General features: G+C 39.4%; 1 protein-coding gene and 1 non-coding gene across 5 annotated transcripts; one reads left to right on the forward strand and one right to left on the reverse strand.

The window, feature by feature from the left end:
• Positions 1 to 33,269: 33,269 nt before the first annotated feature.
• On the reverse strand, positions 33,270 to 33,344 carry Trnas-uga (transfer RNA serine (anticodon UGA)). The gene has a single exon. It is a non-coding gene; the product is annotated as a tRNA-Ser (tRNA).
• Positions 33,345 to 59,640: 26,296 nt separating this feature from the next.
• Positions 59,641 to 110,327, forward strand: LOC126106445 (upstream stimulatory factor 2). 4 transcript variants are annotated; one of them, XM_049912728.1, is made up of 6 exons: positions 59,641 to 60,224; positions 60,356 to 60,561; positions 70,837 to 70,992; positions 85,520 to 85,629; positions 90,553 to 90,693; positions 107,568 to 110,327. In XM_049912728.1, exons 1-6 carry the CDS (start codon positions 60,202 to 60,204, stop codon positions 107,763 to 107,765), a joined length of 834 nt encoding a protein of 277 aa, XP_049768685.1. In that variant the 5' UTR covers positions 59,641 to 60,201; the 3' UTR covers positions 107,766 to 110,327. The 4 variants fall into 4 exon arrangements, with proteins under 4 accessions (XP_049768685.1, XP_049768684.1, XP_049768682.1 ...); XM_049912727.1 differs by having other exon boundaries at positions 59,641 to 59,974; XM_049912725.1 differs by having other exon boundaries at positions 59,641 to 60,561.
• Positions 110,328 to 144,179: the final 33,852 nt, after the last annotated feature.

The following is a 144,179-nucleotide window of genomic DNA, read 5'->3' on the forward strand; positions in this document are numbered from 1 at the left end:
CTGCGCACACGAGACGAGCTGAGGAAACTTCCCTGGACAGTTCCTCATCAACCCTACAGCCCGGATGTCACACTTTCCGACTTTCATCTGTCTGACACAATGAAGGATGCGGGAAGCAGTACGTGGTTGACGGTGAGGCTATTGTTGGAGCAAGACGTTACCTCCGGCGTTGACCAATAGAGTGGCATCAGGCCCTCGCAGTAAGATGGCGTAAGGCCTTCGTATTGACCGGAGATTATGTTGAAAAATAGGGTTTTGTAGCTAAAAGAATGGGGAATAATTTGGAGTACTGGAATCCTTAATAAAACCAAACTGCTTTCAGAAAAAATGTGTGTTGAATCACTTACTGAACACTCCTCGTACATCCATGATACTCTCTCCACTATTCGGATAAAACAGAAAACGAATTTCTTTGAACTATTTCCTCCGCTAGCCTCAAATTTTTTTTAACATGACGATTGTAAGCATATTAGCCTGGTGAAAGCACTCACTCCGTCGTCAGGCCACGAGTGGCCTACCGGGACCATCCGACCGCCGTGTCATCCTCGGTGAAGGATGCGAATAGGAGGGGCGTGGGTCAGCACACCGCTCTCCCGGTCGTCATGATGGTATTCTTGATCGAAGCCGCTACTATTCGGTCGAGTAGCTCCTCAATTGGCATCATGAGGCTGAGTGCACCCCGAAAAATGGCAAGAGCGCATGGGGGCCTGGATGGTCACCCATCCAAGTGCGCTTAACTTCGGTGTTCTCACGGGAACCGGTGTATCCACTGCGGCAAGGCCGTTGCCCAGCCTGGTGAAAGACATATGGAAATTCGTAAAGCTATATCTCTGACAATATTCTCGTTACCTAAAGTTTTTCTCTAAAAAAATGCAAGGCAATGCTGTGGAACTTTGTATTGTAATGTATGGAACTGGGGACCTAGAAACGAAGGAGAGGCTTCGTCCGTAGCACACAACCCCACCACAAGCTACAGCAGTCCACTCACCCTACCGCCGCCCCACATCGAACCCAGGGTTATTGTGCGGTTCGGCCGTCAGTGGACCCGCCCGGGAACGTCTCACACCAGACGAGTGTAACCCCCATCTTTATGTGATAGAGTAATTATGGTGTACGCGTACGTGGAGAAAGTGTTTGCGCAGCAGTCACTGACATAGTGTGAGGTGGAATAAGGGGAACCAGCCCGCATTCGCCGAGGCACATGGAAAACCGCCTAAAAAACCATCCACAGACTGGCCCGCACACCGGACCTCGACACTAATTCGCCGGGCGGATTCGTGCCGAGGACCGGCTCGCCTTCTCGCCCGGAAAGCAGTGCGTGAGACCGCACGGCTAACCGGGCGGGCTGGTGAACCTTTACTATTGTTATTATAAAATGTGATACGTAGCCGCGCAACTTGTATTATGAAAAGCCTTATAGCGATATATCAGTATCCAAACATTTTCTGGAATCCCCTACTATCGGACATGTCAGTATTCTGGCAGAGAACAAAAACAGAAATTAATTGCTCTTCCTATAAATCATGAAAACTCAGTTCTCTAGTATCTGACTGCGAGTTTCAAAATATTCTCTAACGTCACTAACAATTATACTGCAATCCTCCACCAGGCAACAGAAAATTTACCTCGTCTTGCCACTGCAAGTGCATAACCATATTGTATCCTAGAAATGGCTAGAACAATTCAAAACAAGTACTTCGATCCATGCAGAGTGCAACACATGGTCACAACTACTGATGCAAGTGTTCCTTTGTTTTATTTTTATAGAAATGAAATGATCAGAAGGAGTTAAGTCAACAAGCCTCAAGCAGTTAAAAAATTAAAGGAATCTATAAAAACTTTTAATTTACTGTATTCTGAAAACTGAAGATTCATACAAAGACAAGTTCTACTCAGACCTTTCTTTTCCTTGGGCAATTTGATTATTAAAAGCTTTAATGCCATTCTAAAATGAAGCCTATACTCACATTTTGGCAAATGTTAAACTGGGCCCCTCCATGCCCACACCTGCATGGTGACCATTCGAAAAGATTTTTCACTTCTTCTTTGGTTAGTATCTAAAAACAATTGAGCCGAAAATGCAGCGATTTATTTTCGCCTGGTGTGCTAACCATTTGTAACTTTCAGAGAAGAATCACGAGTGGGGAATTTTGAGTAAAACCTACTCATTTCTCTTGCTGCCATGTTAAAAATTGCTTCTTTTGCCAAAACGCAGCCGAGTTTACACAGTGTCACCTCAATAACATGTTGTGCACACGCAAATGCGAAAGAATTCTGAAACAGTGATCCATTAAGTGACGAACTAAGGAAAACTAAAGTCAGTAGCTTATTAAAAAACACATCCTCGGTATAAAAAAAACGTGTAATGACTTCACTCATGTTGTTCCAAGACCCACAACTCGTTTCACCAGCTATCAATGGCCCTTAAAAATTACATTACGTCATCGGAAAAGTATGTAGTTAGTGGAATAACACATTAGATAATGAAGTTTTGCATAATAACCATACAGCAAAATACTCTCCTCTTTGCGTGCTATCATTTGCCAAAATCTCATTTCGATATCTCGAACTGTTTTTGAAATATGAGCAATATTGTGGAAATTTCACTCTGGTTTTATCGCTGGCGCGGTGTGATCGCAAATGAGTGCGCTACGTCAGGTCAATTTTTTCGAGACTGGTGGCAAATATAGGTCTCCAACCAAGTCTAAAGAAAAATTCGGTATAAATTTCATACGTAGCAACACATGATGTAATATGCACCAGACGCAAAATCATAGTGACCTCAATTTCCGTTTGCAAATTTTTTTTTAATTTCGCGAAGTATCTTCCTTCCACGTAAATATCCCATTAACTATGACCGTTAACGAAATCTGCATCTACATCTACATGGATACTCTGCAAATCACATGTTTGGTTAGCCTTCCTCACAACATTTTCTGTGTGTTCCTTCCAATTTAAGTTGTTCGTAATTGTAATATCTATATATTTAGTCAAATTTATAGCTTTTAGATTAGACTGATTTATCGTGTAACCGAAGTTTAACGAATTCCTTTTAGCACTCATGTGAATGACCTCACACTTTTCGTTATCTAGGATCAACTGCCACTTTTCGCACCATTCAGATATCTTTTCTAAATCGCTTTGTAGTTTGTTTTGATCTTCTGATGACAGCAAAGAACCGAAGACGGGTGCTCATATTGTCTCCGAAAGCGTTTATATAGATAATGAACAGCAAAGGACCTATAACACTACCTTGGGGAACGCCAGAAATCACTTCTATTTTACTTGATGACTTTCCGTCAATTTTACGAACTGTGACCTCTCTGACAGGAAATCACATATCCAGTCACATAACTGAGACGATATTCGATAAGCACGCAATTTCACTACGAGCCGCTTGTGTGGTACAGTGTCAAAAGCCTTCCGGAAATCCAGAAATATGGAATCGATCTGAAATCACTTGTCAGTAGCACTCAACACTTCATGTGAATAAAGAGCTAGTTGTGTTTCACAGGAACGATGTTTTCTAAACCCATGTTGACTGTGTGTCAATAGACGTTTCCTTCGAGGTAATTCATAATGTTTGAACACAAAATCCTGCTGCATATCGACGTTAACGATATGTGCCTGTAATTTAGTGGATTACTCCTACTACCTTTCTTGAATATTGGTGTGACCTGTCCAACTTTCCACTCTTTGGGTACTGATCTTTCGTCGATCGAACGGTTGTATATGATTGTTAAGTATGGAGCTAATGCATCAGCATACTCCGAATCGAACCTAATTTGTATACAGTCTGGATTTAAGTTTCTTCACTACTCCGAGGATATTTACTTCTACGTTACTTATGGTAGCAGCAGTTCTCGATTCGAATTCTGGAATATTTACTTCTTCTTCTTTTGTGAAGGCATTTCGGAAGGCTGTGTTTAGTAACTCTGCATTGGCAGCACTGTCTTCGGTAGTATCTCTGTTTCTATCGCGCAGAGAGGGCATTGATTGTTTCTTGCCGCTAACATACTTCACATACGACCAGAATCTATTTGGATTTTCTGCCAGGTTTCGAGACAAAGTTTCGTTGTGCAAAACTGTTATAAGCATCTCGCATTGAAGTCCGCGCTAAATTTGGAGCTTCTGTAAAAGATCGCCAATCTTGGGGACTTTGCGTCTGTTTAAATTTGGCCTGTTTGTTTCGTTTTTTCTGCAAGTGTTCTGACGCGTTTTGTGTACCAAGGAGGATCAGCTTCTAATGATTTTAAAGAAACTGCCTCGACTGCAAACAGAAACCGGAGGCGGATTCTTTATAATCATTAAATTATTCACGATTGCTGACGCGCTGCAATGTTAAAAGTTCTCAGATCAGCTTCCTTCGTTTGTTAATTTATTTGGTATAAATCTCTCAACTGCTGCCGATACTATTTCTTTGAATCGAAGCCACATCTGGTCTACTCTTATATTATTAATTTGGAATGAGTGGAGATTGTCTCTCAGGAAGGCATCAAGTGAATTATTATCTTCTTTTTTACATAGGTATATTTTTCGCTTATTTTTGGAGGATTTGAGTATTACAATATTCAATCTCGCCACGATAACCCTGTGTTCACTAATCCCTGAATCGCTTTTGACGCTCGTTATTAACTCAGGATTATTTGTTGCTAAGAGCTCTAAGAGGTCAAGAGGTCAAGTGATCGTCAGGTCATAATGAACCTGACATATAAAGCTACAAGTAACGCAAAAATTATTTTTTCTACCGAATCGCTTCTGTAAAATCGTGCGCGTCGATTCTGTCATCGCCGACCGGCCGATAGGCGGCAAACGGTTGTCGGCCTCCCCTTCTGAACAAACGAATGAACTCGCCCAGCTCTTTGGACGAAGACTTGCCTCTCCACATCGGCCACCTTATCGTGCGCGGCCTGTTACCAACAGCTGTTCGCTCGCTACCACTCGTGATAATAATATCTCGGACTCTGAGTTTGTGTCTGCAAGCGACAACAGAATCAGTGGTCAACTTCCCAAAAAAAGAATATGAACGTCCGACTTTCAATTCTTGTGTGGGAAGGATCCCACACAGCGCAGCATACTCCAGAAAAGAACGGAAAAGCGTAGTTCAAAAATGGTTCAAATGGCTCTGAGCACTATGGGACTCAACTGCTGTACTCCGCTGGGTTTGTGCAGAAAACGAGGTGGGAGGGCCGCTTGTGTGTGCTCTGAAACCACCGCCTGAGAGTGATTTCCCTAAATCAACTCCAGGCCAATGCCGGGATGGTTCCTCTGAAAGGGCACGGCCGACTTCCTTCCCCATCCTTCCCTAATCCGATGAGACCGATGACCACGCTGTCTGGTCTCCTTCCCCAAACCAACCAACCAACCACCGCCGGAGAGTTGGGTCGACTCTTCGATCTAGTACGGCAACACGCGCCAGTGACCGCTCCCTGCGGTTTGCCGGAGGGCAGTCGATGCGGGACATTTCGATAAAAGCCTGTCGATGTGAGGGCTCTGCGATACCATCAGCGAGAAACGGTATTACGGCTGCTCAGACAATCACTTCTTCACATGCGTCGAGTCTTGGAACTCTGAACACTGGTCTGAAGCAGAACGTATCCACCAACTCGTTCCGCCATTTTCTTTATTAACGGAAGAGGAGATAAAAAAATAAGTTTCTCAACTTAAAATAGTGCGTTCGGGAGAAAACTGCCTTATTTTTCAACGTAGTCACCCTTAAGGTCAATTCACCATGTCCACAGTGTTTTCAGTGAGTAAATGACATACACGAAGGTTTCGAGCAAGGCAACCAGGCAGATGCATTGTTTCTTGATTCCGAAAAGCATTTGGCTCAGTACCACACCTATGCTTATTGTCAAAAGTACGATCATATGGGGTATCAACTGAAATTTGTGACTGGATTGAGGACCTTTTGGTTGGGAGGACACAGCTTGTTATTTTGGATGGTGAGTCATCGTCAGATGTAGGTACGTAACTTCGGGCACACCCCAGGGAAGTGTGTTGGAACTCTTGCTGTTCATGTTGAATACCAATGATCTTGCAGACAGAGAACATCTCACACTAGACGAGTGTAGCCCCTATGTTTGCGTGGTAGAGTAATGGTGGTGTACGCATATGTGGAGAACTTGTTTGCGCAGCAATCGCCGACGTAGTGTAAGGGATAAGGGGAACCAGCAGCATTCGCCGAGGCAGATGGAAAACCGCGTAAGAACCATCCACAGACTGGCCGGCTCACCGGACTTCGACACAAGCCCGCCGGGCGGATTCGTGGCGGGGACCAGGCGCTCCCTTCCATCCAGAAAGCCGTGCGTTAGACCGCACGGCAGACTGGGCAGGCGATCTACTGGGATACTAACATGATTTTGGTAGAGTATGTGAAATAAGTTTAACTTTTCCCCTTAGATGAAGTGCACTATTGGTCGCTAGATGAGCGAATCATATGCCATTTCCGTCTTCAGGCAGGGTCACACAGTAGACACAAAAGTATAGCCCCACGACATCGTTGATTTAAGTCTATTCTAGAGTTCAAGAAAACTTATGCTCGCACATCATGACATCTCTAGAGATCGAAAATCTCTTCTGTGGGAATCAACACGAGTTCCGATAGCAATGGTCGAGTGATACCTACACTCCTGGAAATGGAAAAAAGAACACATTGACACCGGTGTGTCAGACCCACCATACTTGTTCCGGACACTGCGAGAGGGATGTACAAGCAATGATCACACGCACGGCACAGCGGACACACCAGGAACCGCGGTGTTGGCCGTCGAATGGCGCTAGCTGCGCAGCATTTGTGCACCGCCGCCGTCAGTGTCAGCCAGTTTGCCGTGGCATACGGAGCTCCATCGCAGTAGCATGCCGCGACAGCGTGGACGCGAACCGTATGTGCAGTTGACGGACTTTGAGCGAGGGCGTATAGTGGGCATGCGGGAGGCCGGGTGGACGTACCGCCGAATTGCTCAACACGTGGGGCGTGAGGTCTCCACAGTACATCGATGTTGTCGCCAGTGGTCGGCGGAAGGTGCACGTGCCCGTCGACCTGGGACCGGACCGCAGCGACGCACGGATGCACGCCAAGACCGTAGGATCCTACGCAGTGCCGTAGGGGACCGCACCGCCACTTCCCAGCAAATTAGGGACACTGTTGCTCCTGGGGTATCGGCGAGGACCATTCGCAACCGTCTCCATGAAGCTGGGCTACGGTCCCGCACACCGTTAGGCCGTCTTCCGCCCACGCCCCAACATCGTGCAGCCCGCCTCCAGTGGTGTCGCGACAGGCGTGAATGGAGGGACGAATGGAGACGTGTCATCTTCAGCGATGAGAGTCGCTTCTGCCTTGGTGCCAATGACGGTCGTATGCGTGTTTGGCGCCGTGCAGGTGAGCGCCACAATCAGGACTGCATACGATCGAGGCACACAGGGCCAACACCCGGCATCATGGTGTGGGGAGCGATCTCCTACACTGGCCGTACACCACTGGTGATCGTCGAGGGGACACTGAATAGTGCAGGGTACATCCAAACCGTCATCGAACCCATCGTTCTACCATTCCTAGACCGGCAAGGGAACTTGCTGTTCCAACAGGACAATGCACGTCCGCATGTATCCCGTGCCACCCAACGTGCTCTAGAAGGTGTAAGTCAACTACCCTGGCCAGCAAGATCTCCGGATCTGTCCCCCATTGAGCATGTTTGGGACTGGATGAAGCGTCGTCTCACGCGGTCTGCACGTCTAAGACGAACGCTGGTCCAACTGAGGCGCCAGGTGGAAATGGCATGGCAAGCCGTTCCACAGGACTACATCCAGCATCTCTACGATCGTCTCCATGGGAGAATAGCAGCCTGCATTGCTGCGAAAGGTGGATATACACTGTACTAGTGCCGACATTGTGCATGCTCTGTTGCCTGTGTCTATGTGCCTGTGGTTCTGTCAGTGTGATCATGTGATGTATCTGACCCCAGGAATGTGTCAATAAAGTTTCCCCTTCCTGGGACAATGAATTCACGGTGTTCTTATTTCAATTTCCAGGAGTGTATATTAATCCCATCCTCGTGAACGATTCGATCCTCCTTTTTGGTCGACAAACACACTCTGACGAGAGGTACACGAAATAACTATATAAAAAAAAATTTCACTATCACAGTTCCTAGTTGAATAATTTGCAAGTTCCTGGTCTTCATTCAGTACGTCCTTTCTGCTCTGCCTACCAGAAATCCCAGCTTGATGAGCTGTAGCTCACATTACAGGAAACCAATAAGTCACGTTCAACAGAATTTGCACTTAATTTTTCTTTTCCATCTTCGTAAAGAGATTCTTCATGATCGTCAACTTCGTATAGTTCCGAATTTCCAGAAACATCTACCTCATTATCACCATCACTGGATGAGTCACATTCACGAGATGGGTTTTAAGAATCAGAAGTCCAACAATTCCCTTATCTCCTCATCTGATAGCCCTCTTCTCCGTAACATTTTCAGGTTATAGAACAGACAACTGTTATGAAATAATGCACCAAAGTAAACATGAAAGGAAAACAGCGCGTGTCAACAATGGCAAATACGCGTCTCAACAATGGTAAATACGCAAAAGACGCTCTACAACAGACATCTGGTTGTTGAAACATTGCTTCTAACAGCAAAGGCATGCGAGGTCCATATGGGAGGAAACGTGCAGCAACACTTTAACACAAAACCACAGAAAAATTTTATAATTTTTATCCAAAATTAGGATTAACTTGAGAAATTTGAAAATATCATAAAATTTCATTAAAATAAAATGTGTAGTTACTAATAGAGAAGATATTAAACATCACGGACGGGTCTCTGAGGCCAGGTGGTACGTAAACGGTTAATGTGTTCACTTAAAACTTGTTTCTGTTAATACCTTCAGTTAATCTCAACTTTAATGTTATGCAGTTCTCCACTTACGAATCCATAGCTAAGGCCATAAATTCTTCGTGTTCGTTAATCCGTTTGTGCACAATATTTCAGCTTGGATCTTAAATGTGTGCCCGAGTCTTAATTAGTTTTCTGGGTCAGGGTAACCATTCGAAACAAATGTGGAGTTTTACAATATAATTGGACTGAAAATGATTATCGAATGGGTGGATGAAATCGAGGAAACAGAAGCGACTGTTATCATGCTAGCGACAATACACAATAAATATGAGTTGAGTTGCTTCAACAGTATCATTAAGAGTTCAGGGAAAAACAGTCTAGAAGCAGAGCTAAACTTCCATCAACTGATAGAGCAGACGAATATAAGACGAGGAAGACAGTTCTTGGAAAGAAGAAGAGACTGAAACCAAAGCCTCAAATTCCACGAGATTCATAGTCGGCCAAAATCAATACGGAAGAAAACGTAAATTGTGGATTACTGTAATTTACTGAGAGAACATCACACACGTCTCACATGCAAAACTTGGAAATCACACGTTAGAAACACTCAAGAATCCCTCAGACGCAGCTCGTACATAAGAATATGGTCGCAGAACATCTCTGAGATTCATTTGCTGTTTCTGTTTACATAAATTCAAATCGTAAATGTAGTCTTGCTCGGGATGACACCATACGATTAACTGTATCAAACTTTATTACTTTTTTACTTAACAAGAGACATAGTACAAGAAGTGTACAGGAAATCGAAAGAGATAAAAACTTTAGTTATGTTGCGATTTTTAGTTCACAGAAGGTTTTGGTTATTAACTGTGATGAAAAAGGTGATTTTTCGTCGTTTTGTGTATCGTGCATTTTCTCTGAATCAGTCGTTTCGTCCTCACAGTCGTTTTTCCATATTAAATTATCGCGTTGGAGACAGCAACAAGAACCACGTGACTTGCAAGTGCAGCTCTTCATCCAATAGTTAATTTCCTTCTGATACTGTCTGCATCTCTTCATCAAGTCTTGAACACTTTGGTTGGTTGCACAAGTGCCAATTTCCCTCCTTTCCTGGTCAGTTCATAGAATTTCCCCAAGCTGGCCGGGGTGGCCGAGCGGTTCTAGGCGCTACAGTCTGGAACCGCTCGACCGCTACAGTCGCAGGCTCAAATCCTGCCTCGGTCATGGATGTGTGTGATGTCCTTAGGTTAGTTAGGTTTAAGTAGTTCTAAGTTCTCATTCTGCCAACGGCCTTGTCAAAGAGGGCGGAGGAGCGGAGAGAGGTTCAGAGCACTCTCTTGCCCTAGGGGTGGGAAATTGCCCCTAAAGGCGGAAGAATCAGCAATGATCAACGACATGAGGATGCAGAAGACAATGGAAACCACTGCATCAAAGACACGTAACGTGTATCCACAGGACATGTGGCCTGTATTTGAAGAAGTGTCATGATGATCTCTCCATTGGCAAAAGATTCCGGAATAGTCCCCCATTCGGATCTCCGGGAGGCGACTGCCAAGGGGGAGGTTACCATGAGAAAAAGATTGAATAATCTACGAAAGGATAACGTTCTACGAGTCGGGGCGTGGAATGTCAGAAGCTTGAACGTCGTAGGGAAACTAGAAAATCTGAAAAGGGAAATGCAAAGGCTCAATCTAGATATAGTAGGGGTCAGTGAAGTGAAATGGAAGGAAGACAAGGATTTCTGCTCAGATGAGTATCGGGTAATATCAACAGCAGCAGAAAATGGTATAACAGGTGTAGGATTCGTTATGAATAGGAAGGTAGGGCAGAGGGTGTGTTACTGTGAACAGTTCAGTGACCGGGTTGTTCTAATCAGAATCGACAGCAGACCAACACCGACAACGATAGTTCAGGTATACATGCCGACGTCGCAAGCTGAAGATGAACAGATAGAGACAGTGAATGAGGATATTGAAAGGGTAATGCAGTATGTAAAGGGGGACGAAAATCTAATAGTCATGGGCGACTGGAATGCAGTTGTAGGTGAAGGAGTAGAAGAAAAGGTTACAGGAGAATATGGGCTTGGGACAAGGAATGAAAGAGGAGAAAGACTAATTGAGTTCTGTAACAAGTTTCAGCTAGTAATAGCGAATACCCTGTTCAAGAATCACAAGAGGAGGAGGTATACTTGGAAAAGGCCGGGAGATACTGGAAGATTTCAATTAGATTACATCATGGTCAGACAGAGATTCCGAAATCAGATACTGGATTGTAAGGCGTACCCAGGAGCAGATATAGACTCAGATCACAATATAGTAGTGATGAAGAGTAGGCTGAAGTTCAAGACATTAGTCAGGAAGAATCAATACGCAAAGAAGTGGGATACGGAAGTACTAAGGAATGACGAGATACGTTTGAAGTTCTCTAACGCTATAGATACAGCAGTAAGGAATAGCGCAGTAGGCAGTACAGTTGAAGAGGAATGGACATCTCTAAAAATGGCCATCACAGAAGTTGGGAAGGAAAACATAGGGACAAATAAGGTAGCTGCGAAGAAGCCATGGGTAACAGAAGAAATACTTCAGTTGATTGATGAAAGGAGGAAGTACAAACATGTTCCGGGAAAATCAGGAATACAGAAATACAAGTCGCTGAGGAATGAAATAAACAGGAAGTGCAGGGAAGCTAAGACGAAATGGCTGCAGGAAAAATGTGAAGACATCGAAAAAGATATGATCGTCGGAAGGACAGACTCAGCATACAGGAAAGTCAAAACAACCTTTGGTGACATTAAAAGCAACGGTGGTAACATTAAGAGTGCAACGGGAATTCCACTGTTAAATGCAGAGGAGAGAGCAGATAGGTGGAAAGAATACATTGAAAGCCTCTATGACGGTGAAGATTTGTCTGATGTGATAGAAGAAGAAACAGGAGTCGATTTAGAAGAGATAGGGGATCCAGCATTAGAATCGGAATTTAAAAGAGCTTTGGAGGACTTATACGGTCAAATAAGGCAGAAGGTATAGATAACATTCCATCAGAATTTCTAATATCATTGGGGGAAGTAGCAACAAAACGACTATTCACGTTGGTGTGTAGAATATATGAGTCTGGCGATATACCATCTGACTTTCGGAAAAGCGTCATCCACACAATTCCGAAGACGGCAAGAGCTGACAAGTGCGAGAATTATCGCACAACAGCTCATGCATCGAAGCTGCTTACAAGAATAATATACAGAAGAAAGGAAAAGAAAATTGAGAATGCGCTAGGTGACGATCAGTTTGCCTTTAGGAAAAGTAAAGGGACGAGAGAGACAATTCTGATGTTACGGCTAATAATGGAAGCAAGGTTAAAGAAAAATCAAGACACTTTCATAGGATTTGTCAACCTGGAAAAAGCGTTCGACAATATAAAATGGTGCAAGCTGTTCGAGATTCTGAAAAAAGTAGGGGTAAGCTATAGGGAGAGACGGGTCATATGCAATATGTACAACAACCAAGAGGGAATAATAAGAGTGGACGATCAAGAACGAAGTGCTCGTATTAAGAAGGGTGTAAGACAAGGCTGTAGCCTTTCGCCCCTACTCTTCAATCTGTACATCGAGGAAGCAATGATGGAAATAAAAGAAAGGTTCAGGAGTGGAATTAAAATACAACGTGAAAGGATATCAATGATACGATTCGCTGATGACATTGCTATCCTGAGTGAAAGTGAAGAAGAATTAAATGATCTGCTGAACGGAATGAACAGTTTAATGAATACACAGTATGGTTTGAGAGTAAATCGGAGAAAGACGAAGGTAATGAGAAGTAGTAGAAATGAAAACAGCGAGAAACTTAACATCAGGATTGATGATCACGATGTCAATGAAGTTAAGGAATTCTGCTACCTAGGCAGTAAAATAACCAATGACGGACGGAGCAAGGAGGACATCAAAAGCAGACTCGCTATAGCAAATAAGGCATTTCTGGCCAAGAGAAGTCTACTAATATCAAATACCGGCCTTAATTTGAGCAAGAAATTTCTGAGGATGTACGTCTGGAGTACAGCATTGTATGGTAGTGAAACATGGACTGTGGGAAAACCGGAACAGAAGAGAATCGAAGCATTTGAGATGTTGTGCTATAGACGAATGTTGAAAATTAGGTGGACTGATAAGGTAAGGAATGAGGAGGTTCTACGCAGAATCGGAGAGGAAAGGAATATGTGGAAAACACTGATAAGGAGAAGGGACAGGATGATAGGACATCTGCTAAGACATGAGGGAATGACTTCCATGGTACTAGAGGGAGCTGTAGAGGGCAAAAACTGTAGAGGAAGACAGAGATTGGAATACGTCAAGCAAATAATTGAGGACGTAGGTTGCAAGTGCTACTCTGAGATGAAGAGGTTAGCACAGGAAAGGAATTCGTGGCGGGCCGCATCAAACCAGTCAGTAGACTGATGAAAAAAAAAAAAAATAGTTCTACGGGACTGATGACCTCAGAAGTTAAATCGCATAGTGCTCAGAGCCATTTGAGCCACTTGAACCAATTTCCACCGTGTTAGAGGACAGAGATAAAGGAAAACCTGGATTTACAATTTGAGAGGTGTCATACCTTCTTTTGCATGTCGCCTCTCATTTTCATCACTTTTATTAATGTTTTATGTCATTGCACGGTGGTAACAGGCCGAATAAGGTTATTGTAATGAGAGCTCAAAATACTTTTCACAATTTAAGTTTGTGTATTGTGCTATTAGATTATTTAAGTATTTAATTTGTTGGTTATGCGAAACGCAAACATAGAACCCCCCCCCCCCCCCCACCTGTCCAAATTTTTTAGCATATAGCGATGATTAAAAATTCGAGGCCTTTCTAGATCAAAACTATATATGTATGTGGATGTAGTAGCAAAAAGATTCCTGTGTTTTCCTCAGAACATTATTCTGAAAATTATGTTTATTTGTGAATTAAGTTAGGGAACAGCAGAAAAATAGACCAAATTAACTTCTTCTGCTTCTTAGTCTTAACTATGTCTTTACCTAGGAAGGCTGGCGCCAGTAAATATACTAAACAAACCACTTAATGAACATGCTAGAGAAAAGTACTAGATTCAGTATTATTCCAATTTTACTGTGTTGCTTCCTAACACCTAGAAAACTCTTAGGAAAAGAACTAATATCCTCATTTCCATATCCATTAATCGCACATCACTGTCAAATCCTGTAAAAGGGGTAAAATTATACAACAGGTGTATAATTGGCACTAAACAAAGAAAAGTGTGAGGTCATCCACATGGGAACTAAAAGAAATCCGATAAATTTTGGGTGTACGATAAATCGTACAAATCTAAAGGCTGTCAATTCGACTAAATACCTAGGAATTACAATTACGAGCAACTTAAATTAGAAAGGCCACATAGATAATATTGTAGGGAAGGCGAAACAAAGACTGCGCTTTGTTGATAGAGCACTTAGAAGATGCGACAAACCCACTAAAGAGAGCCTACATTACACTTGTCCGTCCTCTGCTGGAATATTGCTGCGCGGTATGGAATCCTTATCAGGTGGAGCCCGCATCTCATGGTCGTGCGGTAGCGTTCTCGCTTCCCACACCCGGGTTCCCGGGTTCGATTCCCGGCGGGGTCAGGGATTTTCTCTGCCTCGTGATGGCTGGGTGTTGTGTGCTGTCCTTAGGTTAGTTAGGTTTAAGTAGTTCTACGTTCTAGGGGACTGATGACCATCGATGTTAAGTCCGATAGTGCTCAGAGCCATTTGAACCATTTGAACCTTATCAGGTGGGATTGATGAGGGACATCGAGGGGGTGCAGAGAAGGGCAGCTCGTTTCGTGTTATCGCGTAATAGGAATGAGAGTGTCAGTGATATGATACACGAGTTGGGGTGGCAGTCACTGAAATAAAGGCGGTTTTCTTTGCGGCGAGATCTATTTACGAAATTTCAGTCACCAACTTTCTCTTGCGAATGCGAAAATATTTTGTTTACACCCACATACGTAGGGAGAAATAATCATCATAACAAAATAAGAGAAATCAGAGCTCGAACGGAAGGATTTAGGTGTTCCTTTTTCCCACGCGCCGTTCGAGAGTGGAATGGTAGAGAAGTAGAATGAAAATGGTTCGATGAACCCACTGCCAGACACTTAAGTGTGAATTTTGGAGTAACCATGTAGATGTAGATGTAATAAATGCACAAGTCCTCATATAATAGTATTATACGTTGCTTTTCCCGTAGGAGGATATTTGTTCTGTTGAGTTATAATGTTATAAAATTTACATGTGCTCGAGAGCCAATCCGTATCTTACAGTTCGACGAAAATCTCGACGTCTCCTTACATCGACTCGCTTCCGAAATAGGCCATACGACTTGGCCCTTTACCTGCGACGTTCAGCGTTGAATGATATATAACCAATGGCCATCTTTTTGTACGTAGGGGCATCAAAAACTAAGTCTGACATGTCGTCCCGCTCCAAGACCATTGTGCAACAGGAGCAGCGCACAAGCAGAAGAGAGATCACGTTATGGCTTTTCTCCACACACTGTTTTGCTGCGGCACGGCTAACAGGTGCATCACAGTGTACGAGTAAAGTGGCGCTGAAACTGAAAACATATTCCATACCTGAAGTACGCGTGGACAGTGCGATCCTTGTGGGAAAAAAAGTCAAAACTGCACGCAGATACACCGTGAAATTCTGGCGGTATATGGACCACACGGAATGTCGCTGCCATCCGTCCTGAAATGGTGCCAACAGTTTCACCAATGCTGCACAGACGTGGGTAACACTGATCGAGCAGCAAGGCCATCGATATCGGCCGCAGACGGCACTGCAGAAGAACTGCAGATTTTCGGACGATCAAGATATTGGCTCCCCGATCTCATGAGCGGATTTCTATCGCGGGCGAACTGAATGATTGGTAGAATGTTCCTACTGTTGTTTACACAGACTTTTGGTGACTATGTTGAGAAATAGTGTCATGTTCACTGACGGGAAAAACAATCGCAACACCAAGAAAGATATAAACGAAAGTTGGTAAGCACAATGGGATACCAGTTCGATTTCACACAGAGTACGCGAAGGAACTTGCCCCCCTTCTTGCAGCGGTGTACCATAGGTATCTAGAAGAGCGTAGCGTTCCAAAAGATTGGAGAAGGGCACAGCTCATCCCCGTTTTCAAGAAGGGACTTTGAAAAGATGTGCAAAACTGTAGACCTATATCTCTAATGTCGAATTTTGGAACACGTATTGTGTTAGAGTATAATGACTTTTCTGGAGACTAGAAATCTGTAGGAATCAGCATGGGTTTCGAAAAAGACGATCATCTGAAACCCAGCTCGCGCAATTCGTCCACGAGACTCAGAGGGCCATAGACACGGGTTCCCAGGTAGATGCCGTGTTCCTTGACTTCCGCAAGGCATTTGATACAGTCCCCCACAGTCCTTTAATGGACAAAGTAAGAGCATATGAACTATCAAACCAATTGTAGGATTCTGTCCGACCGTGGCTTACCTTCTTGTGACAACGACGAGCTGAGGAAGTAGCCCTTACACGGCTTCGAATAGGACATAGTCCATTGACACATGGTTTTCTGTTACGTCGTGAGGAGCCACCAACGTGTCAGACATGTGGGACACAGCTGTCGATACGACATATTTTAACTGAGTGTGTTTTATATGCCGGTTTGACGGTAGATTTAAGTTTCCCACCAGACCTGCTCTCTATTTTAACTAATAATGAGGCGAGTGTGGCTAGAGTTTTACGTTTTTTTGTGATGTCTGGACTTCTTCCGAAAATATTGGGATTGAGATCTTAATGTGCTGTAAAGTGGTTTGGCCACCCATTATTTGTAAGTGGTCACCCAGCCACAGTTAATTATTTTTACCTGTTTTGTACGGGTATTTTGTTTTTAGTTTTATCTACCTTTGTTTAACAGATCTTGGCTGCACTCGGCAACATTTATTTTGGGAACGGGCGCTGATAACCTCGTTGTTGTGCGCCCTAAAACACTAATCATCGTCATCATCATCTTGATTGGATTGAAGAGTTCCTAGATAACAGAACGCAGCGTGTCATTCTCAATGGAGAGAAGTCTTCCGAAGTAAACGTGATTTCATGTGTGCCGCGGGGGAGTGTCGTAGGACCATTGCTATTCACAACATTTATAAATGACCTTGTGGATAACATCGTAAGTTCACTGAGGCTTTTTGCGGATGATGCTGTAGTATATCGAGAGATTGTAACAATAGAAAATTGTACTAAATGCAGGAGGATCTGCAACGAATTGACGCATGTTGCAGGGAATGGCAATACAATCTCAATATAGACAAGTGTAATGTGCTATGAATACATGGAAAGAAAGATCCTTCACCGTTTAGCTACAATATAGCAAGTCAGCAACTGGAAGCAGTTAATTCCATAAATTATCTGGGAGTAGGCATTAGGAGTGATTTAAAATAGAATAACCATATAAAATTTGTTGTGACTTGGCAAGACAGCCAAGCCACTATGACCGGTAGCCGAAAGGCACGCGTCTAAGCTCACGCAGGATGGCGTGAGGTCTGGACAGTTAAGGGGATTAATATAGCCAATAAGGTACGTTGCTGCTGGAATACTTAACTTTAATTCATAATTGATGAACATCGGTCTGACGGTACATGCATCACAAGATAAATAGCAATGATAAAGGCGCCTTGCTAGGTCGTAGCAAATGACGTAGCTGAAGGCTATGCTAACTATCGTCTCGGCAAATGAGAGCGTAATTTGTCAGTGAACCATCGCTAGCAAAGTCGGCTGTACAACTGGGGCGAGTGCTAGGAAGTGTGTCTAGACCTGCCGTGTGGCGGCGCTCGGTCTGCAATCACTGACAGCGGCGACACGCGGGTCCGACATATACTAACGGACCGCGGCCGATTTAAAGGCTACCACCTAGCAAGTGTGGTGTCCGGCGGTAACACCACAAACTTAATCGTCGGTAAAGTAGAAGCCAGACTGAGATTCATTGGAAGAATCCTAATGAAATGCAGTCCGAAAACAAAGGAAGTAGGTTACAGTACACTTGTTCGCCCACTGCTTGAATACTGCTCACCGGTGTGGGATCCGTACCAGATAGGGTTGATAAAAGAGATAGAGAAAATCCAACGGAGAGCAGCGCACTTCGTTACAGGATCATTTAGTAATTGCGAAAGCGTTACGGAGATGATAGATAAACTCCAGTGGAAGACTCTGCAGGAGAGACGCTCAGTAGCTCGGTACGGGCTTTTGTTGAAGTTTCGAGAACACACCTTCACCGAGGAGTCAAGCAGTATATTGCTCCCTGCTACGTATATCTCGCGAAGAGACCATGAGGATGAAATCAGAGAGATTAGAGCCCACACAGAGGCGTACCGACAATCTTTCTTTCCACGAACAATACGAGACTGGAATAGAAGGGAGAACCGATAGAGGTACTCAAGGTACCCTCCGCCACACACCGTCAGGTGGCTTGCGGAGTATCGATGTACATGTAGCTGTACATCTGAAACATGCCATTCAAACTTCGCACCAGTCGCGTAAGAGCGGCGCTAGTATCGCCACTATGGGGATGCAAATCAAATTTGCCTTAAATACGCTCCGTAACGGTTGTGAGCATTAGTTACCTTTGAGATCGGACACGGTGAGTTGAAGCTAGTCAAGAATGCCTTTAAGGCGACAAAGACGCCTTTGTCAACACTTACTTTGAACGAGGTCGTGTAATAGGGATACGACACTGCGACACTGCAGAGAAACTTGGCAGGAATGAAGCCACTGAACATGATTGCGGTAGCGAGAACGTACGGTCGCAAGAAGACCGGGCTCCGGACGGTCACGTGGTACTACCGAGAGGGAAGACCATCGTGTTCAGCGTATGGCTCTGTTGCATCGTAGTGCATCTACGAGGTGCATTCAAGTTCTAAGGCCTCCGATTTTTTTTCTCCGGACTGGAAAGAGATAGAAACATGCGCATTGTTTTAAAATGAGGCCGCGTTCATTGTCAATACGTCCCAGAGATGGCAGCACCGTACGGCAGATGGAATTTTACCGCCAGCGGCGAGAATGAGAACTGTTTTAAATACTTAAAATGGCGACGTTTTCCTTACTTGAACAGCATGCAATCATTCGTTTTCTGAATTTGCATGTTGTGAAACCAACTGAAATTCATCGACAGTTGAAGGAGACATGTTGTGATGGAGTTATGGATGTGTCGAAAGTGCGTTCGTGGGTGCGACAGTGTAATGAAGGCAGAACATCGTGTGACAACAAACCGAAACAACCTTGTGCTCGCACAAGCCGGTCTGACGACACGATCGAGAAAGTGGAGAGAATTGTTTTGGGGGATCGCCGAATGACTGTTGAACAGATCGCCTCCAGAGTTGGCATTTCTGTGGGGTCTGTGCACACAATCCTGCATGACGACCTGAAAATACGAAAAGTGTCATCCAGGTGGGTGCCACGAATGCTGACAGACGACCACACGGCTGCCCTTGTGGCATGTTGCCAAGCAATGTTGACGCGCAACCACAGCACGAATGGGACTTTCTTTTCGTCGGTTCTGACAATGGATGAGACGTGGATGCCATTTTTCAATCCAGAAACAAAGCGCCAGTCAGCTCAATGGAAGCACACAGATTCACTGCCACCAAAAAAATTTCGGGTAACCGCCAGTGCTGAAAAAATGATGGTGTCCATGTTCTGGGACTAATTGCGTTCCAAAGGGCACTACGGTAACAGGTGCATCCTACGAAAATGTTTTGAAGAACAAATTCCTTCCTGCACTGCAACAAAAACGTCCGGGAAGGGCTGCGCGTAAGCTGTTTCACCAAGACAACGTACCCGCACATCGAGCTAACTTTACGCAACAGTTTCTTTGTGATAACAACTTTGAAGTGATTCCTCATGCTCCCTACTCACCTGACCTGGCTCCTAGTGACTTTTGGCTTTTTCCAACATTGAAAGACACTCTCCGTGGCCGCACATTCACCAGCCGTGCTGCTATTGCCTCAGCGATTTTCCAGTGGTCAAGACAGACTCCTAAAGAAGCCTTCGCCGCTGCCATGGAATCATGGAGTCAGCGTTGTGAAAAATGTGTACGGCTGCAGGGCGATTACGTCGAGAAGTAACGCCAGTTTCATTGATTTCGGGTGAGTGGTTAATTAGAAAAAAAATCGGAGGCCTTAGAACTTGAATGCACCTCGTACAGCAGCAGTCTGAGCAGCAGTTGTCACCGCAGTGACACAACGAACTGTTACAAATCAGTTACTTCAAGGACAGCTTAACGTCATGAGACCTGAAGCGTGTATTCTACTGGCACCAAACCACTGCCAGCTGAGGGCCTGCAACCAATCTGTCTGCGTGCTGGGCACACTGGACCTACACCTGGAGCTATGGCCTGAGGTGTCATTTCCCGTGAAAGCAGGAGCACTCGCGTTGTTATCCCACACACCCTCTTGCAAATTTGGGCGTCAATCTGGTGATTCGACCTGTTGTGCTTTCATTCATGAACAGCATTCAAGGGGATGTTTTCCAACAGGATAACGCTCGTCCACATACCGCTGTTGCAACCCAACATGCCCTGCAGAGTGTCGACATGTTACCTTGGCCTGCTCGATCACCAGATCCGTCTCCAATCGAGCACACGTGGGATATCGTCGGACGACAACTCCAGCATCATCCACAAACAGTATTAGCCGTCCCTGTACTAACCGACAACGTGCAACGGGTATGGAACGACAATCTACAACCTGACATCCGGCACCTGTACAACACAATGCATGCACCTCTGCATGCTTGCATTCAACATTCTGGCAGTTACACTGGTTATTAATGTACCAGCACTTCACATTTGCAATGGCTTATCTCGCGCTTACATTAATGTGGTGTCACCGCCAGACACCACACTTACTAGGTGGTAGCCTTTAAATCGGCCGCGGTCCGCTAGTATACGTCGGACCCGCGTGTCGCCACTGTCAGTGATTGCAGACCGAGCGCCGCCACACGGCAGGTCTAGAGACACTTCCTAGCACTCGCCCCAGTTGTAAAGCCGACGTTGCTACCTATGGTTCACTGACAAATTACGCTCTCATTTGCCGAGACGATAGTTAGCATAGCCTTCAGCTACGTCAATTGCTACGACCTAGCAAGGCGCCATTTATCTTTTGCTGGTTATCTTATAAAGCCTGTACCGTCAGACCGATGTTCACCAATTATGGAATAAAGTTAAGTATTGCATCAACTACGTACTTTATTTGCTATATTAATTACATTGTAATGTTCCAGACCTCACGCCAGCCTGCGTGAGCTTAACGCGTGCTTTTCGGCTACCAAACATAGTAACTTGGCTGTCTTGCCAAGTCACTACAATTAACCTGTCGTCTTGCAATGTTAATGACTTAAATATGTTACCTAGACAAATGTATTCCCAGAATTTCATTACTCTACATTAATTATTCTTTGATATTGCGATTTTCATTTCCCAGTGTATAAACGGGCCAGTAGTAGAGCATCCAGTAAAACTTACTTGTTTGACATGACACTGTATAACTTATTTTTTGAAGGGTCCTCCTCTACACTTCGCTGGAGCACACCTTCTGAGGAATGTAGTGTGTGGACATTAAGTTGGGACTGTGGGTCTCACGGGGAGCGTGCAAGGGATAAGTCGGTGCAGTCGCTCTGTCCTCTGTGCCCTCGGTGGCTGAGATGGATTTGGCGGCACGGTAGCTCAGCGTGTTCGGCCAGAGGGTTAGCTGCCCTCTGTAATAAAAAACTGAGTCAACGGCTCAACACTGAACTTGAACGGGTATCCTGGGACATCCGCGCCGGCCGGAGTGGCCGAACGGTTCTAGGCGCTATAGTCTGGAACCGCGCGACCGCTACGGTCGCAGGTTCGAATCCTGCCTCGGGCATGGGTGTGTGTGATGTCCTTAGGTTAGTTAGGTTTAAGTAGTTCTAAGTTCTACAGGACTGATGAGCTCAGCAGTTAAGTCCCATAGTGCTCAGAGACATTTGAGCCATTTTTTTTTTTTTTGGGACATCTGCACCGAACACATGCAACGAACAACATCGAAGAAAAAAGATGGATAGAGCGTCTGCCATGTAAGCAGGAGATCCCGGGTTCGAGTCCCGGTCGGGGCACATATTTTCAATTGTCCCCGTTGATGTATATCAACGCCGCTCGACAGCGTAGGGTCTTGATTTAATTATCATTTCATTCTGTTACTTTCGTTTCTGTGAAACATTCTCCGTCCGAGTACTAGGTTCATATTTATTGCATATGGCTGGCCCTGAGCACTATGCGACTTTACTTCTGAGGTCATCAGTCGCCTAGAACTTAGAACTACTTAAACCTAACTAACCTAAGGACATCACACACATCCATGCCCGACACAGGATTCGAACCTGCGACCGTAGCGGTCGCCCGGCTCCAGACTGTAGCGCCCAGAACCGCACAGCCACTCCGGCCGGCTACCACTAGGTTCCATTACTCAAATTTTCCTCGAACCCGACACATTACATGTGGTATAACACTATTTCCCACGAAGAAACAACTTTCAAATGTGATTTATGATTGAGAAATCCACTTCGGAATCTTCCCTTATATACAGAGTGTACAGGGGTATTACAAATGATTGAAGCGATTTCATACATTCACTGTAGCTTCATTCATTGACATATGGTCACGACACACTACAGATACGTAGAAAAACTCATAAAGTTTTGTTCGGCTGAAGCCGCACTTCAGGTTTCTGCCGCCAGAGCGCTCGAGAGCGCAGTGAGACAAAATGGCGACAGGAGCCGAGAAAGCGTATGTCGTGCTTGAAATGCACTCACATCAGTCAATCATAACAGTGCAACGACACTTCAGGACGAAGTTCAACAAAGATCCACCAACTGCTAACTCCATTCGGCGATGGTACGCGCAGTTTAAAGCTTCTGGAAGCCTCTGTAAGGGGAAATCAACGGTTCGGCCTTCAGTGAGCGAAGAAACGGTTGAACGCGTGCGGGCAAGTTTCACGCGTAGCCCGCGGAAAATTGGATCATGCCACAACTGGAGACCGACAGCGCCGACTTCATCTTTCAACAGGATGATGCTCCACCGCACTTCCATCGTGATGTTCGGCATTTCTTAAACAGGAGATTGGAAAACCGATGGATCGGTCGTGGAGATCATGATCAGCAATTCATGTCATGGCCTCCACGCTCTCCCTACTTAACCCCATGCGATTTCTTTCTGTGGGGTTATGTGAAAGATTCAGTGTTTAAACCTCCTCTACCAGGAAACGTGCCAGAACTGCGAGCTCGCATCAACGATGCTTTCGAACTCATTGATGGGGACATGCTGCGCCGAGTGTGGGAGGAACTTGATTATCGGCTTGATGTCTGCCGAATCACTAAAGGGGCACATATCAAACATTTGTGAATGCCTAAAAAACTTTTTGAGTTTTTGTATGTGTGTGCAAAGCATTTTGAAAATATCTAAAATAATAAAGTTATTGTAGAGCTGTGAAATCGCTTCAATCATTTGTAATAACCCTGTACTTAAACCTAACTAACCTAAGGACATCACACACATCCATGCCCGAGGCAGGATTCGAACCTGCGACCGTAGCGGTCGCCCGGCTCCAGACTATAGCGCCCAGAACCGCACCGCCACTCCGGCCGGCTACCACTAGGTTCCATAACTCAAATTTTTCTCGAACCCGACACATTACATGAGGTATAACACTATTTCCCACGAAGAAACAACTTTCAAATGTGATTTATGATTGAGAAACCCACTTCCCTTATATACAGAGTGTATATAACCTGTCTACTTCTTGCGATGATGCCGAAATGTTAATCTATGCTTATGTAAGAAAGTGGTACAGTTTACGTCAAGTGCATTTGTACTTGCCATTGCGGTGATGCTGCAATTTTAATGACCAGAAATGAAGTTGAAGGGATGATATATGCCATTCATGACAGGGTTGTCAGAAAATGTAACACACGTAAGAAACGGGTTATTAAGAAAATAATCATTTCTTGAGTAAAGCCCGTCAGCAATGATCCATAGAAGAGATACGGGAGATCCAGCGGTCATTTCGTTACTGTTTAGTAAGCACGAGGACGACATGTGGATGCTCGTCAAAAGTCCGCGGCAGGCACTAAGGCATTTGATACTAACTGGTTGTTGCCGGTAGTATTACACCACCAGAAGTGCCTGTAACTGGTTGTGACATGTGAAGTGTCTCTCTCTCCATGATCTTTGCGTTCGGAAATAAATGGCCACTAACTGTGACAAGGAAAAATATGGATTTTATTGCCGCTCGTTTCGCTTGCTACACTTTAAGGTTCCTTATTAACCACACACTCGGAAATCGTCACATATTCGGAAATTAACAGCCAAAAATTCATTTCGTCATTCGTTTTCTAATTAAATAGAGTAAAGAAACTCACGCCCTAGGGGACCCGTATTTACGTGGAAATAACATCAAATATTGCAGAATATAATCGTATAGCATTCACAAGAAAGTCCCAGAATGTACTAAAAGCGCAAAAATTAAGAATAAATTAATATACAGTAGGACACGAACCGACCTTGGGCTCCGTCATCCATATACTTATCCACGGAGTTACATCAAAGACATGCGATTTTCGTCTTGCGTGTCAGTCAGTATAGTATCTATTCATGGCTTATATCGTTCACACGTCATTAATTGACATTTAATTATAAGGATGATGTGTTTGTGATAAATCTTCAATGCGCCGTTGCCTCGAAACAGCATACTGCAAGCTATAATACGAAACGGCAAAGTACACAAAAATCAATACGGCGCCTGCGGCATCGAGTGATACGTCACTTTGACGTCACTTCCGTACTGTGTAATAGTCTCTCGCCCTCAACGGAAGTGATATAATTCTACCGTTAACGTATACCTTTATACTATGCAAACGTATACTTTTATACTACGCAGAGTCTTGCCGTTGCAATATCGATAGCGTACGAGTCAAGGAAGGTTTACAAAATACTTTACTTTTTGCTTATGGAGCTCCTATACTGGGTTCTAACAGCATCCAGTGTGCTGCGAACAGAGCAGAAATGCATAAAAATCGTTGCGAAGGATGAGCGATGCTTGCTAGGGAAACTCCCCATCGTACCCCCTTAGGATTTAGTGGTAACAGGGCTCAGTGGACAAACCGTGAAGAACTGAATACAGATCAAGCACGAAAACAGGAAGAAGGCGTACTGAGCAGTGAAAAAAAAAGCAAAATAGAAACAGTGAACGCTCCAACAATGTTGTTGATGTTGTGGTCTTCAGAGACTGGTCTGATGCAGCTCTCGATGCTACTATGTCCTGTGCAAGCTTCTTCATTTCCCAGTACCTACTGCAACCTACATCCTTCTGAATCTGCTTGGTGTATTCATCTCTTGGTCTCCCTCTACGATTTTTACCCTCCACGCTGCCCTCCAATACTAAATTGGTGATCCCTTGATGCCTCAGAACATGTCCTACCAACAGATCCCTTCTTCTAGTCACGTTGTGCCACAAATTTCTTTTCCCCCAATTATGTTTAATATTTTCTCGTTAGTTATGTGATCTACCCATCTAATCTTCTAGATTCTTCTCTAGAACAACATTTCGAAAGCTTCTATTCTCTTCTTGTCCAAACTATTTATCGTCCATGTTTCACTTCCATACATGGCTACACCCCATACAAATACTTTCAGAAACGACCTCCTGACACTTAAATCTATACTCGATGTTAACAAACTACTCTTCTTCAGAAAGCTTTCCTTGCCATTGTCAGTCACCATTTTATATCCTCTCTACTTCGACCATCATCAGTTATTTTGCTCCCCAAATAGAAAAACTCATTTACTACTTTAAGTGTCTCATTTCCTAATCTAATTCCCTCATCATTACCCGACTTCATTCGACTACATTCCATTATCCTAGTTTTGCTTTTGTTGATGTTCATAGGAAGTGTAATATAGAGCATGGGTGAATGGTGACGGCGTCGTGGTCCCACGCAGGTGATCCATCCTCAAGCCTCCATATTGCCTTTTTGTTTTGATTTTTTTTTCTTCGTTGTTCGCTGTACTTAAATTTGTGTCTGTGTCGTAATGTAACTTCCGTTTGCAACAGCGAAGTGTAAGAAAGGGACCTATAACGACAGTTGATTCTGTACTACTCTAGCCAAAAGGAAGTGGCTTTCGAATGGGAATCGCAAACGTTTCATGAACAGGCGACAAGTCAACCGAATCCTCCACCGGAAAACACGTATGGTGTGTGATATACAGCATTAGTGACGGTACGTGTGTCATATGACAGGAATCTCTTATCGACGCACCTAATTTGTACGCCTGGTAAGCGAGTGAGATATGCCCTCTTCCTCGCGTTAGGTGTTCTTATGAATGTGAATGTGATCACTCTCAAGGAAATGATGAAAACATAGCAGTTTATCACATAAGCTGCAACAAATGAACGCAACTGTTTCACGATCATATATTTCTCTGTGCTTTGTCAAAACATATGTTTTTAACGTTTTTGAAGTTGTGTTTTTTACAATATCATGTTTGATTTCTCTGGAGTTTTCGATGTCAGTATAATACCAGCGTTCTGAAATATCTGATGTTTGTAGAAATAACTGCCCTCTCAGCCAGCAGATCAGTTCTACATCTACACGACAAAAGTCCATAGAGTAAATATCTCTGGAGTGAGCATTCACATGCGCAGAACAATTTCGTGTTGTCAACATACATTGCCGGTCTGGTCACATGTTCTCGGGACGTCGCGTGTTTGTCCGTATAGTGCCCTGTGTATTTAGGATGTCACTACATCCCTAGTACGGACGGATTCTTTTCGTACGTGTCGTGGATTATTTACATATGTTACGCAGACATTTTAACAGAATCCATTTGATACCGGGAATAAACCAGCTACGTAACTGTTAAGGGCAAGTGATATTGCATTCTGCTTCTTTGCGGTAGGTGTCACAGTTGAGATGCACTCGATTTTTGGTAGTTTTCGGTATGATACAGCACTTTATAGTATTACAGAGCCTAAACATTTTTGCAGTGATAGTCTTGCAAAACGACTTGACAGTACGCCAGTACTTTTGCAAGTGTCCGAAAAACACCGAATTTGCCACACATTTGCGATTATATCCATGCTAATTCGTCCTTTTTTCTGCTATTTACCGAGCGAGGTGGCGCAGTGGTTAGCACACTGGACTCGCATTCGGGAGGACGACGGTTCAATCCCGTCTCCGGCCCTCCTTATTTAGGTTTTCCGTGATTTCCCTAAATCGCTTCAGGCAAATGCCGGGATGGATCCATTGAAAGGGCACGGCCGATTTCCTTCCCTATCCTTCCCTAACCCGAGCTTGCGCTCCGTCTCTAATGACCTCGTTGTCGACGGGACGTTAAACACTAAATCTCCTCCTCCTTTTCTGCTATTTCTGCGTACTTATTTTCTCGTTTTTGCGACCTAAAACACAATTTTTCTTACTGGTGACACTTTGAAGTGTTTATTTAACGCATTTACGTACTTGCTCCTAGATTATTAAATAAACAGTAGACTGAGTAAGAAGGGGGAGAAAAGGCGATCGGAGAATAAATGTACTGTAAAGCAAATACAGTTGGTCATGTAACAGTCAACCCATATAACACCAATAAGGGAAGTGGAAAGTGACACAAATGAAAGAGTTTGGGAACATGTTTACTAATATTTTACGCTTCTTAATCAAATGGTGAAGAAAATAAATTGAAGGCAAAATACACCAAAGAAGATGAATGTGTACTTTGATTAGCTACACTATTGTGTTTTTTATTTGATTTGTGCAGAAAATGTATTTAAGCTGAATGCAGAAATTGGTAGTAGGTGCTGTGGAAAATTAAAAATAGTTGGTATAGCATTTATCTTCTGCCACACACGTCCAAATTTTTCTCTGTCTAAACATTCCTCTTCAAAGTGTTTTGAGCATACTTTGGGATATTTTGTGGGGACAATATTACGCCTCCTTATTTTCTGGAGCCACACCTTTACTCGTTGTTCATTCTTCGGGAAACTAAAATATAAGTCACACACAATCATTATCCATGTCCTAGACACACTTAACATGGCCGCCTACTGTAACTTATTAGTAAACAAAAAGGTTTGGACACACATATTATACGAAGACAATAACAGACTCCCACTCTATTGAATTTATCTTTCTCCCGTCTTTCAAATCTGTATACATAATCGACAAGTCACTCATAAATGCATGGAGGATAGTATTTGCTGAAACAACTAACCATTCCCTTTCCTGTTCCACTAACAAATTTACGAGAGGAAGCGGTTGTTTGTAAGCTTTTCTACGAGCCGTAATATCTATTATATAGTCATAAAATCGTAGAAAGAAAGGTCTACAGAATCAAACCTTAATTATAATGCCTCTCGAAATTTTTAAACATATTAGGGCCTACCCATGAAAAGTTACTATCCCTCCTTTCACATATTTTTCTTTGCATCCGTAGCAACAACAGTAATTCACCATCGCTATTACACTATCAACAAACGGTGAAAACACAACAAAACCTCTTGATATTATACTCTTCATACTCTGCGGAAAGCACACACGCACAGCGAAGTCCCGAAAACACGTGACAATCCTGGTTTAATGTTGACAACATGCGCAGAACCCAATGCTCACTCCAGAGATATTTACTCAATACAAAAGTCTTGGTATAGCGAAACTCACATACGAGACGTGTTTTTTAAGTAAGGTCCGTTTGAACATAAGTACACAACGAAAGGTTATTTCAAAAAAGTACATTTATTTTCAGTAAGTACATACTTCACTCTATTTTTCGACATAGTTGCCGAGTTTGTTCAAACACATATCACACCTCTCAACCAATTTTAAAATACCCTGTTCATAAAAACTTGCCACCTGCTCCGATAACCAAGAGTTCACTGCCGTTTTCACGTCGCCGTCATCACTGTAACGATTGCTACTGAGATGTTGTTTGAGGTGGAGGAACAGATGGTAATCTCTCGGCACAAGATCAGGAGTGTAGGGTGGGTGGTCTGAAACTTCCGAGCCAAAACTGTCTAGTAAATCGCGGGTCTGACCTGCAGTGTGAGGTCTTGCATTGTCATGGAGAAGGGCAATTCCCTTTGTCAGCATGCCGCGTCCCTTGTGTTGAATCGCTCTGCTTAGCTTTCTCGGGGTTTGGCAGAATGCTTCTGCATTGATAGTGGTTCCTCGTTGCATGAAGTCGACCAACAATACACCATGCCTATCTCAAAACACCGACGCCATGATTTTACGCGGGGACAGAGTCTATTTGGCCTGCTCCTTTACAGAGTGTGTGTGTCTCCATTCCATCCTATGTTGCCTCGATTCGGTTCAAAATGGCTCTGAGCACTATGGAACTTAACTGCTGTGGTCATCAGTCCCCCAGAACTTAGAACTACTTAAACCTAACTAACCTAAGGACATCACACACATCCATGCCCGAGGCAGGATTCGAAGCTGCGACCGTAGCGGTCGCGCGGTTCCAGACTGTAGCGCCTAGAACCGCTCGACCACTCTGGCCGGCCTTCGATTCGGGCGTGATAAGCGAAACTCCTGTTTCGTTTCCAGCTCAAGAACTTCATCGCACACTCAAATCTTTGGTTTTTGTGGTCCTCTGTTAGGAGTTTCAGGACCCAACGGGAGCACAGTTTGTGGTGTCACCGCCAGACACCACACTTGCTAGGTGGTGGCCTTTAAGTCGGCCGCGGTCCGTTAGTATACGTTGGACCCTATCACTATCAGTGATTGCAGACCGAGCGCCGCCACACGGCAGGTCTAGATAGTCTTCCTAGCACTCGCCCCAGTTGTACAGCCGACTTTGCTAGCGATGGTTCACTGACAAATTACGCTCTCATTTGCCGAGACGATAGTTAGCATAGCCTTCAGCTACGTCATTTGCTACGACCTAGCAAGGCGCCATTACCAGTTACTATTGATGCTGTAAAACATGTACCGTCAAGAGCGATATTCACCAATTATGGATTAAAGTTAAGTATTCCAACAGATACGTACTATTTTTGCTAGTCTCAATTCCTTGTCCTGTTCCAGACCTCACGCCAGCCTGCGTGAGCTTAAACGCATGCCTTTCGGCTTCCTGACAGTGGATTGGCTGTCTTGTCAATCCACAACACAGTTTAAGTGTTAAGAAACAATGTTGTAAAGAACTGATCTCGACACGTCAGGAAATTCGTTTGAGAGACCTGTTATTGTGAACAGCCTGTTCTCACGAATCCTCGCTTCAACTGAAGCCACCAAATCGTCTGTAATCAAAGAAGGGCGACCGGAGCGGTCCTCATCATGGACGTTGTCACGGCCATCATTAAATTCTCGTAACCACTTACGCACTTTGCTTTCACTCATAACAGTATTTCCGTACACTTCGCTAATCTGTCGACGATTTTCTGCAGCAGACAGGTTCCTTGCTGACAAAAACCGTATCATTGAGCGAACCTCACACGCGGCGGGCGAGTTGATAGCCTTGAACATTTTGAAAGCACAGAACAGAATCGTACAGGTTAGCTACAGAGCTGGAACTGAGCACAGTTGTTAGCGAGGCTTGCCGCACAAGCTCGCCGCATGCGCGCAAACTACTAGTGTCTACAACAAAACGGACCTTATTTAAAAAACACGCCTCGTATCCAAATAAAGATGTTGGTAGTATCGCGTACAAAAGGTATAAAATGGTAGTGCTTTGGCGAAGCTGTCATTTGTACCCAATGAGAAGGAGTCCGAGGTGATTATGGTCGCACGACGGGAATTAACGGACTTTGAAAACGAAATGTCAGTTGGAGCTAGACGCATGGGACACACATCCTCAGTGTCAAGAGCGTGCCAACTTCCAGGCATCACTTCTCACCATGTACAATGCAGTGGGCGACGGCTTTCACTTACCGACCGAGAGCATTGCCTTTTGTGTAGGGTTGTCTGTGCTGACAGAGAAGCAACACTGCGTGAAATGACTGCAGAAACCAATGTGGAACGTACGACGAACGTATCCATTAGGACAGTGCGGCGAAATTTGGCGTTATCGGCCTATGGCTGCAGATGACGACGCGAGAGCCTTCGCTAGCAGCACGACATCGCCTGCAGCGCCTCTCCAGGGCTCGTGACCATATCGGTTGGACCATAGGCTGCTGGAAAACGGTGACCTGGTCAGATGATTTCAGTTGTTAAAAGCTGATGTACGGTTCGAGTGAAACACAGACCCCATGAAGCCATGGACCAAAGTTTTCAACAAGGCAGAGTGCAAACTGGTGGTGGTCCCATAATGGTGTAGGCTGTGTTTACATGAAATCGACTGCGTCTTCTGGTCAAACTGAACCGACTATTGGCTTGATATGGTTATGTTCGGCTACTTGGAGACAACTTTCAGCCATTATGGATTTAATGTTCCCATGACAACACGCATTGTCGTTGGGCCACAATTTCTTGAAGAACGTTCTGGACAATTCGAGTGAATGATTTGGCCGCCCAGATCGCTAGACATTAATTCCATTGAACATCTATGGGATATATCGAGAGATTAATTTGTACACAAAATCCTGCACCAGCTGCAATTTCGCAATTATGGACGACTATAGAGATAGAATGGCTCAGTATTTCTGAAGGGGCCTGCCAATGGCTTATTGGGTCTATGCCTCGTTGAGATGCTGCGCTTAGTCCGACACGATATTAGGAGGTTTGTATACTGTCTATTAAACGGGGACCTAGAAATGATGGAGAGGCTTCGTCCCATGGTAGCCCTCAGAGGTACACAGCCCCACAACAGGGCACACCAGTCCACCCACCCCACCGCCACCCCACACCGAACCCAGGGTTACTGTGCGATTCGGCCCCCAGCGGGCCTCCCCCCTCCCCGGGAACGTCTCATACCAGACGAGTGTAACACCAAATTTTTGCGTGGTGGAGTACAGGGTGTCCCAAGAAGAATGACCCGATTTTAATTTGTAATAATATTGAGACAAATGTCACTAGGCAACTGAAACAGCACTATTTGTAATCGGCATGGTCTATTCAGAAAAAATCTGCTTGATGTCACTACGAGCGCTGACCTGGAATGTGCAGCCTGTCTCGCGCAATATGGCGTCTGCACAACAGAAGGCGTATTGTGTTATTGAATTTAGTCATACTCAACCAGAGATCACAGTTCACTGGGCGTTTCATATTCGGTTTCGAGCTAAACCACCATCACCAAAGAACATTCGACGGTGGTATAAGCAGTTTGAAGAAAGAGGGTGCCTCTGTAAAGGAAAAGTCCTGGCCGGCCACGTGTTCCTGAACAAACAGCGGAACAAATCCGTTGAGCATTTGAGTGGAGCCCCCGCAAGTCTACGCATCGTGCTAGCTGAGAACTTGTGCTACCGTGCTTGACAGTGTGGCGTGTGTTATGGCGCCGTTTAGCCCTCAAACCATGCCGATTACAACTGGTACAAGATCTTCTAGATACTGACAAAGTGAAGCGAGTGGACTTTAGCAATGCTATTCTACAGGACAGGGAAGGTGACACTTTTATGTCACGGTAGATATTCAGCAATGAGGCAACTTTCCATATTAGCGGTAAGGTTCACTGTCATAATGTACATAGATGGGGGCTTGAAAATCCTCATGAAACAATTGAAAACGAACCTGATTCACCAAATGTGAATGTTTTTTGTGTTGTTTCGCAAAGCAAGGTTTATGGACAGTATTTTGAGGAAGAAACCGTAACAGGACAATCATATCTTGCAATGCTACAGAACTGGTTATTCCCACAACTTGTCTCTGACAATTTCATCAAGATGGAGCACCACCGCACTGGCACAAAAACATACATAGTTTCCTCAATGCCAACGTGCCTCAATGTTGGATAGGGCGTGCAGTACCACGAGACCAGGCTTTACACTCTTGGCCTCCTAGGTTCCCTGTGACTTCTTCCTGTAGGGATATGTTAAACAATGTGTTTACATTCCTCCCTTACCTCGTGACATTGATGAACTAAAAACCAGAATATCAGCTGCTGTAGCTTCAGTGACAGAAGATACCTTACGCTCAGTTTGGGATGAATTCGGCTATTGGGTAGATGTCGTCCGTGCAGCCAATGGAGGACATATTGAACATTTATGATGGATTTTTATAAACTTCTGTCTTTTCTGAGTAATTTAGTATGCAATTTGTTGGTGTTAAGCCCTTCTTCCTAATAAATAATTCAATTTAAAATCGGGTTATTCTTTTTGGGACACCTTGTAATTATGGGCTACACGTACATGGAGACAGTGTTTATGCAGCAATCGCCGACAAAGTGCAACTAAGGCGGAATAAGGGGAATCAGAATGAGATTTTCACTCTGCAGCGGAGTGTGCGCTGATACGAAACTTCCTGGCAGATTAAAACTGTGTGCCCGACCGAGACTCGAACTCGGGACCTTTGCCTTTCACGGGCAAGTGCTCTACCAACTGAGCTACCGAAGCACGACTCACGCACGGTCTCACAGCTTTACTTCTGCCAGTATCTCGTCTCCTACCTTCCAAACTTTACAGAAGCTTTCCTGCGAACCTTGCAGAACTAGCGCTCCTGAAAGAAAGGATACAGCGGAGACATGGCTTAGCCACAGCCTGGGGGATGTTTCCAGAATGAGATTTTCACTCTGCAGCGGAGTGTGCGCTGATATGAAACTTCCTGGCAGATTAAAACTGTGCGCCCGACCGAGACTCGAACTCGAGACCTTTGCCTTTCATGGGCAAGTGCTCTACCAACTGAGCTACCGAAGCACGACTCACGCTCGGTCTCACAGGGGAACCAGCCTGCATTCGCCGAGTTAGATAGAAAACTGCCTTAAAAACCATACACAGGCTGGCCAGAACACCGGACCTCGACAGTAACCCACCAGATAGATTCATGCCAAGGAGTGGAACACCTTCTCACTCGGGAAGCAGCGCATTAGACCGCGTGGCTAGCTGGGTGGGCATATTAGGAGGTACCCCATGACCTTCATCACCTCTGTGTATTCTGGCTGGTGTTTGTAATAAATGTGCATGTTGTATTTCCTTGACGACCCTGCTTTCGGACCTGGAGTGTGGTTATGATGTGACATTGGAGGAGACGCTGAGTACTTTGAAACATCTTCACCACTGTGGCTTCAATTAGGCAAAGTAAGAAAATGTTGCAAGAATGGACGGAACCAGAATACAAGTAGTTCATCATTCCCACTGCCTGCATATTCAGGAGACTAATGGATTCCACGCCAAAAGTAATTCAGCTTCACATCAGACATCCATCACTGTTATCCGGGGATGGTGTTCATGACCCAGCGAAATGGCTGAAAGAATTCGCAAATACAACAATCAGGTGACATGATGTGCTTGGCATACGTATACTTTTAGATGGCACAGCCGAGCAATGGTTCGAGAACAACGAAGAGAATCTGAACAGTTGGGATGAATTCCAGTCAGTGATGACACACAATAGGAAGTCCGGTTAGCAGAAGAACAATGCTGAAGAAGTGGCCCAACGTCATGGTGAAATGATACAGTCATACATATACCAGAGTAAAAAAGGGTCCTATCGGAGCACAAAAAAGGTGAATATGCTCCTCTTTAAAAAACGCTCTGACTGAAGGGTGCGGTAACAGCTGCCTCATTCTACCTTCCTCAGCACCTTTAAAATGTATCCAAAAATTTTGACATGCAAAAATATTCGTGCTTTTTTATTCTGAGTGAGAAAGAGGCAGTGGCAATAGGAAAGAGATGGAAAAGTGATAAATAATGGAAGGTAGTGAAGAATGACTGTGGTGTAGCGCTAGGTAAAGAGTGGACAGTGTCAGTGGAAGAGGTATAAAGAGACGGGGGTAGTGGGAGTGGGTGAGCGTCAGGGATAATGAGAGACAGACTTATTTGCTGTGCATGGCCGTCTTGGAATTCGTGTCTGGGGTTTCTTACCAAATAGTCATATTCTTAACAATTTTGACGAAATGTACGCGCAAAATTTATGCAAATGCATAGTTTATTCATTGTGAGTGTACCCTTCAGTTTAAATCAGGGAATATCACACATATATCCGTCATCATCAATCATCAATCAATTTATTTAATATTTTTTCTATGTTATTTTACTTATACTAATTGAGCCTCTGTATCCTGGAAAAGAATCAATATATCAAGAAAATGTTCATGGTAGTTCCCCTTGGAATTCGCGGCTCGCCGCCCGTCGTGGCCGAGCGGTTCTAGGCGCTTCAGTCTGGAACCGCGCAACCGCTACGGTCGCAGGTTCGAATCCTGCCTCAGGCATGGATGTGTGTGATGTCCATAGGTTAGTTAGGTTTAAGTAGCTCTAAGTTCTAGGGCACTGATGACCACAGATGTTAAGTCCCATAGTGCTCAGAGCCATTTGAACCATTTTGAATCCGCAGCTCGGATCTGGCCCACTACTGACGGCGAAAAAATGATGAACGACGCTTTTGGGGGGTTTCCTCAGTAACCGCCAACGAATTTACACAATTGCATAATTCATTCATTCACTCACTGATGTACCTGTCAGTTTAATTAAAACACGGGCTTATCATCAGTATACCCGCCATCAATCAATCTTTCTAATTTTTACTTGAATATTTTATCTTTACGAGTAGGGTAACTTTGAATCTCTGTATCTGGGAAAAAAAGGATACAGATATCAAGAAAATTTTCATAGTTGTTCGAGAATGAGATCTTAGGAATATATCATAAAAATTCCAGCCGTTGTCTGTACATTATCGTTTTGGAATCCTTGGCTGGCTTTTGGTCCGCTGGTGACGGGAAAATATACTAAAAAACCCTTTTTGGGGGTTTTCCGAGGAACCAAACCACCCATGAACAATGGTGCCTCCACAAGTCCTATTAAGCCTACCGTTGTCCACATCAAATGCAAAGGGGACCATCCGATTTACTCTATTTGTCTAAGCGAGAGGTAGTGTGTAATATTCATACTTTGACCCAGTACTGTAGTGCAGTGACACTAAGACGATTCTTCTGTAAAGGATACAAATTGTCCTAGTCCAAAGGCTATAAAAAAAACACTTGACCATATCTATTTTATAGCCAATAGATGACCGAAAAATCCCTTTTTAAGAGCGGCGTTTTGGAACGCATTAGTAAGCATGCTGTTACACTCATACCGACAACGTTTTGTCCCTTTTCACCGTCGAGAATCTAAATATCATAGAAGCCGACAGAGCCTCACATTTGATGAAAGGAGTCACAGAATATATTTACCAAGCTTTTCTGGGAAAGGATGACACAAAAACAGGAGAACTCACCAAATAGTGCCACCTTATCGAGGAACTTTTAAAGGAAAGAGCCGGACGACAGACTCCTGTGTGTGGATCCCACGTCATATGTGGAAGACCACGATGACCTCGACACTCTCGGAGGGCACTTTTTAAGAGAAGAGATATCACACTTTATGGCAGCCAAAATTGCGGGACCGAATACACAAGATATAGAGGCTGTGAGCCTCGACCTCCATATGTCAGGAGGTAATAGCCAATGTTGAAGAATTGTATCGATCGTTGGCTCCAATTTCCACCACTCGTCAGACGCGCCACGAAGAATGATATCGGCCAATTCGGACTTACGCCCCAGTCATCAAACAACCCAGCATCCGATCAACGCAGGTAGAGGTCGTTCGCCGGCCGCGGTGGTCTAGCGGTTCTAGGCGCTCAGTCCGGAACCGCGCGACCGCTACGGTCGCAGGTTCGAATCCTGCCTCGGGCATTGATGTGTGTGATGTCCTTAGGTTAGTTAGGTTTAAGTAGTTCTAAGTTCTAGGGGACTGATGACCACAGATGTGTCCCATAGTGCTCAGAGCCATTTGAACCAGAGGTCGTTCAAAATATTGTGACGTACACACACACGAAGTTTTCAGATTGATTATATTATGGTAAGACAGAGATTCTGTAAACAGATTTTAAATTCTAAGACATTTCCAGAACCAGATGTGGACTCTGATCACAGTTTATTGTTATGAACTATAGATCAAAACTAAAGAACTTGCAAAAAAAAGTAAGAAATTAAGGTGATGGGACCTGTATAAGACAAAAAACCAGGGCTCGTTGAGAGTTTCAGAGGGAGCAGTAACTAACGATTAAGTAGAACATGGGAAAGGACTACAGTAGAAGACGAATTGGTAGCGTTGAGAGATGAAGTAGTGAAAGCAGGGTAGGATCAAACAGGTAAAAGACAAGGCCTAGTATAAATCCTAGGGTAACACAGCAGATATTGAATTTAATTGACAAAAGGAAAAAATATAAAAATACAGCAAATGAAGAAATGAAGCAGGTGAAAGGAATTACAAATGTCTAAAAATGAGACTGAGAGAAAGTGCCAAATGGCTAAGCAGGAATGCCTAGAGGACAAATACAAGAATTAAGAAGCATATTTCACCAGAGAAAAGTTATATAGCGCCTACAGGAAAATTAAAGAAGCGTTTGGGGAAAAGACAAGCAGCTGTATGAATATCAAGAGATCAGATGGTAAACCAGTCCTAAGCAAAGAAGAGAAAGCTGAAAGGTTGAGTGATTATACAGAGGATCTTTACATGAGAGATGAACTTGAAAGCAATGTTATAGAAAGGGAAGTGGACATAGATCAAGATGAGATGAGAGATGTGATACTGCGAGAAGATAGAGCACTGAAACACCTCAGTCTATATAAGACTTCGGGAACAGACAACATTCTGTCAGAACTACTGATAGCCTTGGGAGAGCTAGCTATGACAGAACTCTTCCAATTCGAGTGCAAGATGTACGAGAAAGGCGAAATGCCCTCAGACTTAAAGAAAAACGTAAAAATTTAAATTCCAGAGACAACAGATGTGAATATTACCGAACTAACAGTTCAATAAGTCATTGTTGGAAAATACTAACACGAATTATCTACAGAGAATGGAGAAACTGGTAGAAGACGACCTCTGGTGAGATCAGTCTGGGTTCCAGAAAATCTAGAAACCTATAACTTATCTTAGAAGATGGGTTAAGTAAAGGCAGACCTTTATATATAGCATGTGTAGACTTAGTTTTGGACAATGTTGATTAGAATACTCTCTTTGAAATTCTGAAGGAAACAGGAGTAAGATACAGGGAGCAAAGGACTATTTACAACTTGTACACAAACCGGATGCCAGTTATAAGAGTCGAGGGACATGAAAGGGAAGCATTGGTTGAGAAGGGAGTGAGACAGATCTGTAACCTAACCCCAAAGTTATTCCATCTGTAAAATGAGCAAGCAGTAAAGGAAACCAAAGAAAAATCTGGTGTAGGAGTAGGGAGAAAAAATACAAACTTTAAGATTTGCCGATGACATTGCAATTCTGTCACAGACACCAAAGGACTTGGAAGAGCAGTTGAATGAAATGGAGAACGTCTTGATATGAGGATACTGGACATCACCAAAAGCAGAACAAAAATATTGGAATGTGGTCGAATTAAATCAGATGATGGTGAGGGAATTAGACACGAGACACTTAAAGTGGTAACGGCCGACGGCCTTGCTGAAGTGGTAACACTGGTTTCCATCAGATCATCAAAGTTAAATGCTGTCGAGCTTAGATGGGTGACTGTCTAGGTCTGCCGAGCGCTGTTGGCAAGCGGGGTGCACTCAGCCCCTGTGAGGCCAATTGGGGAGCTACTTAAGTGAGAAGTAGCGGCTCTGGTCACGAAAACCGCTGGGAGAGCAGTGTGTGAACCACATACCCATCCATGTCCACATCCAGTGACGTCTGTTGACTGAAGATGACACGGCGATCGGTCGATACCGCTGGGCCTTCTGAGGCCTGTTCGCAGGGAGTTTAGTTTAGTTGAATTATTAGATTATGGCTGAAATAGAGAGGATATAAAATGTAGATTGACAATTGCAAGAAAAGCTTTCTGTAGAAGAGAAATTTATTAACATCGAATATACTTTTAAGTGATAGGAAGTCTTTCCTTAAAGTATTTGTGTGAAGTGTAACCATGTGTGGAAGTGAAACATGGATGATAAAGAGTTTAGACATGAAGATAATAGATGCATTTGAAAGGTGGTGTTACAGAAGAATGCTGAGGATTGGGTGGGTAGATCACATAACTAATGTGGGAGTGATGAACGGAACTGGGCAGAAAAGAAATCCGTGGCAGTAAGATAGGAACAAAAGAGAAGAAACTTATGTACCTGTAGCCAAGCCAAACTTATGTAATAGGGACCATAATGGCGAAATGTCACCTTTAAATCACGTTATTTTCTTTAACAGAACTAGTGAATTTAATGTTAGACATTGTTTATTTGTGTCATGGGAACATTATGCATTAGTTTCCTGAGAACATGTTCATCAAAATTACCTAAATGTATAATTTCTTTTCCTTTCCTGGAGCAGAGAACTCTTGGGAAGTACCTGTAGCAACATTTCCCTCTTCATTCTTCATTCTCTTTATTCTGTGATGGGAAATGCCAGTGGCTGTTGATATCTTCAGTAGTACATGGTCCATCACATGGAGGACTGTGATTATGTATTCTTGACACGAGTGTGGTGTGCAGTTACGGAATATGAATAAGCCGAGCCCTTGGGAATTGTATGTCGGCACTGTTTTGGTCATTCATTTCATTCAGGTGCTACGTACTGTGATGCTTGTGTCGCCATTGCACGATTTTCCATTCTTATGGTGTACCGTTATTTGCTCATGTAGCAGTTTGTATCTATTTCATGTGCTACATGCGCTGTAGAGATTTACTACTTCTGTGTACACAATTTATTACAGAGGCATTTGCCTGATTTAAACTACTCATTGGTATCCAGATTCTGTATGTGGTACTATAGATATGTCATTAGAACATGTACATTGTATGCTTGCTTATGTCTTAGTTTGTAATACGCTTGTGCAGAGCGCGTGTATGAGTGAAACTCTGTAGCGCTTGTTTCTAAAATCAGCATGTTTCAACTATGCTATGAGATATTGTATTCTATCTGGCATCTACAACTACATCTACATCTACATCCATACTCCGCAAGCCACCTGACGGTGTGTGGCTGAGGGTACCTTGAGTACCTCTATCGGTTCTCCCTTCTACTCCAGTCTCGTACTGTTTGTGGAAAGAAGGATTGTCTGTATGCTTCTGTGTGGGCTCTAATCTCTCTGATTGTATCCTCATGGTCTCTTCGCGAGATATACGTAGGAAGGAGCAATATACTGCTTGACTCTTCGGTGAAGGTATGTTCTCGAAACTTTAACCAAAGCCTGTACTGGGCTACTGTGCGTCTCTCCTGCAGAGTCTTCCACTGGAGTTTATCAATCACCTCTGTAATGCTTTCGTGCTTACTAAATGATCCTGTAACGAAGCAGCTATTTAGTACCAAATATCAATCAAGCTCTCCATGCTACTCCATCTTGTGCAAGGTTCTTCATCTACCAGTACCTTCTTCAGCCTACATCCTTCTGAATCTGCTTAGTGTATTCATCTCTTTGTCTCCCTCTACGATTTTTACCCTCCACGCTGCCCCCCAATACTAAATTGGTGATCCCTCGATGTCTCAGTACATGTCCTACCAACCGATCCCTTTTTCTAGTCAAGCTGTGCCACAAGCTCCTCTTCTCCCCAATTCTATTCAATACCTCCTCATTAGATATGTGGTCTACCCATCTAATCTTCAGCATTCTTCTGTAGCACCACATTTCGAAAGCTTCTATTCTCTTCTTGTCTAAACTATTTATCGTCCACGTTTCACTTCCATACATGGCTACACTCCATACAAATATTTTCAGAAACGACTTCCTGACATTTAAATCTATACTCGATGTTAACAAATTTCTCTTCTTCAGAAACGCTTTCCTTGCCATTGCCAGTCTACATTTTATATCCTCTCTACTTCGTCCATCATCAGTTATTTTGCTCCCCAAATAGCAAAACTCCTTTACTACTTTAAGTGTCTCATTTCCTAATCTAATTCCCTCAGCATCACCCGACTTAATTCGACTACATTCCATAACCCTCGTTTTGCTTTTGTTGGTGTTCATCTTATACTCCCCTTTCAAGACACTGTCCAATCCATTCAATTGCTCTTCCAAGTCCTTTGCTGTCTCTGACATAATTACAATGTCATTGGCGAACCTCAAAGTTTTTATATCTTCTCCATGGATTTTAATACCTACTCCGAACTTTTCTTTTGTTTCCTTTATTCCTTGCTCAATATACAGATTGAATAACATTGATTGAATAACATTGTCTCACTCCCTTCCCAACCACAGCTTCCCCTTCATACCCCTCGACTCTTATAACTGCCATCTGTTTTCTGTAAAAATTGTAAATAGCCTTTCGCTCCCTGTATTTTACTGCTGCCACCTTCAGAATTTGAAAGAGAGTATTCCATCAACATTGTCAAAAGCTTTCTCTAAGTCTACAAATGCTAGAAACGTAGGTTTGCCTTTCCTTAATCTTTCTTCTAAGATAAGTCGCAGGGTCAGTATTGCCTCACGTGTTCCAACATTTCTACAGAATCCAAACGGATATTCCCCGAGGTCGGCTTCTATCAGTTTTTCCATTCGTCTCTAACAAATTCGCGTTAGTATTTTGCAGCTGTGACTTATTAAACTGATTGTTCGGTAATTTTCACATCTGTCAACATCAACTTTCTTTGGGATTGGAATTATTATATTCTTCTTGAAGTCCGAGGGTATTTCGTCTGTCTCATACATCTTGCTCACCAGATGGTAGAGTTTGGTCAGGACTGGCTCTCCCAAGGCTGTCAGTAGTTCTAATGGAATGTTGTCTACTCCGGGGGCCTTGTTTCGACTTAGGTCTTTCAGTGCTCTGTCAAACTCTTCACGCAATATCATATCTCCCATTCCATCTTCATCTACATCCTCTTCCATTTCCATAATATTGTCCTCAAGTACATCGCGCTTGTATAGACCTTCTATATACTCCTTCCACTTTTCTGCTTTCCCTTCTTTGCTCAGAACTGGGTTTCCATCAAAGCTCTTGATATTCATCCAAGTGGTTCTCCTTTCTCCAAAGGTCTCTTTAATTTTCCTGTAGGCAGTATCTATCTTACCCCTAGTGAGATGTGCCTCTACATCGTTACATTTGTAATACTTAAAAAAGGTGTAAATCGTTATGACTATATGGATTCTGAAGAAAATCCCCAAAAAGCTGAAATACCTTAAAGAGAACGTTTTATTCGAGTTTTAATAAAGTTGATATTTCTGTTGAAGATTATAATCGAGCAACAAAACTTTGGACAAAATTAAATACAAAACATTTACATGAACATACAAAATTATATAATAAATACTGAAAATTTTAGAGATACATGAATTAAACCTTATTAACCCGATCCATCTTTGTGTTTTACAGCACCAGGATTATCTTGGGATTCTATGTTAACAATAATAAAACTTGGTTAGACTAATTAAACAATATTGTTATGCTTTTATTTCTTGAGAAAGGAATTCGAAACAGAATTTCTCAAAGTATTAAAAGATATGAGATATCAAATAATAAATACATGAAAAATTTTAATTCATCAGAACAATGAAATTATATTGCATATTTCGGCGCAAATAATTTATGTGGTTGGGCAATGTCCCAGTTTTCAACATTTAAAGGTTTTTTTGTTTGTTAGAACCAGCATGTTTTAATACTGACGAAATACTTAAAATACCATATGGTAATTAATATATTTATATTTTAAGTCGTTTAGGAATATCCTAAAAATACATAATATATATCAAGACTTTTCCAATAGCACCAGATGGAAGAAATAAATTATTAACAATATCAATTAATAAGGAAAATATGTTTTGCACTATAGAGATCTTAAAGAATGTTTAAATCTTAGATTAAAATTAAAGGAAACTCATAGAATCTTATCTTTTGAACAGTCACACTGAATGGAGAAATACAATAATTTTAATACAGAAATGAGAAAAAAGGCAGCTAACGATTTTCAAAAATATTTCTACAAGACATTGAATAGTTCACTATTTGTGAACACAATGGAAAAAACTAGAAATAGACAAAATATAAAAATAATAACAGATCCAAGAAAATACATGAATCATATTTCAAAACCGAGTTATGAACATACTACTCTATTTTAAGAAAATCTAGTAGTAGTTCGCATGGAAAACATAAAAATTGTCTTCAATGAACCGATGTATACTGAAACGAGTATTATAGATATTTCGAAAATGAATATGTATAATTGTCACTGTACTTTTATGAATCCAAAATACAGTTATAATAGCAACTTCTGTTGTATGGAAAATGATTCTTTCATTTACGATATAAGAACTAAAGGCTTCTATGAAGGATTAAGATTCATGTTTGATTACTTGGCCACACATGATTATTCAAAAGATAAAATATACGGAATTCTGCATGCAAATGAGAAAGTTTTAGGAAAAATGTTAATGATAAAGAAGGGAAAAATCTAAAGCAGTTAAGAAATCTGTTGTGAAAAATGAAATTACTATTGATGATTATGAAATGTATTTAACTGACAATCAATATAGAAAAATAATTTGATTACATCATTCAAGCATGAACTGTGCACAGCTGAATGTAATTGTAATCAAATGTGTTATATTACGAGATGGAATTAATCTATCACCATATGGTCATTCTAAATCCAAATAAAACAATAGGTGATAGTGGTGACTTTTTCCAAGAATTAAACAATTGCCCACAACGATAAATTAATCAGTTTTTAATATTCTTTCAGGATATGGTAATTTTACATCTTTTCCCAAATATATTATACAAACAAATTTTCCACAAAACCATTCAATATTTGATAATCTCCATGTTTTTGATAAGTTAGAGCTATGTTCATATAGTTTTATTGATCTCAGTTACGAATTAATTTAGAAGATTTTTTTAATTTCATTTACACACAAATGTTTTTCTTCTATTTATCAACATGTTATTTAATATGCTCATATTTATTTTCCCTATTTATTTTTCTTGCTTTTTTATACACTCAATACAAACCAGTTTTGAAGACATATTCTGATTGGTTATTTATATTTATTTACGAATTTCTTTTTCCTGATTGCATGATTTGCATCATTGCATGATTGCATCATTTTATTTTCGCTTTCCAACTTTCAACAAAAATATATTGGCATTAAAAATTATTAAATTCTACTATATACGAATGATGTCAACTGTGAACCTAAAAAACCATAAACTTATATATAAAGATAAAATTAGGTAATATTATTGATGAAAATAATAACTTATGGTTTAAAGCCAAGGATGTGACTAAATTTTTAGAATATACAGACACAACTTAAGCAATTAGAACAAATATTGACAAAAATGAGACTATGGTATTAACAAAATTTAAATGTGTCTTTAAGTCCCCCTTAAAAGGAAATGGAAAATCTACCATTTTTATTACTGGAACTGGATGCTGTACTTTGAAATAAAAAAAAAATGAAACCAAACTATTTAAAAATGGGCTACTAATGTTGTAATACCATCAGTTCGAAAACGTGGCGAATATAAAACAAAGAGTGATGTAAAATGGTTCTACAAAGGACAGATAAATCATTTAAAATAACTGGATAAAATCAAGAATAATTATATAAAAATGTCAGATCAATAATTTGATAGAGCTATAGACATTTTATGTGAAGGAAATAAATCAATAAATAGCTTATTACCACATGTTATCCCTCAATTAAGTGAATGAAATTTAAGAGCAACTTAAGTTATTTTAAGATAATTTGCTTTTATTTATGGATATTGCGTTATTTGAGCACAATTTAAAAATGTATGGAATCAAATAGATTTTATCAGATATAGGCATCTAAACTGTGAAAAGTTTTTAACAATTAATTATGAACCCAATTCAATAAATTTATATTCACGAATGAAAGAAGTGTTTAGAATTATTTGCCACCAAAATTATTTTAATACCTTGGATAATTACTCATGAAAACAACTAAATGATAACATAACTAATCTAATGACGATTTCTTAGAATATAAAACTAAATTCGAAAGTACTTTTCTCACAATCATATTTTAAATAACATTTATACAATTTTTATATATATCTAATACACAAAAGTCATTAAAAGTGTTTGATTCCAACAACTCAAACTTTAAAATCCTCCAGTGTCGACATAAAATCGTTTTGTTCATCTATATTTGAATATCAAAATATGCTCCATCTTCTTTAATGAAACAGTAAGCATAAAGAATATTATCTTCAATATCAAATATGTTTAAGCTATCAATACCCCTCTCCATTTATATATAAAAAATTTTATTAACATTTTAAAAAATTACATCAGTTTTATTTACCCAAGCATTGTGCAAATTATCTAAACCTAACCATTTAACGTATACTTTATTACCTTATTAATTTTAAGCTGTTTCAACCTGATAAATAACCAGAAAATTCGTTTTCAGTAGTTCTTGTTTATAAAAATTTACTTTCGTTTGTTCGATGCCTGAGTATTTCAATTTATATATGATGGATTAGAATGAACTTCTTTACTTTCATAAATTTCTGTTGATCATATGGCAGTATATCCTTTTTCAAAAATTCCTTTTTACTTTATCACACATTTTATATTTAGGTTCAGTATTTGCCAAATTTACTACATGAACAGTTTTGACCAAGATTTTTTCTTTGTTTGCTCCTTTTTCCATCATTTGCATTGTTGATATATTTGCATTATTATATTCATCAACTAATTTCTAAACTGAGTTGGCCCATTTACAATTTTCTTGACAAGCATATTTCCTCCAGATCATTTCTTTCAATGTTCTATTAAATCATTCAACAACAGATGCTTTTCAATTACTAAAAGTTGAATAATGATGAATGTCAAATTTTTTTATTCCTTCTTGAATTCTTAATTATAAAATTCTTTACCATTATCTGTTTGCAAATTTATTGTGATCTAGTGATGCACACCTTTTTGGAAGAATCAACTATAATCTTACTTGTTTTATCATTAACTTGAATAGCCCAAGAAAATTATGACAAAATGTGTATAACATTATTAAATATTTACATCCCATTTTTATTTTTGAAATTCCATTCGGGTTACTTGAATTCATTTCGACTAAATGAGCTGGACATAAATCATCTATTCCAAAAGAAATTACATTTATTACTTTTAAAAATTTTTTCATTGGCTTATGTAATTCATTAATAATTTCTTCACTGATATTTAGATCTTCACCTACAAATTTTTTTCAGCCAATATACTCTTTTTACTTTTACATACTACATGAAGGCCTTCTCTCCTCTGTTTCCTGATTTTAGTTTCTAATCTATGAGGATTATATATTTCAGTAAACTTTTTGCACATCAAACAGTAAATGTGACTGACATTCATCATTTATTTAGAATAAAAAAATTGCATTATTTTATTAAATGCAATTATCTTTACATAAACTGGTACAGTTTTAACAGAATGTTTTAATGATACATATAGAAAATTTTGCTTGCGTTCTATTTTTACTGACTGGGCACCAGGAGTTATTTTGTACATATTGTCAAGAACATTCATCCAAATATCAAAATCATTAAATGTTAAATCACTTTTCAAGAATAAAGTCATTTTCACTGAAATAGTAAATTTTTTGCTCACCTCCAGTCATAAAGATAAATTCAATAACTTATTTATAGTATAATTATGACAAAATTTTCTTAATTCATTTAAGTATGAGATAAAATCTGTTCTTGAAATTACATCTTCAATTTCCTTTCTTGTAAAGTATTTACTTAGTTCTGGTTAGTAATACAATTATTCAGCTGTGTTAGAGTACTTGTGCATTTCGATTTTGTAACAAGACTGGATAACTCATTCTGTAAGTATTGTTTGTTCACTACATCTTTTGCATCCATTGGATCATTTATATTCCCAATTCTTCTACCTTTATAAGCAATGCTACCTCTAATGACTTTAAAAATGGCATTTAATTCTTTTTGAAGTTGTTTAATATATTAAATATTTTTCAGTCTACTGATTATTCAATATTTTTGATTTTTCATTGAAAATCTTCTAATTATGAAATAAATTTATTATAATTTTTTTGGTTGTAATGATTGAAAATCTTTTATTTTCTATAAATCGTTATTGAATTTGGCATATAACGTATTTCAAAAAATGTCCATTTATTAAATTTTAATTACATTTATGAATAAATCATATATATATTTTTAAAACGAATAGACACAATTTTCCACAAATTCTATCATCATTCTTTAGCAAATAACTGAAGTTTTTTATCTGTCTTTTTTCTAAATATTATGTCTATAAGAAATATCATGTGCTATACAAACTTCATCTAATGGAGTGATTCCTTTCTCTCCTCTAGCTTATCTTCCTTCTAATTTGAATTCTGAACCAAAAAATCGATAACCTAGAATGTTCATTTAAAATGGTACTTTGTTAATCAATGTATTAACAAATCCTTTTCCATATTTTCAGCTTTCGAAAACGTATGTGGTAAATTATTCAAAATTCTGATTCAATATGGAATTCCCTCTGGATCGTTATAAATAAAATTACTAAATTTATTAGTTAACATTTGAGTTATTTCAACTTTTTCATTATGATAATTTTAATATTCAACTAATTCTTCATCATGAAATACTGCTAATCTATTGATTACATCTCTAACATCATTCACCCAAACATATTCACCTAGTTTTTCTGAATATTTCTTTACTAAATCTTTACCTAATTTCTTTTTGGGGCTGGTTGATTTCTTATTTTTTGCAATTTGGTATGATTATTCTATCATATTTTGCACCTCTATTTGATTTAGGTTGATTAGTATGAGGATCATTATTATGAAAAATAGCATTATTGGTACCATTGTATCTTCATATTTATCAAAATCTTCCTCATAATATTCGTCTCCAACATCATTTTTAGTGAACAGTTTAATTAAATCATCACTTGCTGTATAATTTTTATCCATGATAAAATGTTATCATTGTTAAATTTAACTTCAGAGACCTCAATATTATGTTTACCATATTGAAATGCAAGCCAAAAAGTTTGTCATACAAACCACCAATATACTTTGATATTCTTGGACTAATATTATTACTTATAGGTAAAATATGTTTCCCTTCTTACTTTTCTTCTACCTTTTCCTACAGTTCTTCGAGTTATTTTCGTCTTTGTGGTGATGGCCATTCAGTATGAAAAAAACTATCCTCAAACGAAGATTCTAACAGTGTTGATGGAATAGCAAACAAATCATCATTTTTTCTTTATAATAACTGTTTGTTTTTTAACATATCTGTTTTCTTTAATTGCTTGTAAATTATGTTCTCCTACGCCATCAATTCGATAACTGGTTGATCTTCTTTATTTAAATTTGTCATATTCTGTTCTTGGCTCTATCCATTTCTTCAATGCTTCATTTAATTGTTCCTTTACCCTTGTATTTCATCTGGCGTTTTTAACAATTTCTGGATCGTATTTTGCAGACATTTTTAAGGATAATAACTATGATAATCATTTTCATTTTATGCTCAACATTTATGTTCAATGCTTATGTTCAACATTTACATTCAACGTTTTTATGTTTAACATTTTTATGGTCACAATTTAAAAATATTAAATCTTATATAATATGTACAATTATCAAAATTTCTTGTCATATCTATCATAATAAAACCAAATTCGTCTTCATTCAAACATTTACTATACAATTATTTAAATTCATTAAAATTTAAATCTCACCCAACAAATTCGTGATAAATATGATTTCAATTTGCATCATCTTTTCACAAAATTTTTAAATAATTAAAATTATCTCTAAGTAATTGTTTTGGTGCTTTTCACTAAATTTTGCTTACATAAGAACAGTCTACTCCTTTATATTTACCTCTGGCAAAATATTCTCTAATTACATTTTGGTTTTTTTAAGAAGAACTTATCAAAACGGCAACTGAATTTTTTTCATATTCATGTAATGGAATTATTTTATCATTATTTTCAATAAAAGCAGCACTTTCTTCATTAATTTCACCTTCAATGTTTTCACATCTTTTTATAATTTCTTGATACTTTGATTGCTCTAATCTCTTAGAATGACTGCATAAATGATTAATTTTATTCCAGTTCAACCTTCCTGGAACTAGAATATAGTCATGAATCATTCAAGTCTCTCTTCCACAACTACCTAATCCTATGATTGCTCCTCAAATAGAATTTAGCAAAAGTTTATCATGACTATTTTTTTTTAATTTCTTTTCTGGAATTCTTAATTTTGTTTGGAAATCCGTCAGTTATTTACACAATTTTTCCAAATATAAATGAGTAGATTACTACAACTTACTGATAATTCATCTGTTCTGAAAAAAAGATAACTTTTCCAATAAGTTAAATTTATAAAAGTGTTTCACTAACTGGGTTTTATTCAACCCCCTTACTCCAAATATTACATCAAAAAATAATAAATTATATATTAATGCAGAAACGATAGAAATTCCTGTTGGTCAATTAAGATTGAAAAATTTAGAAAAATTTATTCAGTCGAAAAAACCTAATATAAGCATTAATGAAGATAAAATTTTAAACAGAGTTCTTATTGAAAGTTATGATAAATTATTTATGAATAAAAAAATTGTGTTAGTCAAGTTTTAAAATTTAATAATCAAATTATGGAAAGTAATGAAAAACTGTTTCTAATTATGTTTGTTGAACTTAATGATCACTTTCATTGAGAAACCGATATAATTACATTGTTTAACCCTAATGATAAATCTGCTAGATCAAAGTTTTATGAACCAAATCATCCTATATATATATATATATATATATATATATATATATATATATATATATATATATATATATATTCCACTTTTTGGTACTATTCAGAATTTAGAAATAACTGTCATTGATGAAAATGATAATTTGATTGCCTTCAATGGTGCTTATGTTTTTTCTAGAAATGAATTAATAAATTTTTCCCTTAATAAGTCATGCAACCAAAATCGAAAGTTATGAATTTTTTCTCATTTCCTGTTAATGAGAAAACAAAAAATCTAACAAGGAAATAGAAATTAATATTAATAGTAGTGAGGGTTGGATTCATCCTAATTGTATTACTTTGAGTTTTAGAAAAGGTCAAAAAGATTATATTCTTCATTCAGTTGCTGATAATAACAATAGTACACTTCCAAAAGAAGGTAAAATTGTAGTTAAAAGTAAAGAAATTTGTGTTCCTGTTTCAATATGAACCTGAATATTCACTTGAACTAGAATGAGAAGGACTTAAAAATCCAAAAACTCCAATTTCTTTCTTTGAACTATTAACAATTGAATTTGCTGACTTATATAGAAATTGAACTAGATATTACTAATTATTATAATTCTGCCGAATTTGATATACCTTACTTTATTTTCATTGTTTTCCAGACTAATAAAAAAATCACTTCAATAACGAAGTAAATGTAAGTCCATTCAATTTTATTCAAAATTATCCTATCTATATCATAAATATGTCTAGAAGAATGAATGTTGTAAATAATCAAAAAACAACAATGAAATTATGTGCAACCATAATGAAAATATACCTAATGCTACAATTGCATATGTGTGGTTAAAAGAATTTGACTTGTGATTCGCAACTTAGAACGCATATTGAAAATTTTTAATTACATGAATGAATGAAAAATTAGAAAAAATTAAAGAAGTTTTAACTTCATGTTTTCATTTCCTTTTGAAATATTTTCATAAAACTACATAAGATAAAAAATGAAAACTTTAATTTTCAAAAATTAAAACATTTTCCAAATGTTTGAAAAACGTTTTAATTTTTCAAAATTTTTAAGTCTTTCTATATAAGCAAAAATGAACATGAATGGTACTATTGAAAATCTATTAAGAGAACTTAACAATTATAGTAATGGTTGTGTAGAAGTGTTCACTAAATTATCAGAGGTGAAAAACATAAATCTTACATCATTTCAAAAGTTGAAATTTTATGTACCAAATTTGATGAAAAAGTTTTATTACTCTTAGATGATAAATTTAAAATTACTCTTCCTGAAAATTAGACTAAAATCTTTACAAATGATGATGATAAATTAGAGAAAAAGTGATGGATTATATTTTATTTATTGAGGTAAAAAAGAAAATAAAGATCATCCTATTCATGTTATTGAATTTGATTAAATTTTAAATTTTTCGCACATTTTCATATTTTACAAAATTTTGTATAGTGTATTACAGTCCTGATCTTCATTTCAGTACTGCTCTAGTATTCATTTTAAAGTCCTGTGTCTCATATTTACATTCATGGCAGACACTACACTTTTTAAGTAATAATTAATGCAATGTAATGGTTTTTAATCATTTCAACTCTCATCTGTGAAGATGGTCCAAGACCAAAACCGGTAGATATTTGGGTTTAAAATAAAAACAACCGATGGTTCAAATATGCATTTTATATCTTACTATTTTTCTCTTTGTAGATCTGCTCCAGACGTTTCTGTCCACATGTGCTCCAGTTTTTTCAGCCATACATAGGCCATTCATGTCAGCATCTGAAGGTTTTTCCCAAGATTAGTTCGAAGAACCTGGGAGCAGAGACAAAGGTGTGAGACAACATCTATGACAATCCCAGGGTGCCTCCTCTGTGAGAACATCCTGTCAGCTCCACAGTCTCCATCATCATAATAATGTTGTTGTCCATCACCTTTGGAAGGGAGTGAGAAGGTAGTTAAGTTATCACCTGACACAAAGACAGCTCTGCCGTCTCTTTTCTTAGAGGGGGGATAGGGAGAGAGGCCACATTCTCACATTATCTCTTATGATGGCAGCTTCCAGCAATTCACGCATGTAAGTAGCCAAAGCTCCAGCCCACTGGGGACCTTACTTCAGGAATGTCGAACATAAACATTCCAGCCAAAAGCATCAACATATCAACTTGTTGATGTAAACTCCAGCATATACCATAGAAATGTGCAGCACTAGCTTAACTACGAGATGCGCCGACAGCGCCAACAGCTGTGTGAGTATCACTGGCAGCAACATTGCGGTCTCAGCCTCTACTTTGCCTCCGAAGCGCCAAGCAGACAACCATCTGCCTGACATGTATTTAGGACACCATGTGGCTGCTATGAAGTCAGTTCAGTTCGTTGAGCCAAAAAAGGATCTACTCATCACAGAGTTCAAGCAGGTCCAGTCACAACGCCAACCTGGAAGTTATGAGTCTGCAACCACTACTAGTGGCCAGCCATCATCTCTGAGCCTGTATCTCTCTGACACTGACCTCCTGTGGACTCTGGGAATTAACACCTGGTATCCACTAGTTGTTATTGACGCTTGTGATTGTGTTCAAGGACTACTATCAAACATTTCATCAGTCTGGACTTAGCCTTGTACTGTTATACACATTGCAATGATTGACATCTAGTTCAGACAACTGTTAGTGTATTTCACACAGACTGTAGGAGACAACCATTAAGTATCAATAAAGAATATCACTATTAGTGTCCAGCTAATATACTAAGTTGCTACATTTATGGACATTAATTGTGAATCATAAATTTTATGCTTATTAAAATAAAGTGTTTTGTCTCTGTCTGGGAATGTTACCTATAATTTTTAGCTCCTGTAATTCCTAACACATACGATCCATGGACACCCAATGGGATACAGCCCAGGAGACTTGGTATGGATTTTTACACCTCTGCAGAAAGTGAGAGAAATGTAAAAGCTACTAATGTGGCACTGTGACCCATGTCGTATTGCTCATCTCTTGTCTGACTTCACATACTAAGTTGAGGATTACGATCCTTCATCAAGAAGACAGAACTGCAGAGACGTCGACCATGTCCTCCACATGAAACCCCACTACAATCCTGATGCACAAATCGACAATGAGGCTTTCTCGTTCAGCGAAACTAGGACCCGCTTGATGCAGGTGAAGCTTCAGTGGGAGAGGCTGTGTCTTCAATGCCCACCGTAGTGAAGAGGATGTGACAACAAGATCACAATGTGAGAATCCGCCCATGCGGCCATACAGAGGGCCACTGACAAGATCTAGATCCAAGATGCTGAAGTCGACTCCAGTGAGAAATTCTGAAACAGTGGGTAGCAATTTCTCCAGGATAGGAACCAATTCCGCCACCTGTGCTGTACACTGTGTGGTGTAGTGCTTAGTGTCACTGGCTCATGTGCTGTAAGTCACCAGTTCAATCCCAACTACTAACTGTATTTGTTATTTGAAGGTTCTATAAGTTTCTTAGCATTGTGGAATATTCAGTGTTTCCATAAATAGCTGTATTGTGCATCCAGGAGATCAGTTCTGGTTGTAAGCTGTTGTTCGTAATAAAGTGCTGTACTTCATAGACGACCTTGCTTTTGTATTTGGACTTGATTTTGGTCATGTCTTGGCATTACACTGTCTCTCCAAAAAGTTCTGGGACTACTTTTATTCCTGGAGTATAAGTGATGTTATCACAGTAACTGCAGTGGCAGCTTGATCTGACAGTTGTATACAAAAGATATGCATTTGCCCAGTCAGTTGTGAGCAGGCGGTGTTCAGTAGTGGGCATGTGGCCACAGTGTGAAAATGATGTTGTGTGACAAACCACAATGAGTCATGGAGCTGAACATCTCTGAATCAAATTCAAAATTTTTGGTATCATTTTCGGGAAGCAGCGATCTTTTAATCTACATAAAACCAATGAAAAAAGTCTAGAGTGCTCCATTTTGGTGACTGAGGTCAACTGACTGTTCTACGCTTCATCGACTTCAGCTGATGTGGCTGTCTGTAGATGGCCTATGCCTAGGCCGAAACTGCTCATTTTAATAAAGTATCATCGCCATCTAGATTGTCTTTTCACTGATTTTGTCTAAATCAAATGTTCAAGACAGAAAGAATACATATTTCTTCAGTGCATCATGAAGAGCCCCACACACTTGAGGAACAACCATTGAGATGCTTTGCTTGGCTCCTTTGAAGACATATATCAGACTTTTAAATGATTCTAACAGCACACTGTTATTGCCATTTTCTGTTTGCAACATAGTGCATTTCTACATTTAGCGTCATGTTTCTTCATTATTGGTTTGGTCATGGGTGTTCACAGAAATTTATCGATAGGGGAGGGAGGACAGGATGCTAAAAGTGCCTTTTTTTATATAAATGAGTTGGTCAGTTTCGAGATGTGCCATGCCACAAGAACTAAATTTTATATGTGTCACAAAAAACTTATTGTATCCCAAAGAATTGATGGTTCTCCATAGCTTATGAGAATTATATAATGAATTAAATTTCAGTACTCCAAATTCCAAAGGTGAGGGAGCCAAATGCCCACTTTTGCCTCCCCCCTCCTCATCCCCTTACAGTCGCCTATGGGTTCAATCCAACTGACCAAGAATTTGATGTCATCCAAAGAAGTGCAATAAAAATGTTCAAACTTTCAATTGCCTCTTTTTGGGGGGAGGGGAGGAATGGGAGGGAGGTTGTCATCTGACTTCTGACTTGTTCAATGGGACCTGCCATGAATATCTATCTGTTACTGATTATTTCATCTCAGAATAACACTTGCATCAAATGCTGTCAGCTATTTGTTAGATATATTCCAGTCTTTGTCTTCTCCAACCGATTTTCCCCCCTACAAAAAAAACCAATCATTACTGTGCTGGTTCAATTTGGCATTAATAAGACTACAATTCAAAATGCCACCAAAAAATACAGAGGATCAAGCAAGAAGAATCATGAGCCATATGGTTTGGGTTTAATTTTGATGTTATCTGTGGACTTGCAGATTGTAGACAGTGCTCGTTATTTTCTCAACCTGTAGTGAGGGCTGTTGGCTCCATTCAACACAGTTGCCTGTGCAGCAACCTGAACCAGACTGATGGGCAGGCAATTTCAGTCGGCCTTTTATACTGTTGCATCCTTGAGCTGCTGGTTCTCGATGTATGGTCAGTAAACTCAGGTGATGCTATCAATCACATGACATAGGGACTCAAAAAATCAAAATTGTATAAGTCCAAATCCTTATCCCAGCCCAGCAGTGTGCTGTAGTCTTATTAATGCTGAAATGTACCAGCATGGTAATGGTTGGTTTTGTGCCACATCAATACGCTCTGTAGATATTAAAAATTTTGATGGTCTCCTATTGGTTCAATCCAACTGACCAAGTGATCGATATCTTCCGATGACATGCAATAAAAATATTCAAAATTTGTATCACCTCTTTTTGGTAGGGGGAATGAGAGGGGGGAAGATTGGCATGTGACTTCTGACTTGTTTAACGTGACCTGCCATGAATATCTATCCAGTGCCAATTAATTCATCTCAGAATAGCACTTGCACCCAACACCCTCAGCTATATGTTGAACACATTCCAATCTTTGTCTTCCCCTCCTGATTTTCTCCTCTACAGCTCCCTGCAGTGCCATGGAAGTTATTCACAGATGTCCTAACAAGTCCTATATTCTTGTCCCTTCTTCTTATCAGTGTTTTTACATGGTTCTCTCCTCGACGATTCTACAGTGAACCTCCTCATTCCTTACCTTATCAGTCCACCTAGCCTTCAACGTCCTTCTATAGTACCAATATCAAACCCTTCAATTCTGTTCTTTGCTCATGTTGCCACAAGTCCATGATTGATGTAACACTTTGCACCAAATCCAAATTCTCACAAATTTCTTCCTTGTTTGAAACTATAGCCCATGCAGGATATGGTGGCTGATGGGCAGTGACCAATTTTTGTCCAAAATGCTGGGCGAGGTCATTCGTTCATTTGGAAGCAGAGGCCGACAGTGTCTTAAACGTGGCGATGACAGAAACGAGGAACACGTCCTCCTGCCCTTCTCAGACGATTTTTTAGAAACTGTTTGGTAAAAAAAGACCATTTTTGCTTTACTTATACCTTTATATCTCAATTTAATGATGGCATGACCATCATTTTGTTAATGGTGAGAGCCATTGTGGTATTTACGTGGAAGTAGAGACACCCCGCGAAACTCTAAAATATTTGCAATGAAAAATAGTGGTCGCTATGATTTTGTATTTGGTGCATATTACATAATATGCTGCAGTGTATGAAATTTAGCTAACATACTGAATTTTTCTGTCTTGGGATAAATTGATCTGACACAGCACACTCTTTTGCGATCTCATCGCGCCACCGATAAAGGCAGAATAAAATATCCACAACATTAATCATACATAAACGGTTTGAAATATCGAAATGAGATTTTGGCAAATAATAGCATGCAAAGAGGAGAGTATTTTTCAGTATGGTTACTATGCAAACTTCATTATCTACCGTGTTATTCCACTAACTACAGACTTTTTCGATGAAAGAATGCAATTTTTAAGGACCATCAAGAGCTGGTGAAACGGGAAATGCTGTGTGCTTTGGAACAACATAAGTGAAGACATTACACGTTTATTTTTTACCGAGAACGTGCTTTCTCATAAGCTACTCACTTTATTTTTCCTGAGTTCCTCACTTAATAAACGAAATGGTAATGAGGTGAGGCTATGTAAACTCCGCTGTGTTTTAGCAAAAGAAGCAAATTTTAACATGATACCAAGAGAAATGTCTAGGTTTTACCCAAAATTCGCCATTCATCATGCTTCTCTGAAAGTTACAAATGATTAACAACTCAGGCGAAAATAAATCGCTGCATTTTCGGCGAAATTCTTTTTTGAAACTAACCAAAGCAGAGATGATGGTATACGTTTTTGAATGGCCACCATACAAGTAGGGCGTTGAGGGCCCCCACTTAATATTTACAGTAAATGTGAGTGTAGACTTCAGTTTAGAATGGCACTTCCCCTCCAGCATTCAGAATTTCGCCTACAGCGCCTGCCTGTAACCCCCACCACTACTGCTCTTCCCATGTGTGCCCTGTTGTCTGCACATCTAGCGGCCACAGTAGTCTCTGAGCACTACAACAGACATCTTCTGGCCAAGAATGACTTCTTCACTTGTGCTAATCTGTCTTCTATGTTCTCCTTGCTTCGTTGGTCACGTTTTATTTTACTTCAAAGGTAGCAGAATCACTTCACTTTGTCTGCTTGATCATCCCCAATTTTAATGTTAAGTTTCTCACAAATATCATTTGTACTAATCCTCATTACTTAAGTCTTACTTCAGTTTATTGCAGTCCATATTATGTACTCATCAGACCATTCACTCCATGCAATAGACCCTATAAGTCTTCATCGCTTTCACTGAGGACAGCATTATCATCTGTAAATCTTGCCTTTGAAATCCTACTGATCACTACCTACACATAAGCCACTTAAAAGACTTTTTCTGCCAGATATCCTTCGATTTTGTAGCACTTGTCACCCACTGAAGAAATTTTCTGTTTTTTCCACCTTCAGATGATGATAAACAACTACAAAAAAAATTGCAGTTTTCAATGTTTCATCTTCCAGTTTTACTGTCGCATAGGAGCACTGAAACCATAGTGTGTATCTACGAACACTCTGTTACATTCTGTGCATGTGTGCACCGTTTAATGTGTGTGGTGCCACCCTTGCACAGATAACAGTTTCAATTGTGCATCAGATCAATTCTCCGCAAGTCCTACATTATTTGCTGTTTTAAAGAGGACTGAGAAAACTCTAGTGATCAGAACTTTGTAGGTAGACCTTCTCTAGAAACTGTTATAATACTGGAAAGGACTTTTGAATAAATAATCTACTTCCTCAAGTGGCTATAAGCTGAAGGCGGTTTCAAGGTTTCCATTGTTATGTTCGAAAATGGAGGGTTACATTGCCACCAATTAACTCAAGTTTTTCTCAGGAGAACTCTCTTCAATTTGATAAACAGTAATGTGTGTAGCGCAATAATGCATGCAAGGAAAGGCATGAAACCTATCTGTTGCCAATGCAAAAACTTACTTCCATGTACTTGATCCGGCAAGTGTGGAGGTCGACAAGTTTGTTGACCTACTGAAGAACAGTTAACACATCTCCTCTGATGGCACAGAAACTTTGTTCTTTCATATTAGAATTATACAGTTGCTTTTTGCGAAGCTGGTGGAATACTGCTGAAAATAGTGTCGACATTGCTAAGCTACAGATAAGTAATTTAAGCAGACCCTTAAAACGTATTCATATATTACACAAATTATTGATTTTATATTTGCTCATCAGATTGCAGAAACATTATTCACACAGGAAAAATAATAGTGAGTGATAATCATCGTTTGGTTTTGAAGCTCTAACAGGAGCTGTATTTGCAGACTACACTATGGAATTTCAGGTTCTGTTATGCAAACAACCGTTCTTTTCAGTACTCAAACATATTTCAGCACCTTTGTGCCAGCTTCAGTGGGTAATCTTATTCAGTTCTGTAAAATGCAAATACAGTCAAGGATGCAGGTTTCGGCTGTGAGAGGGGTGAGGTATTGGTAACAGGTTTTTACTATCTTTCTCCCCTTCCTCCCCCCCCCCCCCCAACATCAAATATAACTTACCACATGTAAGTCCATAACTGACACCTTGGATATTAATAACAAGGAAAATGAATTTTATAAAGTGTTGTAATATTGTCATAATAAACTGTTTATGTCAGTGGTCAGTATAGTATTTTTCTTTTTTTGAGATAAGGATAGGATGCCAAGACTAGCCCCTCTTCTTCTGGATCTGCACCTGTGTAAATATATTTTAAGTAATAATTTTATAACGAAATAAGTCTAAAAACAGTTTTACGTCTATTTTGATTTTTTCCTTATTTTATAGATGTTTCTAGATATTAGACTGTTAAGGACCTTCTTAACATTTTCAATAGCTATGCATCAGTAACTATTGAGAGTTTGGTTGTTGAGTTAACGCGTCATTTTAATCTATGAACGCAATTTTGTTGCGCGGAAATGTATTGCGGTTACGTAGTTAATTTCGTAGATTTACACTGAAAAAGTAACTACGTAACCGCGATATACAGTTGTGAATTAAAGCAGTTGTTTGTGTTATCTTAAATTCTATAATTTAAAACAAAGTACTCAGGCGAAGGCTCCCTTTTTTTTTAATCAATTTTTTGACATGTTCCGTTCGTTCCTTCCTAGTCTATATCGGTTTAACTGTCTTGTTTTTGTGATCGAACACAACACACCTTTATTCTTAAATCATATGAAGTCACATAAAAATTACTAAAAACCGTGGGCAACATCATAAACGAAGTTAATGGGGACGTAGCCACCGCGCGTATTCACAGGTCACAGCGGTTTTCAACAACCGCCTAGCTTCCAGCAACACGAAAGGAATGCCGTCAGGATAGCCAACCTCTGAAAGGCAATCTATAATTCATTAAGTTTTTATTAATTTCAGGCTACTGCCAAAACATAAGACTTAAATTTATGATAAAAAACAGGAAAAGCTCTGCCTCTTGACCTAATTTATAATCAATCACTTTCACCAACATTGATCTTATGTCAGTATCCAATAAAAACATATGTTCATCAATTATAAAAAAAGTTTTGCTGCATTTGCCGTTAGCAAATCTGCTCCGTAATTTTTTCAGTACTTCGAAAATGCGCATAGACATTGTTAAATGATCAAAAGTTTTAAAAAGTCGTGGTTATATGAAATTTGATGTACCACGCACTGCTAATGAAGTCCTTTATTTCTTTTCTTTATAGTTTTGGCGATTGATTCGCAAAATAGTCGTTCAAAGTCACAAAAGTTTGATTTTGTGGTAGCATCAAGCACTTGAAGGATTATCGTCAGCAACACGGATTGCTATAACATTTATTGGGGCCCAACATTGAAGGAGTTCTAGTAACCATGACAGGTTTATGCGCAAACGGTGGTTGCAGTGGTCAGGGCGGCTGCGATTCGTATTTACAGATAAATTATGAGTTGAAGTGCAGAATGTTCATGGAAGTAGAAGCATATAAGTTAATGAGATCCTGAAATGTGTAATGATGCGCATATGATATAATGTGTTAAATCCTTGAAAGCACGTTTATTCCTGTTGTTGCTTACATCGATAGGGCGGGTAGCCATTACATGCTGCTCACATGACCCTGTTGTTTGGCCCCGTGATCAGTCGGCACGTTCCTGGCAAATTCAAATTGCTGTGAGGTGTTTACGATGGATATATTCGATCATGATTTGGAGAACAGGTATGTTTATTGACAGGGAGTGATAAGACAGACTAAGGATGGATCTTGGGCGTTATCATCTTCAATCTCCCGCTGAAGGTCACCTTGTGTTGTTTAAAAATGAGTTTTGACATAAATAGTTGGGTGACCAGTCCTGATAAGCCTGCCTGAGCTGTTTGTTGATAGTACTACGTAATTTCCTCCATGAGCTTCATACTGTGTTTCAGATATCACTTGAGTCGGAAATTATGAAGTCTGTGTTACGCTTGCGGTAAGATAGCGATAAACGTGTACAAATTTGAGACTCAAATGTGAATTTTTAGGTTAATGGTGCAGTAAGTTATGTGAGCGTATGGCTGATACAATGGAATCTGAAAGATTTCCCCTCATCTTTTTAACTAGTCAGGAGAAGGACGGTGATGGAAGTGAAGACTGTGTAACTGACTCAAAAGACATTATAGCTGCACAGAGTTTGACAATAGTCGAAGAGGATGGATCGCTTGGGTCTGTGGAAGATCAAAGTGCAGTGGCGGAGCTGGCGCAAACTCAAGGGCTGTTGGAAGCCGGTGATGAAGAAGTACAATATCAGTTTAGAGCAGCAGATTCAGGTGAGTTAATGTAAAAAGACATAAAAACGTGTTTTACAGCAGTAGATACCGGCAGAAATGTGCATTGATAGACGGTCTCTCATGGATTCAGTTCATACTTCATATTAAAGCTGTTACTTCATTATTAATCATGCCTAAAGTATATTTTCTGTTGGATTTAATTTGTTATACTACTTATTTTTGCATCTTAATCAGATGCCAGGGGAATTTTAAGTATGACTGAGTGTATGTGAGAATGTTTCCCTTGCTGATGTGAGTAATGTTGGCAGGTGATAATACTGAATTTGATCCGTGCCAATCTTAGTGGCTGCCTCCAAATGCCACCTCTTGCCATTCTCATCTGATGGCCTACCCATTGAACTCTTTCAGAATTCAGTAATTGCATGTGAATTTGTGTGTTGTCTTCTTTTCCAGTTGTGCAGTTCATTGTCATAGTGTGGACGAAAGATTTTTTTATGAAACTCTGTTTTTAAAAATTGGTAACTGACATTCGTCAGTTTAACTAAAGCTCCACATTTCTCTCTCGTAGGTTAGGACTGGTCTGGTGATTAACTGTATTGAGATATAATTATGCGCTCAGCGAATGATTCTGAGGACCTCTCACGCTGTGTGGTTTTTGAACAGTGTGAAAACCTGTTGTGTAAGCAGATGCAAACACATTGTTTCCTTTTGTATTATGTTGGTACAATTGTCATTAAAGACTAGATGATTACAGTAATAGCCTGAAGAGGGGGCTTTGTTTGGTTTCTTGACAGTGTAAATCTCCACCCCCCCCCTTCTTGCCTCACACCTTTCCAGTATGTGTTATACACAGTATGCAGTATATTTTGTTGACAGAGTAATGTAACAGAAGTTACAATTCATCCAAAATGCCCCCTCTCATGGTAACTGCACTCAATTCTGTAGATTATGGTAACAATACTTGTTTTAAAATAATTGAATCTTAGTGTAGGAAGTGTTTTGAGAATTAAAAAGATGGTAGTATAGGTTTCTTCTAATTCAAAAAAAGAGTTCTGAAATATAAATAAAATAATACGTCTGCTTGCGTGGCCATCTTCCGCAGCAGCTGTTAACAACTTTTATTATGGGTTATCTGTCAGATAATCTATAACAGCAAATAAAATAAGTTATTCAGTTGTAATAAATAGACCAATTGTCAACAAACTTGATACACACATGTTCTGAGTAGCTGTTTCGTGTATGTGTGGGAACTGGTAACATGTGAAGACACCAGTTCATCCTCTGATCATCAGAAATCTATGTAACTGCCAGAGTTCAATTTATCCCTTAACTATGGTCAGGTTGTTTGTTTTCCAGCGTTTATTCAGTTAAGTTGTTGTAACTGTTGTCAGTGGAATATGATCTTGAAAACGAAACTAGTTTATAGTGAACTCCTTGTGAGATGTAAAGTGAAGTGAACTTCTTCATAGTTTCCTTTGTCAGTAGATTAGTTGCTACAAGTTTTTGTATGGAGTAGTAGGCTCTATTAATATTTTGCACTGTCATTATCACTTCAGCTTGTCTCTGAATTTGTTCACCCATCTTTGCACCCAGGAATTTGAACTGTTCAGTGCTGAAGCTTTGTTCAGCTCTAAATCTCTCTATCAAGAATTTTGTTTCTGATCATTTACTTTAAAACCGAGTTTGGAGGTTCCTTTTGTGAGTACAAATAATTATATAATCTCTGTTTTACTTTGTACACTTTAACCTTGTCTGGACCCTAGCAAGTACTAGTTTAATGCTTAACAACTGTCTCCAAAATAGACAAGGGAACAAAGCATCTCCCTGTCTTGGTCCAGTTTTATTCTTAAAATGGTCATATTTTATTCCATTTAGCAAAACCACTCTTATATTATCATCCATGTACATATTACGAAGATTTATAAATTTAATTAAAATTACAAATTCCATCATTATGTTGCTAATGTTTGACTGTGAATAGAATTATATGCTTTCATAAAAATCAGTAAACAAGTTATGTTATTTTTGTTACATTTCCATACTATTCATTTAGTTTTCTGATTATGTAGATTGTCAGTAGTTGATTTTGATAATCCGTGATTATATTTACTGCGTATCATTGCACATTGTGTAGCAATGAATTGTGCACTGAACGATATTCTCCATAGTTTCTGTTGTCTTCCCTGTCTTGTTATATGTTCGGACGATTACTGTTTCTTTCTATTCTGTTAGTGTTGTCTCCTGCAGATAACCTGTATCAAACAAAACAAACATCTATACATTGCTTCCTCTCCATATTTTTGTACCTAGGTAGCTGGCATCTTTAAAGACTGCTGTGCCATTTCTTAGATGTATCATGTTTTCCACCTCCTCCCATGTGTGGGTTTTGGTATTTGGTCATTATTGAGGCTGCTGCTGTAATTTGCAATTGGCAATACTGAATCAGAACAATTCAATCAAATTGTTAAAATATTTATTGCTTTTCAATAAAATTTTGTTCGGTTTAGTAATTTCCATCGTTTGGTCAAGAGGAATGTTCGGTATGAGTCGTTGGCTTTGACCTCTGACGTAATGTTCATGGCTGCTGTCATGTGCATATATTCACAGTTTTGTAAGCTGGCAAAGCCAACAAATGTCATAGTAAGAAGAATCCGGTTCTGACAACAGAATAATCTGAAGCTGTGACAGAGGTCTAGGTTGCATTGGAAGGTGACAGTTTGGTTGTGAGTTGGTGAAGCTTACAAATGTGGAATTTTTTGCTAGGAAACATGGTTGTGGTAACAGACTGCTCTGTAGCTTAGCTCATTTGAAAAAAATCACCAGTAGCATCACATTTAAGTCTCCTTATTGTTTACAACATTTGTTGTATGTTTCCTGTGTATTTGATCAAAGCTAATGACTCAAACAAACATTTCTCTATATCCACAATCCTTGTCCTGAATCATATGGGTTTTGTAAAGTGAACCTCTTCTAATTTTGTTGACTGAGCCACGTATTTTCTGAGAGTGTTAATATTTTTATCATATTTGTAAATAAATTAAATCTCGTGTTTTAGGTATTCTTCCTTTTTCTTGAGACGTGATATTTGCTGGTAAGCAAGTTTTATCTCAGGATTCTCTTTTGCTTTTAATCATTTCCTGCGTAATTTCATACCAGTGTCTTCAGCTACCTCACTTTCTTCATTATCAAACAATTTCTTTCTGTGTTTGTTTACTATCTTCAGGTTATTGCTTGTAGCTGTAAAGATGACTTCTTTTATTCTATTGCAACACTTATTACTGATTTATTTTTGTCTCATTTCACTTGAAACAAATTGAAACCCCAACTTTGTATTGTGGTATTTCTTCTGTCCCTATTAAATTTTCCTAATAAATTGGGTCATTTTTCCAGGTCTGATTTCCATTGTAGATTCTTTCCTCAATTTGATTTTCATTATGCTTATTACTAGATTGCGGTCTGACCCCATTTCCGTTCCTTGAATGGTCGTACAACATTAATTGCCTTCCTAAATAGACATATGTCTTTTATCCATAGAACAGAGTGACTGATTTTGTTATTGCTGTACACACGTCAAAAAATTATGTAGACACTGCTCATGAGTGCATATCACTGATATAGTTACATTGTCGAACTTGATGTGCTTTCTTGTTGTTGACTCAGTTTTTGAATTGGAGAATGAGAGTTACTTGTAGCAGTAACTTATCTGTTGATTCACTTTTGTCCCTCAGAGACAAATTTGTCTGAAGATTTCTTTCCAATGTTTAAGAATCCAACCATGTTGTTATTAATTTATAGAAATCACTGAATAATAGTTCAGTCACGTGCAAATTCAAAAGGATGTCAATGCTTAATTCTATTCCCATAATTCAGAAAAACATTTTCATATACAGCACATCTATCCATTGCTCTATGAAACAGTGAGCAATCTTACACATAATTTGTGTGACATATAAGAAACTTTTTCAAACTAACAGAGAATTCTGGATTAATTAAAATTACTGTTGCACAAAAGAAGAACACACAAATGTTGTTGAGAAAGTCATGCTTGTAACCATTTTTATGAGCCTGAGATCCTACTTAAGTAATGTTTGTTTTTATTTTATTTTAGTGTGAATTTAAATTTGCTGTTAAGGACTCTTTATGCACATTCTATGCACACCAGTGTTACAACATTTATATAGTCTTGGCAGTGATTACATCGTTACTATCTCAGGTATTTGGTTTTAATCAAACTGTTGTTTAGTTTAACACAAGTGTTGTATTTGCAGGGCCATGTCATGTTGTAAAGTCGATGTTTCGGGCATTACAACAAAGCCCGCAAATCAGTTTTTATCCACAGCTTTGTCAATAGATCCAGATGATGACCACTGTTTGTATACCCATAATGTCTGTTTTATCTATTTAGTGACAGTTACTTTAGAACGTGTTGTGGCTCGTTACCCAGAAAAACTTTTAATGTCCACTGACTGACAAGAATATTTACCTGTACCACCATGCAGCATGCATTATTTACTTGGAAGTACATAAATATTGTGTTTTTGTTGTTGTTGTTGTTGTTGTTGTTGTCTTCAGTCCTGAGACTGGTTTGATGCAGCTCTCCATGCTAATCTATCCTGTGCAAGCTCCTTCATCTCCCAGTATCTACTGCAACCTACATCCTTCTGAATCTGCTTAGTGTATTCATCTCTTGGTCTCCCTCTACGATTTTTACCCTCCACGCTGCCCTCCAGTGCTAAATTTGTGATCCCTTGATGCCTCAGGACATGTCCTACCAGCCGATCCCTTCTTCTAGTCAAGTTGCGCCACAAACTTCTCTTCTCCCCAATCCTATTCAGTACCTCCTTATTAGTTACGTGATCTACCCACCTAATCTTCAACATTCTTCTGTAGCACCACATTTCAAAAGCTTCTATTCTCTTCTTGTCCAAACTATTTATTGTCCATGTTTCACTTCCATGCATGGCTACACTCCATACAAATACTTTCAGAAACGACTTCCTGACACTTAAATCTATACTCGATGTTATCAAATTTCTCTTCTTCAGAAACGCTTTCCTTGCCATTGCCAGTCTACATTTTATATCCTCTCTACTTCGACCATCATCAGTTATTTTGCTCCCCAAATAGCAAAACTCCTTTACTACTTTAAGAGTCTCATTTCCTAATCTAATTCCCTCAGCATCACCCGACTTAATTCGACTACATTCCATTTCCTCATTTTGCTTTAGTTGGTGTTCATCTTATACCCTCCTTTCAAGACACTGTCCATTCCATTCAACTGCTCTTCCAAGTCCTTTGCTGTCTCTGACAGAATTACAATGTCATCGGCGAACCTCAAAGTTTTTATTTCTTCTCCCTGGATTTTAATACCTACTCCGAATTTTTCTTTTGTTTCCTTTACTGCTTGCTCAATATAGAGATTGAATTACATCAGGGAAAGGCTACAACCCTGTCTCACTCCCTTCCCAACCACTGCTTCCCTTTCAGACCCCTCGACTCTTATAACTGCCATCTGGTTTCTGTACAAATTGTAAATAGCCTTTCGCTCCCTGTATTTTACCCCTGCCATCTTTAGAATTTGAAAGAGAGTATTCCAGTCAACATTGTCAAAAGCTTTCTCTAAGTCTACAAATGCTAGAAACGTGGGCTTGCCTTTCCTTAATCTTTCTTCTAAGATAAGTCGTAAGGTCAGTATTGCCTCACATGTTCAACATTTCTACGGAATCCAAACCGATTCTCCTCGAGGTCGGCTTCTATCAGTTTTTCCATTCATTTGTAAATAATTCGTGTTAGTATTTTGCAGCTGTGGCTTATTAAACTGATAGTTCAGTAATTTTCACATCTGTCAACACCTGCTTTCTTTGGAATTGGAATTATTATATTCTTCTTGAAGTCTGAGGGTATTTCGGCTGTCTCATACATCGTGCTCACCAGATGGAAGAGTTTTGTCAGGACTGGCTCTCCCAAGGCCGTCAGTAGTTCTAATGGAATGTTGTCTACTCCCGGGGCCTTGTTTCGACTAAGGTCTTTCAGTGCTCTGTCAAACTCTTCACGCAGTATCGTATCTCCCATTTCATCTTCATCTACATCCTCTTCCATTTCCATAATATTATCCTCAAGTACATCGCCCTTGTATAGACCCTCTATATACTCCTTCCACCTTTCTGCTTTTCCCTCTTTGCTTAGAACCGGGTTTCCATCTGAGCTCTTAATATTCATTCAAGTGGTTCTCTTTTCTCCAAAGGTCTCTAATTTTTTTGTAGGCTGTATCTGTCTTACCCTTAGTGAGATAAGCCTCCACATCCTTACATTTGTCCACTATTTTTGAGATGTTTGTATTCCTTTTTGCCTGCTTCATTTACTGCATTTTTATATTTTCTCCTTTCATCAATTAAATTCAATATTTCTTCTGTTACCCAAGGATTTCTACTAGCCCTCGTCTTTTTACCTACTTGATCCTCTGCTGCCTTCACTACTTCATCCCTCAGAGCTACCCATTCGTCTTCTACTGTATTTCTTTCCCCCATTCCTGTCAATTGTTCCCTTATGCTCTCCCCGAAACTCTGTACAACCTCTGGTTCTTTCAGTTTATCCAGGTCCCATCTCCTTAAATTCCCACCTTTTTGCAATTTTTTCAGTTTTAATCTACAGTTCATAACCAATAGATTGTGGTCAGAGTCCACATCTGCCCCTAGAAATGTCTTACAATTTAAAACCTGGTTCCTAAATGTCTGTCTTACCATTATATAATCTATCTGATACCTTTTAATATCTCCGGGATTCTTCCATGTATACAACCTTCTTTTATGATTCTTGAACCAAGTGTTAGCCATGATTAAGTTATGCTCTGTGCAAAATTCTAACAGACGGCTTCCTCTTTCATTTCTTAGCCCCAATCCATATTCACCTACTATGTTTCCTTCTCTCCCTTTTCCTACTCTCGAATTACAGTCACCCATGACTATTAAACTTTCGTCTCCCTTCACTGCCTCAATAATTCCTTTTATCTCATGATACGTTTCTTCAATTTCTTTGTCATCTGCAGAGCTAGTTGGCATATAAACTTGTACTACTGTAGTGGGCATGGGCTTCGTGTCTATCTTGGCCACTATAATACATTCACTATGCTGTTTGTAGTAGCTTACCCGCACTCCTATTTTTTTTATTCATTATTAAACCTACTCCTGCATTACTCCTATTTGATTTTGTATTTATAACCCTGTATTCACCTGACCAGAAGTCTTGTTCCTCTTGCCACCGAACTTCACTAATTCCCACTATATCTAACTTTAACCTATCCATTGCCGTTTTTAAATTTTCTAACCTACCTGCCCGACTCAGGGATCTGCCATTCCACGCTCCGATCCGTAGAATGCCAGTTTTCTTTTTCCTGATAATGACGTCACCTTGAGTAGTCCCAGCCCGGAGATCCGAATGGGGGACTATTTTACCTCCGGAATATTTTACCCAAGAGGACGCCATCATCATTTAACCATACAGTAAAGCTGCATGCCCTCGGGAAAAATTACGGCTGTAGTTTCCCCTTGCTTTCAGCCGTTCGCAGTACCAGCACAGCAAGGCCGTTTTGGTTATTGTTACAAGGCCAGATCAGTCAATCATCCAAACTGTTGTCCCTGCAACTACTGAAAAGGCTGCTGCCCCTCTTCAGGAACCACACGTTTGTCTGGCCTCTCAACAGATACCCGTTTGTTGTGGTTGCACCTACGGTACGGCTATCTGTATTGTTGAGGCACGCAAGCCTCTCTACCAACGGCAAGGCCCATGGTTCATGGGGGGAGGATAAATATTGTATTACATTTTATTTGGGGTAAATATTGGATTTGTGAAATGTGTGGTTTACAAAAGATCATTGTTACAAGTACATTCATATAAGTATTGCAATTCTCTTCCATAGCACCTTTAGTTTACCCACATAACATGATCTGTGACATTCCCTCACAACCAACTTCTGTAATCAATTGAGAAAATTATCCTGAACATTATTCTGTAGCTAAGCGGACAGTAAAGGTATAGTATCTCTTACTTGTACTGTCCCATAAAGTGAAACACTCATAGGTCAAAACATTAACAAATAGTAGCATCTAGGAGATGCGTAGATATTTCCTTTGCGTCTAAAAACTAAAAGTAAGCTAAAAATCATGCATGGGTCAAGACTACTTGAACCAAAATCTGCTTTTCTTGGACAGTGCTCTATCAAAATGTTCTGTCTGTGTGAGCACATTTTGCAGTCCAACTTAGAGCTGCAGTTTGTCAATAGCAGCTTTAATGTATCACAAATGTCCATTGTTGTGTATCCTCCATTAAAGAATGTTACCAAGATAGGTGGGTTAGTCTTAGAACTCAACTGTCATTCGGCAGGAGATGAGTTCAATCCCACATCCATCTCATTCCAAACTTTTCGTAAGTTGCTAAGGTGAATGTTAGAATGATTCCGTGGGAAAGGCTACAGTTAGTTTCCTTCTCCTCCCTTTCCCTACCTGCTACAAGTTTCCCTCTTTACTTGTAAGTCAAATGTAGGGTAAGTCACAAAGTTTTCCCCTGGTTTGCTGAGGGTATTCCTTAGGTTATTTGGAACAAAAAATGTAAATAAAGTAATGGCATCAGATACATAATTAAGGAGCTACAGTAATTGAAAAACTCGGGAAAATGGCAGAAAAAAACTTTTATTATAAGATTTCACTATCAAAAATGCACAGAGTGGATTTAAAGCAAGTGTTCAAAATTTCCTACCTGTATTTGAAGGCAAAGATTTGCACGGGAGTGAACCATGGTGGTTGCATTTCATAATTGCATATACTCATTCCTTATTGACATTGCGGCATTGAAAATGCGTTGTATCAATTCTTCTTGTGTTTCCACTTCGTACACGATGTATTTCATCCACCCCCAGATGCAGTAATCTAGGGATGTTAAATCTGGGGATCTGGATGGCCAGTTGATGGGGCCCCTGTGACCTATCCATTGATGTGGGAATTGCTGATTAAGATAAGCTGTTACCACATCGCGGAAGTGTGCAGGTGACCTGTCATGTTGGACATACATGTGGTGTCTTGTTTCCAGGGGAACATCTTGAAGAAGCAGCAGTATGTTTTCTTGTAAAAAGTTACTGTACATCTGACCATTTAAATTTCCCGGGAGAATAAATGGCCCCAGTAATTGATCACACACACCATCTCACCAGACATTGACACTGAATCTGCGTTGAAATTGAGATACTATTTTAGCATGGGGATTTTCATCTGCCCAGTCTTGCGTGTTGTTGCCATATCTTGTAAAGGTTACCTTATCACTGAACATTATGAGGCAATACAGCTGCTTATTTCCATTTAACCAATTACAAAAGTGCAAACAGTTGGCACAATCGTGTAGCTCTAAATGGTGAACTTTCTGCACATGAAAAGGAGACAGCCCATTCTCGTGAAGAATCCTACATACCTTTGATTGTGAAATGCTCAGTCGAGTAGCTAGGCATCTTGTACTTGAACGAGGACTGCGCTCTACTGAATTAAGAATATTTTCCTCTTTCTGGATGCCACGATGTCTTTTGGAGTGAATACGAATTCTGGGAAGAGTACCAGTTTCTAGCAATGTTTGATATGTTCCACTAAATAGTTTGGCACTCAGAATCTTGCTATTAGGATACCAGTGGTGATATTCGGCAACAGCAGCTTTTGCGTTACCAATACAGAAGCTCAAAATGTATACCATCTCTCCATACTCCTGCGATGAAAACTTGTACAGTATCAGAAAGTGTATTGTACACAAGAGACAATAACAGTAAGCAGTGTCTGCAGTATCAACAGCATGGTTGTTATGCAAACATACCACTCGGTGCAATTGTCTACCTAAGACTGATCATGTGTCCTGTGAACACATACACCGTGGCATGTTTTGTAGCTCCTTAATTATGGATCTGATCACATTACTGTATTTACATTTTTTTTGTTCCAAATAACCTAAGGAATAACCTCCAGCAACTGGGGGAAAACCTCGTGCCTCAACCTGTACGTAAATACTTCAGTAACATTCTTGAAACATCCTGTATTATGTGGAAATGATTGAAGGGCAAATACTTAAAACAGGTATCTCCATTCAGCTCAAAAGTTAATTTTTGTATTATAGTATTTCAGCCTGTGGTGTAATGTCTTAATGAGTGACAAAATTTTCATTTAATGGCATATCTTGACATCAGCATAGATGCCTGCATTATTTTCATAAAGGGGAGATTGCTTTATGGAAGCAGAACATTACAGATAATGAGTGGTGTGTAATGCAGAAAATTTTCTAATGCAGGCACAGTTACGTACAGAGTGGTCCAGGTGACAGGTGGGGACAGCCCAGAGCACCAGATGCCGCAGGTTGTGGCAACTGCAGGGGATGGCACAACGTTTGCTACAGCAGGGCCTGCAACTCCGGGCATCCAAGCTGTGCTGACGAATCCTCTCAATGGTAAGTTGTGTTACTTGGTATATTTGTTATTTCGTCACACGATACGTAAGTTACGTAGTCTATATAAAAACAAGAGTTTATATAAGATGGTCTGTCTGCAACTTGTATGACAAAAATTCTCACAAGTACAAAGCAGTTAAACCTATTTATAGATATGGGAAGTTCATATTGCACAGAAGGGGAACTGAAAAAGTAGAGAGAGACAAAGCGAATGTTCTTCAGGAGCTAAAATTCCAATGCTGCCAAAGGCTACATTTAAAAGTAGAAAACTGATGCCTGCTCGTCACCTTTGTATCTCTTAAAGCCCACAACAGGTGAATCCCTGTCTCGGTGGCCTGCCCCTCCTTCTTAATCTTCCCAGACTTACCTTTCCATCTGGAGAAAGGAACTAATGTCACGTAAAGCTGTAAATAGTGTTATATGCATTCAAATGTCTGTTGGTTGAATGGAATTTTGCCTCTAGTCTGTAAGTGGTGGCCAGCCATTCTCTTTGCCCATAATTCTACATACAAGATAACGTGCAGAGATTTAAAGTGCACACTGTACGTTATTAACTTCAATAGCTACATTGGTCTGCTTCAGTTGATCACATTCAGTTTTTCTTTGGAGGTTGCACGGTTCAGTTGCTGCAATGTGCTCTGTCATTTCTGCTGAAAATTTGCAATTTACCTTTTTTGCGTCTATTAACAGGAGTACATCTGCTTTAAGGGGAGTTTGCAGGGCCTATGCGGGCAATGTTAATTTAGCCTACTTCATGTACCTTTATCTCTGGAACCAGTGAAGATAACACTGTACAATTTTACAGCTGTCTTATCCATGTTATTTATGTCAACTGTACCAGAATTGAGAGATGAGGTACAAAAGGAGATATATATATATGTATTTTCCATTATGCTATTTTTTATTATAAATAATTGTAACATAATGCCCTGGATGGCCTTCTATTCAAGTTATTACTATGGTTGTGCTTCAGTAGGTACAATATATTATAATGAAATAGGTGCCAAAGTTAGATGTAGCTATCACAAGTAGGTTTTGATATAAAGGAACATAAAGCATAAAAAATGTCATTTTGAGAAAATCACATTTAAAGTATAAAATGAAAAAATTTGACTTGTAATTTTAAATTAAGTCTCAAAAACACCCAGCAGTGTAGTCAGCATCACCATCTTTGCAAGCTTCCTTCTCCAAAAGCTTCTTTCTTCTGATTGATCTTGCTTCTTTGGTGGTGAACTGAGCTGCATGCTGTGCCTTGGCGAATCATCTTCTCCAATAACTTCAAGCCCTTTACAGTATGTGGTAGCCTGGAGTGATGTTAAGGTGTTTTAGAACTCGTATTCGTTCCATATTCCATCATTAAATGTTCAATACAGCATCACTAGCTCCCCATTTTAGTGTATTGAGCCCTACAAAAACATTTTTGGGCACTCGTGTCCAGATGATGTTGTTGAATGATTCATTAGTTGGAGGTGGTCTGGATGTGCTAGGTCCCTGTAAACTGGTTTTATTGCTTCCATAACAGCTTGGGAATAGAGTTCTAGTGTTCAAAAGACACTCCTGAAACTTCAGCCTTCCACAATTTACACCACGATTCAGGTCCAGGTGGACAGAGTGTATGTGTCCGTTTTCTGTAGGTTGAAAGTTTGTGGAAGTATGTGGCCCAGACTGCTTTTTCATACTTTCTATATCCTTTCAGGTATTTCTGATGGCCATTTCATAATACTTCTGGAGCTGATCTATTGTTTTCAGTCAGCAGACCTCTAAGTGGCTTGCCACCAGACAGTGTGGTGGTGTGAAGAGATTTTTAATTTTCTGAGATGTGTGCCCATCCTCTTTTGCACATGCCCAACACAATCCAATTTCCTTATCCCAATATTTTCATATGGATTTGCTTCAATAACACACTTATACACCTTAGAATCTCCGTCCCCAAGTAACTGGGTGTATCATACACAGCTTTCCTGCAGTGATCTGCTAAACATTTTCATTGCGACATCAGCTTCCACTCCTCCGCTAGTTCCTTCATAGTTTTTCTGGCAGTTTTCATGTTCATTTTTTTCCATTTTTGTCACAGGAGCTATAGCAATTTTTTGTAAGTGCCTCAAAATCAATTACTTTACCTATGTCTACACTTGTGATTGTGGCAAGTGAGTTTTTCGACGTGTGACCACGCTTTTGCCATGTCCCATTAAACGCAGCTGGTGTATCATTGTTGCCTTTGTTCACTTCAACAGCTTCATTTGTTGCAGCCTTCATTGCCAGGGAAGCGACAGATTCAACAGCTTCTTCTACACTCCTGGAAATTGAAATAAGAACACCGTGAATTCATTGTCCCAGGAAGGGGAAACTTTATTAGCACATTTCTGGGGTTAGATACATCACATGATCACACTGAAAGAACCACAGGCACGTAGACACAGGCAACAGAGCATGCACAATGTCGGCACTAGTACAGTGTATATCCACCTTTCGCAGCAATGCAGGCTGCTATTCTCCCATGGAGACGATCGTAGAGATGCTGGATGTAGTCCTGTTGAACGGCTTGCCATACCATTTCCACCTGGCGCCTCAGTTGGACCAGCGTTCGTGCTGGAGGTGCAGACCGCGTGAGACGACGCTTCATCCAGTCCCAAACATGCTCAATGGGGGACAGATCCGGAGATCTTGCTGGCCAGGGTAGTTGACTTACACCTTCTAGAGCACGTTGGGTGGCACGGGATAGATGCAGACGTCCATTGTCCTGTTGGAACAGCAAGTTCCCTTGCCGGTCTAGGAATGGTAGAACGATGGGTTCGATGACGGTTTGGATGTACCGTGCACTATTCAGTGTCCCCTCGACGATCACCAGTGGTGTACGGCCAGTGTAGGAGATCGCTCCCCACACCATGATGCCGGGTGTTGGCCCTGTGTGCCTTGGTCGTATGCAGTCCTGATTGTGGCGCTCACCTGCACGGCGCCAAACACGCATACGACCATCATTGGCACCAAGGCAGAAGCGACTCTCATCGCTGAAGACGACACGTCTCCATTCGTCCCTCCATTCACGCCTGTCGCGACACCACTGGAGGCGGGCTGCACGATGTTGGGGCGTGAGCGGAAGGCGGCCTAACGGTGTGCGGGACCGTAGCCCAGCTTCATGGAGACGGTTGCAAATGGTCCTCGCCGATACCCCAGGAACAACAGTGTCCCTAATTTGCTGGGAAGTGGCGGTGCAGTCCCCTACGGCACTGCGTAGGATCCTACGGTCTTGGCGTGCATCCGTGCATCGCTGCGGTCCGGTCCCAGGTCGACGGGCACGTGCACCTTCCGCCGACCACTGGCGACAACATCGATGTACTGTGGAGACGTCACGCCCCACGTGTTGAGCAATTCGGCGGTACGTCCACCCGGCCTCCCGCATGCCCACTATACGCCCTCGCTCAAAGTCCGTCAACTGCACATACGGTTCACGTCAACACTGTCGCGGCATGCTACCAGTGTTAAAGACTGCGATGGAGCTCCGTATGCCACGGCAAACTGGCTGACACTGACGGCGGCGGTGCACAAATGCTGCGCAGCTAGCGCCATTCGACGGCCAACACCGCGGTTCCTGGCGTGTCCGCTGTGCCGTGCGTGTGATCATTGCTTGTACAGCCCTCTCGCAGTGTCCAGAGCAAGTATGGTGGGTCTGACACACCGGTGTCAATGTGTTCTTTTTTCCATTTCCAGGAGTGTGTAACTTCAGTATACCTCTGAAGTTTTGTAGGTGGTGGTGGTAGATTCATAACCAAACAGAAACACTGAGTTGCACTAAGACCTTTTCCGATAGTTCTCATGGCATAGAAAAGTCTTATATTTACCTCATAAAAAATATTCTTGCGTTCATTTGACATTACAAATTACTTTTTGTTGTCACAGCCAGTGCAGTCCTATTCTTGCAGAAAAATCTCTTCAATAATTACTTTTCCGCCACAAATATTACAGCACAGCATATCACACATCTGAATTAAAATGTTTATATCACATAAAACATAGCCCAGACCAGAAGTACTAAATTATCCTGCAGTAATCCTAGTTCCTCGAATTGTTTATGTAAGTTAATTTTACTTGCATTGTGTGAGGTTGCATCTCCCTTGTTCTCTGGTGGCACACTGCTTGAAGGTTCCAACTTTTGAACAAAACACAGTTTTACACTTCTAGTGTGTTGGTTTCCACCAAACTTACATTTCTTGAATAGACTAGCACTTCTAGGCATGTTTATATTATGTCAAACTGCACCAGATTATGTCAAAAGTCACTGTTTCACACAAAACAAACAAACAGTTTCCAAGCAACTGTGAAATAGCAGTGTGACTGACATCGGGCGCCACGTATTTTCTGTCAGGGATGAAAATCACAGCCTTCTATAAAATGTAGTTTCAGAGATATTCACATACAAACAGATGCACGTCCAAAATGAGGTGATCTCACAGATACGCATGTAAGACTTCAAAATTTAAATAAAATAATTCTGAATGTCACACACAGATAATTTGTGCATTATTTTGAGAACGAAAGAGTACATAATATTCTAGGGCATGTTTTGTAAAATGTGAAAATTTTCGAATTTTTGCCTGCAAACTCCCCTTAAGATCTTGCTTGATTCCTCAGATCTATTGTCCTCTTGTCTTCTTCTCAAGATTCCTTCGGTGTGGGAGGTTTTTTTATGAGTCTTATGGTTAGTCCTTTCTCAGCCTTGAGGAGCTGGACAGTTCTTTCATTCTGAATTCGGAGCAGGGTGTGGCAAGCAAAGTGGCTTCCAGGAGATTTATGGTTTTATAGTGTTAGATCTCGAGCCTGTTGATACAAATTTCTTATTATACAATGACCATGTTTGGAATTGAGCTTTTTTCATTTTGTTGGTTCTTTTTTTATCTGTGGTTCTTTCTCATGTTAGTTGTGGTTAATGATTTCTCAAAGATATTTATACTAGAGTACTATTTTAAGTTTTTGATTGCTTATGAAGACTTTACTGATAAACAGGGTTTCTTAGGCACAGTCTGTTTCCCAGAGGGATACTTTTAATCTATTTTAGGTGATATTTTTATGGACTGGTGATACAGCCACAAAGTTTTTCCATTTTGACAGTGAAGAGAGCTAAGTAATACACAAACCCTACACAGTTTTTTCTTATTGATGACTTTGCTCCAGTTTAAATTTTAGGTGAGTTTTGTTTTCGTCAAATCTTCATGGTGCAATAGAGGGCTGCATTGAAAGGCTGTGGGAATAATCCAGCACCATGTCTAATACTAGTTTTTATTGTGAAAGCTTTTGAAATTTCTTATATGAATGTTACATTGGAATTTGTGTTGGCTGAAATTAGTTTGATAATTTGCATTAATCTTTGCTGAAGACCGTGTGATCTGAGGATTTTTAAAAGTGTGGATGTATGTATGCTATCACATGCTTTTTTAGACATGTATGAAGGAAATGATGAGCTGTTTATTTCCGTACTTGTAATATTCCATTATTAGTATATAATAGGCCCGCAAACTTTATTTCGAACAAACAAGGTAGAAAGATTGCTACAGACTTGGTGGTTGGGTGACCTCAAGGGGGTGTAGCGGAGGTGGGGGGTGTCTTCCTGCCTAATTGAAAAGGATTTTCTTCCTCTGGTCACAGTGCCCGTTCCTCACAGTGCTTGGAACTGTGCTTTAAATCTCTCTTTTTGTGTGTGTCCATGGCAAAATGTTCTATCCAAAACTAGCACTGAGAAAACTGGTGTACCACAGGCCATAGCTGGGCGTGAATGATAGCTGCAGGTAACTGTATGGGCAAATGGACATGTAGCTGTGGAGCAACTGTCTGCCCAGGTGAACCAAGTACAGGGTGTCTACGACCCGGGACAACCGGGAGATCCGGGAAAAACCCGGGAATTTATTCATCCGGGAGGAAACCGGGGAAAACCCGGGAATTTTTTAGAATTCCAGGAGTCTATTATTGTTTTAGTTTTCAGTTAATTTTTGTGATTTTGACTCGTAAGAATCAACACTCCAACAAAGGATATTACTGTATCCCGCTTCTGCGGAATAATACTGCAGCAATAAAACATGAACGAGAGGGAAAAAAACGAAAATGAAACTTAAGTCGCAAAGGAAAGCGCCATATATAATAGCAAAACATAGTGCTCATACAAGCGTCTGCCTACAGCAAGGTGTGTCAAAGGCTTTAGGAAGACTATGCAATGCTTCCTAACAACAAATTGCTTCCGATGAGCGTGATGTGACAGACAGTACTGGTACTAAAGAAAATTTGCACCCGAATCTGGACATACGAATTTTCACTTTAAGCCGAATAATGCATTTTAGTATGGTTCACGAAATTCCGATGCTCTTGAAGTATTCTCTGATGTCTTGTTTCTTTTGTTACATAGTGAAAGATCTTTTAATGTTTTACACATATGAACATACGAGCTTCCTGTGTCATCGTAGCTGCGCATAAGTAGTGGCGCCTGTTATCTGGCGCTCTCTGGCAACTGCTGAAACGAATCAGTTTCTAACAGGTCACGGGAAAACATTGCGGATGGTTGTTTGAAAAGCGTTACTTTCAAAGTAAATTTACTTGTAAACAAGATGAGCAATGTTCGAGAATGTACGATGAATTTCTTAAATCGCAGAGCGTATGACTCTCAATTAAAAATCAACTCTTTGAGGACGACCATCTAGAAGAATTTAGAGCCCAGAAGATCAGAAATTTACATCCTTATTAAAAATTTTACTGGCACATTTGTGTGATATATCTGAAAGTGTAATTCGCGCAAAAAGATCAACATTATATGTGGAAGCTTAGCATCTCTTTCAGCTTATTAATCTTAGAGACCACAATTATATGTGAAAGCTTTGTTTTTCTTGTAGCAACACTATGTATATTAATTTAAACCATTAACTTTTCCTATTTGTGTTTTCCCACTACTTAAGAGTGATCTTGCTATTGGCTGGCTACATCACGTGTCCTATTGTCTTCGGCTGGCGAGATCATGTGACATGAGCTATTACTGTCTTACAAAAACGCATCGCAATCTCTATTTCAATGCTTTGCAAAGTAACATGCAGTGTATGGGGCTGTTATACCTTCATAACATGAAAATATGCAGCGTACATGTTGCTGCATATCAAAGATCTTTCCAAAACGTCTTTTTTTGTCCCTTAGTTTCGTTTTCTAAAGTGCCGGGAAATTCTACGTCAGCATATAAAACCATAAACATTCAAAGGACTGATAAGTTTTACAGTGCCAAGGAAAATCATACTATCACTTAACACAAGAAAAGTGTGTATTCACCCAAGAGAAAGTGTATTTTCAACCGGGAAATCCGGGAAAAATCCGGGAATTTTTTTTCCTTGTCCCTGTACACACCCTGAAGGAGCTACCAGCAGTGTCTCGTCAACAACTGTTTAGCAAATGTTGCTGCGTGTAGGCCTCTGCAGCAGGCTCGTGGTTCATGCACCCATCCCGACTCCTGTTCTCTAGCGATGAACGTTGGAATTTGGTTTTGTAAAATCTAAAACAGCAAGCAGCAAACCATGTTTGTGGGTATGGCTTTCCACTGGCTACTGCCTGAAGATATTTGCAACACAATATGTCACAAAGGGAATGTTGAGGTCATATATGGAAAATTTGTAAAAGAACATTGCCCTCATGGCTTGCTGCATTGTTCTCACAATATGTACGTTATCCCTGATAGTTTTCCGTAATGTATTTGTGAATTGTGAATTTCCATGCCTGCCATTGTGGTAACACATCACAGTGGCTTTTCATCCTCTGATTTTTTTGCTTTGATTTCATTCTTCAATCTGAGAAGTCTACCTCCCATTCGCTTTTGAACATGCCCCACATATTCCAGTTTTTCAATTTTAGTTTGTGAGCCATAAGTATTGCTCTCTCAAACAGTCTTAAAAGCACTGGAATATCCATCACCTAGATATTTCATGTACCAACACCGCATTGTTGAACTGACATTCGGAATATTAGTTTCATCCCAGCAGCTTCCAGCCCACCACTTTACCACTGTAATTCCTTCTGCACACTTCCTTGTGTTCCTGCTATCACCTTCCTTCTTCACTGCCATCACTGTCCTTCCTTGTGTCACACCAAGAGCAATATTTGCTCATTACTTGAAGTATAAGATTTACCCTGTATCCACACTAATGACAGATGATACACCATGAAGTGATGTATGGCCCCTCTTCATCCAGGTTCCATCACAAGAGACACACAGATCTGCCTTCGCTACACAGTGTCCTTCTTCTCCTTCATTGTTAATATCTACATCTTCCTCAACAGCTGTTTTCACTTCTCCTCACACTTAACTTCAAGAGGATTGAGGAGTGTTCTGTTGTAATCACTGAATCGGCATGTTTATCAAGCCACAAAACAAATTTGTGCCTTCTCTGCCTATACCTAAGCATCTCATGGCATAACACAATCTGGTATTCACCTCGAACATCTTCCCATGGAGAGCAGAAGTCTTGAACTGAACACCATATTTACAAATTTTACACAAAATATGTATATTACTTAAAAATGCAAATTCTGTCACTGTCGTCGTACAGTCTAGGGTCCTTTGGCCCACAGTTACCACATGCAAGTATTTTTATGTTAGTCAATCTAAATCCACTAGAAGACTTGTCTTCGTTACTGTACACAGCATCCTCCATTCCTTCACTAATTTTCTTCTTTGATGAGCTCGGTGACTTCGTCAAAAATTGTTTTTCACACTTAAGAGCACCGTCCGTAACATTATTTAAATTTCCTGTACCTTGTACACATGACATTTGATATTTCCTCATTTTTTTGAATATGCGTCCACTCATATGACCCATTTTGAGCAAAACGGGTTGATATATGTAAAACTAAAAACTGACTTAAGTTTGTAGCACACACATTTTTTTATTTTATTTTTATTTTTTTAATGTTGTAAACAAAGGAACATGCACAGACAATATTTCTTGCAGCCTTTTAGACTCGTCTGCAATTTGTTTCGGTTGTCTGAATGAAAAATTAATGCACGTAAATTTTCTAGTGTAGAGAAGGTGTGGATCACAGCATAGAGATAGAGGATCTGGCAGGTGCAGACACCCAAACTAACATTTTAAAAAATGTATTTTTAGCCAGAATTAGATTATGAAACTTTTTGATGTTATTCTGAAAGCATGAATAATTTTTTCAGAACTTTGTCCTACATCTGTCCTTAACAAAAGAAGTGCACGAGATGAAAATACGGCCTAATCTTCCTCATAAATATACTAGTAAACACAAAAATTGGTAACAGTGGTGTGACAGTACACAAAACAAATATGGTATCTTCAAAGCAGATCTTCAGTTATCATCAGAGGCAATACTAACATTCTTTTTGAACAGCAAAAAAGATGTAAAAGGCAGTGAAGTATTTCTAACTCAAGATAAACGTGTACTTAAATCTACCATTATCCCAGGATGTGGGAAATGTGTGTGCAGTCAGAATAGACAAAGATCAAAAGGGATGGTACAGCACTTAGAAGGAGCAACAGCCAACAAAGGGTTTTATGAAATTAATTATAATTAACTTCATATCTAGAACTGTCGGTTTTTGTTTCATAAATGTGCAGTGAGTTAATGTCAGTTTTAGCCAGCCATTTCTTAAATTTATTTCTGCCGAATTTTACTGACAGTTTTCAATTAATACTGTCAACATACATTCATAATTACTGCCCTGCTGCTTACTAGTATAAAATGCTTCGATAACAATGTTTGCATTCTTCACATATGCCAGTGTTCAGAACATTTGTGTAAGAGGACTAAGTTTGTGCGAGTGCTGTTTGAGTTTTATCTCCATAATATTATGGAAACAATAGTGGCTACTCACCCTATTCCTTGGCATGATTGATTAATGTTGAGCTTTTGGTGTTCAACAGATTCATTGATGGTATTTTTTCTGCCCGATATTTTGATGATGGGCTCAGTCATTTTTTTTTCACTTGCTACAAGCTGTGTTGCTAGGTTTACTCCAGTTTGGTTTGAGCCCATGGAGTACCTGTAGATGACTGGGTCTTTGGTTGAAATACCAGGCAGAAAAATATAATCAACAACTTTTCTGATCTTTATTTAACAAAGAAATTCCCCAAACTGCTGTGCAAATTGAGAATTTCTTTTATTTTATTTTCACTGCCAGTTTCGCCAATTCATTATGCCATCTTCAGGCCCCCCCCATACACCTCTCAAAAATAATAGATACTGTCATACTGGGTCAATATCTTTCCGTATGCCGTGAATTATTAAAGTGCTTTCTTCGAAAACTTGACTGCTTCAGCAGCTGAGAATTCATGACATCCAGGAACACATGGCCCCAGTATGCCAGTGTCAATTATTTTTTAGAGGCGCATGTGAGGCCTGAGGACGGCATAATAAATTGCCGAAACAGGTAACGAAAATAAAATAACTTCTCAATTTGCACCACCGTTTGGCGAATTTCTTTGTTGAATATTTGACCAGCTGCTATCCCACATCAACAATGGATCAATTGACTTACTGATCAGCCGAAAGCACGCATTTGATTTACATCTGTTAGTAATTCAGATTTCAGGTCCTTCGTAAACGAGTCTCACCACTGGACATGACATTACATAATGTACACTTCCCCCATTAGCTACTACCATGCCGTGTACTGAAGCCACTGAGAATTCCCTGTCCACCCCTGTTAGCTGAGTGTCAGCGTGGCGGAAAGCCACGCCAAGGAGCCCGGGTTCGTTTCCCGGGTGGGGCAGGAGATTTTCTCCGCTCAGGGACTGGGTGTTGTGTTGTCCTCATCATTATTTCATCCCCATCTCAAACGCGCAAGTCGCCCAATGTGGCATCGAATGCAATAAGTACTTGCCTTCGGCAGCCGAACTTCCCCAAATGGGTAACTCCTGGCCCACTATGCTGTATGCTCATTTCCATTGAGAATTCCCTCAAATTCAGGACTAAATTGCAGTTAAAACTTTCCCATACACACATGGAAACTCCAGTGACATACGAGGACTATTCAAAAAGTGGGGTGACTTTTCAAATTGCGCTGGCAACGTACATTTGAGTATCGATATTCCTCTTCCTCTTCTCTCTCTCTCTCTCTCTCTCTCTCTCTCTCTCTCTCTCTCTCTCTCTCTCTCTCTCTTTTACACATGTCCTGGAAATATGTTCACAGTTTAAGGTGTTCAGCATACTTAGTTTGTTTCTGACAGATAAAAAGGTTAGACATGTTTTAGTGTGCTCGGCAATTTTCAATTATAAAAAATAGAGCAAAGAATTTGATCGAAGTTTGTGTGAAAAATGGAATCAAGTGCTCTAAAACACTTGAAATGCTGACAGTGGCATATGCTGAGTCTACTAAAAAAAGAAAAAAAAGAAAGAAAAAGGAAAAAAGAAGTAGTAGTTTACTAGTGGTACAAGCTCTTCCGAGATGGCCAAGAAGATGCCAAGGACGAACCTCGCTCTGTATGCTCCACCACATCAACATCAGATGATAATGTTGAAGCTGTGAAGAAAATTATTTTGGAAAATTGTTGAATTACTGTAAGAGAAGTTGCTGAGGATGTTGGCCTATCGGTCAGCGCGTGTCATGCAATTTTTTCAGATGTTTTGGGCATGAGACGTGTGTCAGCGAAGTTAGTTCCAAATCTTCTCAGTTTTGATCAGAAGATCCGTCGCATGAGCTGCTGAATGACATCAGTGATGACCCTTATTTGCTCAAAAGGGTCATAACTGGTGACGAAACATGGGTTTATGGTTATGACGGTGAAACCAAAGCCCAGTTGTCCAAATGGAAGTATCGCGGAGAGCAAAGACTGAAAAAAGCATGCCAAGTTAAATCAAACATCAAAATTTTACACACTTTATTCCCCCCTCCCCCGCGCGCACCCCTGGCATTATGCACCATTTGTGAGAAGCAGTAGGCAAAAAATGTCCAGGATTGTGGACAAACAATTCAGGGCTTCTGCATCGCGACAATGCACCACCTCATCATCATTGTGTGTGTGTGTGTGTGTGTGTGTGTGTGTTTTGTGTTTTTCCCCCCCTAAAAAAAAAAGACGACAATCATGCCTCAGCTATCGTATTCACCAGATTTGGTGACTTCCTGTTCCCAGAACTGAAGAGACCTATGAAATAACACATATTTTCAACAATTGAGGAAATAGAAACTGCAACGCTGGAACTACTTGAGACTGTACCAGAAAGTGCTTATGAGAAGTGCTTCCAAGATTGGAATAAACATTGGCACAAGTGTATTGTATCTGTGGGGGGGGATTGTATTGGAGGGAACAACATGAATATTGATGAATAAATAAATATTTTTTCATAAAAATACAAAGTCACCTTACTTCTTGAACACACGTTGTACACTGCCAGTGTGCCATTCTTGATTCCATTGGTTGAATTTATAAGATGCAGCCTTCAAAACCACTTTTCAAACGAGTTTCTGAGTGTTGTCAGGCAGCTAGAAAATTAAATGACTTAGATTAGCACAACCTCTTTGTCTATGCAAAATAGTCTTCACCAGATTTCACTTATGTAACACAGCAAAATCACAAGAAGAAATACCAGAGCTGTAGATGGGTGCTCAGAGTTGATTCTTGATGATGCATGTAATTAAAAGCAGTTATATTTTATAATGGTTTATGAACAAATTATTGGCATATCTCCGATCAAAAGTTTGGCTATTGCGATGGTCAGTGGTAGCACCCACCCCATCTGAGACATCAAAGGCGCGCTCTGTAAATATTAGGAAGTATGGCGTCATTTCTGATGTATTTAGTTATGGATGTATCTAGATGATGGACAGCAGGTTTTATCGGATTAGTGATTAAATTTTTAAGTAATGTGTACGTTGTTAATACCTTCTGTGGTTAACCATCTAATTTGAATCCATACATTAACAACATGGATTATTGCTGTTCGCGAGTCTCCACAAATCCTCACACTTAAGGAAATACAGAGTCTGCCAGAAAAATGTATACACACTTCAAAGAACAAAAAGTATGTTTATTTTACATTTAGTAATTGATGACACGTGTTGAACAACCTTCAGTTTAGCACATCGTTACTTTAAATGTTCAAAATGTTCACTGTTGGTTGCTATACACACAGCAGAACGACGAGTGATCACCACAACTACATCAGTCATTGTTACAGTGGCGATTGCTGCACATTTTGCTGTAATCTCCCAGCAAAGTTCCTCTAGCTTTCACAGTTCCCCACAAGTAAAAGTCCACAGGTATTAGATCCGGCAAGCACGGAGGGAACTCAATGAGCCCTCATTGTCCAATCCAATGTCCCGGAAAATCGCCATCCAGGAAAGCTTCAACGGCTAGGTGGTAGTGTGGTAGCACCCCATACTGCTGATGGAAGACCTCTTCATCAGCTCCATAAAGTGCATGTATACCTGGCAAAATTGATGTGTGTAACATTTCCAGGTACATTTCTCCAGTGACAGTAGCATCAAAGAAAAAGGGTCATCCTAAGAGCGTAGATGATGGTCCACACAATACATGAACCCCTGGTAGATTGACCGCTTTATCTACATAAACATGCGGATTTTCCAGTGCACAGTACACACAGTTATGCTGATTCACGGTTCCATTAAGTTTAAATTGTGCCTCACCACACCACACTACCTTCATCACAAATTATTCATCATCAGTTACCATTTGCTGATACCATTCGTAAAATTGCATTCAGTGATCAGGATTATCACGATTAATCACTTGCAGTAATCGTGGAATGTCAACTTTCCACTTCACAGCTTTCAGAATTCTTCGTACACTTGTACTGCTAACCCCCACTGCACGTGCACATTGTGTAGCAGACTTCTGTGGAGAATTACCAAAAGTTTCCAACACGAGAGCAGGACTTGTAGCTAGCTGTATGCTGTCTTCCCTATCTTACTTTGTGAATATAACAAATTGTTCCATGCAATTCAAACTTGTCAATGATGCATATAATTGTTAGACTGGTTGGTGGTTCTGTTTCAAACTCCCACCTGCACTGACAATGCACTTCAGCAGCATTATCAAACTTTAAAACCACTTCACAATACATTTTTGTTGCTCAAATGTCAAGTGTGCTCCAGCTATCTTGTTTTCTTAATACCGAGATGAAAGTACTAACATCTGTTGAGCCAAAGCCCGTACTAGGACACACTCGTAACTGAAATCATATGACAATATCGATATCTCAATAGAACCTGACAAAGAGTGTATACATTTTTCTGTCAGACTCTAGATGAAATCGCAAAATGGCATGATTAAGAGTGCAATCAAAATTAATTAGTTGCCACCCTATTACTTACGACTCGCTCCCACTCCTGGTTGATACTGTAAATGGGCACAAATGTGAATTTGAGTAACAGTTTGAATGCAGATAAAACATTATGTAAAGAAAATTTTAAATAATTTGAAAACTGAAATTATTATGTACAGTACTCTTCTCAACTGCTCGAACCTAAGCAGAACATGGATTCCTGCTGCTCACAATATTAACTTTTGTTTCCTCATTGCAGGCCAAGTATATGTGATTGGCAGCACACCTGAGGTATTCACCACACAAACTGCAAGGCCTGTGGCTACACGAACATCTGAATCAAGTTTGGGAAGGGGGATAGTGCCCACGGTATGTAGTTTCGTAAGCGACTGTTCATTGGTAATCAAGATAATATGTCTGTGAAGATTGTCTGTGCATGTAAGCATGGCTGTGAACTGATTTTTTTTAAGTTGGTAGGCTATGTTTTCATGTTAGTGCGAATGTCTTAAAGGTAAGATCTTTCACTGATAAAAATAATTACTAAATGCTGTGTACCGCACCATTACTGATATTATAGTGATAATATACTTCTCATAACTTTAATCCTTGATGTTATTGTGGCCTTCAGTGTGAAGACATGTTTGATGCATTTCTTCATGCTAATGTATACTGCACAGGTATCCTCATCTCTGCATAACTACTGCAACATTCATCAGTTTGAACTTCCTTACTGTAGTCAACCTCTAGTCTCCTTTTACCATGTTTACCCCCCCCCCCCCCCCCCCCCCCCCCACACACACACACACACACACACACACACAAACTCACTCTCTCTCTCTCTCTCTCTCTCTCTCTCTCTCTCTCTCTCTCTCTCTCTTCCTCCTCCTCCTCCTCCTCCTCCTCCTCCCCCCCCCTTCCAATTACAAAATTAATGATTCCTACATAACTCAGGAAGTTCCGCATTAACCCTCCAGACAAATATCTTCAGAAAAGAGTTCCTAATGTATAGATTTATGTTTAATTTTAAGACTTACCTTTTCAGAAATACTTTTCTTGCTGTCGCCAATCTGCATTTTATATCTTCTCTACTTAGATCATCATCAGGTAGTTTGCTGCCCAAGTAGCAAAACACATCTGCTACTTTAAGTGTCTTGTTTTCTAGTCTAGTTTCCTTGGCTTCGCCTGATTTAATTAGACTACATTCAGTTATCCATGTTTTGCTTTTTTTTATATTCGTCTTCTATCGTTCTTTCAAGACACTGTCCATTCAGTCCAACTGTGCTTCCAAGTCCGTTGCTGTCTCTGGAATTAAAGTATCATTGGCAAACCTCAGTTTTCTTTTCTTCTTTCTGAACTTCAATTGCTACTCCATTTGTGTGTGTGCGTGCGTGCGTGCGTGCGCGCGCGCATATTGAATAGCATCGTGGGTAGGCTACAACCTGTCTCTCTTCCTTTTCATCCACTGCCTCCCTTTCATGCCCCTAAACTCTTATAACTGCCATCTGGTTTCTGTACAAGTTGTAAATAACTTTTCATTCCCTGTATTTTTACCGCAGCTATCTTCAGAATTTCAAAATCTCAACTACTGCTTCCCTTTCGCGTCTTTCCACCCTCATAATAGCTATCATTTTCTGTAAGATAGTAAATAATCTGCTGCTCCCTATATTTATCCCTACTGCCTTCAGAACTTTAGAGAGTGTGTTCTTTTCACAAATGTGCAAATGTAAGTTTGCCTTTCTTGAACAAGATAAGTCACAGGTTCAATATTGCCCTGGGTGTTTGCACATTTCTCCAGAACCCAAACTGATCTGACCAAATGTCAGAATCTATCAGTTTTTCCATTCTTCGTTAATGGACTCATATCAAAATTTTACATCCCTGATTTATTAAACTGATTTTTCAGTAATATTAACAACACCTGTGAGCACCTCGCTATTTTGCAACTGTAGTTCTCACATTCTTCTTGAAGTCTGAGGGTAACTTTACATGTCTAATATCTTGTGCACCAAGTGGATTAGTTTTTTCAAGGTAAATTCTTCCAAGAATGTTAATAATTCTGATGGAATATCTTGTATTCCAGAGGCTTTGTTTTCACTTACAAGTTTCAGTACACTGTCAAATTTCTGGCTGCAAAGGGAATGCCACAGTTGTTCTTAATACCACTGAATATCACTGCAAAGTGGTATCGTTGTTGAAAGATAGCATGTACAAGTACTCAAATCTGCCATGCAGCAGAAAAAAATGGTTGAACTACTCTAGAACTCTTAGTCTACCAGAGGATGTCATCTAAAATCTTGGAGTATGAGCTCCTATATCTCCAAGGCTGGACAGATTATCTGAATTCCACAAGGAGGGTATTCTATTGAGACCAAAGGGCTGACCATATATTTAACTAAGCTGATGACTCGGATAGTTGGCCGCAAACTTCACATCAGAAACTCTCAGAAGTTCGAGGAAAATGAAGAGTTGGTCCAAACAATATTTTAGTCAGCCGGGATGTGGTCTCGCTATTTACTAAAGTTCCTGTGGAGGACACAGTAAAACTGTTGTCAGAGCATTTTCCACCTAAGACGATAAAGTTGTTCAGACATGAGATGACGAATGCTTACTTCTTGTGTAGTGGTAAATTTTATGAAATGGGGGATGGAATGGCTATTGGTTCTCCATTGTCTCCTGCAGTGAGCAACTTTTTTATGGAACATTTTCAGGAATGTGCGTCAAATTTGTTTGACTCCCCTATGTCAATTTTTGTTTTATTGTTACATTGACAATATGTCTATGGTCTAGCCATCTAATGGAGAAGCTCTTCAGCATTTTGTTGAACATATGAACAGTATGTACAAAAATAGAAAGGAGGATGGCTGCCATTTTTAAATTTGTTGGTACAATTAAAATTGGATGTACATCTTTGCCACTCGGTGTACAACAAGCCGACACACACAGATCTATATCTTAGTGCTCAGAGTTTTCATCATCCAGTCCACAAGAGAGCAATTGTAAATACGTGGGTACACAAGCAGAAACTGTTTCTGCTGAGGACCACTTGGATTCTGAAATCAACCATCTGAACTACATGTGAAAAATGTTGAAACATTCACGTGATGAGCTACGGACCGTATTTCTTCCTTTTTACAGTGGTACATTGAGTAAAACAGGCAGGATCGTGGGAAGATGAGGTATAAGACTTATTTTTTGACCGCCTATGAAGATAGAGGTCCTGCAATCTGTTAATGATATTCTCAGCTTCAGGGTCCCTGGGATTTGTAACATTCATTGTGAGTGTGGTAGCAATTAAATCAGTCAGTTTATCCAAACCATTTCTGACCACTGTTCAGAACATTAATGGCTTATTAAAAAGCGAAAACTGGAGAAATTTGCAATTGCTGGGCACAGCCTCACAGAAAATGCAAAATACTGTTTGATAAAACAAAGGTTTTGTCCTATGCTTTTACATTCTGAGATTCTGTAATTAAGGAGGCTGTAGAAATAAAAATGTATGACAGGATCTTCAACCGTGACGGTGGATGCCATCTTAGTGGTGCACGGAAGCGAGCTCTTGATGCAGAGAAGAGGCAGAGATAATAGTCGCAATGTTTACGGTATTACGGGAGCAGTGGCACCAAAGGTGCGGACTTTGATACCATTTGTGGCAGCATTATGTAATTACCTATCAATTGGAAGTCATCTATGGACTATATAAAGCCACCTCAGCAGCAGTGTAGTCAGTCAGTGGCACCTGACAAAGGATGAGGTTTTATCCTAAATAGACACTGCAAGAAGTCCCAGAATGTGTTACACAACAGTACCATCATGAAAGACGTTGTCATATATTATTTCCCATTTCATCTTCTTCTTTCCTTTCTATAATATTCCCTTAAAGTATGTTGGCTTTATATAACCCTCCTGTATATTCCTTTAACCTTTCCGCTGTTGGTTGGTACTGGAATACGATCTAGCCTCTTGATATCCAAACTGGTGTTTCTCCAAAAATTTCTTCTTTCCCAAGTCTTGCATACATCTCCAGTTCAATGTTCGTCCTGTAGCTATTTTTACTAAGCCATTTTGTACTTCTTGTCAGTGTTATTTTGTAGAGGTCTGTGTTCCCTTTTTTTGCCTGCTTCATTTGCTACATTTTTATATTTTCTACTTTTGTTATTTAAGTGCAATGATTTGTACGTTGTTCAAGTATTACCTCCAGGCCTTGTCTTTTTGCCTGTTCAGTCCTCTGATGTCTTCATTATTTCATCTCTCAAGACCACTCATTCACCTTCTAATGCATTCTTTTCCTGTTTTAATCGTTGCCTAAAGGTCACTTCGGAAACCTCAACGAACTCGGGCTCTTTTAACTTAACCAGGCCCCATCTCCTTAATGGAGAGGTACAAAAACTCATATGTTGTTGACCATAAGTTCACGACAGTATGGCTTTAGACTTAATATACTCAGTGTGTTACAAAATTTTAAACACTTTTCTCTTTGTGACAATTTAATTCTGAATGAACATTTGCAACTATGCAATAAAAATTCCTCCAGTAATATAAAGCCCTTACGTAGAAACACCTAAAATTGACTCGTCTTTTTCGTCAGAGCGGACTTTAAAATACTGCCTTCCTCTCTCCCTTTTATTTATTACATTGTAATCATTTTCATACAAAATGTATAGAATAATTGCTATGGATTGCCTGGCAATTGACTTGTGAGATAAACTCTTGTATGTTGTTTATTTTTTAAATTTCAGCAGCTGATTTCTTAAACTGTTAATAGATGGCATGACTTGTTTTGTGACCACATTGTGGCAGCTTCAGCTAGTGACACTCTGTCTGATGCCACATCCAGTGCCTGTTTCCTCTTACAGCCCTTAGTGGTGTACGGTGTGCTACGCCATGTAGCTATAACTATACTGACAATTACCAAGTTTTTGTCTGTTCCAGTGTATGCAGTTCAGATATTATCTTCTTATGATGTATTTTATATGATGAGAGCTTTTTGTTCTTAATCTTTTCTATATGTTAGTATAGTCTTCTCATAAATTTGTTCAGTATAATAACACTCTATTCTTGGTTTTCTCTGTGTTAATGGTTTTGTAATCGTTTTTAGGTAATTGTTTGGATTTTCTGATAGACACCCATTGTGGGTGTTGAAAGCAGGTTAAAGTGAAATTTTGTTGCAACCAGTTGGCTGTATTATACAAATCATATCTATGTAATTCCCCTTAAAGATATTGCAGATTCAAGTACTTTTCAAATGTAAATATTGTACTGTTCATGTTGATTTTTTTTTAAGTAAATGATTAGTGTGTGTTTCAGCGTGATGACAGGAGAAGAGCAACGCATAATGAAGTTGAGAGGAGGCGCAGGGATAAAATAAACAACTGGATTGGGAAACTCAGCAAGATTATACCAAACTGCTCACCTGAATCTACAAAAACTGGTCAGGTAAGAAACTTGTACTTTTAACTTTGTAAGATGTAGTGGGTGACTGCGCTGTAGTTGACAGTCTTAACAACATGAGTTGCCAACATATACTGTTTACAATACAAATAGTATGAGACATACAGGAATTGGATATGGAAAGTCTCTACTGAAAATTTATAAGGTGGCATCTCTTCCCTTGTATGCTGTAGTACTATCCGGCTGTCCATTATCCATAGTTACCAACTATTGTTGACTGTCAGTGTTGACTTTTCGTCTCTCAGATTTCTTTGTTTTCATCGGGACGGCTTAATTTTGTTATTGTATTTACATGTCTAGTTCCATAGTATCAAATTGAGAATCAAATCTCCAAGGTTATGGAATGTGTCAGTACACGAAACTAAAACATAAAAAAACAGATAAAATAAAATGTGTATGAACCCATAATAAGTCAAACCATAAGTTCGAGTAAACGCAATCAACAATAGGAATCAGCTTAATTTTTCCTCCTTGACAGAATAGGAGTGGCCCATGAGGGAACTCTTCAGTTCACAGGGATTACTCCAAAGATTATTGAATTCTTGTGGTAGCTTATTGAAAATGGATGCGACAGTATACTGCACACCTTTCTGTACAAGAGTCGAGGAAGAGTGATTCAAATGCAAAGCTAATTCTTGGGAATAAACTGATATTGTCATTCCCTGTTAACAATAAGTGTGTGTGTGTGTGTGTGTGTGTGTGTGTGTGTGTGTGTGTCAGGAGTCATTCCAATCCCGGGAGTGGAAAGACTTACCTTAGGGGGGGAAAAAAGGACAGGTAAGGTAAGTCTTTCTGCTCCCGGGATTGGAATGACTCCTTACCCTCTCCCTTAAAACCCACATCCTTTCGTCTTTCCCTCTCCTTCCCTCTTTCCTGATGAAGCAACCGTTGGTTGCGAAAGCTTGAATTTTGTGTGTATGTTTGTGTTTGTTTGTGTGTCTATCGACCTGCCAGCGCTTTTGTTTGGTATGTCACATCATCTTTGTTTTTAGATATTTTTTCCCACGTGGAATGGGGGGGTGGGGGGGGGGGGAGGGAAACATTTCACGTGGGGAAAATATATCTAAAAACAAAGATTCTGTAACTTACCAAATGAAAGCGTTGGTACGTTGATAGAAACAATAACAAACACAAATTTCAAGCTTTCGCAACCCATGGAAAGACGAAAGGCTGTGGGTTTTAAGGGAGAGGGTAAGGTGTCATTCCAATCCAGGGAGCGGAAAGACTTACCTTGTGGGGGAAAAAGGGACAGGTATACACACGAGCACGCACGCGCACACACACACACACACACACACACACACACACACACACACACACACACACACACACACACACACACACACACGTCCTTTCGTCTTTCCCTCTCCTTCCCTCTTTCCTGATGAAGCAACCGTGGGTTGTGAAAGCTTGATATTTGTGTGTGTGTGTGTGTGTGTGTGTGTGTGTGTGTGTGTGTGTGTGGTTTTTTTTTTTTTTTTTTTTTTTTTTTTTTGTCTATCTACCAGCGCTTTCCCGTTGGTAAGTCACAGCGCGCATATATATATGTATATATATATATGTATATATATATATATAGAGGGAAACATTCCACGTGGGAAAAATATATTTAAAAAGAAAGATGATGAGACTTACCAAACAAAAGCGCTGGCAGGTCGATAGACACACAAACATACACACAAAAATCTAGCTTTCGCAACCAACGGTTGCCTCGTCAGGAAAGAGGGAAGGAGAAGGAAAGACAAAAGGATATGGGTTTTAAGGGAGAGGGTAAGGAGTCATTCCAATCCCGGGAGCGGAAAGACCTACCTTAGGGGGAAAAAAGGACAGGTATACACTCGCGCACACACACATATCCATCCACACGTGCGCGAGTGTATACCCGTCCTTTTTTCCCCCTAAGGTAAGTCTTTCCGCTCCCGGGACTGGAATGACTCCTTACCCTCTCCCTTAAAACCCACATCCTTTCGTCTTTCCCTCTCCTTCCCTCTTTCCTGATGAGGCAACAGTTTGTTGCGAAAGCTTGAATTTTGTGTGTATGTTTGTGTTGGTTTGTGTGTCTGTCGACCTGCCAGCACTTTCATTTGGTAAGTCACGTCATCTTTGTTTTTAGGTATATTTTTCCCACGTGGAATGTTTCCCTCTATTTTTTATATATATATATATATATATATATATATATATATATATATATATATATATATATAGCCCATTTCTGAGCCAAAAATATCCTTTGAGAAAGGGAAGTTTTACCCCAAAGTATAATACCATATGACATATAAGTGAATGAAAATAAACAAAGTAGATTAATTTTAGTGTTAAATGATCTCTTACTTCAGATACTGTTCAAGGAGAGAAATGGCAGCATTAAGTCTTTGAACAAGATCCTGAATGTGTGCTTTCCATGACAGTTTACTATCTATCTGAACACCTAGAAATTTAAACTGTTCACTTACACTAATCATATGCTCATTGTGTGAAATTAAGACACCACATGTTGTTGAATTGTGTGTTAGAAACTGTAAAAACTAAGTCTTACTGTGATTTAGCCATAGTTTATTTTCTACAAGCCATGAACTTGTCATTTACTGCACTATTTGAAACAGAGCCAACATTGTACACAACATCCTTTACTACTGGAATATGGTTCACAAAAGGTTCTGTTTCATAATGTTGAAACACAATTAGTATAGAAAGAGTGATTATTTTTCAAAGATAATTACACTAAACTCTTCATATGCAACTGTCTACTAGGTGTAATGATTACTATATTAACTTTCGCACTGAAATTTTGTATTTAAATCACACTAAACTAATGCATTTCCATCCATTCTACCTGTGTGGTTTAGCTTTTAGACATTTCTAACTCCAAATTGAGCCTCAGAAAACCGATAGCTATCATATCCGCAAATACACCATATGTCAGTGTTACACAAAAGTCCACTAACAACCCTGCACACAGACTAAAAACCGCTTGTAACCTAAATGTCACAATGTATCTATAATTGTGTGCCAGAGAAGTTTCTCTCTTCTTCCACTCGCGTGAAGATCAGTATTAAAAGTCCTGACGTGAAAGAATAAATAAAAGAATGTTATATATATATATATATATGCACCCATGTTTGACATCAACGTGGATAATCACTCTGGCAGCAAGTGGTAGCACTAGCAGTGAAGGGTATAGAAAGCATGGCAGGGGATGCAGAAAACAGTGTAGTTGTTTGCTTATTCAAGGCATGCTGCTCATAGGAGTTTGGTTGTGTCAGTCATTAGCAACAGTCGCATAAACTAAGATCAGAGAGGGCACTTGTTGCCCACTGTATACTTTGCTGTGATTTCTGGCACCAGTTTATAAGAATAATTAGCATTAATAGCAAGGTTTTGTGGTTTGAAAATGGTTCTATCAGCCCGAATCTGATAACTACTATAGCTGGATTTTATATCAGTGCAACTGAGATGGACGAAATTTTAAAAAGAAATCATTCGATTTCCTCAGTACAGTCGTCGTTATACAGAAACGGGGGTTTATCAGATGTCCAAAAGAGCATGATCATTGGTTTTTGGGCCAAGGGTGGAAGCATTTCTGAAATGGCTGAGTTTGTAAACTGATCATATGTCGCTGTGTGTGGCAAAATAGCACTACCAAAAAAACTGGCACCCAGGTGACTGTAGTGCACTACAGACCATAGATGACAGGGATGAATTATAACTGTGGAGATGTGTACAGGCACATAGATGTGCAACAGTTGAGCAACTGACTACCCTGATGAACCAAGGGGCTACCAAGAGTGTGTCTTCCACGACTGTTTGGCAAACGTTGCTGCATATGGGCCTCCCCTGCAGGCATCTGGTTCATTCACCCATGCTGACTGCTGTTCATTGATGACAAAGATTGGTATTTGCATGCCAACATCACAACTGGTCTTTTCAGATGAATTGTGTTTTGTGCTCAATCACACAGGTGGCCGTTGGCATGTACGGTGTAAAACATCTGAAAACAAGCACCGAGCAACAATCATCAGAAGGGTTCAGGCATTCGCTGGGTGATGTCACTCTGGAAAACATAATGGATCAACTCAAGCATGCCACGGTCTTTGGGACCGTGTCCAACCCTACATTTAATTTGTTTTTCCTCAGCACGATGGCAACGTTTCACACAGCTCAGAGTGTACATGCATGGTTCGAAGAACACCAGGATGAGTTGACCGTAATCCCCTGGCCACCAAACTCCTCAGATTTAAACCCAATCGAGAATGTGTGGGACTACTTCGATTGTGCTGTTCGCATCATTGATCCTCCACTGATAAACCTAGTGCAGCTGGGCATGGCCCTGGGGTTGGCATGGTTCCACAGCCCTTCCAGAACCTCATTGACTCTCATACTACTAGTCTCACAGCAGTCTGCACTGCAAAAAGTTGTTATTCAGGCTGTTCGTGGGAATAACGACTGCCGGAAAGCCTCCATGCGCACTCGAATATGTCTAATTTTACATTCGTGATCTCCTCGGGAGGTATAAGTAGGGGGAAGCAATATATTCGATACCTCATCCAGAAACGCACCCTCTCAAAACCTGGCGAGCAAGCTACACCGCGACACAGAGCGCCTCTCCTGCAGAATCTGCCACTTGAGTTTGCTAAACATCTCTGTAACGCTATCACGGTTACCAAATAACCCTGTGACGAAACGCGCCGCTCTTCTTTGGATCTTCTCCGTCAACCCGATCTGGTATGGATCCCACACTGATAAGCAATACTCAAGTATAGGTCGAATGAGTGTTTTGTAAGCCACCTCCTTTGTTGATGGACTACATTTTCTGAGGACTCTCCCAATGAATCTCAACCTGGCACATGCCTTACTAACAATTAATTTTGTATGATCATTCCACTTCAAATCGTTCAGTACGCATACTCTCAGATATTTTACAGAAGTAACTGCTACCAGTGTTTGTTCCGCTATCATATAATCATACAATAAAGGATCCTTCTTTCTATGTATTCGCAATACATTACATGTTAAGGGTCAGTTGCCATTCCCTGCTCCAAGTGCCTATCCGCTGCAGATCTTCCTGCATTTCGCTGCAATTTTCTAATGCTGCAACTTCTCTGTATACTACAGCATCATCCGTGAAAAGCCACATAACTGTTGTCAATATATATTCACCAAGGTCTCATCCAAAGTAATAAGAACTTTTTTTACATTCATGTCTGTGTGGGTGCTTTCTCTCTGGAACTTATTGCATTTGCCATCCCTTCTTGAAGATACGTGTCATCTCTGCATGATTCTCCACGTGCAAGCAAAAATAACAGGTCCACACAATATTTGTGCACTTCTTAAAATAACTTCTAAGGCTTTCATTTGTGAGTATTATTTGTCATTAAGGATATGTAGGGACACACATCAGTCCTATTTAGTGGTACATATTGCCATATACCATGTTTGACCAAAAATGGACATTACTTCGTTAACCTTAAATTTACTATTCTCAGACCTTACTAAAGTTTATGCAGTTAAAAGTTCTCACCACATGGCAAACTTTCTACTACACACCGACTCTTTCCAAAAAGAAGTAACAATCCTCAGCCCTAGTAGTGTTTCATCATTTATATCTTCTCTGTATTAATTGGTCATTGATCTGTCGATAGGCTGCACACACTAACTAAAAGGGCCAGTGTGCTGGCTGGCCTGGGTATTGATTTTTAGGTAGTTTCCCAAATCAAACTAAGTGAATGCCGGGCTACCCACAGTATGCCTCAGTTAAATGATATGCAAACATTTAGAAAACTTGTTCACACTTTCACATGGGGTAGCAATAAATGCAGAATGATGGAATGCGCGAATTCCAACAGAGGCATCTGGCCACCGTCTAACGCTAACATTGCCACATCCAGAATAACATGCCGACCCCATGAAGACACAAGACAAGACCAGGAAAAACAAGAAGGTAGCTGGAAATTGCCCATGTAGCTCATAGCACATCACTCTGTGGATATTATCTGGTGCCATAAAAATGCCTAAAAGTCATTCATACAGGCTTCAGTCGCACTTTAATTATTAAGTTGCAGGGCTGTCAGACTGGTCGTACCTGATTAAATAAAAAAATTTTAAACAGTGACTAAAACATTGAAAAATCAAACATTAACCGTCTTAACATTTCGAGTTGTATGCTTTTTATTATTTTGACAGAAACTTAAAATTCCAGATATACTCGGGCAACTTTGGAAAGAATGGCTCACTATAGGCATTTCAGTGCTCATAGTTTAATGTTCAGCTGCTGGAGAGCATCCAGTACTATGTTTGTAGCCTGACTGCCATGTTTTGTTTGAGGTATTTGTCACCAAAAATGTAGTTTTTACTGTGTGAAACTATGGATCCTCTACAACAAAAGTTGTGCTTTCATCCTCTGTCCTATATTGTTGTTTAGGCAGTGCTTGTGAGTTTTCCAGTGAATTTAGCAGTGCAGAAAGTTAAGAAGAAAGTGATTTTACAAGTCACTGAAAGTCACAACTGTACATCAGTTCACTGCCAACTGTTCACCAGTGGTACAAAATAAACACATCCATTTTTCTCTACCCAGGTCCTCAAAGATTTGTGTTCACAGGAAATCATTGTGAAGTATATGGTATGACTACATATCCACCCAGAAACTAAAATGTATTAAGTTTCAGGATATTTTGGTTAAAGTCCAGTGGACAAGTATACTTGGATTTTATTAATGGTGATCTTCAAAACTTTGTAACTCATCATTTTGAGCTTTTAAAAGCTATCCTTCTATGTCTCTATGTAATATCATTCATTATAGGACATAGTACATTAACATTTTTTGGAACATAATTTAAAGAGAAATAACATGTTTAGGGGTTAAAGAGCACACGTCTCGGAATAATTTGTAATGCTGTAATAGTTTATCTTTGTCATGTTAATAATAATAATTTCTCAACTCTCATTTTAAATCTGAGTGAAGCATTCAATTACTTGAATAGAATTTGACACCACTTCACAGTATGAACCCTGTGTTGGGAATGAACCTTCACATTGCTGTGGGAATCTACATCGGTGGAGCTGTTGTGAAAGTAATGGTGTAGCGGGAACTCAGTTGACAGGGGTAATAGTGTCTCTATATTATACCTGTGATTTACTCCCAAAGTCTTGATTGCGATAGGTGCGTTTGGAAAATTTTTGTGCTTGAGAAAAATTTTGGAGGAAGTATCATTCATTGTTGAATAATTTACAATTTCTGGTCACATTAAAACTGTACACAGGACAGGTTCTCAAACCCTTCTTGTCAGCAGACAGTATTCGTACTGACCACAGAACTATCCAGACACAATGAGTCGTGACTGATAGTTTAAATTTGCCTGCCTCACTCCCACCCAAGCGGATGTTTCACAACAGATTACATGCCACTGTTGAATAATATTCATTCTACAAATATTCTTTTTTATTTGTTTATTGATATTCTGGTGACATAACTGACATTCATGCTACTGTAGGAAAACATTGCTGTGTGCAGATATACAGAATGAGGGCAATATTGCCAGTGTGGAGCCAGCCACACTAGGTGGGGCTCCACATGTACCTACAAAACTAGCAACACAGAGAGCCTGCAGCACTCAAGAAGAAATTATGATCGGCTTGCATCTGGCCCCTACCACTTGACTTTCTGAAACATCAATCACAGAGTGGTTTCAATCAGAGTTTAGCAATAAAACTCAATGAAATAAACAACATACAGCTCCATACTGCTGTGGAGATTGTTATTTAACATGGTCAACAGGTACAGATAGTGTTGATGTGATCTTCGGTGTGAAGACTGGATTGATGCAGTGCTAGTGTGTCCTGTCATGCAAGCCTCTTTGTCTCAAACTACTGCAGCCTACATCCATTTGACCCTACTTACTGTACCCGTCCCTCAATCTCTCTACAATTTTTGATCCTCCAATACCAAATTGACAAGTCCTTGATGTCTCAGGATGTGTCCTGTCATCCAATGCCTTCATTTAGTTAAGTTATGCCTCAAATTTCTTTTGCCACCAATTCTTCAATAGCTCCTTATTAGTTAATGTTACCCATCTAATCTTCCGAATTCTTCTGTAGTGCCATATTGCAAGATCTTCTATTTTATGTGTGTCTGAACTGCTTGTCATCCACGTTTTCACTTCCATTCAAGGCTACACCCTGGACAGATAACTTGGGAAGAGTCCTCTCAAACACTAAATTTGTATCAGATGTTAAGAATACCTTTTCTTCCCCCCAGAAATACTTCCGTGCTATAGGCAGTCTGCACTTTATTGCAAATCTCATCTCTTTCCTAATCTAACTATCTCAATATTGCCTGATTTGACTATATTCCTTACCCTTGTTATGCCTTTTTAGATGCTCATCTTGTAACCCCTTTTCAAGACACTGTTCATTTTGTTAGACCATTCTTTCATGTCCTTGGCTGTCTCCAATGCTTGCTGCTGACAATGTAATTCTGTCAGATTTTATTTCTTCTCTAAATTGTTCTTTGGTTTCCTTGTTCAGTGTGCAGATTGAACAATATCAGGAATAGGCTGCAACAGTGTTTCACTGCCTTCCCAACCACTGTTTGCCTTCCATATCCTTGGACTCCCGTTACTGTGGTCTTGTTTATCTGTAAGCTGTATATAACCTTTTGCTCCCTGTATTGTATCCTTGTTCTGTCCAGAATTTCAAAAAAGAAATGAGATGCAGAAAGGTTATGTCATTCTTTGTGATCGTAGCTGGAAATGTAAGTGATTATCTAGTAACAGGAAGCTCTTTATAGTTTTTTCCAGTGATTCAGTTAATTTCTGAAGTAGGCAAAATTAGTTACTAACAGTTAATCATTAGCTACTGTCAGTTACTCAGACTCTGATGACACAGAACAACCTTTTGTAGGCCAGAGACACAAAAAGATCAGTTTTGCGTAAACATCCGTTATTGATACTTTAAAGTCTAAATGTCGAGTGTACATATACTGAGTACTTAATGAGAGGATGAGTGGAATTCTATTTGTAATAACTTCCATAAGGTGGGGCAACAAATTTGTTGTTTATTCATCCACAGATCATTTTACAATAATGTTAGACATTTTAGTTAATAAAACAAAAAAAATTATTAAAAGCTAGCAAACATGCAGGGGTGTAATTACTTGCCACATCAATTTACTTGCAAAACTAATATTGCACTACTTGTTCACACCTCATCATGAATCACTGCACATACATCTTTTTGGCTGAAATCAGGATCATGAGACTATACAGGGCTAGCAGACTAATCAAAGTTACAAACTAACATGTGCCAGAGACAGTTCAGATGATAGCTGAGCAGATCTACTAGTGGTTCACAGCCAAGTGTTTAAACCTTAATCTTCCAAAGACTCAGATTTGCAATTTCAGAATAACGGTAATTATCTGCCAGCACCAGAAGTAGACATTAATGATTATTTAAAATTCCTTGGTGTCCATTTGGATAACAAGTTACAATTTAAGTTAGCAGAAACATAAATTAACCAGAATGAAAACTGCTTCTATCATAGCACAAAAAAGGTGAACATGTCCTGGGCAGAGTTAGGGATATGAAAGAAGGGAACTAGCTTTTTGACTTATCTGGTAGCTTCAAAGACACATTTGCACTTTTTTATAAGTTAACTACTCAGCTGCAAGATGTTGGTACACCTGCATCTTGCAGTTTATAGGCTAAAGTCCCTGATCCTGTGCCCAAAATCCTGAAAATTCCCCAGCCGTAGTAAACAGTATATAATATTTTATTGTGGTTCCCAACTTTTACTCTACCATAATTTTGATGTTAGCCTACCATAGCTTTGCAACCAATGTTGTTTTTTGTTCATTCGGATGACAATCAATCGGGTACAAGTCTTAATTGTGTTTTGGACCATGTTGCTTAAGCTGGGTATTGTTAGTTTGACGTCTCTACAGTTACCTGCCTGCTGTAGCTGAAGCTGTCCAGAATAGCTTAATGTGTCCTCGGAGCACACAAGCTTTACTCCCTCGTCAAGGTCACACGCCTACAGGAGGTTTTGTGTTTTAGTTTCAATTTTTTAAATTTTGTTCTTTTTCTTTAAACAAATTTTAGTCATATACACATGAGACTGTATACACAAACATATCAAAAATAACCATAAATGCTTTATACAGTGCACACAAAAAAGCAAACTTAAATGCTGAAAAAAAGAACTGTGAAGCAGTGTTTGCATGATAATTCTGATGATTATGTTTGTAGCAATTTTTGGGTTAGTTCAATTTTATGCCTGCTCATTGATAAAGGTTTAAATGCTCCGTTAAACAATATATCATTTTGTAGAGGGCTGGGCATAAGTCTGGTTTGGTACAAGCACTGTTTTGCATGTTCAACAATTTATCAGTAATTTTTAGCCACTGGTGAATAAAATCTTATACATATAAGAAGTGAAATGATAATGAACTGTAATAATTAAAACTGGTTATGTCCAAATGCAATCTTATAAATGCAACGTATTTCTATGAAACACTGTTTCATGTGCAGATGCATGCTTTTTCGCACATAAAACCTGAGTGATGAAAGATTATTGCAAATGCTTCTTTAATTATTGTAAGGATACATTTTTCTATCATCAACTGTTTCACTTTAAAACTTCTCAGCATGTGAGATTTGCACGAAACTGGATTTTACATACATTTCATGTGCAACTTTAGATTGTCATATTGTTGTGACAGATAAAGCTTTCACAGTGCAGGACAACCATTAATTACATGTGTTTGTCTAACTTCTTAAAAGATTTGAACTCATTCACACAGGTCTAAGGCATAGAAGTGGTGTGTGTAAAGAACCTCTCAAAAAACATAGTTTTTGCACATGAAATCCAAACGAAGCCAGATTTTTCAAACAATTTAAACTTTTCTTAGACCAAGTTCCGATACACCGTTGGACCAAATTTGAACCATCAGTCCAGGAGTTCTTTGTTGGCACCAGGTCCAGTTTGTCATTAAAACGTTGCTTAATATACTGTAATATAGCTACAGTCAGATATCGGAATGGCTGCTGGTATGGACTAAACTAAAACTTTTTTGCGCAGTGTTCCCAGCGTAAATGGAACCAAGCACCAAAATCATTGTGCTCATCGAAGGACAAGATGTTGGCTTATGTTGCATGCTTTTACTATTTACCGTATGAAATCATCATGTGAGGCAGTACATGCAAAGTAAATATAGTATTCATAATTCAATGGCAGTGAGCAATAACAGTATGGCGTGAGGTAGATAACTGTACATATTTCATGGTTCTTTCTAAGGATCTTGTAACTCTCTCTCTCTCTCCATTTACTCTTCCTTCCTTTTTGCAGTAAAAACCATTCTAACAAAAAACATGAAATAGGAATTTTAAACAGGTTCAAAGCAAAATTACAAATGTGCCTCAATAGTAATGCTTTCAACATACTGAATGTCTACATTCAAGAATTGAAAAGTTGTGTTACCTACATGGTAGGTAGCAGGTGTGTGACTAGCAGTAATGTCCCAAATTCCATTTGAGAACAAGACACACAATATTTGGTTCATTAATTTCTGATTAAATTGTAGCTGACAGATGTAGCAGAGGTACTCCTTCTGCACTTTGGTATTAATAGTTGGCTTTTCTAAAATTACATGGGAAGAGATACTACACAATAAACTCAGTTTCGATGTGGGCTGTTGCTGCTGCCAAGGCTGCAGTCCTCAAATCTCAGCCCGCTATTTCTTACCTTCCTGATCTCAGTGTTGCTGTCTGCCAGCAGGTGATGTCACTTTGGCATCACCTCTCGTACTTCTTTCATGGGAACAAGCTCTGTGGAATTAAGCCTCTCCCATCAGCTTGGACAACCTCCTCTCGCCGCGAGGAGATCATTTTAACTAGGTTGCCTATTGGGCACTGTCCTTCGAGCCATAGCCATTTGGTAAGTGGTGCTCCCCCACCACTTTGTGCACATTGTGCTCAGCTTTCGACAGTTCACCATTCTGCCGTTCCCTCGCAGAATGCCTCTCTCCTTTTTCACGTATGTTCTCACTTGTGATTTCTGTCTGAGCTATCGGCCATTTTAGCAAATGACATGCAGGCTGTTAACCACGTTTTACTTTTTATCTATTGTAGCAATATGGTGAAGGCCACTTAATTTTTAGTTCTGGACCTCCATTTCTCTAGGGTGTATTTTATAGATCTTTCTCCATGTCTTTGTTTTTAGCTGTCTTCTCTTCCATTGATTTGGATTGATGTGTAGTCATTTTTAATTCCTCTTCATTTTCTCCAGTTTGAGATGGCCGTGTGTTTTGCACCCTAAAACAAAACAAAGCCAAGAGAGCTGTACTGCAAATTTAAACATAACCAAAAGACACAGACAAACAAAAAGCAAATGAAGTCAAAATTAGCATAATGAGGGCCATGCATGAACTGTTCAATTAATTCAAAAGTAAAACACTCTTTGCAAACTTGGCAGAGAGGCCTAAGAAGTTTGGTCTTATGTTAAATCGGTAAACAGATTAAACCCATCTGTTCAGACACTTTGACTGTAAGAGATTTGGAGGATAATACAGAAAAGACCAAAATACTAAATGTCTATTCCAAAATCATTTTACAGAGGAGAAGCATACTGTAGTTTCTCCTTTAAATCTTCACATAAATGACAAAATGACATGTGTTGGAATAAGTGACCAAGGGATATAAAAGCAACAAAAATCGTTCAACAGAGTAAAGGCCACTGGGTGTGCCATGATACCAGTTACATTCTACAAAGGGTATGTGAAAGAACTTTCTCCTTTCATAGCAGCAATGTACCTTGGGGCTCTAGAGAAGCATAGCATTCCCAAGAATTGGAAAAAAACACAGGTCAGTTCATTTTCAAAAAGTATCATCAAAAAGATACACAAAACTATAGGCTATTTTGTAATCTGAGGGGCGTCTGTTGTAAAATTTTGGAACCTGTTTTATGCTTACGTATTATGACATTTCTGAAGACCCAAGTATCAGTGCAGGTGCCTAAGTAGATAGCATGTACCTTGACTTTCAGAAAGATTTGGATACAGTCTGCACTGCGGCCCAATCGACAAAATACGAGAAATGAGAATATCAGACAAACTGTGCGACTGAACTTAAGAGATTCTAGAAAACAGAACGAAGCATGTAATCCTCACTGGAAAAAATTCTTCAGACATAAAAGTAAATTTGGATTTTCCCCATGGGAGTGTTACACGATCGTTATTTTCATTATATTCTTTCCTGATGAGGCAACAGTTTGTTGCGAAAGCTTGAATTTTGTGTGTATGTTTGTGTTCCTGTCGACCTGCCAGCACTTTTATTTGGTAAGTCACATCATCTTTGTGTGTGTGTGTGTGTGTGTGTGTGTGTGTGTGTGTGTGTGTGTGTGTGTGTGTGTGTATTTAAAAAGAAAGATGACCAAACAAAAGCGCTGGCAGGTCGATAGACACACAAAATTCTAGCTTTCGCAACCAACGGTTGCCTCGTCAGGAAAGAGGGAAGGAGAGGGAAAGACAAAAGGATATGGGTTTTAAGGGAGAGGGTAAGGAGTCATTCCAATCCCGGGAGCGGAAAGACTTACCTTAGGGGGGGAAAAAGGACAGGTATACACTCGAGCGCGCGCGCGCGCTCGCACACACACACACACACACACACACACACACACAAATGGCCTAGTCCGTATCACCAGAAATATGATGAGGCGTTGCGCAGACGATGCTGTTATATACAGAGAAGTCGAAAAGTTAGAAAATTGTTGCAAAATACAGTGAGACCTGCTGACAATTGGCACTTGCTGCAGGGGAGGCAATTGACTGTCAACAAAAAAAAGTAATGTATTAAGAGTACATATACACAAAGACTTGTGATTAATGAAAACGCAATAGCAGAACAACCAATAGAAAGGGGGTCTCTTCCATAAAATACCTAAGAGTATGCATATGGAGCAATTTGAAGTGGAACGACTACATGAAATTGCAGGTGCAGCAGGTGTCAGACTGAGATCCATTGGAAGAATCCTCAGGAAATGTACTCCATCAACAAAGAAAGTAGCTTACTGGAAACACTGCTTGTCAAACTGAGATCCATACCACATAGGATTGGTGGAGGATACAGAGAAGATCTGAAGAAGAGCAGCACAATTTGTTTAGGTTAATTTAGTAAGCCCTTAAGCATCACAGAGGAGCTTACCCAAATCCAGTGGCAGATGCTGCAAGAGACACGTTCTGCATCACAATTTGGTTTCCTTTTAAAGTTCAGAGAGTGTAAGTTCCTGAAAGAGTAAGCCAATATGTTGTTTCCTTGTATGTATATTGCAAAAAGACTGTGGAGATAAAATTAGAGAGCTTAGAGCCCACACAGGCTTGCCAGCAATCCTTCCTGTGAACCATCTGCAGCTGGAACAGGGAAAGGGAAGTAACACTGGTACAGAAAAGTATTTTCCACCAGACACTGTGAAGTGTCATGCGGAGTATAGATGGAGCTGCAGATAATTTCCAACATTGGAGATACACATATCTCAAGCTCTGCCTATTTTGGTTATGTCTTCTCTTTTATGTGTTACAAAATTAGGTTTTGGAGTGACTCACCAGCATAAAAAAGTATTTATCGAACATAAGGGGGTTACCAGAATAGTGTGGTGTGCCTTAAAAAATTTCCTGCTACAGTCTACTCAGTCTTGAACTTCATAATTAGGAACCATTCTCACCATGAAAGAAATGAAACATTCCACAGAATGAATGGCATTACTGGCTGGATTCCATTTGCAGTTATTCGGTCACAAGATTGTAGCCTCTCTATTTGATGCAACGTCAGTGACTTGCATATTGATGTGAAATGGGGAGGATAACACAAACATTCAGTTCCCAAGCAAAGAAAATCTCTTAAAATCTAGAGAGACCCCACGATCTAGACGCAGAGACGCTAACCACCAGACTACAAGCTGTGGACGTTATAATACTAGAAGGAAATGTGACCTGCACTGTGACTTGAACTTGGTTCAAAAACATGTGAAATACAGTAGCACCAAATTCTATAACTCAGGTCAAATTGGTACAAGCCCTAGGAGGTAATAAACTGTTCACAAGTTAGTTAAAAGTTTAAAATTATCAGAGTATTAATTCTGTTTAGTGGTGAAAATATTCAGATCTGTTTAAAATAAGACAGCTATTCAAAAGAAGGAACAGATTTCAAACATTTATTGCTTCCAGCCTACAGAAGATAGAAACACAATCCAACATTCCTGGAAAGAAAAAAGTTCAAATTTTTATGCATTCAATGTGAGCACCATATGTTACACAACAGATATCAAAATGGTGGATCATTTCCTGCCACACACGGAGCATTTGGTCTCAATGAATTCACAGCTTCAACAATGTACTGCCATAGATTTTCAAGAGTGGTATGACTGAGGAGGATAAAAATGCAGTCTTTTACATAACCCCACAGGTAAGTCACAAGGTGTGAGTTCTGGAGACCTCACACCTTGTTACTTCTATCTGTGGGCTTACGTAAAAGACTGTGTTTTTATTCCCCCATTCCTGACACTAAAGTCTGCGACATTGCATTGTTGAACATACGAATTCAATAACAAGAGATCAGCTGCTTTGTGTGTGGCTGGATTTGAGCCATTATTTCAATATCTGTCAAGTAACACATGGTGCTTACACTGAATGCATAAAAATTTGAACTTTTCTCTTTCCAGGAATGTTGGATTGTGTTCATATTTTCTGTAGTTTGGAAGCAATAAATGTTTGAAATCTGTTCCTTCTTCTTGAATTATTTCTTCTACCTTATTGTGCATTTCTCTAATCTCTTCATCATCTGCATAGCTAGTTGACATATAAACTTGTACTACTATGACAAGTGTTGGCTTTGTTTCTGTCTTGGCTAGAATAATGTGTTCTCTAAATTGCTCGTAGTAGCTTACCCGTATTCCTATTTCCTTATTCTTTATTACCCCTATTTGATTTTGTATTTACAACCATGTATTCACCTGGCCTGAAGTCCTGTTCCTATTGCCACTGAACTTCACTAATTCCCCCTAAATGTTGCAGTGGAAACCCCAATTAGGAATACCAGAAATGTGGTAAAAGATAGATTGCTACTTACTGTAAAGATTACATATTAAGTTGTTGCAGGTGCAATTAAGACCTCTAATTGTGCCTGTCTGCAACTTGATCTTCAACAAGTAGCAATCTGTCTTTTCCTATATTGTTAAAATATATCCTAATATAACAAAGCCACAGTGGCATAATCAAGATACACAAACAAAATTAACTAGCTGTTGGACAGTGTTTATATAATTTTGTTTCTCTCTCTTGACAGTGCCACTTTGGCTTTATTATATTAGGATATGTCTTTTATAGATCTAAAGATAATAAACTATATGGAGACACACACACACACACACACACACACACACACACACACACAGTTTTACAAAGCAATGTATATTTTAGACAGCCATACTCTAGTAGTACATATGTAACTATTTGTTACTATACGAAAACACAAGTGATCATCCTAACTGTTGCTAAATTGAGATTAGCACTTTCTTCTACCAGTCTCTTCAGTTCGACATAATACTACCTTTCCTACTAGAGAAATCTTTATGTAATTACTTAATGATATTCTGCAGCACATAGTTAGATCCCTTTTATCTTTGTGTGAATGATAAACAGTTTGCATGTTCACGATATGTGATATCTATATTAATGATATATAAATTACATGCAGGAATAAAATATGTGTTTTGACTTGTTCCACATCCTTGCATCTGTGGATTTATGAAATATTCATGAAGAATAAAATTGTTCTGCTCATACTAAAGTTATGATTCCTGTATTGTCTACCAGAGCAAAGGCGGAATTCTGGCGAAGGCCTGCGAGTATATAAATGAGCTGCGCGAAGCCAACATCCACATGACAGACACTGCACGTCATCGTGAGAAGGAACTGGAACAGTTGAGAAGGCAGAATGAAGAGCTGAAACGGGAAAATGCAGCACTGAGGGCACGATTGGCACAGGTGGGGGAAGGAGCAGCAGCTACATGAGGTGTGGGAAGTGTAAATCCTCGAAGGGGGAGGAGCGGAGGTAGTCATTGGCTTCGATGAACCCAATGGCACTGGGTCACTAAGCACTGTGGACTCAGAGGGTGTGTTCCTGAAATTTGTACACTCCCTCCTTCCTCCAGACAACACGTTAATTTGCGTGTTGTGCTGTTAAGAGCACTCTTGTCAGTCACTTGTTGGGATTTACTTAAGTAACACGGTTTCTGTGACGGTTGTACATATGTCGTTATAACTATAGCATGATATGTATAAAAGTTGTTAGTTTTGATTGTGGCTGTGCCTAGTGATTAAGGATGGAGATTGAAGCACCTATAGCTATGTTGTAAATGAAATTCTGAAAAGACCTGTTCTCTCTGTCACTGCATGTAAAAAAAATAAAATATTTGTTCAGGAGATTAATGTAATTCTTACAGTTGAACATTTTTCGATAAAGTGAAACTGTCTGCATTTTCTGTACCTAATTACATGTTACTGTTTTCCTGGAAATGTGTGACTGTTCCCTCATTAGGTACTCATTTACATTTTAAGGCTCCTAGTGTGATGCACGGGGAAGAAAAGCAATGTTTCACTTCATTTGTTCCTCAGTAGTAATCTGTGAACCGTAGTTTATAGTATATGTATAAATCTTAAGATTTGAAAATGTACTCTAGAGGCAGCATTAGCAGACGCTTAATCATACAGCTCCATAGATAGTTTAACTATGTGTGTGTGCTGCCCTGTTTATTATCTCAATTACTACCATGCATTACACAACAGTTTCCACAGATTATAACTTCCATTATGCCGAAAGCTTTGACTTTGACTGCTATGCATTTTTTATCATTTGTGGTTTTCAGAAATCTAACATAAAGTGTGCAAGCTGTTTTTCAGGAGATTTAATTGACTATAATACAATTCAGTGGCTAAGAATTGCCTAATGAGTTTGATAATGAAAAGAGGAGAAAGTCTCTCATTTGAAGATTGTCACTTTATTGCACTGTTACTTTTGCTGCTGACAAACCAATTTTCCAGACGACATATTTTTCACATTTGTCATCAGTAATGACTAAAATACTACCCGCACTTTCGTTGAGAATCGTAACCATTTTTGTTTGTGTGGAAACAGCTATGATTGACTGTAAGTTGCCAGTAAAGTTGTTACTAAAAAGTAGAAATAATGTTCTGAAAAAAACTGAACTCTATTCCACTGCTGTGATTTCCCCCATCCATCATATCCCTGTGTGTAACAGTTACTGACCTGTACAGTGACAGAGAGCAATGACATATTGTCAGACTTAACCACCAAACTATGTGGTACTGCTATATTAACTTATGTGCTGCATTAGAAATACATTAGATTACAGAGATTTTTAAATTAGAAGTGAGTAGTTTTTACGAATTTCAACCCTATGCAATTCATTCAGAATGTACTGTCTTTAAACTTTAACCAATTTCTTTTAGGAATAGTGAAATGATGCGAGATGTACCTAAGCAAAACTATGTCCAGTGAGAAAGGAATTCTGTATTCACCCATGCAAAAGTGGTTGTACTGATAAGAGAAAGACATTAAGTGTACTTGAAATAGTCACTTTTAATAATCTGTTTTATGGTTTTTTACAAGCTTTATTGGTATGACATGCAGTCAGTTTAGCCTTTCAAAATAAATAAGTCTTCTGCTGATTCAGTTGATATCTATATTGAATTTTGAGTTTATATGTAAATTATGGAACTTTACATATTTTGAGGCTCATATCCCACAAAACATTTGATGTACAGAATTTGTGCTTAGTGGATAATGTAAATAAGAGAAAAATTATATATACATTTATTAATATATGTAAATATGCAGAGTACTTCCCTCCCCACCTAGAAAAAGAAAACAGATATACCGAGCCTGATCAGTGTGTAACATCATAAGTATTTTATAATAATTTGTATGTAGTATTTACACACACAGTTTCAGACTTTTTTTTGCAAAGTGGTTGCACTGTTTCGTGCTCTGTATATTTTGTGATGTTCATTTATGCTGCATGTTTGGAGTACATGAGGTTTATGAAGTGTGTCCCCTATCTACATGTGTGAATGTTACTTCAGGCCTAACAATGACAAATTTGACTAGACTGCTTTACAGAATAAAAGACAAGATTACGTGATAGAATGTAATATGTTTAATAGTCAGTTGTAACTCTTTCAGACAGGTTTAAATTGAAATCCCCAGTTGAGAACTGTATGTAGCTAATTGATGTGTGCAATTATATGAAATTGTATGTTCCTTACTGCTAAAAATCTACTTTTGTTTCGTATTACTATGGGCCTTGTGAGAACAGTGTTTACCTGCTTGATCATATGTACCCCAGCCAATGCCTAAACCTAAAAGCTAGTGTCATGTATCAAATGTTTAAGCATATTTGTTATGCATTCTTGTTATAGTTAATTGAATCACAAATTGTTTATAGACTTGAAATTCCTGCAACACTTACCAGACAATACAGTTGTATTGTTGGAGTTGTTCTGTATGCAGTGCATATATTATGTTAAATAAATTTATTGGGATAATAACAAGAATTCTTAAGTAGAAGAATTAAAGTAATTTGTCTTGCTAGCCTAAGTTATTGACTGCTTCAACAAGAAGTAATATAATAGTAAACCTTTGTCTAGCATTATTTGGGTGAGTGAACTAGGAAAACCGTTCTGGTTCTACTGCAGGAATAAAGACATAACACTAAGACACTATCATCAAAAGAATAAAAAGATGGAGGATGTGATACATGTAGTATTGTTAGGGACATTAAAAAATCAGTTATTTTATGGCTGATTTCAGTGTTACCTTCTTTTCCCCCACAATCAGATGCTCTCTCTCTCTCTCTCTCTCTCTCTCTCTCTCTCTCCCTCCCTCCCTCCCCTGCTTGATGTTTTTGCCAAGTTTACATTATTCTTGTACCAATTTTGGTGCTATTTTTGTCATTGCATCAAAATTCATTATGTGGGGAGTGCACTATCATTTTAAGGTTATACACAAACCTTACTCTTGAGGAGATTTGAAGTCTAAATACAGTTCTAACATTCAATAATTATCAGTTGTGAATTTTAGTAAGTGCCATCCTCAGATTTGTATCACTTTGCTACAGCAAAATTATAAATTTTGCATTCTCATTAAAAATCACCCCTTTTTGCTATAAACAGATTTTTTTGACGAAATTTTTCCGTCCTCAAGTGTTGTGGAAGCTATTTGCCTGTGAGTCCATGTTTTCAGATTTCCTAAAATTAATTAAGATAAATCTATATTATACTTATAAGCTGCTCTTTCCATTGAAATATAGCACTATAAATCTTTGCACTCCATCAATCATAGGGTAGAAGACAGTCGCAGAGTATAGACGAATTATTGAACAATAGGAAGGCACATAAACAAGGTGATCAATATAGATCCCAGGGTTTTGGCCTGCCTCTCCATCCCAACTCCCCCTCCACACTGTAACCCAATTGTGTGATCATTTTGATGGCCTTATGTAGTTAGACAACAGGTAGGAGCTGGCTGAGGAAACGCAGGCGAGAGTTTCTACTGTCTTCAACCTTTCACTGCACTACGTACTACGTATTAGTCTTCCAAGTATTATGTTATACCATCACTTACCCTCATCCATGTGTGCAACATGCTAATATCTTCTGATACAGCAGGATGAGCTTTTTATCCTTCTATTTATATACTCCCCAATTGCCCCATTTTCTGTGTTTGTGAAGACTAGAGATTGTCCACAATAAGACAACTCAGCATTGATGCTGTCTGTAGCTTAGAATATTTACGCAAGTTGTGTTATGTCGGCCTGTATTTTCTTGGTTTTAATTGCTGCCAATGTCAGTTTGTACACTGTGTGGTAGAACTGCGGTAATCATAGTGTGTTTATTATGTACTGCTAAAAGCTTATATTTTTGTGGTTTAATCTTTATCAGATTCTGGAATGAACTGAGATACATTCTGTGATCTATACTCAGGTTTGTCAGCTTGCCCAATGACATTTCTGTGGAAGCACATAACACAAATAATGATGACAGCACAGAGAGTCGATGTTCCTTCTGTCTCTGTTCCTCGTCTGTCTGAGGCTTTCATCCTTCTGGTCTGGAATCCCACTGCATCAAGTCGTATATGGGATGTACTGTACTAAATTTTTACCACATGAGAAATAGGTTGTCACTGTCAGCATCGTTTGTGGTTTATAGCTTCCTCACAGCTATAACCGAAGTTAAGACAGACAAAATTCAGATAGATCTCTTCATTCACCTTTAATTATGCCAATTCCATATAGGGATGTATTTTTAATTCATCGTGTAAATGAATGTGGGAATAAGTGTATAAAAAAATAAAGTTCTGTGGGGACCATGAGAGCCAAAGCTACTTGATCATGGAATGAGGCACTACATAATTAACAGAATGTTCATTGGAAAATCTGTGAACAAAGAATCAATAAAACATAATGTACAAAATAAACAAATAAATAACACACACACAGAGAATTCTTAACTACTGTGAGGAACTCCTATGCAGAGTAGTGTGTGCCATAAGTAAACCTTTCAACTTCAATTTGGATACTTGGGGTTTATCAGTCAGTATTTTCAGTTCTGCTGGAAACTTAATGAAAATGATATGAACTACGTAGTGCACAGCTTTCTGTGCAATGTTTAAGATCATTGGTTTTTACACCTACTGTTCATGGAATGAGCAGTTACTTCTGAATGTGAGAATAGTCAACAACAAATTCCACGATGAAAAGTTAGAATTCAGGTTAGCAATGTGGTTGTGAAGTGGAAAAGTGAAGGAACTATCACAGCTGAACTGAGCCCAGGCAGACTTCATTGACTGGCAAACAGGTATAGTCAAGCATTGCAGGGGGATGTTGTAAAAGAACTGCATGAAATCAGCAGAAGGAATCATTCCTGACTTCCAAAGTTCTGCCTGCAGACAAGCTAGCAAAGTAACCACACACATGGATTTCAGCAGAATGGTTTACAGTGGTCGAGCAACTTCTCATAAGCAACGTGCCTGTAGACAGTGCCAAGTGTTGCTTCAGGTGGTGTAAACAGCAATGCCCCTGGACAGTGGATAACTGAAATGAGTGATTTGGAGTGACAATCATGCTATACCCTGTGGCAGTTTGACGGGAGGATACGGGTTTGGCGAATGCCTGGAGAATGTTACCTACCATTAACTGTAGTGCCAACAGTGAAGTAAGGAGCAGGTGGTGATATGGTATGGGGTGTTTTTTATGGTTAGGATCTCATACCCTTATTGCCCCTAATAAAATGCTAAATATGGAAGGATATGAACACATTTTACAACATTGTGTAATGCGTACAGCATAGGAACAATTCAGAGATAATAGTTTGTATCAGCATGACCATGCACTCTACCATAACACAGCTTCTGTGAGACAATGGTTTGTGGACAATAACTTTCCTGAAATGGACGGCCTGCCCTGACCTGAACTCAGTGGAACACCATTAGCATGAATTACAGTGTCGACTTTGCTCCAAATTCCAGCACCCAATATAACTACCTTTTCTGGTTTCAGCTCTTGAGGAAGAATGGGCTGCCAATCCTCCACAGACATTAAGTCAGATCATTGAAAGTATCACCAGCAGAGTTCAAACTGTCATAGAGATAAAAGGTGGACACACCCCATATTAATGTCTACTAATAGGTGTCCCCACACTTTTGATCAGATAGTGTGTTAGCAGATTCAAAATGGGGGTATCTGACCCACAGATGCAGTCCTATCCTGTGAGTGTCCCACACTAGGTGCTATGCAGAAAGCTTTGCATGGGGGGGGGGGGGGGCCTCGGCTCTGGCTGCCCGGGATGTAAGGTTGGTTTGAACCTTCCCCACCATTCTCCCCTCCCCCAGATATACCTACTTTTAACATTACTGTGAGTTTTAATCGAATGAAAATAATGTTTTAGTACTCTTCTTATTAAAAAGCCAATTGCTGGCCGTGTATGGTAGTTGGGGGCTTCTGGTCCTGTGCAGAGTATGTGCTTTCTGCCACAAGGTGAGCTGTGATGGAGCTCTAATTGTTCCCCAATGACATCTATATTTCTAAATGGTCATGTGATACCCATAACCATTTACAAATACAGATGTGAGTGAGGAACAAGAGTTGAAGGTTGCATTTATGATAACTTCTACAGGCAACAAAAATTTGATTTTCAGTACTTCATATAATTATAGACTGGATTTAAAAATTTAAAACACTGTCATAATCTACTCATTAAGAGGTGTAAGCTTACGTTAAAGGTTTACCACAAAAAGTCAAGTACAAGATTATTGTAAATGGCTGGAGTGATTCCACAGATCTGCTGTGGCTATATTTGAAATATTGTCACAAGACTTTGTGCATGCGCTCACACACACACACATAGAAAAACGCAAAAAGTTTATTGAGTTCTTCCCATATTCTGTGCAACAAGACCCTATAAATCTGTTCAAAAGCAATTTTGATGTGAGCTTGCAGTTCTGGTACATTTGTTGGTAGAGGTGGTGTCACCACTGAATTTTTCACATAACCCCACACAAAAAAATCACATGGTGTTAGATCAGGAAAGTGAGGAGGCTATGATGTGAATTGCTGATCATCAACACCTCCACGACCGATCCGTTCTCAATTTCCTTTTCTAAAAATTCATGCAGATTGTGGTGGGAGTGGGGTGGAGCACCATCCTGTTGGTGGATGGGATCCACACTGTCAGTCTCCATATGTGGCATGAGCCGATTTTCTGGCATGTTGTAACACATCCGTTTATTATCCCGACCTGATCTGATCGAATAGCAGTCCAATATTTATTATTAATACGACCGTGAACCTAATGGGGCTGGTAATCGGAATTGACTGCTATGGAAGTTGTTACTTCCCAGTTCGTTCTAAATACTGAGTGACTGGTAATGAGGAACACCAACAGTTTTACTAATTACGAACTTATATTCTTCTCAAAACACAAAAAGGAGATAGCCACTGCCTTCGTCATACATGTCTAATTATGGCTTATCTCAGCACAGGCTTTCTTCATTTTCCATTATCGTCGCACACTAATCCATCACTGCATCCAACACTGCAATCCAAGGTTAGGCTGGCGCGGTAGACGCGAAACCAAATATCGGCACTAGTAACGTCACTGATCACTTTCGTAATGATACTTCTTCACTTTCCTGGTATTAATCTATTACATAGGGGTCTAACCACGGCGATGGCGACACCCTTCTCCGTTAAAGACCTTATTTCAACAGTGGCCTTCAAACACATATCACACCCGCCAACCACACTGGCGCATCTCGACACTCGCTCTCTCAACACGTCACAATCGATTGTTCATCCTATCGACCTGTGCCAAGTGCAAAGTTATAGTAAGGGCCTATGGACCCCTTACAATGTCCAGATACTCGTGTCCCGTAACAGCCTGTTTGCGGAAGGAAAAGGACTTTATACTGTAAACCATGAGACTGCACAGAACACATTAATTTTAAGTGAATCTTGAGTGTGCTGCATGATAGCATGAGGATTTTCTGATCTCCAGATATGCACATTGTGCCTGTTCAGTGCACCATTCACAAAAAATGTTGCTTCACCATTGAAAATGAGTTTCTCACAAAACCCATCCTCTTCCATTAACTGTGGTGAAAATTCAAAATGTCATCTGGAATCTGTGCTTGTAGCAGCTGCAAGTGGTAAGGCATCAGCTTCAGTCATTTCCTTAATGTGTTATGTTCCCACACTCTGCTTCCTCTATTCATCAATTTTTGTGGGCTATGTGCAAAACTTTCTCACACTAGGTCAACTGTTTCCTCACTGACTGTAGGCCAACCTGTTGATTTCCCATTACAGAAACATCCCGAAACTTTAAACTGCTACCAAATGGGTTTCTCAGTTGGTGGGTCTTTGTTGGACTTCATTCTGAAGTGTTTTGCACTGGTACGGCAGACAGATGTCAATGCATTTTGAGCATAACATATGCTTTCTCGGCATCTGTCGCTATCTTTCTGACTGCTTACTGCTGCGCTCTCAGGGAAGAAATCTGAAACATGGCTGCAACAAAACTTTTTTAATTTTTCTATGAGAGTTGTTGAGCTTGTTACAGTAAATGGGTTAATGTAGTTGCAGGAATCCATGAAATCTCTTCAGTCACTTATAATAATTTTGTATTGAAGTTATAAACTGTGTCTGTGCCTTGAGACAGCAAACTCAAAGCATGCAAATTGCTGTTGTTGTGGTCTTCAGTCCTGAGACTGGTTTGATGCAGCTCTCCATGCTATTGTATCCTGTGCAAACTTCTTCATCTCCCAGTACCTACTGCAGCCTACATCCTACTGAATCTGCTTAGTGTATTCATCTTTTGGTCTCCCTCTTCGCCCAGACTATATTCATCCAGTATTTGTGAATGAGAACACTTAGTGACTTCCAAGCAACTTTACACATAATTATGAACCTTCCTGAAATTTTCTGTCACTGACACTGCCCACAAAATAATGAAAAGAAGAAAGCTTATTGCTTACTATATTTTCACTGTTCATGCAGCAAAATTCCAGCATCAGGTATGACATTTTAATTATGACTTATTTGCTACTACCTCCAGTCACAACACATTTTTGCAGACCGTATCCAATTATACCACCACCAAAGATGAACCTGTAAAATTATACCATTCTATGAGTCCCAGTTCAAGAATTATGACACCATAAACATTAAGATGCGTGAAAAACTACCTTTTCTTGAAACAGAGAGTAAGTTATCCAGGATATACTTACCAAGTGTTCGATACTGAGAGCACTTTGTGACTTCAACAAACTTTAAACATAATTTAAAATCTTTTCTAAACTTTTTTGCACCTGCCGCCCCACAAAATAATGAAAGGAAAACATTGTATCACTTACCGAATGTTCGTTGTTTATGCGATGAAACAACATCGAGCATGTCGTTTTTATTATCCATTTTACAGACAGTGTCCACATACACCACTGAAGACACGTACAAAACTTTAGTTAGTGTGTGAGAGAATAACACAAAACTAATAAGACCAACATAATTAGGGTTTTGTATTTTCAATGATAAACTTTTACATGCTTAATGTTAAATTTTAACACCATTCATTTGCAAAATAATCAGATGTTTGGAGATGTATTATATGTAGGAGTTTGATTCCTTACATTAGATCTGCAACTACGCTTATGTCATTTTTTCTTGAAGTTTGAGGCTCTGTTGTGATAAATGTACAACAGTTTATGACTCTAAGCCCATCCACTACTATCTCCGATCTTTCGTGCAACAGTGGAGGAACTCTAGGTGTCTTTTGAAGAGATGCATGAATCAATTCAATTTTGCACTTGTTCACATGACCAGAAGTGGCAATCAGCCAAGCCATTGATTGATCGTAAAAGGTGGTCTTCAGAGGGAGCAATGTCTGGAGAATACAGGGAGTGGTCTAGGGCTGCCCATTCCAACGTTTCCATGTGTGTTTTGACAGGTTTTGCGATATGTAGTCAAGCATTACCATGTTACAAAATGACCTTTTCATATCTATCTGTGTATTTTGGCCACTTGTCTTTCAGTACTTGACTCAAACGCATCAATTGCTTTCAATAATGACCTTGCATGACTGTTTCCATTGGTTTCAGTAACTTCAAAAATCTTCTCTCTTACTCTGGCTGAGCAGGGTGGCTCAGTGGACTCTCATTCGGGAGGACAATGGTTCAAACCTGCATCCGGCCATCCCGATTTAGGTTTCTCTGAATCGCTCCAAGCAAATCCTTCTGTAATCTGAGCTTGTGTTCCATCTCTATTGACCTCGTTGTTGATGGGGCGTTAAACACTAATCTCCTCCTCCTCCTCCTCCTCGTCTTCTCCTCCTCTTCCATCGCCATGCTCGTCTTTGATGTCAAAATCGCCCTTCTTGAAGAACTGAAAACATTATCAGCATGTTCTTTCACAAATAGATACTCGCTGTAAGTCTTATCCAGCATTTTGTGAGCCTCATCCATAGATTTCTTCATATTGAAACATAAAGTTAAAACTTCCCACAAATGATGAGAATTGAGCTCGTAAGTTGCCATACTCAGTTTAGAATATTTTTACGATGCAATTACAAATCAACTAATATTTTGATGGTGTTATGTTTAAAAATGCCTGAGCTTATTATATGACACGACCTACCATCTGCATCACCACTTGCCGCTACTACTTTCTATTACAAAACGTTGGAAGCAAAGTCGTAGACCTATTAGAATCTACATTGGGTTGGTTACTAGTCTACTCTACCCTCTTACAATTTATCCCCTCATTCTCTTAAAATTTTATTCTTAACATTATTTATCACTGCCCTGTGCCAGTTTTCTTTTATCCCTCTTTGTTGTAGTTTAAAACTGAATGGTTTTTCCCATGATTCTTACATACCCAGTATGGAGGGAGTAATGACCGTAGCCATTTGGTCCCTTAAAACCTTATAATCTATTTAGAGGGAGACTGGATATTCTGTCGCTTCACTCTCCACCACCACCCCAAGGGCTGGACATCTCGTAAGTGACCTGTCTGACAAATTTATTGAACATTTTTATAAAGTGTGAGTAAGAAAGGTTAATTTAATTTACAGATGTTTCAGTTTACGACAGTAAGAATACCATCTTCTCCATTATAGAAGTAGTGACGAAGTGTAAAACCAGGCTCTTTGTTATAGAGTATAGCTTTCCACAATTTGTGAGCCATTCTTCCTTCCAAAATACTGAACTTTTTGATGTGTTGCATAATAAAATAAGGTGGAAAACTAAACTACTCTTTTATGCCATGCTGGCTTCCTTTATGGTTGTCTTTGACAATATGTATATAGCTCTTTTATGTTTACTTCTACACTGTACAGTCGGTTGTTGTGTGTGACAGTATATGGTGTGGAGTGTACTGTATCTCCAGCTGCAGTTGCCAATACTGGCCAAATGTGATTTGAATAGGAGGGAACCAGGCAATTAGTATACCAATAAGTGATGGTATGTGCAGATGTGAACTGCAGTGGTTGTGTGTCAGATACTCCGTGGGTATTGTGATGGAACAGTAATTGTCACCGTTTGGTTATAACTAAGAAGCACAGTATTCTCAGCTGGGTGAGGCTGTAGAGGACCATTGGTAGTGTTTTGAACTGGCAATTACAAGGCCAGGGAAGAACTGTCTGAATGTGTGGGAACCTGGAACAAGTGAGCATATACTTGAACACACACTCAGATAGAATTTGAAGGAAAATCTATCCACTATTTGGTCGTGGTGCACACAACATGCCATGGAGTCGCCAATCAACACATTCAGATGTTCAGCACGGTGACATGCACATACAAGTGTCACCACGTTCACTGGGCTACTTACTAGATGATGTGAAGTTTCCACAGAAACTGCTTGTGATTCAAGAGGTGAGGGCTATTGACAGGCAAAACATACTCACCAACTGCACTGATGTATCACAATGATTAATCAAAACAGCTGTGCTTCTAAAACAAATACTGATATCCAATGAAGCCAACTTCAAACTGGATATAAGCAAAATGTCGGTATTTGTCTCAGGAAAATCCATAATATTTATGTGAGAAGCCCCAGTTGAATCCAAAAGCTGCAAGAGCTGGCAGCTGTGGGATTAAGAACCCCTATTTATTGAGGATGACACTGGATGTGTAGCTATGGTGAATGCTGACTGGTATTTCAAAATGTTGCAGAATTTCCTCATTCCATAATTTCAGGAAAGAGGGTTGCTGAATGATATTTGGTTTCTGTAGGATGGTGCAATGGCTCGCACAGCTCACCGAAGTATGGCTGCACTCCAATAAAAATTTCCAAATAGTGTCATATCCCACTTTGGCAATGTGATGTGACCATCCCACTCCCCAGATTTAACAGCTCTGGAGCATTTCTTCTAGAGTTATGTGAAGGAATGCGCCTCGGCATTTGCAGACAATTAACAAAGTTAAGACTGTCATTTGCCATGAAACAAGCACTGTTCCACGAGATACGTTAAGATGTGTTATGAAGGTCTTCCTGTGATGCCTTCAATGCATCCAGATGAATGGGAGACATTTGGAGAAAGTTATTTTTGTGGTGTTTTGAGATCAGCTGATATGTGTTACATGGTAAAGTAATTTCCAATTTATGTACTTGTATTTCATCTCTGTATTACATTGCTATTTGCACTCATGATGTTACTGTTGTCATTTGAAGATGGTAGATATAATACTTACCACCCAGTACATCACATAATCCTACATGATTTTCTAATGTGTGAGTTGTTTAGTATGCACATATTTTTTATATTCAATTATATATTCTACATAATAAAACAATCTGTCAAAATTACTATTTTGTGGCCCACTTATGTGCCTTCAAGAAAATTGACAAGAATATGGAGTACTTTTTGTTATAGGTGCAAGGAACCCAACAACTGGATGCTCAGAAAAGGGAAGAACAATGCTTGAATTGTCAAATAATGGTATTTGTTGGTACATATTGCTGGCAGGCTACAAGTGCATCAAAAACCACAGGCCAATAAGGCACTTTTCGGGTAGGTGAGCAAGGTATTCTCATATCAAGAACGTTCACACAGAATGAAATGAAGACCTGATGAGCTTACCTTAGTCTCTTGGCTGTAAACAACACAGGAAACTACTGTCTGGTAGCATGCACATCCACACCTACCTACAGCAGACCACAGGGGACCTGCACATTCAGCAAGACAATGCACCATCACACAACATCTGAGTTTCATCATTGTGGTATGGGGAACTCTCCACAGATGTGGCAGAGCATTGATGGCAAACCTGATCATTTGAGGTGGCAGTGTATTGTAAACAGACTTGTTACAGGTCAAAAAATGATAGATCTCTATCCACCAGAAAAACAGAATATCCACATGAAAGATTTAACAAGAAAGTCAGCAAACAAAGCAAAGATAGGTACTCGTTGAAGCACTCCATTATTTTATGCTGTTCCATCAGATTGTTCAGTTCCTACGCGATAAGTTAACAGAACTGGAAATGATGCCTGCAGACGAGTCAGCTGAGGCTTTTGTACTGTGTCTAAATGAGCAATGTGTAAGAGGGGGTGTGTTACAAACAGTGAACATAACAAACTATTAATTGGCAGCATACACTTGTAGAAAAACTCTCCAATATGATGGAAACAGTGTTTTTGTCAAAAAAGGAGTAGCTTACAAATACCTAGCACAATGTAAGACAGTGAACAGCATTTTGAAATAGCCACAGAATTGCCATCACTCAGAACATTTGTAGAAGCCCCTACTTTCTTCAGCACATGGAAAATGCATTAATTCAAACTAAAAAATAAGCAAACCATCCTCTGTGGTATTTTCAACATAGACTTGTGGGAACTCTGCAACAAGAAACGATATCGCTGGTGATCAACTGTGACCACACGAGTGATCTTTGACTGACAGTTTGCTTAATGCTTCTGAGTGTACAGAAGTACCATGACTGCTCAGACTCAGGTTGTGCTATTACACACACTATATCTCATGTATAGTGAAGCACTATAGGCTTTAGCAAACCCCGTTAAGTAAGAACAAGTTACTGAATCTCTTAGACTCTTGTAATTTGGAAATCACAATACATTTCCCAACAGGAGAAACTTTTAGCATAAAATTCAAAATAGGTCAAATAATTATTAATTCTAACCAAGAACATTACAAAGAGAAAACTTGATAGTGGAGAAAAAGTAACTGACATTTGCTTCAACGTGTCTAATGGCTTTGAAATCATAAAGAGCATATCCTATTGCTGCAGAAACTTGAGAATATTGTTATCTGAGGTACACCTAACAACTGGTTTAGATTATGTCTTACTGACTGCAAGCAAGTAGCAGGAATACCATTTCAAGAAGATAGTAACTGTTCTGAGTACAAAGAAATAAAGTATGGCATACCTCAGTACTGGGTCCCAGCCCATTTTTGATATACCGGGTGTGCCTCCTAAAAGTCTTCGTGCGCATTTTCCATCGTTTTTCAGTAAATATTTGCAATTTCATTTGTGCAATGTGTATCTAGAGTCAGCCCAAACAATTACTGCTTGTCATGTCTTTTTGTGATGCCCCACGTCAAAAGAAAGCATCAGTTAGTTTTCCATTACAAAAAAAACTATTTTTAAATCAGAATATGACATGCCCATTCAATAGGGAGCCCCCAAACTATCTAGTCTGATCTTCATTTTATTTGTATTAACAGTGACAGTGAAACACAAAGAATAAACAGCAATCCAGCAGTGGCTTAGTAGCGCTGCATGCTTGGCCGTTACAGATAGCGCTGGCTGGGGCAGCCTGTCATTGCTGGAGTCCTGATTATTCTTTGAGTTTTACTGTCCCTGTTAGTACATACCAATAAAACAAATATCACACTAATCTGAGACCACTCTATTGAATGAGTACATAAAATTCCACTTTAAAAATAATTTTGTTTGCAATGGAAAACAGACCAAAGCTTCCTGATCTGCAATGGGTGTCACATAGTGTCATAGTGCTATCCAGTTTGCAGATGACACAAGCATTTTAGTCAGTAGGAAGACAGCAGGAATGTACAGACAACACTGTCTGAAACGTTTACTAGTGTTGTAAACTGGTTCAGTCAAAACAAGCTAATAATAAATAAAAGTAAAACAGTAGAATTAAATTTTCATAAAGTCAAGAGAAACAGTGAAGAGGATATAAAAATTCAGATTTCAGACAAAGATATAGCTAATAAAAAGCTTCTGGGGATCTGGCTCCAGGATAACTTTAGATGAAATATTAACATTGATTGTGTATTTAAAAGACTAAGTACCGTGTGCTGTTTAATGAAAGTGCTTGAAAACTGTTGTCATAAGATCTGTCTAATGACTGTTTTCTATGCTAATATGCATTCTGTTCTGAAGTATGGGATCATTTTCTGGGGTAACTCACCATCCTGTCTAAAGCTCTTCGGGATGCAAAAAAATAATAGTGAGAATCATAGCTGGAATAAAAAGGAACAAACCCTGCTGACCACTCTTCCTCTTTCATGTATTTACCTCTCTGATAGTGCAGTGTTTATAAAGAAATATGCAATAACAAATTTTAGTGTCCTCCACAAAAATGGAAATCTTCATCATCATAACACAATAGAGTAAACTGACTTTCATGTGCTCCAAATAAAAAACAGTTTGTGCAAAAAAGAGACATTGCACCACAGTAAAATTATTTGCAATAAGTTACCAAAAGAAACTGCAGTAATAAAAAATTTAAAACAAAAATAAAAAAATACTATCAATACATTGCTTCTATAGTCTGTAAAAAAGAAAATTAATGTTAATCAAACAGTGGAAACACTAGGTAGGAACATCAGCTATGCAGGAAAAGACAGATTGCTTCTCACCATAAAAAAGACATGTCAAGTTGCAGACAGGCACAATTGAAAGACACTTCATCGATAAAAGAGAGATACACACAACCAAGCACATCTCATCCACACATGACCACCAACTCCAGCATCTTGGTCTGGAATGTTAATGTTAAGTATATAACACATTCTTTATCACTTACATATTTCATAAATATGACTGTTTACTTGTAGCATGTAAAGACTGTAATCATTAGTATCAGTTTATTCATATTTTCACTTTTATTTTTGTAGTTAAAGTGCTTTAATTATAATTCAGAGCTTGAAAAAATTGTATTCGTTAATACAAATAAAACACATATAAACATGAAGATATATTTCTAAAAACAAAGATGATGTGACTTACCAAACAAAAGCGCTAGCAGGTTGATAGACACACAAACATACACACAAAATTCAAGCTTTCACAACCAACGGTTGCTTCATCAGGGAAGAGGGAAGGAGAGGGAAAGACGAAAGGATGTGGGTTTTAAGGGAGAGGGTAAGGAGTCATTCCAATCCCGGGAGCGGAAAGACTTACCTTAAGGGGAAAAAGGACAGGTATACACTCGCACACACACACATATCCATCCGCACATACACCAGGATGGATATGTGTGTGTGTATGAGTGTATATCTGTCCTTTCCTGATGAAGCAACTGTTGGTTGCGAAAGCTTGAATTTTGTGCGTATGTTTGTGTTTGTTTGTGTGTCTATCGACCTGCCAGCACTTTTGTTTGGTAAGTCACATCATCTTTGTTTTTAGATATATTTTTCCCACATGGAATGTTTCCCTCTATTATATGAAGATATATTTCCATTAACAAGTCTAATATCTGATGTACTGTACTGTACATGTAAGATTTATTGGACCAAATAAAAAATACAAATATAAAGCGGAAATATTAAAGACTGGAATTGAAGACCACTATCGACAAGCCATAAGTTCTCACATTGAAAGTGATAATGCCAACAAACTGACAAGCATATATGAGAGTACAACGTAACAATGATTAGGAGATCAAACCATTTAGAAAATATATAGAAATATATAGAAAAATAAGAGTTGTGGAACAAACATAAAGCACTGCAAATATACCTGAGAAATTTAATGTCTTTATTGACACAACTGTCCGCAGCTCGTGGTCTTGCGGTAGCATTCTCGCTTCCCACGCATGGGGTCTCGGGTTCGATTCCCGGCGGGGTCATGGATTTTCCCTGCCTCAAGGTGACTCGGTGTTGTGCCGTGTTCATCATTATCATTCATCCCCATTATGGTCGGAGGAAGGCAACGGCAAACCACCTCCGCTAGGACTTTGCCTAGGCGACGGTGTGGGTCTCCCACATCGTCCCCTACATTCCTCAGAGTATGGGACCTCATCATCATCATTGATACAACTACATATCAGTTTGGTGTAGCATTTCCACCAAAATTAGAGTTCAAAAAGCAGTCACATGGATAAATGGGTCACTCCAGGTATTAGAAAATCCTGTGGATGGACACATTTTCTGAATAGAATTACTAAAATCTGTTACTCAACGCATGAATTTGATGAGTATTTCAAAAACTATAAAACAATCCTCAGGAAGGTAATAAAAAGAGCCAAAATGGTGAAAGACGACAGATACTTAAGAAATGCAGCCAATAAGATGAAAGCGGTTTGGAATCTTCTAAAGAAAGAAAGAGGAAGTGTTGTGGTCTTCAGTCCAAAGACTTGTTTTATGCAGCTCTCTATGCTACTCTATCCATGCAAGCCTCTTCATCTTTCAATATCTACAGCATCTTACATCGTTCTGGATCTGCTTACTATAATCGTCTCTTGGTCTCCCTCTACAGTTCTTACCCCCATACTTCCCTCCACTACTAAATTGGCAATCCCTTTATGTCTCAGAATGTGTCCTGTCAACCAATCCCTTCTAATCAGGTTGTAGTGCAAATTTCTTTTCTCCCAAATTCTGTTCAGTATCTCCTCATTAATTACATGATCTATCCACCTTCTAAGATAAGTCATAGGGTCAGTACTGCCTTGTTTGTTCCTACATTTCTCCAGGATCCAAACTGACCTTCCATAAGTGCAGCTTCTACAAGTTTTTCTTTAATTTTAATCTACATCTAAGCTATACTCTAAACTACCATGAGTTGCATAGCATGGGCTATGTCTTGTTGTAACAGGTATTAAGGTTTCTTCCCATTCCATTTGTATATGGAGTGCAGGAAGGATGACTGTTTGGACATCTTTCTGCATGCAGTAATTATTCTAATCTTATCCTCATGATCCCTATAGGAGCAATACAAAGGGGACTCAAGTATACTCCTAGAGTCATAATTTAAAGCCAATCCTTGTTAATAGACTTTATTGGGATAGTTTAAGCCTATCTTCAAGGGTCTGCCAGTTCAGTTCCTTCAGTATCTTTGTGGCACTCTCCCATCGGTCAGACAAACCTGTGGCCATTTGTGCTGCCCCTCTCTGTATACTTTCAGTATCCCCTGTTAGTCCTATTTGGTATGGATCCCACACACTTGAGCAATATTCTAGAACCAGTCACGTGACTGATTTGTAAGCAATCTCCTTTGTAGATTGACTACACTTCCCCAGTATTCTACCTATAAACCAGTCTACCACCTGTATTACCCACAACCGAGCCTATGTGATCATTCTATTTCATATCCCTATGAAGTATTACACCCAGGTATTTGCATGAATCAGCTGTTTCCAACAGTGACTCATTGGAATTATAGTCATAGGATACTATGTTTCTTCATTTCGTGCACTATTTTATATCTGTGTATGTGAAAAGCAAGTTACCAGTCTTTCTACCACTTTGAAATCTTATCAAGATCTGACTGAATATTTATGTAGCTTCTTTAAGATAGCACCTCATTATTAATAACTGCATCATCTGCAAAAAGTCTGATGTTACTATAAATATTGTCTGCAAGGTCACTAATATACAACATGAACAGCAAGAATCCCAACACACTTCCCTGGAGCACACATCATAACCAATAAAATGTGGCTTGAGCCCTCTTCTGCCCTGGAAATTTCTTACAATCTAAAATCTGGTTCCAAAATTTTTGCCTCACTATCAATCTGAAACTTTCTGGTGTTGCTAGGTCTCTTCCACATGTACAGCCTCCTTTCCAGATTCTTAAACCAAGTGTTGGCGATGATTAAATTATACTCAATGCAAAATTGTACCATGTGACTTCCTCTTTCATTCCTTTGCCCCAGTCCCTATTAACCTACAATTTTTCCTTCTCATCCTTTTCCTACTATCGAAGTCCAGTCCCCCATCACAATTAAATTTTTGTCTCCCTTAACTATCTGGATCATTTCTTTTATCTTATCGTACATTTCTTTAATCTCTTCATCATCAGCATAGCTAGTTGACTCATAAGCTTGTACTACTATGGCAATGTTGGCTTTGTGTCTATCTTGGCTAGAATAATGGGTTCACTAAATTTTCCGTAGTAGCTTACCCGCATTCCTATTTTCTTGTTCTTTATTACCCCTATTTGATTTGGTATTCATAACCATGTATTCACCTGACCTGAAGTCCTGTTCCTCCTGCCACTGAACTTCACTAATTCTCCCGATATCTTATTTTAACATATCCATTTCACTGTTTAATTAAACAATGTAAAATCCAGGATGGAACGTAACAATATTACGAAAAGGACTGTTGCTACTCACCATATAGCAGAGATGCTAAGTCATAGATAGACACAATAAAAAGACTGCCAGAAATAAAGCTTTCAGTCATTAAGGCCTTCGTCAACAACACGCACACACACTCAACTGCAGTTTCAGGCAACTGAAACCAGTCAGTTGCCTGGGACTGCAGAGTAGCGCGCACGCGTTTGTGTGTGTGTGTGTGTGTGTGTGTGTGTACATCTGTTGTTGACAAAGGCCTTAATAGCTGAAAGCTTTATTTGTGACAGTCTTTTTGTTGTATCTATCTGTGACCTAGCATTTCCACTATATGGTGAGTAGCAACTTTCCTTTTCATAATATTACATTTTCCTATTTAAATTTTCTAGTCTGTGTCATCAATGGATCTAACATTCTATGCCCCTATCTGTAGAATGCCAGTTTAGTTTCTCATTACTTTGTTCTGAGTAGTCCCCACCCACAAATCCAAATGGGGGACTATTTTCCCTCTGGAATATTTTGCCCATGATGATGCCAACATCATTTAACTGCACAGTAGAGCTGCATGCCCTCAGGAAAAATTACAGCTGGACTTCCCCCTTGTTTTCAGGCATTTCTAGTACCAGCATAGCAAGGCATTTTGGTTGGTGTTACAAACTCAGATCAGTCAATTATCCAGGCTGTTGCCCCTGCAACTACTGAAAAGGCTGCTGCCCCTCTTCAGGAGCCACATGATTGTCTAGCCTCTCAAAAGATACCCCTCTGTTGTAGTTACACCTGCAGTGTGCCCATCTGTATCACTGAGGCACACAGGCCACCCTGCCAATGGCAAGTTCTGTGGTTCATGGAGGGTGAAGTAAACAAATAAATAAATAAAAATAAAATAAAATGGAAATTAATAATATACAGTTGAATGAAAATTTACAAACTGTCAACACACCAAATGATAAAGCTTGTTTGTTTAACATTCTTTTGTACCTGTAGAAGGAACATCACTAAAGCATATTCATATACTAATTGAAAGCTTTTGATACCATCAGTTAGGATAAATTATTTTGTATGATTCAGAATTGGGATATAAGGGCAGCAACACATAACAGGATTAAATCATACCTCCGTGATAGGAAATAGCTCATAGAGATAACACATGAAGTAAATAGCACAGTCAGTATCCATCGGTCAGATATAATAGTAGGCAAACATGGAGTTTCCCAAGGTTCTATACTGGATCTGATCCTGTTTTTACTCTGTGAAAATGATTTGGATATAAACAGTAGAAACAGAAAACTACATGAATTTGTAGATGATGCCAGCATTTTAATTACAGGAAGTACCAAAGAAACTTTTGACAACATTAAAGTCATCACAAAGAATGTATAAAAGTACTTTGATACAGATTGTTTGATTATAAATCTGGAAAAAAACTATTCATAACCCAGAGAAGGGCACCAGCTATCCTCAAATTGAAATAAACGGAGTGGCAAATGGAAAAACATGCATATTACAGAGCAAGAAATTGGATACACATGTAGATTACAAAAAGAGAAAACTGAGCAAACCATGTTTGAGAATGTGAATACTAAGAAATTGTACATCAAATGATAATCTCACAATGAAAATAATCAATTTTTGACAATGTAATGTAACTGGATAGATAAAAAGTCTACTCAACAAGCAGTGGTAGAACACACACATAAAAGACGGTTGTAATTGACAAGCATCCAGAGTCAGTGGCTCCTTCTTCAGGCAGAAGGATTGAAAGGGAAGGAAGAGGCGTGAAGGAAAAGGACTGGAGAGGTCTAGGAAAAGGGGTAGATTTTGGGAAAGTCACCCAGAACCCCAGGTCAGGAGAGACTTACCGTATGGAATGAGAAGGAAAGATTGGTTGTTGGGGACCACATCGGACAAGATTTGAAAACCTGAGAGCTTAAAGGTGGAAGACAGGGTAATATGCGCACAGAGATTACTGCTTAAACATCATGCACAAGTTAATAAGAGTGAAAAGCTAAGTGCATTCTATGTAACAGAGGTGGGAAGGAGCCTTGAAAAAAATAGATGGGAAAGACAATGAAAGATGTAGGAAAGTAAAATGGAGTGAAGCAAAGAGAGTTACAGTGAAGAAATGCTGAGATGGAAGAAATTAAGGCCAGGTGGGTGGTGAGAACCAAGGATATGTTGTAGTTGTAGTTCCCACCTATGGAGTCTTGAGAAACTGGTGTCTGGAGGAAGAATCCAGATGGCGTGTATGATGAAACAGGCACTGTGGTCATAACTGTTATGTTGTAGTGCATGCTCTGCAATGGGATGTTCTGTGCTGCCAGTATACACCCTCTGCCTATGCGCATTCCCCCTAGCTGATTATTTGGTAGTAGTCATGTTGATGTAGAAGATTGAACAGTGTTTATATAATGGCTGATGTATAACGTGTCATTTCACAAGTGGCTCTCCCTTTGATAGTATATATTTTGTCAGTTACAGGGCTGGTATAGGTGGTGGTAAGAGGGTGGACAGAGCAAATCTTGCAGCAGGGATGGCCACAGAAGTAGGAGCTATAGGGCAGGAAAATGAGTGCAGAAGGAGCATGGGTCTGATAAAAATTTTGCAGAGATTGGGAGGATGACGAAAAGATATCCTAGTTAATGAGCAAAATCTCAGAAAGAATGGATCTCATTTCAGGGCATTATTTCAAGAAGTCATGGACTTGTGAAAGTAGCTGGATAATAAATTACTATAGAGTGACCAATGGTGTGCTCCAAAGTTGTTTTTTCAAGGGATCAGCAGTACTAGGATTGGATGTGAAGGCCCAGGAAATCTGCTTTTCATGTAGGCTGGTAGGGTAATTACGTCCAGTGAAGGCTCAGGTCAGAATGGTGGGGTATTGCTGTGATCAGTCTGCATCACAAATACGTTTGTGTCAAATCCCAAGGCTGTATGGAAGGGAATGTTTGACATGGAAAGGATGGCAACTGTCAAAATGTAAGTACTGTTGTTTATTAATACAATGTTATGTACAATGCACTTAGTTTTTCACTCTTATTAACTCATAAACAATGTTTTAGCAGTAATCTCTGTCTTGCATATTGTGCTGTCTTCCACCTTTAAGCTCTCGGTTTTCAAAATTCTCCTGGTGCAGTCCCCAACAATCAGTCTTTCCTTCTCATCCTACCCAGTAAGTCTCCCCGGACCCATGGTTCTGGGTGACTTTTCCAAAATCTATCCCTTTCTCCAGACTTCTCCAGTGCTGCTGCTTGGTGAGTAGATTTTTTACCTGTCCAATTAAATGATAATCTCAGGAGTATACATTTTGCCTACTGCTCACTTGGTACAGAAATTTAGTGTAATATTTGGGGGAATTGTGGAGCAAGTTTGAAGTAATTTATATAACGGAGAAAGATTATTACACTAATGGTAAGAGTATATGAAGTATCATCAAGCAGAAACCTATTTATAAATACTATCAGTTCCATTTATTTACGTACTATAAAATGTAATTATCATAAAAAATTAAACATTAACCATCCTTGAATCATCCTCAATAAATCTGTAAACAGCTGCCACACAAGACAACTAAATGATTTAAATGTACAACTGACAAATACAATACAATATTGTCCAGATCCACAAAAATAATAAGGGGCACTAATAATCTCACATCAACTGTGAAGGATTACTTGCTCAAGCACTGCTTCTATAGAGAAAGGGAGTATAGATTTATAAAAACAAAATGTAGAACCGATTAAGATTGTGTCAGTGAAGCGTATAAAGTAATAAAATATTGTGTATGGTAATATTATTTTTTTTGTTGAAGTGATGTGCATAAAACATTTAAAGAAATGCACATAGTAGTAATTAAGGAATAACTTTTGTACACTGTACAATCCTAGATTTGCCTGAGCAACAAATAAATAATAAATACAGAATACCACATGACATCCTGAAAGCAATGGACCAAGGAAATCATGTAGAGGCAGTATTTTTTGACTTATGAAAAGCCTTTGACCTGCTACTACACCATCATTTCCTAACCAAAGTATGATTATATGGGTTATTAATACATAATGTGTGGCTGGGTTGAGGCTCTCTTAGTAGGCAAGACACAGCATATTATCTCGGATGGAGAGTCATCTACAGAAGTAATAGTAACTTCAGGCCTGCCCGGAGGAGGTGTGTTGGCACCTGTGCCATGCAAGATTGTGATAAGATTTCAAAGTGGTTTAAAGATTAGCATCTTGCTTTGAGCATATTAAAGTTATGCATTTCACAGAACAAACAAAAAAAAAGTATTCTAGGGCTTTATTATCAGTGATTCATAATTAGAATAAGTCACTTATACCTGGGTAAAACAATTGGTAGGGATATGAAATGAAATGATCACATAGGTTCAGTTGTATGTAAGTCAGGTGGCAAACTTTGGCTCATTGGCAGGACACTGGGAAAATGTGCAGTCTTCAACAGAGACTGCTTACAAATCATTTGTGTATCCTATCTTAGAAAAGTGTGCAGGTGTGTGGAACCCATACCAAATAGAAATAACAGGGGATACTGAATGTATGCAAAGAAGAGCAGCAGAATGGTGACAGGTTTGTTTGATTCACAAGCAAGCATCACAGAAATGCTGAAACCCTCGAAACGGCAGACTCTTGAAGACAGTTGCAAATTATCCTATGAAAGCCTTCTTACTAAATTTCGAAAACCAGTATTAAGTGAAGAATATAGAGATATTCTTCAGCTCCTACATATCACTCTACTAAAGACAAAATTACACTAATTGCAAGGCTGTTTGATTGGCATAAGGACTTCAAGGGAGTATGTGAATTTGTGGAAAATCAGCAATACAGTCACTGTCCTTGGACCAGCATTACAGGTGAAAATATTTATGTGGTTCAAGACATTCTTGAAGATGACCAACAGGCAAGAGTATCAGAAGCAGAAGAGGTTGGAGTAAGTTCTAGATGGATCCCTCACCTTTTGACCAAAAATCAGAAGTTGAGACTTTTGGAGGTCTGTCAGAGGTGTACACCAAGGACTGTGAAAGAATGTGACTCATTTTTGAGTCAGATCATGTTGGTCCATCACTACACTCCCGATTCCAAACAAGCCAGTAAAGAGTGGATGAAAGGGGAATGAGCCCAGTGAATGCCAAGATTCAGCTGTCAGCTGACAAGTTTCTTTCAACTGTGGTTTCTTTTTTTTTTCTTTCCCAGTGAAGCATTTTGCTCATTGATTTCTTGCATGTGCAAAAAGGAACACACAATCAATGCTGCATACTACCACAGTCTAATACATACAGTCACAACCCTCATTGGTGTGGAAGTTGTTGTCATTCGACAGATGGAGCGGCACTAGCATTCCAGATAACAGCTAGTCACATGCATTGTAAGGATTATGTTTGTGTTTACTTATTTTCTAAGTAATTAACAAAGTAGTTGTTATTTTTGTGTACTCCATGCAATAGTAATTACCAAGAGACATAAGTTCCCCTGAAGTACATGTAAAAACAGCTGAATCACACTGATTCAGTGACAAAAATTACAACTTATTCATGAAGAAATACTTTCAAATATGTGTATATTTGCAACTTTATCTGCTGAAAGCAAGACAATAGAAATGGGACATCCTCCTCTAGCATTACTTTTCCTCAATAGTAGTTGTTGATACCAGTATTATTTTCCAAATTTTGGACTGGTCAGAAGAATCTCAGTTCCTTTTCTGAAAACTTTTGTATAATTTCATGCACAGTATCTTATATTTCAAGCTAAAATTTATGAAAAGGAATTACTTTATAAAATATTTTAGTTTCAATGATATAATCAATAAGTACTAGTTCTGAATGTACTGTTAAAATTATTTTTTTAGAAACATTTGAAATTATGAATTATTTGCACATTTAAAATTTCTATTATTAATTATGCAATCCTGTACCATTTACTATGTTTATTTCTGGACTCATTTATGAAATAATAATCGAAATCAATAATGTAACGAAAACTAGTAGGAATTCATTCATTAAGAAAAATTGTAAATCCTTTGGAATATTGTTATTTCCACAGAGTGACGGAGTAGTATGATTGCCTCTAATGTGATCAGACATATTTTTGTATAATGAGAGCAAACAATGTAATTTCGGCTTTGTTAATGTTAAAAATCAAAATACTGTACAATATACTAAAAAGGGAGGAAATCAATGAGAAATCTATTTATGTAAAAAATTCTGCAACAACAACTTTCCTATTTATTTAGTGATTTACCCATTCTTACACCTCTTACACCACACCTGTGAACTCGTTGCAGCAGGTCACCGGTAGGAAAGCTGAGCAGGAACCTACCATACTGTAACTCACACCAGGCTACATAAAACATAACTTACCTTTGCTTCAAAAGAACATGCATTGATTATTATTGCTGTTTGTGACTAAGATTTAGTAACAATTGTGGAACTGGTTTCTTCTGTGTTGAGAAACAGTTCTATCGCTTTCCACGATTTATTATCACATCTGTGTAGTTTCCCTTCAAGCTACAGGTGTGGTGGCTTATTTGGTGGATTAAACAATGTAAGTTTTGCATTCCATATAGGTTTCCTAAATTCCACATTCACTGATCTGGCTGAAAGTATAGTGAACATAACTCAACTTTGTTGGGTAGATATATGATGTGTTTCCCCAAAGGGTTAGGTCTTCTGGTGTTTACTAGCAAGTTTCTATTGCTAAAGGAAAATGACATTATTCAGTAAATATGGGTCTGTTGCAAGAGAATTGTGAATGAGCTGTCCTGTGATGTACCGTTTCATACCTCCCTGTGTCCTTAGGAAACTAAAGAATTACAAATGTGCTGTAGTATTTTAGTTATTGCTGATTTTTATGGCACTACGTATACTTCCTAGTGTAAAAACTATGTTTCAAACCAGTATAATCATTAGTATTCACACTCATCCAATATCGTATTCAGAAGTGTTGCTTGCTGGCCACTTGGGGTGCTGCTATCATTATGGGTAACAAAAACCAGACAGACTGTCACGACTGTTATCTTGGACTGTGGTATTACTGCAAGCTGTTGATGAAAGTGAGGGATGCATATCATTTAGAAGGAAGAGACCGACCAATTCAATAGGTCATCCTCCTCCACAACAATACCAGGCCATATACTACACCCCAAACTACACAAAATCCACTGGATTCAACTTGATTATCTTCCTTACAGCCTGGACCTATTGCTCTGCAATTTCTATTTGTTTGGACTGCTTGAAGAAGCTCTAGAAGGACAACAATGTGAAGATGGTAAGGATGTGAGGAATTTGTGTGCAGTTGGCTCATGATGCAACCAGCTTCATTCCACAGTGCTGTGATAAAAGAAACTTTCCTTCTCAGTCAGAAAAATGTGTTTCTAAAGAGAGAAACTATGTGTAAAAATAAATTGTAACTGCCTTTTGTTTTTCAGTAAATGACTTTTTTTAACTGAAGTCCCATTTATATTTTATTTGACCTCATACAGTGAAACACAAGCATTTAAGCTGTCATTCTTCCCACACACTGCACATAATTGGAACAGAAAAGAAATCCCAACAAGTGGCACCATGCTAATGCCCCTCTGCTATGCACTTCACAGTGGTTAGCATAGTATGTACTGATATGTAACTAACAACTCCCTGTGAAAAATATAAATGCAATCAAGAAAATTAAGCTACTATTGCAAGATAAACAGCAGTTATATCAAAGCAGCTGAAAAATGTTCCTGTCAGAGCACAGAAAAGACAGAAGACATGCACCTCTTTAAAGACTCTGTCAAGAAAGTGTCAAATCGTCTGCTTCATCCTGCATTCCACCTTTCTCACCAAAGATTTTGGTATGCAAACGTCTTCATACTCTTTCAACGCAGAACATTTCAAATCCTTTTATCCAGACATCTAGTCTCTATTTGCAGTGAAGCCTTCATACTCAGTATTTCCCTCTCACTGCCACTGTCTATATATGTTTCTCTCCCACTGTCTCCTTTTCCTCCCAATGGAACTTTCTCCTGTCTGTCTCTCTCACTGTCTTTGTCTTCATCCTTCTGTCTTGCTCTTGCTTTCCACTGTCTTTTTCCTTGCCACTTGCACTGTCTTTCTCTGTCCCGCTGCCGTTGTTTTTGTCCCATTCATTTTCTCCCCCTTTGCCATTGTCTCTTTCTTTCTTACTTGCAGTATGCCATATTTCTCCTCATCCACCACTGTCTCCTCTGTGTGTATGTCCTTTGAGATGGTTTGCTTGGGATTTTTATCCCTAGACTAGGAAACTTTAACATGTTGGTGTAAGGGATTTGGGATATTGGGCATACTTTTTAGTTTAAAGTTTGATGGCACGGGGGTTCAGACCCTCCAAACCCATGTACAGTCTCCACTCATCTCTCTTTATCATTTCCACTGTCTCCTCTCTCATTTACTCCTGCTGCTACTATCTCCATCCATCTCTCTTGCACTTTTACTGCCACTGTGTTTCACTGACCACCACCATCTCCTCCCTCTTTGGCTCTCACTGCTATTGTCTTCATCCATCTCTCTTTTTCACTGCCACCCACTTCTCTCTCATACCACCACTGTCTCCTCTCTCTTTATTTCCCACTGGCACTGTCTCCTCTCTCTTCAGCTGCCACTGTCTGCAATACCTTGATAACAGATAAAGATTTTTGAAAATGGGAAAGTGGTGATTCCAGATAAATGTCTAAAGAAAGTGCAGTCAAAATTTGAGAAATTTACTATGTTTAGTTATTTAGATAATTGCAGCTCATGGTGTAAAAATGACTAAAAACTGGTTCTTGCAGTTTTCTGTGATTTACGGTAACTTTGGACCTCCAGATCCCAATAACAGATAACGGCATCAAAAAAAGTTTTGGAATTCCCTGAGAACATGACCTTAAGAACATATAGTAAATATTTCAATGACTTGCCATGAACAGAAATTATAGAAGTGATCATCCCCATAGTTGGTATTTTTTGTACCCAAAGATCATGGTGTTTTGGGGTTTTCTCAGGTACCAACCTTGAAGAAATGGTGCCTTTATAAGCTGCCTCAGACCACCCATGGCAACACCGAATGCAAAGAACTAACTGGTTTTCTTAATTTCCCTGGGCTGGGGTAAGTGTGCAATGTTTAAATTTTGACTCTGTACTGTGGGATAGCTGCAGCATTCCCAATCTTCTGATAGGTATACAAACGGTCCCTAAGGCAAAGGCTATCCAAAACACTTGACCCCTTATCTCTATGATCAATAAAATCTGAAACACGATACCCTGCAAAATAGCATTTCTGCTTGCAGCTTTTTGGAACCTACCAGTACTATGCAATCTCATGCTTGGTTAGATAACTGATGTAACAGCAACATTATTTCTAATTTAAAAATAAATGAATAAAATAAGGCTGTTCCCAATGCACAAAGAGTTCTGTTGATTACAACAGTCAAGACTAGTTGTTTTGTGTATGGTAAATTTATTAATAGTGCACAACTATGTTTCATTCAGAAGTGTATGGATTCTGTAAATATTAGCAGTTCCAGTTCACCATAATGTATTCACTTATTTTGACAACCTCCTGACAAATGATCAGAGTAGTGAGTATTATATTCAAATGTTTTATGTCATACTTTTTGACTTGTTCCACACCCATGAGAATCATCTCATTTTTGGGTCTGTAGAATAAAAACTGAATGTAACTAATCTAATCTTTGGTAGGTTTAGTTCTATTGGATGTAGTCTCAGACCTATGAAATCTCTTACCTGCCACTTGACACACAACTTTCTTCAACTAAATGTATTTTATTTCTTAACAGTGAAGTGATACACTCCTGGAAATTGAAATAAGAACACCGTGAATTCATTGTCCCAGGAAGGGGAAACTTTATTGACACATTTCTGGGGTCAGATACATCATATAATCACACTGACAGAACCACAGGCACAAAGACACAGGCAACAGAGCATGCACAATGTCGGCACTAGTACAGTGTATATCCACCTTTCGCAGCAATGCAGGCTGCTATTCTCCCATGGAGACGATCGTAGAGATGCTGGATGTAGTCCTGTGGAACGGCTTGCCATGCCATTTCCACCTGGTGCCTCAGTTGGACCAGCGTTCGTGCTGGACGTGCAGACCGCGTGAGACGACGCTTCATCCAGTCCCAAACATGCTCAATGGGGGACAGATCCGGAGATCTTGCTGGCCAGGATAGTTGACTTACACCTTCTAGAGCACGTTGGGTGGCACGGGATACATGCGGACGTGCATTGTCCTGTTGGAACAGCAAGTTCCCTTGCCGGTCTAGGAATGGTAGAACGATGGGTTCGATGACAGTTTGGATGTACCGTGCACTATTCAGTGTCCCCTCGACGATCACCAGTGGTGTACGGCCAGTGTAGGAGATCGCTCCCCACACCATGATGCCGGGTGTTGGCCCTGTGTGCCTCGGTCGTATGCAGTCCTGATTGTGGCGCTCACCTGCACGGCGCCAAACACGCATACGACCATCATTGGCACCAAGGCAGAAGCGACTCTCATCGCTGAAGACGACACGTCTCCATTCGTCCCTCCATTCACGCCTGTCACAACACCACTGGAGGCGGGCTGCACGATGTTGGGGCGTGAGCGGAAGACGGCCTAATGGTGTGCGGGACCGTAGCCCAGCTTCATGGAGACGGTTGCGAATGGTCCTCGCCGATACCCCAGGAGCAACAGTGTCCCTAATTTGCTGGGAAGTGGCGGTGCGGTCCCCTACGGCACTGCGTAGGATCCTACGGTCTTGGCGTGCATCCGTGCATCGCTGCGGTCCGGTCCCAGGTCGACGGGCACGTGCACCTTCCGCCGACCACTGGCGACAACATCGATGTACTGTGGAGACCTCACGCCCCACATGTTGAGCAATTCGGCGGTACGTCCACCCGGCCTCCCGCATGCCCACTATACGCCCTCGCTCAAAGTCCGTCAACTGCACATACGGTTCACGTCCACGCTGTCGCGGCATGCTACCAGTGTTAAAGACTGCGATGGAGCTCCGTATGCCACGCAAACTGGCTGACACTGACGGCAGCGGTGCACAAATGCTGCGCAGCTAGCGCCATTCGATGGCCAACACCGCGGTTCCTGGTGTGTCCGCTGTGCCGTGCGTGTGATCATTGCTTGTACAGCCCTCTCGCAGTGTCCGGAGCAAGTATGGTGGGTCTGACACACCGGTGTCAATGTGTTCTTTTTTCCATTTCCAGGAGTGTATAATCTGGTTGCAATTAAGACTTGGTGAAATATAAACAGTTCAGATGGGTGGAGTAACTCAGGTGATTAAATTGTTCTCATTCAATGTCCTGGAATTCTCTACAAGAAAATGATTTAAATCTGTATGCATTCTGAGTGCTAAGTGAATTAAGTAAAGAATACACCAAAATACATTTATGGCATTTTATTACTCAGAGCGACACAGGTGGTGAACCATGAACTTCCCAACTCACACCCTCATAATTTAAACTTTCAAACAATTACTTCATTGTTGATATTACAATTTTTAGATATTGGCAATGAAGTCCCATGCTTCCTGACAGAGCGTAGAGAAACGATGCGGGAGACCCGCACCGCCGCACTAGGCATGGTCCTAATGGAGGTGGTTTGCCGTTGCCTTCCTCCAAACATAATGGGGATGAATGATGATGATGAAGATGACACAGCAACACCCAGTCATCTTGAGGCAGGTGAAAATCCCTGACCCCTCCAGGAATCAAACCTGGGACCCCATGCTTGGGAAGCGAGAACACTACTGCTGTGAGACCACTAGCAGCGGACTTTTAGATATTGCAATTAAAAAGTATTTCATCATGTTAATTTAACATACATGCAGAAATGGTGTAATTGCTAATATTAGTTTCCTACATACAAATCAGCCAGAAAACAGTAGTATCACTTGAATTTACATCAAAATGAAGAATAAACAATGACTTTACTGTTTCATTAGTTACACAATAACAAAATTAAGCATAATATTCTACCATGTTTTTGAGGTACATTTGACTGAAGCCTTTGGCCACTATTAACAGTCCTTCTTTTTTGACTATTTGTTTACGTGTAGTGGTTTTCATTATTTTGCAAAGTCTCATAATTATTTTGAAAATTAATAAATTTTGTTACATACATTAGATACAAAAATGGGTAGCATCAATTCTCATGCTGTTCCAAACTCTGCTACAAGTATTTTGCCCAACAATGGTATATTGAATGGTATATTACTATTTCAGTATGTTTTAACTAAAACAGAATACAACACTTTCAAAATTGATCTAGTTTCATAGGTTTGATACACTGTTATATATAACCATTTACATATTACATCATTTACAAGATGGATATTATTGGTTCTGGCATTATAATTATCTTGTTAATTGGAATCTGAGTAATGGCTTGCTCTCAATGACCTGAGACCTGTGGTACTAACCTATTCAATATGCTTTCCAAACTGGTCTGTTATGTTTCACAGTGATAGTGGTATCTAAAGTTTGATGAGCTTTCCAAAACTGATTTCCTTTCTTAAAGTTAGTTGTGTAAGCACAACATATCGCTAAACAGAACTGAGCAATGCATGCATTCTCATGTGAGTTCTTTTGCATGTGGAACTCTTTGGGTTTCATTACTTAGCTATGGCTTCTCTAGTGTCTCAGTAGATGGTGACCTCATGGTGCCTCAAGCAGGATTTAAAAACACATGCAGCTCATGCTAGAGGTCTGTTGGCAGTTAACTTTCAGTGAAGGAGTTTGTCTGGATCATGGCCTGTACTTGCTAGCCATGCAGGTCCGTTAGCTATGTTTGTATGGCGGATGTTTACTTTGTGGAGTGTACCTATACCCATTGCCACAAAGATGCGCCACTTTCCTCTGCCTCAGTGGACTGTACTTAGGAGATCAACTAGGTCTGTTTTTTTTTTCTACCTAGGTTGGTGGATGTGGCCACATACACTGTCCTTAATCCTCCCAACTGTTACCCAGGAAGAAACAGTGAACACCATGTCTTGTGTACAGTATCATGTCCGCCGCAGTTCATGAAAACCCCTATACTTTTGCCGCTGAGTTTTGTTTGGTGCTCTAACTGTTAGCTGGTGCAGCTTATACTATTGGCTGTTACATTGGCCGTTGCCCTTAACATAGATCAACATTCTGACTGTGTGCTCAAGTCAAAAATTGATTCAATTGTAAGAGGACTAGCATTTTACATAGTGCTGTTTTGTGAGTACCTGATCCAGAATGACTTGCTTTTATCTGCACTTGTGGTGCATGTATCTCCTAGATTTAGGCATCTTTACTACATTTCATTGCCAGTTAACTTTAAGTATTTGCAGGTCAAATAGGTTCAGTTACTTTTATTGGGTTGCTCAGTCAGAACTAAATGGCCCATATGCATGTTGTAATTTATTTTTCTATGTCAATTTTACTCTGTTAACCTAATTTACTCTGTTAACCTAATTTTCTCTGTCATGGTTGGAGCTCATGTGCTATTGGCCATTTATTTGTGGTGTCAATTTGATGCGTAGAATCTGTACTGAATTGATTAACCATTTGGGGGATGAGCCAAGCCCAAGCTGATTATCATGCATTGAATAATCTGTGTGTTTCAGTTACCATATTTACTTTGAATTTGTGCTTGGTTGCTCTTGTGAATAATTGCTTATGCTTTTTGGTTTCCCCGTACTACCTTTCTTGTTTTAAATGCTATGTGGCAGTTTCATATTCAGTTGTCTCAAAAAAATTTTTAATGTTTTAAATATTATTCATTTTGTGGTTACTGCAGTACTGATTTTCAAATAGGCAAAATATGAGGGAGAATTGGAAATTAATGCACAATAATTTGTTTCCCCTGGTATTGCAGCTGGAATGTTGAAATTTCACAATGATATAGTTTGAAGTTTGTGCTACAGAGGGTATTTTGTTTCCATATGCAGCACAAATGATGGAGGCTTGAAGTATGAAACAAATGGGGTGCGCATGTTACTGTCCGCTGCAATGATGTATTATCAGCAAGACGAGCGCTATGAGAGACGCTCGAAAAGCTCAAAAATGTACATGTGATGGTAACCAGCATTCCATACGATTTTTTTAAGAAATCTTGTGTTAACAAAGAAATAAAAAAAACTAACAGACTGCTTCACAAAATAACAAAGTGCTACCCAAATTCAACATTTGTCCAGCTAGATTTCAGAAAACAACATTTCATAAACAGTGGAGATCTCCTAAATAGTGCAGGACAACTGTATGTCTGTGCTCAAATTATGAAAACAATAAATAATTTCAATGATCAACACAAACTGCCTGGTATCCTCACCATAGCAGTAACTGAGCAAATGGAAATTTGCAAGGAAACGTCTAAGATGAGAGAGATACCTAACATACCGGTACCAGTATCTGAAGGAGTGGTAGAATATGGGGTACCAGCAGAAATGTCAGGAACATCTAGCAGAGTTGAAGAGGAAACAATTTCTTCAGATGAGAAAGCCTACAAACCTGGTGTAAACTCATGTGCACCTGAAACCTCCAAGGATGAAGCTGTCAGCACATTCGACACTCTTAATGCTTCATGCTCACTTGTAACTAGGACTGCAACCACACCAACAGCCAAGAACCATTCAATTAGATCCAGAAACTCATCAGCTGCTCTGCAGACTTCTCAAAGGAAGAGCCTCAGGATAAGAAGAGCTGCTGTGCGTAGTGACTATTTTTTTATGGGATCTTTGCAATTTGAAGAAGAAGAAAAGGCAGAATCTTTACAGTGTCAGCAACAAGAAAGTACAAAGGTAAATAGTGCAGCTAATCCACTACATGAAACTTTAACAGTTGTATACCAAAATGTGCAAGGACTAGAAAGTAAATTAGCAGAAATAGAAGTTCTATTAACTGACTATCTAAAAGACATTAACATACTATGCATAAGTGAGCACTGGGTAAAAGAAATGCAAGCGTCTAGCATAATTATTCCAAATTTTGAAATGATTAGCAAATTTTGTAGAATCAACCATAAAGGGGGTGAGACATGTATTTATGTTAGGACAGGGGTAGAATCAAGAGAAATTAAATGTAAACTAAAATGCATAGAAAAAGATTTTGAATACAGTATATGTGAACTAACCAAATTAAAAATTACTATTGTGTGTTTGTACCGATCACCACTGGGCAACTTTGCCATTTTTATGGAAAACCTTGAGGGACTGCTGAATGAACTTAAACATAATGTAATTGTTCTTGGTGATTTTAATGTTAACTTTAAGAATGATTGTAGTAAACAACAGCAACTGTGCAATCTGTTTTTGTGTCATAATATGATGGCAACTGTAAATGAAGTTACCAGATGCGGAAATATGTCTGAAACTATAATAGATCAAGTATTTATAGACAAGGACAAGTGTGAATATAACATTGAAGTAATTGACACTGGTTTCTCGGATCACAAGGGTATCAAATTGAGTTTAAATGTCACATCTTACAAGGGCCCTGTTATCAATAACAGTTACAGAGAAAGGAGATTTATAAATGATGACAGCATAAGAATTTTTAATTACATTCTGGAAAATAACAACTGGGGTAGTGAATCAAGTGGTGATGTCAACAGAAAGTTTGACTCATTCCTTGAAAGCTACAAACACTGCTTCGATGTTGCCTTTCCTATAAAAAGAGTCAAAACTAAACATAAAACCAAAACATGGGTTACACAGGGGATTAGAAAGTCATCAGACACTCTCAGAAAGTTAAATAAATCAGCCAGGAAGAATGTAGTACTGAAAGCACATGTGAAATGTTATAGAAGCCTGTACAAGAAAGTAATAATTGCAGCTAAGAAGCTTGATAATGATACCTATATTGAGAAAGGTAACAACAAAATGAAGTCAACTTGGGAGGTAATAAATAAAAATTTAGGTAGACACAAAAGAAAAGATAAAACTTAAAAGTGGGGGTAAAACTGTTAAGGACCCACTTCAGATTGCCAACATATTTAATGAACATTTCACAAATATAGCCATAAATTTAACTAAAACTAAATGCAATTCCAATAGCAAGGTAAAAATCCCCGTGAATGACATGACAATGTTCCTTTATCCAGTAACTGATTCAGAGGTACTAAATGCTATAAATAAGTTAAAAAATAAAATGTCATGTGGGTGTGATGGGATTCCTGACAAAGTCATTAAGCAAAGTGCAAGAAACATAGCCTCGCATCTCACTGAAATTATAAATGAATCTTTTAAGACAGGGGTGTTTCCATCAAAACTTAAAATGTCTACTATAAAGCCACTTTACAAGAATGGTGATAAATATGATGTTAGTAACTTTAGGCCTTTATCAATGTTGTCAGGTTTCTCAAAAATAATAGAAAGGATAATGTATCAGAGACTATACAAATTTCTTATTAAGAATAGAATATTGGTTAATGCGCAAAATGGTTTCCGTAAAAATAAATCAACTGAAACAGCTATCTTCAATTTTTTGCAACTTGTTCTAAATTCCATAAACAGAAAGGAATTAAATTGTGGATTGTTTTTAGACTTATCAAAGGCCTTTGATGTCATCGACCATAAGTTACTGCTTAGGAAGTTATATGCCTATGGGATACGTGGAGTTGCCCACAAATGGTTTGAATCATATCTGTCAGACAGGTATCAGAAGGTGGAGATAAGCCAGGCAGATAGGACATATTCATCAAGATTCGAGAGAGTTTTGTATGGAGTACCCCAGGGATCTGTATTAGGGCCATTACTCTTTTTAATATTTATCAATGACCTACCAAGTCAACTATCTGAAGCAGAGGCAGTACTGTTTGCTGATGATACAAGTTTGTTTGTTAAAGCAAACAGTGAAGCTGACTTACAGGAAAAAGTCACATTAGCAACAGACGAAGCAGACAGATGGTTTAATGAAAACAGACTCACTGTGAATGCCAAAAAAACAACGTGGATCAACTTCAGACATATTACAAATAAAATAAAAACTAACCTTACAGTAGAACTGGGTAAGAGTAAGATTGAACAAGCATCATACACTAAATTCTTGGGAGTATGGTTTGATGAACACTTAAGATGGGAAAAGCATGTAATATCATTGAACAAAAAATTAAGTCAAACATGTTATATACTTAGAATGCTTGAAAGCTCATGTAATATTAAAACAGTGTTATGTGTTTATTTCTCATTCATGCACAGTTTATTAAGATATGGCGTACAGTTTTGGGGGAACATCAGTCTAACAAAACACTCATTTAGACTACAAAAGAAGGCAGTCAGAATAATAAAAGGTATAAGATATAAAGACTCTTGTAGGCAAGCTTTCAAAGAATTAAAAATCATGACACTACCATCTTTATACATATATGAAAGC

This window comes from Schistocerca cancellata, chromosome 10 (assembly GCF_023864275.1).
Source record: "Schistocerca cancellata isolate TAMUIC-IGC-003103 chromosome 10, iqSchCanc2.1, whole genome shotgun sequence".
Lineage (NCBI taxonomy): Eukaryota > Metazoa > Arthropoda > Insecta > Orthoptera > Acrididae > Schistocerca > Schistocerca cancellata.

Bases quoted from the DNA above. Each gene is read 5' to 3' on its own strand.
- LOC126106445 (XM_049912725.1), top strand. From the start codon at position 60,306: ATGGCTGATACAATGGAATCTGAAAGATTTCCCCTCATCTTTTTAACT. The intron at 60,562-70,836 runs GTGAGTTAATGT...TTTCTAATGCAG, and splicing joins GTTTAGAGCAGCAGATTCAG to GCACAGTTACGTACAGAGTG. The intron at 70,993-85,519 runs GTAAGTTGTGTT...TCCTCATTGCAG, and splicing joins GCTGACGAATCCTCTCAATG to GCCAAGTATATGTGATTGGC.